This window comes from Perna viridis, chromosome 2 (genome assembly GCF_037379345.1).
Source record: "Perna viridis isolate PV_CMFRI_1.1 ecotype Kerala chromosome 2, ASM3737934v1, whole genome shotgun sequence".
Classification (NCBI taxonomy): domain Eukaryota; kingdom Metazoa; phylum Mollusca; class Bivalvia; order Mytilida; family Mytilidae; genus Perna; species Perna viridis.
In genome coordinates this window covers 66979567-67094133 of record NC_142446.1, presented here as the reverse complement: position 1 = coordinate 67094133, position 114567 = coordinate 66979567, and the positions used below count along the sequence as shown (strand labels likewise).

The 114567-nt window shown below is 32.6% G+C and overlaps 8 protein-coding genes and 2 long non-coding RNA genes across 32 annotated transcripts; 5 read left to right on the top strand and 5 right to left on the bottom strand.

Moving 5' to 3' along the window:
- The first annotated feature begins 1674 nt into the window (after positions 1-1674).
- On the top strand, positions 1675-16633 carry LOC148626589 (HHIP-like protein 2). Of its 3 annotated transcripts, none has more exons than XM_088570715.1 (9): positions 1675-2782; positions 5362-5447; positions 6938-7122; positions 8784-8924; positions 11020-11149; positions 11441-11583; positions 12587-12668; positions 13713-13777; positions 16381-16633. In XM_088570715.1, the coding sequence occupies exons 1-9, from the start codon at positions 1817-1819 to the stop codon at positions 16590-16592; spliced, it is 2010 nt and encodes a 669-aa protein (XP_088426841.1). In that variant the 5' UTR covers positions 1675-1816; the 3' UTR covers positions 16593-16633. The 3 variants fall into 3 exon arrangements, with proteins under 3 accessions (XP_088426841.1, XP_088426842.1, XP_088426843.1); XM_088570716.1 differs by having other exon boundaries at positions 13713-13889; positions 16381-16521; XM_088570717.1 differs by lacking the exons at positions 12587-12668; positions 16381-16633 and having other exon boundaries at positions 13713-13776.
- A 1458-nt stretch (positions 16634-18091) lies between these two features.
- Positions 18092-22099, top strand: LOC148626588 (toll-like receptor 7). 7 transcript variants are annotated; one of them, XM_088570706.1, is made up of 2 exons: positions 18092-18195; positions 20409-22099. In XM_088570706.1, the coding sequence occupies exon 2, from the start codon at positions 20562-20564 to the stop codon at positions 22092-22094; it is 1533 nt and encodes a 510-aa protein (XP_088426832.1). In that variant the 5' UTR covers positions 18092-18195; positions 20409-20561; the 3' UTR covers positions 22095-22099. The 7 variants fall into 7 exon arrangements, with proteins under 7 accessions (XP_088426832.1, XP_088426837.1, XP_088426834.1 ...); XM_088570711.1 differs by lacking the exon at positions 18092-18195 and adding an exon at positions 18316-18659; XM_088570708.1 differs by lacking the exon at positions 18092-18195 and adding an exon at positions 18316-18669.
- Positions 22100-23882: 1783 nt separating this feature from the next.
- Positions 23883-35361, bottom strand: LOC148626586 (HHIP-like protein 1). Of its 2 annotated transcripts, none has more exons than XM_088570713.1 (9): positions 34799-35361; positions 29917-30002; positions 28794-28972; positions 27942-28091; positions 27548-27677; positions 26853-26989; positions 26090-26153; positions 24585-24677; positions 23883-24121 (listed from the first exon to the last, which is right to left on the bottom strand). In XM_088570713.1, exons 1-8 carry the CDS (start codon positions 35303-35305, stop codon positions 24599-24601), a joined length of 1332 nt encoding a protein of 443 aa, XP_088426839.1. In that variant the 5' UTR covers positions 35306-35361; the 3' UTR covers positions 23883-24121; positions 24585-24598. The 2 variants fall into 2 exon arrangements, with proteins under 2 accessions (XP_088426839.1, XP_088426840.1); XM_088570714.1 differs by having other exon boundaries at positions 23883-24117.
- Positions 29357-32135, top strand: LOC148626587 (uncharacterized). Its single transcript, XR_015920119.1, has 3 exons — positions 29357-29412; positions 30819-30955; positions 31873-32135. It is a non-coding gene; the product is annotated as an uncharacterized LOC148626587 (long non-coding RNA).
- A 2898-nt stretch (positions 35362-38259) lies between the features above and the next one.
- On the top strand, positions 38260-53295 carry LOC148626585 (uncharacterized). Of its 5 annotated transcripts, XM_088570703.1 has the most exons (10): positions 38260-38368; positions 39268-39470; positions 40162-40289; positions 41990-42112; positions 42905-43008; positions 43641-43713; positions 44209-44270; positions 46061-46114; positions 52103-52233; positions 53173-53295. In XM_088570703.1, exons 2-9 carry the CDS (start codon positions 39322-39324, stop codon positions 52193-52195), a joined length of 786 nt encoding a protein of 261 aa, XP_088426829.1. In that variant the 5' UTR covers positions 38260-38368; positions 39268-39321; the 3' UTR covers positions 52196-52233; positions 53173-53295. The 5 variants fall into 5 exon arrangements, with proteins under 5 accessions (XP_088426829.1, XP_088426826.1, XP_088426828.1 ...); XM_088570700.1 differs by lacking the exon at positions 53173-53295 and having other exon boundaries at positions 52103-52258; XM_088570702.1 differs by lacking the exon at positions 53173-53295 and having other exon boundaries at positions 38272-38368; positions 39282-39470; positions 52103-52258.
- LOC148626584 (glycine receptor subunit alpha-2-like) lies at positions 52349-62837 on the bottom strand. 3 transcript variants are annotated; one of them, XM_088570699.1, is made up of 10 exons: positions 62721-62837; positions 61749-61875; positions 59899-59954; positions 58361-58425; positions 57508-57749; positions 56526-56608; positions 56087-56212; positions 54683-55047; positions 54041-54286; positions 52349-53642 (listed from the first exon to the last, which is right to left on the bottom strand). In XM_088570699.1, exons 2-9 carry the CDS (start codon positions 61811-61813, stop codon positions 54056-54058), a joined length of 1233 nt encoding a protein of 410 aa, XP_088426825.1. In that variant the 5' UTR covers positions 61814-61875; positions 62721-62837; the 3' UTR covers positions 52349-53642; positions 54041-54055. The 3 variants fall into 3 exon arrangements, with proteins under 3 accessions (XP_088426825.1, XP_088426822.1, XP_088426823.1); XM_088570696.1 differs by lacking the exon at positions 52349-53642 and having other exon boundaries at positions 53973-54286; XM_088570697.1 differs by lacking the exon at positions 52349-53642 and having other exon boundaries at positions 53973-54286; positions 62707-62796.
- On the top strand, positions 57742-63767 carry LOC148626583 (uncharacterized). Its single transcript, XR_015920118.1, has 4 exons — positions 57742-58739; positions 61305-61395; positions 61870-62054; positions 63598-63767. It is a non-coding gene; the product is annotated as an uncharacterized LOC148626583 (long non-coding RNA).
- Positions 63768-70696: 6929 nt separating this feature from the next.
- Positions 70697-76740, bottom strand: LOC148626582 (glycine receptor subunit alpha-3-like). Of its 3 annotated transcripts, none has more exons than XM_088570693.1 (9): positions 76601-76740; positions 76012-76283; positions 74888-74943; positions 74546-74610; positions 73898-74133; positions 73449-73531; positions 72743-72877; positions 71638-72029; positions 70697-71020 (listed from the first exon to the last, which is right to left on the bottom strand). In XM_088570693.1, exons 2-9 carry the CDS (start codon positions 76068-76070, stop codon positions 70796-70798), a joined length of 1251 nt encoding a protein of 416 aa, XP_088426819.1. In that variant the 5' UTR covers positions 76071-76283; positions 76601-76740; the 3' UTR covers positions 70697-70795. The 3 variants fall into 3 exon arrangements, with proteins under 3 accessions (XP_088426819.1, XP_088426820.1, XP_088426821.1); XM_088570694.1 differs by having other exon boundaries at positions 76615-76716; XM_088570695.1 differs by lacking the exon at positions 73449-73531 and having other exon boundaries at positions 73920-74133.
- A 2516-nt stretch (positions 76741-79256) lies between these two features.
- Positions 79257-97369, bottom strand: LOC148626581 (glutamate-gated chloride channel alpha-like). 6 transcript variants are annotated; one of them, XM_088570687.1, is made up of 10 exons: positions 97264-97369; positions 92115-92373; positions 87842-87897; positions 86804-86868; positions 84677-84912; positions 83793-83875; positions 82295-82429; positions 81410-81819; positions 80776-80811; positions 79257-80498 (listed from the first exon to the last, which is right to left on the bottom strand). In XM_088570687.1, the coding sequence occupies exons 2-10, from the start codon at positions 92171-92173 to the stop codon at positions 80265-80267; spliced, it is 1314 nt and encodes a 437-aa protein (XP_088426813.1). In that variant the 5' UTR covers positions 92174-92373; positions 97264-97369; the 3' UTR covers positions 79257-80264. The 6 variants fall into 6 exon arrangements, with proteins under 6 accessions (XP_088426813.1, XP_088426816.1, XP_088426815.1 ...); XM_088570690.1 differs by lacking the exon at positions 97264-97369 and adding an exon at positions 93958-93981; XM_088570689.1 differs by lacking the exon at positions 97264-97369 and adding an exon at positions 93716-93867.
- Positions 97370-99381: 2012 nt separating this feature from the next.
- LOC148626580 (glycine receptor subunit beta-type 4-like) lies at positions 99382-100258 on the bottom strand. Its single transcript, XM_088571122.1, has 2 exons — positions 100171-100258; positions 99382-99734 (listed from the first exon to the last, which is right to left on the bottom strand). Exons 1-2 carry the CDS (start codon positions 100256-100258, stop codon positions 99382-99384), a joined length of 441 nt encoding a protein of 146 aa, XP_088427248.1.
- Positions 100259-114567: the final 14309 nt, after the last annotated feature.

The window sequence follows — 114567 nt, the reverse complement described above, 5'->3', positions numbered from 1 at the left end:
ACCAATGGGTGGCCTTGGGCTGACATTTTTATCCTGATGGGATTGTTGTCTCTGACATATGCACCATAGTATCCTCGTTATGGCACTGACTATAAGATCTTAATTCTCTCCTCCCATCTTTAATCTACCTCGATCTTTACTCGTACACTTGTTACAGAAACAACACAGGGAGGCTTCCTAGATACTTTCGCTAATGAACATACCAGAATAGATCGAGGTAAAATAAAGATGGGGAAAAAAAGAGACATTAACAGGAGTGGAACGTGATCAATTCTGGTTCGGGGGTTGGAGGTTCATCATAAATACCCGAACCCCCTGCATACAGTTATGAGCCGTTAATGTACTAATTATAAGACAAGATAGAAAACGCAGAAACGTTTCAATTCAATACAATCTTTTTTTAATGGATTTCTATCTTTCTTTGTCATTAATGAAATTTCAAACGTCTGTATCATCATATAGCCCCGTGCAGGTCCGGGTGTTAAAAGAATAGGCCTGCAGCAGCGCTAAGCTTGTCGTATAAGGCGACTAAATAGTGCTCAGAAACCTAGCCGGGGGCTAGGCGCTCTGCCCACAGAGCAACTGGGATGTGTGCCCCAGGTGGTGAAATGGGGTACCCCTGGCGTGTTATATGCTGGGGTTGTCAGGCTATAATACGGAAAACCTGACCGCAAACCATAGTGGTGCACCGTGTTGGGAAAGATGCCACGTTCCTCGCACGTTAAAGAACCCTGCTGTGGTATTCGATAGGAATAGGAACCTTTGCGCTCCGCCACAGGAGGCTAAATTGCCCGACCTTACCCATCCCCTTTTTTTCCAGTGGCAATCAAAATTTGTCGACCCTATTATCCTTGTGACCCATCCTTTTTTTTTATATCATGTTCATTTTATCATCCATTTCATGTTCATTGTCTGAATAAAGCTGAAATATTGCTGCTCGGACGTTAAACCCCAACAAACAACAATCAATCATATACTAGGTAGGTATTTATGAAGTATAAGGTGTTCATTCAAGTCGATCAGATGTAAGTAATCAGGAATACATGTATATGACGGGAACTGAAATTGATGGGCTGTAGTTTCTTTTTGTTTATAAACCGTTTTGTTTCTGTATGAGTTTCGTAAACGTAAGGGATTTTTAAAAATTAAGACTTTATTTGCTCTTCTGAATCAAATTGTACTTAGAATTATTTTCTTTAAAATTAGACATTATTTGCTTTTAAATTCTGATTTACATTGTATATTTATACTTAAGATTAATTCTTCTACATATATCATTTTCACCAAACGTCATGATGATATCACGTTGCAAAGAGATATTATTCAAAGAAAGAAAGAAAGAACAAAACAATGAAATTTTGTATTAATTGTAATACATATCGCGTTCATATGATTGATGATACAGACGTTTGAAATTTCATTAATGACAAAGAAAGATAGAAATCCATACAAAGAGAAGGACGTGAAATATAACGTGCATTGGTAATGATCTATATGCAAAATAATTAATGTGTATTGCCAAAATTACATATCGTGCAGTTATTTAGTTGCTTGTTAAGTGGAATGCACCTAATTTATAGTAGATGACATGGGTCATCAACCCTCACATATTCTGTTAGATTATCGGGAAACGGTTGTTAGTCTAAAAATAGGACGATCACTGAAGCGAATTACTAAAATTTCTGAATGTATACTATGTGAAGTGCTTTATATCCGATATAACTTTTTATCGACGTAATGTTGTGAAATGAATGAATGACATCAGCTTTTTTGTAGAATACAAGATCGCTAACTCTTAAGTTGCTAGAGACGAAAAATGTTGTGTAACAGCGGTTATATAGTGGTGTTCTTGATTTTAAATGGATGCTATATAGCGCGGTCCCATCCACAGTGTTTGGACTACAAACCACCGTTCCAACCTGAAAGTAAACTTTCTTTTTGTTCTAATTATTCGACATTTAGTTGTTGTACTCCAAACGATGATCTCAGGGTTAGTGTAGAATACGATAGAATTGTAAGTTCGGTTGGTAATAATTTAAGGACTAAATGTTCTTCTGTAATAAAAGAACTTTTGTGCCAAAAGTGTTCGCCGTATGCAGCTCACATTTACGACGCAGAAACGACCTTCAAACCTCGGGATTTTCCGGGTCTATGCAAGCCATATTGTAGAAATTTCTACGACAGTTGTTTGGATGTATTATCACATCTTTCTAATGATCAGAACCTCATAAATGCCGCAGCAACGAGCAGGTATGCTTTCTGCAAACATACGGAGCTCATAGACCGGGATTACTGCTACCCGGAACTTCTCACCAATGATGTTCTCAACAACAAAATATCCGTAAAACAGGTAACTTCGCCGGGATGTATATGCATGGAAGAGCTAGCAGAAAAATTGAAAAATCCAGTTTTTGTTCGTCATGCCGGTGATGGAACAAACAGAATGTTTGTAGGTGAAGTTGCTGGTTTCATTCATATATTTTACCCCGATGGAACGAAGCTACCAAACTTATTTTTAGATCTCTCCCAATGGACTGTTAACACAGAGAATAATGGGGACGAAAGAGGTTTACTAGGTTTGGCTTTTCATCCTAACTTCAGTCAGAACAAGAGATTGTTCATATATTATTCTACATACAATACTGGACTTGATACCAATAACCATGTGGTCCGTATCAGTGAGTTCCGAGTTTCGGATAATGACCCAAACATCGCTAACATTTCCTCACAGCGGGTTCTTCTGGAGATACCCCAGCCATACTGGAACCATAATGGGGGAGAGGTAAGCATATGAATACAGACAATCGTTATATCTGCTGTTTTTTTTTAAAAACCTCGTTGACTAGGGTAGCAGGGGCGGATCCAGACACTTTGAAAGGGAGGGATGCCAGCCGGGGTTCCTCATGGAAATTGGGGTGCTAATACATTATTAACCTTTTTGTCAATTTTACATATAAAATGATACATTTTCCAATAAAAAGAGGGGTTCCAACATTGTGCACCACCTATGGATCCGCCACTGGGTACGAAGGTCAAGAAAGTAAGTGGGATTCGCAACTCGATTTTCATTTCGAACCTGGTTACCAACTTCTAGACAAAAGTACATTCGCATCCCTCTCTGGATAAAATTTCTGATATGTATTCCAGTTATATCAGGTATCGGGGTTTGAACTAATTTTCTGTATGTCCAGCCAATTTTAATATAGTATTATTGCCGAGTCTCACGGTCATTTTCAGCATAATAAAATCAATAATTGGAGAACGCCCTAACGATAATCATATTTCACATACGACTATATGTTTATGATGTAGGACTACACTTTGTAATTCTTTAAGTGATGCTTTAAGAAGTAAACGATCGGGCTAGGATCCCATGATTTGATCTGTTTTTGATAGAAGGGAAACATAATCTGGAAAAGCTATTGAGCACAAAATTTTCCAACAAAAGAGGGGTTCCAACCCCTTTATCCCCAAGTAGACTCGCTATTGAAGTAACTAAGATTGCACCGGTAATGAACTGGATTAAACTTGACATGTTATAAATATTCAGACATTAACTACAATGTAAACTTAATATGACAACTTTGACAAACCTCAATGTCAATCCATCTTGTTATTAACAGTTTTGACCTATAATAGGATGTATCGCCTCGTGGTCAAAACCGATGGAATTCTCTTACAAAATCATATTCCGTCAGTGTCCGCCTGCCTTGTTCATAATTTGATACATAATTATGCCATTTAATTAGAAAGCTAATGACAAAAATGTGAATGTAAATAATTATTTTTTGTATGCTTTTCCTAAAAAGCTCAATAATTTATGAACATTTTCGTAAGGAATAAACGCCGTGTCTACAAACATGTATATGTAAGCGTGTATGTACCAGTGTTGGTCTGATTATTTTAAAAAAATCTTAAATTTTTCTCTTTAGAAACTGGTTTTTTGGGATGACATTTTAGCAATCCATTATGGCAATATCAGGCGATATTAAACTTGACTTGTCTTTCTGTTACAGTGTAGCACAGATATATATTTTGTAAAAAAAATAATACATGTAATACAGAGAGACTTGTAGCAAGTATTATGAAATGCGAACACTGACCAATGGTTGAAATGAAAGAAAATCACTTAATGTGCGCGCCCCTCTTTGGTCAGTCAGCCCCCTCCCAGTTTCCGCCCCTGATAATGCATCCCTTTTCAACATTAAAAAATTGTATTTGAATAATTTGCTGTTATACCAAGCTTTTTTTTAACGTTATAGCTACTTCACAAAATGATGAAAAAAAATTCATTTAAGAAACATAAAACGTCAGAGTTTCTGTAAAAAAACAGCAATTTTAGCAATGACCCATATCGACCACCATAGTAATGTTTTTCTTTGATTTCTTCAAATGTTAAATGTACCGACTTCACCCTTTTCTGAAACTTAAGATCTTTTCAAAGAGCTGCCAAGTGTTGAACAGGAAAATAAGCCAATTAGATTATTGGAAGAACACGGACTTCTTTGATTATAATGTAAAAGAAACCGCTGATTCATGTTTTTATTCAATTATAAGATATTCCTCGAGTCCTAGCCTTGTACTCCTGACATATTTACAACTTTATGATGAACATACATTCATCTGACTCTAATCATAAGATTCAGAACACGAACTGGTTAAAAAGTTTAGGTAGTACTGTTTTCTTACGAAGCAATTACTCCGATACCACAAATACATAAAACATACATTACCTCCTCCCCAAAAAATGAAACAATACAAAAAAAAAAAACAAACAAAAACAAAAACAAAACGCTAACAAATATAAACAAAAACATACAAACGTATTAACAACTCAAATAAAAAACGGAAATACAAACTAAATTGTTTATCTAGAAATAAAGAAATGCAATAAATGGCGTGAACAGAAACTTCGAATTCGAACATTTGGTGCATCCAGTTTGGGGAAGGGAGTTCCAGCTGTTGAAATCCTCTTTTTTAAAAGTTCATTTGGAATTTGTACATTTTATTGACAAAGAATGCTTAACATTTAAAAGTACCTATAAATGCTTACAAACAAACATCTTTAACTGTTCACTATAGGCGAATCGGTAATGTAGTCATCATCTGCCTGTTTTCTAGAAAAAAAACTTGATTGCTTTAGTGCGTAGTAACGGATCCTGATGAAAAAAAAATGAGATGAGAATCGCAAAAATCTTCACTCTGAACTCTTATCAGGACGACATTCTGATGAAAAACATTTTTTTCTAATTAACTAACAAAAGACACGTTAAACTAAACATTGACAACTACATATATAGTCGTGCGTCTATCTTACACCACTGACGTCTTCTGGTGAAGTAAAACCAAAATTTATTTCAGATATTATTCGGAGATGATGGGTATCTATACTTATTCGTTGGGGATGGCGGAGCTGGAGGAGATCCGAATGGATACTCACAGAACACGTAAGTTGCTATGGTTGCGTGAAAGAAAATAAGAAAGTACTTGACTAGAAAATATGTTAAAATGTCTTACGTCGAGATTAAGATACAATTATTGACTTCGATGCATTTTGTTAGCAGAAGTGGGGACCTGGTGAATCTGTTACATACGCTCTTGTTAGTATGGCCATTGAGTAAAATAAAAGTTTAGAACTCGTTCTTTCGCTTTCGGTACAAACAAGTCTTCAGTCCATATAGAATGTGATACAATAAAACCTGTTTATACTGACCCTTTTTGGACTGCTGAGTTTGTCCGGTTTAGACAGGTGTTTGGTTTACCTAGGTTCAAAATACATTTAAAGCGACATAAAGATATAACTGCTGGATTTAGACAGGGTTTGATTTATTTAGAGTTCGGATTAGACAGGTGTCATTGTAGAAATATTTATTTTCTGATCATAGGACCCAAGTTGAGGATATGAATTTGCGAAAAAAAAAAACAAAACAAAAAACAAAAAACAACATTCATTCGAAATGATTAGCACAAAATCGAGAGGAAATCATGTTTATGCTGCAACCGTTCTATACGAGCAGCCAAGATGTGGATGTTTTTAAGTTGCCAGTCGCTTCCTTCGAAGTATTTTTTCTGAAAACGTTGTTTCTCACTTACATTTTTGTTGCAGTATAAAGAAAATAACAGAGCACTGATTTGACGAAAACTTCGATGTACGAATTCGGCGCGAACCGGTGAAAATGCCCGGCATAGCCGTACAGTTATCCCGCGGTTCTAAGCCTCATTCGTATATCAGTTTTATGTCAAGTCAGTGCATCGTTATTGCCTATTTATTGCATTACCGAAAGGAAAATAAAAATAAAAACTGCATGGTAAAATTAGAATCTATTGATAATGGCTTCTGTACGAGGTAAAGAGTTTAGCACTTCCCATGCAGTCACTATTAACGTATCAGTTTTACATATAACATATTGGTGACATTTAACTCATTTATTTGAGGTGATTCCGCCACCTAGAACTATAAAATATACGACTGGAAAGATAACGTTTCTATTTATGTAACACAAACAGTACTGCATTCTTAAATCTAGATATACTTGTACAAACTGGACGTGCATGGTTGATAAAATGCATTGCTTGCTCTTTCTAATCAAAATGAATATTCTGCAAGGTCAACATATCAGTTTATTTTCCCCTTCTTTTGCTTGATTGTATGACATTCCGTTGGTATTTGCATTACTTCTTTTAAGTTTTATTTCTAAATTTTTTTCTCTCCAACTTCAAAGTCCGACTTAAAAACAGGAACGATTTCAGTCGCGATATTCTTTCGAAGTGAAAATTACCTTGCTTTCTTTTGAGTAATCGGATTTTAGACAACTGTATAATAAAGCTCTATTCCATTTTTAGTTTTTCTCTTGGTCAAGCTTGATTTCTAATGATAATATCATCACTGGCACCGTACCGTGACTGACGTAAAACCTCCATTTTGTTCACATTTCAGACAATCGCTCCTTGGTAAAGTTCTTCGAATTGATGTAAACACAGAGGCATACGACTCTTCTATAGCCTACATCATTCCAAGGGATAACCCTTTCGTGGGTAATAGTAGCTTTAGGCCGGAGATATATGCTTATGGCGTTAGAAATATTTGGAGGTGTGGAAAAGATAGAGGCGACCCCGTTACTGGTAATATTACTGTATATCAATGAGCAACTACAATACATAATGTGTTTTAGTATTTTAATATTTTATATTCCTACAGACGGAATCTGTTCTTTAACCTCTTAGCGAGTCTGTCAGAAGAGTCTGCTAAGAACTGTCTCAGAAAGTGTCATGGAACCGTTCTAATACCGACTGTTCTAGAGTTCTAGCAGAGCCACCTCTATACCAGACTTAACTTGCTTTATTAAAGGAATCAAGATTATGCGTAAATCAAAAGAACGCAATCCAGGGACAGACACACATACCAAAGAACATAAAATAACCTAACTAATGCGTACAAAGAAACAAAAGTAAATGAGCAATTCGGACTCCACTAAAACTGGGAGCATGGTGCAGGCGCGCCGGTAGTGTAAGCGTCCTTTGCTTTTCTAGAAACATCCAATGAGTTGTTTATTAAAAGTCAAGTTCAGGGTAGACGGAAGAGGGAAGAGGACAACAATGACACGGTGAACAAATAGGATCTCTTGGTGCAGATGGATACACCGTAACGATGAAGATGATCTGTAGTGATGACTTCAATCTTGTAGCAACATAACCCATTGTTGGAAGAGCTGCAGCTCTTTTCACAAAAAAATCGTAAGACTAAAATTAGTCGTAAGTTATGACGTCATAGTAAATAAAAGTATTGTGACGCCATAACTTACGACTAATTTTACTCGTACGATTTTTTGTGTAATGGGCCAGTGGCTCTCAAATATGTATTCCGGACTTGCGGACCAACATTTTGTCAACATTTATCTCCCTTTGTAGCAGGTATCTATTCCGAACACGTAAGGTTTCCCATCCGATATCGACGATACTTTAGAAAATCTCGAAAGTCAAAAGGGAATTTCTCGTTCTACTGACCCTGCCGTCAAAACATTATAACACATATATTAGTCTGCCGATCAAATAATTCAAATTTAATGTTGAAATTGAGAAAATCTAATGCTTATCATGAATATGTTACTAGAAATCAATTAGTTATCGTGAAAAACCAAAATATAGTTACTTGTACCAAGAAGGCTTGAAGATTTGAAACTCGTTAAATATTGGCGTTCTTCAGCACTCATAATCACATTTTGGTAACTTGCCCACAGTACTAATATGAGGTAGTTGTAACATGTAAGTAGACGAAGTTGAATATATTGATATAAAAAAACATAATAATAATGCCTTTTACAGTATTACAACTAGGATTTATTTTCTTCATAATTTAACAAAACCATAAGACGCGAGCTATAAGCATTTAATGTTGTTAAAGATACGAAACTAAAGAAGATTCTTGCTTTGTATTACCCTTAGTATTACACGTGAACTTCCTGTCATACTGAAATCAGGCTGTCAGTGCTTCTAAGGTCAATTGTTAAATTCGCATTGACTACCATATGAGAACTTGATTTATTCAATCACAGGGCAATGATGGAGATTACATAGTATTTTTCTACATCTTTAGATGGATTAAGTGTTTAAAACTCATGAATTCAAATACTCGTTTTCAGGTTTAATAAATCCATTCTTCTTCCGCTGTTCGCCTAAAAATTCAAACCTTTGAAATATTATATAAGTCTACATGTATTGAAGCGTACTAAATTTGTAGATTACAACGGTATGCAAGCAAATGTTTTAAAACTTTCTAATTATAGGTCATGGAAAAGGAAGAATTATTTGCGGTGATGTAGGCCAGAATGCGCATGAAGAACTAGATCTGATTGTAAAGGGCGGTAACTATGGATGGAATTCGAGGGAGGGGTTCGCATGCTTTACTGAAGAATGTGGCAAAATTGGTAAATACTTCTATTGTAGATAAAGAGTAATCAAGGGAACCAAGGTTATAGAGGTAGTCAAAAGAATGTAATCCAGGGATGGAAAACAGACACACACAACAAAAAACATAAAGTAACTAAAATTACACATACAAAGTAACAAAAGCAAATGAGCAACTCGGATTCCACTAAAAACTGGGAGCATGGACCAGGTGCACCGGTTGGGTAAACGTCCTATGTTTTTCTAGAAACACCTGCCAACCAGCTAACTTGCATACAAACGGATATAGACAGTTAACAAAACGAACAGAAAAATAAATAATGAAATAGATAAACAAGTAAACATATAGCATAAAAAACCAATGAAACTTCCAAAACAGAGATGAGATCAAAAGCGGAGAAATTATACCGAAACTGTCCAGTGTAATAGCCGAAAACTTATAGTTTTTCTAATGTAATAACCGAAATCCCAGTTTCTCTATTGTAATAGCCGAAATCCCAGTTTCTCTTTTGTAATAGCCGAAATCTTAGTTTCTCAATTGTAATAGCCGAAATCCCAGTTTCTGTATTGTAATAGCCGAAATCTTAGTTTCTCTAGTGTGATAGCCGAAATTTTCAGTTTCTCCATAGTGTAATAGCCGAAATATGAATTACTTTAGTGTAATAGCCGTTATCTTAGTTTCCTTACTGTAATAGCCAAATCTTAATTTCTCTAATTAATTTAATAGCCAAATCTTAATTTCTCTAATTAATTTAATAGCCAAAATCTTAGTTTCTCTAGTTTAATAGCCAAAATCTCAGTTTCTCTAGTGTAATAGCCAAAATCTTAGTTTCTGACGAGAATGACGATACAAATACAGTGAAACCTCTCTAGACCGAATACCTTCAACAGAAGTAACACGAAGTTCAAAAATACAATGTTAACTATAATGTTTAGGCAAGCGTTTCACTCGTAATTCTAGAGCCAACTCGTTATAAAGTATAAGTTTATAATTTGACTCATGCTTGTGTTGACGGAGTACTTATTTTCATTAAGATTTATCATCTTGACAACTTATTCATATCCTTCAGGTTTTTTGACATTTCCTCTATCGTTTCCTTCCGAATATGACGTCACTTTGATATTAGTACCATCTTAACCTTTACCAACAATATTTAAGGAATGACTATCGGTCTATGAAAGATTAACCTCAACTACGTGATGCGCACTAAATAACTTGCGAAACAGGTTATTTACAATTGTGCACCACAGGCAATGGGGCTATTTCAAATAAACTGAAAAAATATAATAGTCATACCTTATAATTTAATTTTAGTATCAAAATTCGACAATTAATTAATTAAACAAGGTTGATCATGCCAGAGTCACATTTTAAAATTTGTTCTACGAGATGATGGATATTTTTTTATCCAATCAGAAAGCGTATTGCCTTTGAAGTCAAATCATTCACGAATAACAACAACACTTGCATCAATAATATTGATGTAAGAATATTTTCGTTTTATAATTTTTGTTTAAAGTATGTGAACTAAAAATTGTGGTTTGACATTCCTGTCTATGATAGTGTTGATAATTATGACGTTTGTCGCGACATTTTTCAACCTGCCCCACTAACGCAGGAGACCGACCAGGCAACATGAAATCTACCCTCCCAAGACGACATAACGGTAATAAATTGGACTATGTTTATTAACAAACGTGACAAATTAATGATATGTTTTTCACTACACCAATCGTTTAGTCTAATGCTGTTTCGCCAACTTTGACCTTTGTGAGCACAACAGAAACTTACATCGGAACTCTTGTGGTCAGTATTGGAGGGGAGGTTTGGCTAGCCATAAACTTGGTTTAACCAACCATTTCACTTTGAAATGCCCGTACCAAGTCAGGGACACAGTGGTTATAGACCCTTTTGTGATAAGTTAACGAGCATGCTCAGTATGCATTTCCGCGAGGTTCTTTTCGATTTGTGATCATCGGTTTGTTAAATTTTTTATTACCTTAATTTAACCATTTTCTCCTGACTTCTTATGCCGATATACAGTTGTACATTTTGCATTTATCCGTTCTTCGTCACATCTGATCAATTTTCTTTTCTACCTTCCTCTATCAAAGGTCCTGAAATCCTCCCAGTTTACTCCTATCCTCATGCCACAGGGAAGTCTGTAACAGGAGGACATTTTTACAGAGGTTGTCTTAACCCCAACCTAAATGGTATATATTTATTTGGAGATTTTATGAACGGGTAAGTATTTGAACGTATAATTTTATGATTAAGTTGATAATTACTAAACGTGCGCATACACTTGCTTTAAAGGAGCGCTTCAGCAATAACCTTAGCTCATTTAAGAAACGGTAACTTAAACACATGCACATAAAAATACGTGAAGTGAGATATTTTTGGCTCCAAGGCGTCCTTATCCTTTCCTACAAAAAATAAATAAATAAAAAAATTAAAAAAAATAACTAAGTATAAAAATGTATAAAATAGAGGAAGTAAAATGTAAAATTTTACTGAAATTCGTCTTTACTTCAGACAACTTTTCCGCTTGAGAGAAAATTCTACAACAAACGAATTCAGTGGTGAAGAAATGACAACATGTGGACCAGAAGTGTGTGTTCCACCATTGACTGGAAATTATGAAGCTCATATCATTTCATTCGGTGAAGATGAGTCGGGTATGAAAATAAATTATGAAATTATTACCAGAATCTGCATTATATTTTATATTTATCAAACATTATTTTATGTTTGAATTGAGTCTGATACTGTAAAGTGCCAAAATATGCTGAAATTTTAGTGTTTTACTATTTATTTGAAAGAGGAACTATTATTGAAGGTGTACTTGTTTGGAAATCTGTGAGCTCTGCTGTCGGACTAGTTCAAAGCAGGGTCTGATTGGTCAATCGTTCGCGTCCAGAAATGCATGAAATGTCAGCCATAGGACGTTTAAACATAATCAATCAATCAATCAATCAATCAATCAATCAACCAACCAACCAATCAATGAATCAATCAATAGCACCGGGAACACCGGCGAATACAAAAATTAACACAGAACAACACACACACACACACAAAACAAACAAACAATCAGATTGGGGGGGGCACACAGTTAAAATTTCGCCGAGCGGAGCGAGGCTAAATATTTTTTTAGGTTAAATTTTAGAAATATTCTTCAAGAGTGGGTGCAGTGTAGATATCTTTTGTGATAAAATTTGCGAGAAATTTTAGTTTCAACCTATAACCGCCTAAATCTACCCCTGACAACACATGCTTTGTAAATTTTAGGGGAGACGCACGCCCACCACGCCCCCGCCTGAATCCGCCCCTGTCTATGCCATTTGAATTTGGCTTTTCTCAAAAGAAAAGGCCAACAAATGGTCAGTCAGATCACGCTCCGTGCCAGATAGTGACCACCGTAGAGCTAATAACATGTCGACTTTAAGCTATGGGCTGATCTATAAACACTAGTGGCAGTGTCTAGAAAAAAAACATACAATGTCTGTCTACAAAATTGGCGTTATGATTGCAATTTCTAGAAAAAATGAATAAGTGAAAGACAAACATTCCAAATGCTGGAGCCGTAGGAATGTTGTTGTAATGGGAACGATAATTGACAGTCCAAATCAAAAACCATTTCTGTAAGCTTATGCTGTACGTGATTTATATATTTTATAGGTGAAATGTACATGCTATCGACCGGCGAAGCCAGTTCGGCTTCACCCCGTGGAAAATTATACAGAATTATAGACCCAATAAGGTAATAGTACCCCAGTTCAAGTGAGATCTGAATATATATATATATATATATATATATATATAGAAAGGTCTGAAAAATTCCCAACGATGTTAGAACTGTCAAATTTGCGATGCAAATTTTTGGTCGTTCCCTCCGCGGGACTCGAATTCGTACCGCTGTGACATCTATGGCAACACCGCCTGCACAAAGTCTAGCGCCCTAACCACTCGGCCAGCTAGGCTATATAAAAACATAGCTTTCGCTGGCCGGGTCATTCCTCCTCGTAGAATTAATCTAGGACTGTAACTTAGTACACGATGTATGGTAGTACGGGACAGTTCATTTAGATGTTATTATGTAGGATAGAGGATCAAATTAATGATGCATGTCACAACAGAGTCGTCACATTCTGAGACGTTATATATATATATATATGATTAAATGATTGTGCTTTTCGAAGCTAGATTTTCACAAGGGCTGCTACAAAAAAAAAAAGAAAAAAAAAACGTCAGGAGAGAACTAACCATGCCATTTCAGTTTTATTTATGATGTATTTACTCTGACAATCCCAATTTCAAAGATAACTTACATCTGATGAATCAACTTGAAATTAAAGAGACAAAGAATAGACATTCTTCTGCTTGATACCTACACCTTAACTAGTACATAGACGGCGGTTGCAATCGAACTTTTATGACTAAAGTGATGAAATATCAACAGTTAAGCCCTCCTTTCCCAATGGCAATATACAAACATCTCCAGCTGTTTGCGTTTATATTTAACAACTTTCCCGATACTGTACGACTCTTAGAGGTAGAGTTATCCATTGTTGACGTCATCAGTACATAAGTCTGGTGATCTTTAACATATTTAGACGTTTATTTAATTTATTGTTATATTTCCCATCGAAGTCATTGTATGTTAACAAATATGGGTGAGATGGTACCAGTCTAATGAGAATCTAGTTTTTTTTCTGCTTTTGCATGGTTGCAAATTAACAGCTGATTCCATTATTTTCATTTTGCTTTACCCTACTTTTTTCATCGTTTGATTCTGATTTTGAAGGCGAGGTAACCCAGTAACTTGTGCTGCAGCCAGATCTCAGACAGATACATCCACCTTGACCACAGGTACCGTACATACAAAGGAGAATCCGACATCTGCTTCATCCACCCTGCTTAATCTACTACAGTACTTAACCATGCATGGATGGCAATCCAGTTTGTACTATCTTGGATTTATGTTAGTAACGTTTTGGCTTGCAATTATGCCTTGAACTATCTGTAGTGTGGTGTGGTATATTTACTCTGGAATAGGGTGTATACTATATTAATACAGAGTCACTCTGAACCATGCATATTTCTTCCACTAACTTTGGCAAACGGGTTTGCAAGTTTATTGGCAATGTGAAATACTCCAAGTGTATCTGCCTTGAACTGGTGAATGGTTTATATTAACACATTTTGATGATAGAAGTTTTTATGCTAATTATTATTGTACGTAAAATTAACTCATGGTATGGAACGAAATGTCTGTGATTCATTTGTATACATTAAAATGCAGGAAAAACCTTAGTGATTAAAATACATTTGTAAAAGTTGATTTCTAAAGACTTTTTTGTACAAACTGTTAAGTTTTTGATAATGTTTGGAATAGTAAGTGAAAAATATTATTCAAGATATAATCTAAAATATTTGTTGAATAGTCTCACTATCTACTTAGATATGCATTGTGATTTTTATAATGACCGTAAGAAATTGTGGACATGCAACGCTGTGGCGATGTAGTGTAAAGGTATCTATATCATTGTATCACATGGTTCTACACCACGAAAGGAATGTTAGGACGAATGAATTAAATTTGGGGGTTTTGATCATAAACTTCTAGTTATAAGGTGCCAATATGAAGCCATACAAAACATTTTCCCGTTTCCGGAGTTTTAGTTTATCGTTGACGTCCAGAGACTATTTATTTTCGAAAAGCTTGAGCTATACTGTAAGTATTTCAAAGCTTCATACCGTGAAGAAAGCTTTAGATTTATTTTGGGAGTTGTGGTTCTTACTGTGTAGTAATAAGAGCCAAATTATGAGACAAAAAGAAGCATTTCTTTAACACTGGCTCACTTATCTATTATTAAAATTTCAATTATATGAATTAATTGATTTATATGCTATTTGTTTTTTTGGCATTGTTTTCGAATCTACAATCCTGAATTAAAATTAGTTTCAGCTCCACAAAATTGAATTATTTGAGTTCTAATGATATACAATTTAGGTTTTATTTCCGTGAATGGTAAAAAAATAAACTTCAATTTCAACGAAAGTGAATTATAAAGGTTATTTGATAAGCTTGGCCTAACCTGTATATATATGTTGGATATTGATACATAATTGGTTAATGTCCAATGTCAAAAATTTCCAAGTACTTTCATATTTGGTCAAAAACATACGCTGTATCACACATTAAATCACTATCCACCTGTACTAAGCTTTAATTTTTAGCCATACTTGCCCCAACTGTATATCATTCGATCTCTCTGCAGCGGTATCAAGCTGCTCCCCGCGAAGCTTTTTTTATGTAACTTATGTCGAAGGAAAGTAAGCAGGGAGCTTATTTACATTATGTAAAATGTGTGTGTCCGGACAGTTATCAATATTAGAAACATGCCTAACAGCGTGCATATTCAATCGGAACTACTAAACCCTGCCTCGTTACACAGACAAAAATGCATCGTATGCACTATTAAAATTTTGACGAACTGATTGATTTTTTTTTTTGCCTTTAATTTTTTCCTTAGTTTCTCTCTTGGCGCCAAAATTCTTGGAAGAGTTACTTCTTCTATAATAATTGATACCAAAAGGTTTCGTGCCATCTAGTTGAATGAACTTCTTTTTTCCGTGGATCACCGCAATTCTCACGTAAAATTCTAGATGAAATTTTATTTTCTACATCCGAGCTTATATATTTTTTCATTGTAGCGGAAATGGCCAAGTACTTCTGATTGCATGTACATTAGGAATACGCAATGCAATACTATACCTAAATGTTGGTTACAAATTATTTCCAAATGTGCCATAATATTAAAATGTTTTACATTTATAAGCATGTTTGCATTTTGGAAGAGACTTTTGTCTCAATTTTTTTTACACATATTATTTCTATTATTTCTGTTTTTATATATCATCGAGATTTACAAATGATTTGAAATCCAGTGGAATATAATTTTAGTTGTTGAATGTGTATTTTAACCTTTTGTAAAAATGTTAGATAAGAACTGATGGATAACAATTGTTTTATTGTTTTAACAATAAAAAGAGCCTGGAATGCTTTCTGTCAAGGTTTAGTTCCTTGAAACAAAATTTTGTTTTATTATTGACCTGTACAACAGAGGTCTTTTTTAGGGAGCAACCATTTGATATTTGTGTGTGTGTGTGTGTGTTTGTGTGTGGGGGGTTCTTTTGGTCTATCTTGTTTTTTCATATCTTAAAAATTCAATGCTGCTTTTTATTTCAAATTTGATCCTAGCCCCTCCCCATAAAAATCAAATGGTAGTTCGCTTACCAGTCGAATCGGGAGTAGAATTTGTCGAGATTTGCATCGGTTAATGGAATGTATCCCTGGTATTTGAAGTTGTTTGTATTGTAAAATGTATTGTTTTGTATGTAGGGAAATAACGATGGAATAACCCTGAAAACATTGCATATTTGTATTTTGACATAAAATTATTTTCAAGGTAATCGTAAAAGACTACGACAATTGCAAAAGGCACGCAAGAGGAAATTCCAAAGACGACGTAAAAACAGGCAAAGGAAACGTAAAGGAAGAATTGGAATTCTTGGAATAAGGACTAAAATTTGCCAACCGAACAAACGGGCGTCAAGAGGATGGTTTTGCAAAAAGTTTGCATTCAATAACGAACATAGACGAGATAACAAAGTCTTTTAGTTTTATATTATTGGAATAAAATATCATTTCTAGTATCAAAAGTTTTGTTTTTAGAATGGTATAAGCTGGTACATTTTTTCTATGCCTAATATCCGTATAACAACTTCTGCAATGATCTCCCTAGAAATACTGCATAGGAGGAGCTACTTACATTACTTTTCTTCAGTCATTAGCACCTTTTCATTTATAGAATTATTTGGTACTTTTCGAAATTTTACAAAAAAATATTTATCTTGCCTAATTTTAAGTAATAAATGTAGTAATATTTATGTATAGAATTAACAATTTCATGTACAATCTATACGAGTTTTATCTCAAAAGCGCAACACCCAAAATAAAAATATATGTGACTGATTCTAAATAAGAAATAAATGTGAATTCGGTGGGTTTTAGATACGCAAGAATCATTTCCTGTCTTTTTTTTTATAAAGATTGCTACGTAAAAACAAAAATATCCAGATTTAACCTCTCATTAGCTGCAGAAGAAATCGGGTACGAGGCCTTGTACAATAAAAGTCCTCAGTTAACCCATACATATTCTTAGGATTTCGACGAAAAACAGAAAAATCAAAGTCCAAACACGATTTTGTAAACATTTGAAATCAAAGTTACTTGGATTGATTTCATTCGGTTTCAAATGAAAGCTTGATAAGCTTTAGTGAAATTAAATATGATACAAGCATATCACTGATGTCAAGAGTTATGTCCCTTACCCTGGGTTTACCTCCTTAAAATACAAGGCCCTTATTGTATTATCTTTATTGTACAATAGCTTTATAGGTGGATACATTCTGTTATAATTTTCTTAAGTATGAAAAAATGCGCTATAGGAGGAAGGGGGGGGTCGATACGGGTGAATAGTTCATACATGTACCTACCACAGGCGGATTAGGATATGGTTAACTTCCGGAGTACCTTATATTACTCCAGTTTTTTTTAGGAATTCATACTGCTAGTGCTTTATTTATTTTTGTGCTGTCTTGTTTCCCTTATCTTCAGTCTTTATATGTAATCAATTGTATTTCATCCGATCCTTTGTTTCTTGTTTTCACGTTAAGGCCATGTTTTTAGATTTTGGCGTATATGGATTATCCCACCGATGACGCTTCGGTATTTTTTGCCGATATATCATACTCTTTGATGTCTGAGAATCTTGGATCCCTTGATTACTCTATCACTGCCTTGCACTCTCAGCGGTGTTAGAATCTTGCCGTACTTTTTGGTCCATATCAAATCCATAATTTCCATTTTACCTTTTTTTCTACCATTTAATTCCCACGAAAGGATAATTGTAAAGACATTGTTTTATCAGGAATTAAACTTTGTGTTTCATCTCATCCACTCATAAGAGCTTAAAACTATGGAAATCACAAATAAATTAAGTCTGCCTCTTATTATAAAATTTATCTTGAAATTAACAAAACTGGAAAGCTTTCGAATTCATTCTACGACATAAGTGACGACGTTGATGTCCCTCTTTGCTGATTAGATATCCTTTTCTAAGTATTTTATTGGTTAAATTTAAAGCATTTTAACCCATCAAGATCCCTCGAATTACGGAAGTGTTACAACTGAAGAGGAATTTTACAAACTACCATATAAAGTAAGCTATCGGATTTTGTCTTGAAATGCTCAGTAAAAGAACACTTTGCAGCTTACTGACTTTATATTTGCACTCGTTTTTTTTTGTAAATCAAACTAATGAAGTATTAACGGACAATAGAATTACACTTAATACATAATGTTCAAGATATATATGGGCCTTAACATTGAAATACTTGTGATATAAATAGATGTTCAAAAAGTTAACAACAATACTTCCTGGTTGTCCATCGGTTTAAAAATGTCTGAACGAGTTAATATTAAAAACTGGCAAGACCGCACCAGAGGTCACACTTGATAACTGGAGACAGGCACAACTGCTAGAATGTTGAGTACATATCGAAAGACATAAACAACCTGAATAATACAGCCATTCGGAACAATGATGTATTTTCCATAGTAGTCCCTACTTGCAGAGCTCGGGATGCAGCCATATTTTATCCTGTTTTTGCAGAGTTACCTCCCGTAAGAGCAGGTATAATTTCGAAGTCTCTCTAATCGATGTTCGGATTCGGGTGCAGAAAAAAGAGGTAACTCGAATGAAAATGGAATCCCCAGCAGACAAACACAACGGTGTTTCTAAAATTTACAGGGTGATTCATTTTGTTGGTAGGTTAGATAAGGAAGATTTTCATTTATATCCCGGGTAAAGAAAATTTATGGCAGGGTCAGTAGAACGAGAAATTCCTTTTTGACTTTCGAGATTTTCTAAAGTATCGTCGATATCGGATGGAAAACCTAACGTGTTCCGAATAGACACCTGCTCCAAAGGGAGATAAATGTTGACAAAATGTTGGTCCGCAAGTCGGGAATAGTTTGAATATGTATTAGTATGAGCAGATAACTTAAATATAGGTACATGAGATATTACATTGTCTAGAATTTCAACGTTAAGAGATACCTTGCTTAATTAAGTATTAAGAACAAGATTTAAGATAAATTCTTGTTAAATATTAACTATATACATAGCAGGTTCTTCGTCGATGAAAACAAAAAGAAAAAAGGATAAGATGTCCACGCCTCTATCCTTCATTTCGTCTAAATGTTTAAATACATACTATTAAACTGACCATTCATAGCACATGAATTAAGACTTGAATAGATAAGTAGAAGAAAATATATACTCGACGCCATAAGATTTTATAGATATACAAGTGTTTTATTTTTTTAAATTTTGTTGTTGAATTCCAAATGCAGAAAGACGATTTATGACTTGATTTCTGTTTAAGGCTACTTCTGTCGAACAATCACTTGCGAACTCTTGCTTTGCATTTAGGTTATTTACTTACTTCGTGACTGACCACTATGGTTCGTAACTCAGTGGCACTATCCGTTAATCTACTCGAATCTATCATTCGCGTCAGGTTGTGTGTTAGGTATATGACATACAGAAGAACATTTTAACCAACCTCAATATACTAGTATATCCCGTTTGAATTGTATTGAAACAATGGATATGGAGAAACGCTACAAATATACTAGTATATAACCTTAGAGTAATCAAGGAACCAAGATTCTAGCGGAAATCAAAAGAATGTAATCCATGGACAAAGACCAGACACGGTGAACAAATGGGTTCTCATGGTGAAGACGGAAAAATAGTAAATACTTTCAAAGATCACCAAAAGGTCTTCAAAACAAGTTTGAACACACCATTAAATAAGCTCTGAATGACCTTGACAACAAAAAACAATAGAATCATCAGTATTAGAACAATGACACTTTTTGAAAATAAGCAAAAAAGTAAAATTACGACACGAAGACACATAAATTACCGACATTGAACAATATACGATAGAGCCCGATAGAGCCCGATTGTTATGATTTGAACACGTCAAGATTTGTTGTCGTTCGCTTTATGACGATGCCATACGATTCCCTGCAACCACTTCGATTTAAAAAGTAAACATGTTGAAAGTAAAATAGTGTCTTTGATTTACCTGACCTCAAGGACTGCTTTCAAGATCATATATAACATATGTATGACCATGGAAATTATGATGTACAAGTCATACACACTCTGTAACATGAAACTATTGTAATGGAACAATGTTGAGACAATACAAAGTTTATAGTAAGACAATTGTTTTATAAAATTTGTTCCTGGTTTGAACATCGTATTTTCCCGATAATTCTGGAAATATTTTTGACCTTTGTCAGCTAAGCTATTTATTATCTTCTCCAAATAATCAAAGCATATTATTTTTTTCACAGTTACACATGTAAAGAACAGAGGTCCGTAAAGATAGGCCACCAGTAGAATTTTTACAGACACAATTAAAATGTAAGGAGATTCGTTTTGTGATTAGTCATTTGATATATCAAAATTCTTAAGCATATTTATGTGGTATATATAAGTGGGAGGAAATGAATATTAGACACGTGTTAATAATTGTTGGTGGATTATTACCGGTACTTATTACACCGCATTCGATAGAAGAAACAAAGAAAAATAAACATACATGTACTGGCACTACTTGTAAATGTGGAATTCAAACGTGTGACGTTGCAAAAAGACATTTGACCTTGAAGGATGTTGCACGCCATTGCAAAGAGAATCTCACAACGTGCATCATTTTGGATAACAACAACGTAGAAGCACTCAATTTTACATTACTTAAGTGTTTTACTAAATTAAAACGCTTATATTGCCGGAATTGTAATATTACTAATATAAACCATCTGACGTTATTTACACCTCTGTCAAACATTACAGTCCTTGATTTATCAAATAATAGCTTATCAACTGATGCGTTTCAAAATCTATTTGAATTGGTCTGTTTTCGGTTTACTAAATTATCATCTTTAAATTTATCTGGAAATCGAATAAGTGATTCAAGTCGACTTAACTTTTCTTTACTCAAGAATATTAGTAAATTATACCTAAACCGCTGCAATTTATCAAATATTTCACAAGTGCTTTATACAAACACAATAAATTCCAAACTCTTACGTCTGGAACTTGAAGGAAACAATATCAGAGAGGAATCACTGGGAGTGTTGAATAAAACTGGTAAATTTTATCTAGAATTAAATTCATTAAAATTGTCGAGGAACCCAATCAAATCACTTCGTTCTGATGTATTTTCAAAGCTGCCAAAACTCCAAAATCTTTGGCTTTCAAATGTTCAAATTGGTGATAATTTTAATGGGACAAGAAGTAAAACTTTGAAATTACTAGATGTCAGCTATTCTCTAAGGCTTTATTCTGGAGAAAAGTACAAGAACGTATTTAAATTGTCTCCGAAGATAAATAATCTAAATTTGCGAGGAGTTGATTTTAATGGTTATCGAAACTGGACAGAAGATAATCTACGAACTCTTTTTGCTCCACTGAAATTAAAGACCTTAATTCTGGCAAACACATCATTGAAAACTATTCCAAATTCTGTATTTAATGGTATGGATAACCTAGCGTATTTAAACCTTAAACATAACGGAATATCTAACTGGAGGTCACAATGTTTCAGGAAAATGTCTTTGAAATTTAGGAAATTGAACTTAAGTAACAACAAGATAGAGACAATAAAGGAGGATGCGTTTCCCAAAGATCTTCTTGAGCGGTTACAGAAGTTAAGACTTCATGGTAACATTTTTCGTTGTGATTGCTCTATTCATTGGTTTCGTACTTGGATGAAAGGCCGATATGAAAAACTTGATGCACGATTTCATGAAAAACATGAAGAAGACATGTCATACACATGTCATTTACCACCAAATTTAAAAGGACTTAAACTTGTCGATTTTGATCCGGACTATGAATTTTGTCATGGTTTAGCACTATCGGAAATGATTGCATTATGTATTGTCATTTGTAGTGTTAGCTCTATTTTAGTACTCAATCTTTTTCTGGAACGAGTATGCACAAGCCAATTTGAACGATTAAAGTTTTATCACTAAATTAACATTTTGATTTTCAAAATTCTATTCTTGCAAGAAGGCCCTTTTTTTCATGCATTTTACAATCGGATAAAAGAACTGTCTAAGAGTAATCAAGGAAACCTAGGTTATAGCGGTAATCAAAAGAATGTAATCCAGGGACAAAGACCAGACATGGAAAACAGACAAACACTTCAAAGAACATAAAATAACAAAAATAATACATACAAAGGAAAAACGTAAATGAGCAACTCGAACTCCACTAAAAACTAGGAGCAAGGGTGAGATGCACCGTAGGGTAAGCGTCTTCTGTTTTTACTAGAAACACTCACCGAGATGCTCAAAAAGAGTCAAGCCCGGGGTAGATGAAAGATGAAACGAAAAATATGACACGTTGAACAAATCACTTTTCATGGTGCTGATGGATCCACGAGTTCATTGTTACAACCATAAAACCTCTGTAGTGATGACTTCAATCTTGTAGCAACATAACCCTTTTCCAGAAGCCTAATTGTATGAAGTCTAGCGCGATACAAAAAGTCTGCGTAGTTACGGAAAGCTCTGGCAAAACGTAGGAGTTGTGATATGAAAACTCCATACACAGGTGCTGAAGGGATGTTGCCAGGAAAGTTGATAGTACGGAATGAAAAGTCATCGCGTTTGTCGTATAGTTTGGTCAATAGTTTTCCCGTACCATCGATCTCTAAGTGTAGGTCAAGATTGGCCGTAGGCCGACTTCACAGTGTCTGCAGTATGCTTTATCTCAAGTAGATGCGAGGTATCAAATCTCAGTAACTGTGATAGTTTAATGATAATACGCCATCTATATAGCGGAAACTGAGATTAAAGGGTCAAGCTAAACGATGTTCCTTCTTTTGGATCAGATCAGCTATAAAGTCAGCCTCATGGGAGTGAAAGAATAGGTCAGCAAGTAGAGGAGCACAATTTGTTCCAATTGCAATTCCGACCGTTTGTTGAAAAACTCATCCACCACACTGGACATATACATTGTCGATCAAATATTCCAGCATATTGAAAACATCTTCTCCGGTATATTTGGAAGATGATTTCGAATTATTTTTTACAAAATATGAGGAATCTCTACGAAGAACTACATATTTGTATCTATGTAAACCTAGTCCAGCTAGTGTTTGAACATTAATATTAATATTCCTTTGCTGAATGCACAAAAAAAAGATTCTTTCTAGCTTCAGGTGAATTGGTACACATTACAAAATATCACATCACACCGCAACACATCACATCACAGCATATGATAACATTTTGATTCTTTTAATGTCTCGTCTAATCGTGGAAAACCTTAATTAACATTTGTGAACATTGAAGACCAATGGGTGGTCTTGATCTGACATTTTCATCCCGGTGGGATTTTTTTTCTCTTTGACATATACACCATACCTGTTCTTGTTATATTACATACCTGTACTTTATTGTATTATTTATTTTGTAAGAAGAAGGCTTAGTAAGTACAAATGTATGATATTGTACATTTTGTACTTGTATCTTATCCAATTAGTTAATTACAAATTAAATATGCTTAAACGAACTATTCCTTCTTCATTAGGATTCTAACTAAATTCTTAGAAATATTTCCAAATTATTATATAGATAGCAGTGTTTTATCGAATGACCCATTGTAATAAATGTCGATAATTCACATTATGCAATAAATTCGGTAATTTCACGCTCGGACTTTCTCCCGCCAAAACTTCACAACTGACATATCAATCCGCCATTCACAGAATGTATAATCCATGTTGAAAATATCGATAAATTATGAAAACAATCTATGTAATAAATAGGATAATCAATTAGTTATCGTGAATAACCCAAATATGATCACTCGTGCCAAGAACGCTTGAGGATTTAATTCGTGCGTGGAAGAAGTTCCGCACACTCGTTAAATCTAGGCGTTCTTCAGCACTCGTGATATTTTGGTTATTCAGTCTTTCCAATTAATTAGCCTATTGATATTTAATGTTCATTAGAAACCATTACTGTTATAACATTCACAGATTCACATCTTTCTGAAACAGAATAAAAATATAATTATTACGTAAACAGATAAATTTGGTTTGCACCAAAATTTGGTTTCAGACAGTTGCTCCAATCACGCATATATACATGTATGTTTATTTTCTTTTTCAATTTTTGCAATATCGAATTAAACATTATTTTGAATTCTCAATGTCAACAAAGCCAGACTAGATCATAGAACCCTAATGAAGTGTGGAGATATATTCCATAAACTTGATGCTAGCGGTTTCTTTGCTCGTTGGTTGCAATGACGACTCATTGTTATTAGGGTACTACTTCATAATTCAAATCATCAAAAAAGTTATAAACTTTCTTTTATTAAGATTATAATGCTTTTGGTAGTTGTCTAGGGATATTAAACATAGATATTGTACAAAATAATTAGTTTCTGTGACTTGAAATAAATGGGTCTTAAATTTAAAATTATATATTGAAATATCAAGTTGCTTTTACCTGAGAAGTAATTCTTACGCTGGTCTTTTATTTTTTCGTAGCAACATTTTCAGTATCCTGGCTCTGCATTTTACTACAGATCTGACTTTAGACCTAAATGTAATAAGATAAAATGAAACCAGTATAAAACCTATATGAACCATAGGTTCTGTTTGGTATGGTAGGTGTTCAGTTTACACAGGTTCAGTGTCTGATTTAGACAGGGTTCGTATGAAAAGTTTTACTGTTCCAAAAATTCATTCTATTGCGACATACGCGCTTCACAATAAATTCAGCAAAAAAAAAAAAAAAAAAAACCAGATAAAAAATAAATATGTAATAATTAGTCAAATTAATTAAAAACCTTGTTAGTTTTCTAGCACAGTTATATGAAATATTATTTATCTTTAACGATACATTCTTTGTTTTCAATACACAATATTAAATGCTACCGCGCATCCGGCCAACACAGATAACATTGCACCAAACATTTGACCAACATCGGAAACCATAATGACTTATTCTACAGGTCATTCTCCCATTCGCTAATCCCAATTCCCATGTCTCATTTCCTTTTTGTTTCCAACATCGCCCAAATATGTTATAGCAAGCAAAGGGTGAGCTCAATATCAACGAATATGTACGTGAAAGTTACATTCTTGATATGGTTCCCTGTGAAATATCAAACAAACTGTATAGAGCTCGGTAGTCAACAGGATCGGGGAGGTTTCGCAGCAAGAAAACAAAATAAGAAATTGACACTTATCAGGACCACCCTGAAGAACTGTTATATTTCCGGACTTATATTTTTGAACTTTTACACTTAAAATGATATAACTGGAGCTGCTCGTAAGGTTAAGAATGAGAATTTAAGAATTTTGAACTTTACGTTTATCGCTTTTATAGACATTGCACATGCCTACAACATATTAAGCACGGATTAATGAATTGTTTTATTAATATTTACATTGATAATAAATGTAAAAATGTGTTGATCATTCATGTGTGCCTTATTAATACCAATTCCCTACCTCCCTATCTACCTTGCCCCATACCACATCAAATGGAAGTATACCTAATTCAGGCAATGTACCTGTATAATACCACTTAATGTAATCACATGAAATCCATAACATAACAATTTCAAACTGTATTCGAATTGCAACGAATTGGAATATAATTTGCCGGTCATAAATCCTAGTAGAAGTTACAATCTTTTGATCTTTCATTCAAAGTAGCCACATTGTCCAAACATAATCAAGACAAAATCTTATATACATGTTTGTTCAAAGTCACATTTATAAAAAGCAATATTCAATATTTTATGAAGTGACATTGTAACAGCTCGCCTTTAGCTGGAATTGCCCTACTAATTTTGTTTGTTGAAATTGCCACCAATCACACGTACAAACCCAGGGTAATTCAGTGTAGTTCAAATGCAGTTCGTAAGTACTAGGATTATTAGGTGTAAATGGTTGGATATGGAACATGCATTGAACATTCAAATGGAAAGATATTAGTCTCACCTAAATGGATCTACAATTCTGTAAAGTTTTCCTGGACTACCAAATGATGTTACATACATTTCCCCTTTAAGAAAAAAAAAGCGATTTTAAAGTACACTTCGCTCCTACTAGTCTATTGTTTGTAAAAAAGTGTTATTATTTCACTGATAACTAAAAATGTAGTATTAAGAGATGTTTTTATATATAGATAGCAGTGGTTTATCGAATGTTTTTTTTGTGAAATAAATGTCGATAATTGGCAATGTTAAATAAATTTGGTAATTTCGCCCTTAGACTTTCTCTCGCCAAAACGTCACAAAACGAATATCAATCCGTCGATCACAACAATATAAAATTCATGTTGAAAAATTTGGAAGAAAATCTATGATAAATAGGCTAAACAATTGGTTATCATGAATAACCAAAAAATGATTACTCGTGCCAAGAACACTTGAAATTTAAACTTGTGCGTTCTTTATCGCTCGTAATCATATTTTGTTATTCATTCTTTCCAATTAATTTTCATATCAGTATTTACATAGGCTTGCTCTGTATCCGCCATCTTGAAATAGACAATGAAGGAACGTTAAGAAGAACCATATTATAAATGAACTTGATGACTTTGATTTCCCATTGTAAACCAACAATCTAATGACTTTTATATCGACTGTTACTTAAAATGTCACGACAGATTAAGAGAAAAAACTTTTTTCTATATCTATAAATCTTTTCTATAATTCTTTTACATCAGATTTGATATTCTTTTTACAAAAAAATCACATACCATATTCATCCAATCCAAATGAAGTAAATGAATGCTCGAAATCATTGGTGAACGGTTTTCTACATTTATTACATATTCTCAACTCCCATGCACGCCACACCTCTAACGTTCTTGTAGGCATCGATACGAACAATTTTCTACAGTATCAATGGTAAAACAGTTTTACGAATTCTGTTGTTTTTTCCTTATTTCTTTCGTTTTGGAATTCCAAAAGTGTGTTTCTCTAATAGTATTAATTTGTAATTAAAAATGTGTTATACGTTAGTCTTAATGTTTGAAATGATAGTTTCTCTAATTGAATTACATATTTGATTGTTGCTTTTCTGTATATTCATATCGACTGATTGTCAAGTTTGTCGGAAAAAATATTATTTTGTTATCTAAGAGCATCGATCTTATGTATTTGGGTCTAATGTATACCGACATTTGTAACATTTACACGCGAATGAATTTTTGTTTTAAATTTTTTAACGAACCATATTCGCTGAAACGACTAGTCAATGCCACAATGAGTTCATCAGTTGCACCAATCAAATTGCAATATTGTATCAAAAGATAATTTGAGCTATTTTGTTAATGGTTTCATGCTATTCTCACTTAATCGTGTATAGGCATGAAAAGTGAAATACAAAACACTGTTGGAACATCTTTTTAGTGCATGTGGCGAATCTAATGTATTATACTCATGAACTCACCCGCTTACAAAATCTCCAAATATGTAAAACTTCCTTAGTCGTGGATTTTGACATCCTCTATAGAACTGTCCTCCTATTACAGAGCTCCCAACATCGTGTGTATATGAGAATATAGGCCCTGTAGTATTACCTGCAAAATGTAATTACAAACTCGTGGTGGTGATTCATCCCCGATGGAATAAAATGTCATACAGGCTTCAAACTGGTCATTGTTGAATATTTACTTGGTTTACTTGGTGACGGTTATGTTAAACATATCGGTTAAAAAATCGAGAATCAGCCAAGAAAAAAGTAATTAATTAGCATTACCAAAAATAACCTACTTCACTCCCTTTTTGGAAAACTCCCTCCCTCACGTTCTCATATGCTTTATTAAGTTGTAAGTTTAATTTACCAATTTTTCCGCACAAAGTTTCGTTATAACATTCTGGTCCCTCTCTAGCATTCCAACCATAATTGGCCCCAGAGCGAATAAAATCAATTTCTTCTTGTTTATCTTGTCCAACATCTCCACAGAGTATCCATCCTTTCTTCGATGATCTGCCTTAATATTTAAATAAAAATTTGACTGATAAAACAAACAATCTTTGATGTCTTAGTGCGCATAAATGTATCCGTCAACCCAAATTACCACATATTAACAATTGCCATGCATTAAAAAAACATCCGTACTTCAGAAATTCGGACAGAGTAAATTAAGTATTTTTATTGCGAATCTGTCAGGCATGTATTTAATGCCAACATCTGTAACTTGGCCTAAAGGATCGAATGTTTGTCAGTACTGCGTTTGAAAGTTCGGCATTATGATTTATCACCTTAAATCTTTTTCTGCAGGAATTTAAAATTCTATCAAAATGCAAATTTTACGTTGCAAACTGACAAATTCAAGGTAGGATCTACCTTAAAAATATAACTGATATTAAGTGTTCCAATTTAAATATTGATATCTACATTTTCTTAAGATTGAAACAGAAATATATTATTATTATATTTTACAGAACTATTATAAGGCCCTTAAAATTAGTATTTTCAACTTTATGCCCCTTTTTATACATTTCACTATGGCTTCTAAAAGTTGGTATAGCTGGGTAAAAGAGCTTACAATAGAACCAAGATTTTAGCGGAAATCAAAAGAATGTAACCAAGGGACAAAAGCTGGGAGCAAGAACGAGATGCACTTGTAGGGTAAGCGTCCTCTGCTTTTTCTATTAACAATAATTATACGAAGTCTTTGATACAATACTACCTTTGTACAATGCTCCAGGATGTTTTCCACATCGCCAAGGATTTCTTAGTCCGTATGCGTAAATTTCGGGTCTGAATTTCTTATTTCTTATAAAGGGATTGCTTTTTGGGACTCCGTACCGCATTGAGGTGGTACGTTTATCTATGTCTATCCTAAGAACTTTTCCGAGTAATGATGACCTGTAAAATGGACATTTTGAAAACAGAATGATTAAGATTTCAAATAATCTGCCGTAAATAAACAAAGGGTCGAAATTAAAATGTCATATTTACCGCGTGAAAGGATGTACGTTAAGCTTTTCGGTGGGTGCTTGTTGAAAATAGCAAGATTTTACTGTAATCCGTTTTGTTACTTTCTTCGATATTCAGATAGACTTTTTATGTTTGTTTGCTTACTTGACTTCTCTGTGGCCATAATCATGAAAATAAAACTGTCAAAAAACGAACAATAAAGAATGCAAATAGACTAAAGAAGTAGTTGTAGATTAATTTCAGTCGAGTACAAAGTTTAATTGCATCGACATCCTTATTCTACGATTTTGTTCTTTTGTTCTTTGAAGTAATAAGATGGAACTGAAAACTGAAATAAAGATTCACTGGTTTCTATGCTAAAAGCGAAGGTAAATTAAAGAAATATAGTACTGGGTTAATGTATAGAGAAAATAAAGTCACTTTATGAAGCAACAATGTCAGGACCACACACAGTAAGCGTATGTTCACATCATTGAGGTCCAAGAAAGAAGGAGATATACCGACTATTCAAATGAGAGAAGGCCTAGACAAAATAAAGTTGGTTAATGCCAACAGACAAAGACCATCTCACATACCATAAAGGAACTTTACAAACTTGAATTTATTTCTAGAATAAATTGAAGATGGGGTCTGAAACATTGCTTGTTCGACCCCATCAAGTACAAGGCACTTACTCTTTTTCCTGAGGTTGACTTGTTTTTTTTTTTTTTTTTGGCTTTCCTATCCAGGTTGAATGAAAGGATATAATAGCCAATACTAGATTGAACAACTTTTTTTTCATTTCAAAGGACTGCAATGACAATTTAAATCCAATGTTCTTATTCATTTTCTTAAAGAAAATTAAATCATTATAATTTGATTCAAAAACTTGCGTATATTGAGCGTTGCCCAGAGGATCACCGGCAGACCCACCATCTCCTGTGAAAACGTATAAATAACCATCGTCTCCGAACAGAAGCTAAAATATGATAAAGGAAACGAAAGTAATGGTCAGTTTTTGCTTTAAACGTACTCATTCATCACCAAAAGTTATAGAACATTTTGTTAACAAAAAAGCAAAGCTCAACTGAAACTTTGTGAAATGAAGTACAATTATTTGATTTTGATACCATTTCTTGCACTGTTTTTGTATGAATTCAAAAATATCAAACACAGCATATTATACATAATTGTATCTGCCAGGTATGTAGGTAATTAAACACTCAAACATTATGCTAAAGTGTATTTAAAAAGATGTTTTCCTCTTTCGGTCCCATAATCTCGAACATAAAATAAAATGTTTGGGGCGATTTCAGAAGGGTGTAAAATGTAGAAAAGAAAAAGAGAAGAAGATTGACAAGTTTTAATTTATGATTTAATTTATGAAAGCCAATTAGTGATAATGCTTGCTTCCAGTATAAAAAAATATCAATACCATGGAAGTAGAGAATGCTCACGTGTTCTGGATCAGAGCGTTTCTTTAATTTATTCATATGGTTTGTTTTATATCGGATTATTGCATTTTTATTGATTAATGTTATAATTAACCCATGATGATAAAACATTTAATGAGCCTGTGAAAGCAACGCAATACTCTGCAATATATAATGTTCATCAATGCAATAACAAATTTGTTTTAAAAATTGAATATTTTAGACATTCTTCCAAAACATCTTATCCGAACTTAACAATATCTAGCTGACTTCTGAATTCCTTTTCTACTCAGTCATTTAGTCTCAGTCATTTAGTTTTAAATATATATATCTCATCTACAAAACAATCTTCAATTTTAAAGCTTCAACAACAAAGATGACAGTATTTGCCATTCTGTCTTTACACTTAAGCTTGCTTGACAACAATGGAATCCCGGAGTCTATTTTTAGCGCATTAGTTTCTTTTCCGGAAATGATACAGCTTAATGAATAAACTAAGGTAAGTTTCATTACATAGTTTTAGTCTCGGACTTTTTTTGTATTGTAAATACCGAAACATCAGCAGTGAGATGATTCAGATACGTCAAAATCGTTTAAAAAAGTCCACAACTTAAATGAATGAAACATAAACGATTTACGTACAGAATGTAGTGAGCAGAATTATAAAGATCAAACATAAGCATTATGAACTCGCACAAAAAACCGGAGTCACAGCAGGTGCTGCGGAAGGGTAATCATGTCCTGCTTCGCTTGCGGCACCCGTCATATTGCACGTGAATTTAATCCGGTAATAATCTATCAACGATAATGTAGCTCCGCAACACGTTTCAAACGCTATTCACACTAGGGGGAATCATTCATTTCGATTAAGTATAATGTGTATATTTCTTATGACATAAAGTAAACTGAAAGTCAATTACAGAATCTAAGTTATAAAAAATAAAACAAAGCTTGCACTTTATATCTTTTTGACAGGTTAATTAAAGAAACATGTTATCACTTAGATAAAGAAAGAAAATGTCATGTTTCATATCATTATTCCCCATACACTATTATAAACATTAACATTCTATATACTACCAGTGTATACATCAAAATATTTAAGTGCAACAAGGTCGCTATTTAATCAAGGGCTAAGCGGTCGGTAATTCTAATAGTATAACTTATCGGTTCGTATCATTTAGGACGATTAAGTTTATTTTTTTTCTGTGGTAATATTATTGTGCTGACGTGTACAAAATATATAGAAACATGTTTTACATAGAGTGATTTTTCTATGTATTTGATTCTTATGCTGCATATGAGAGATAACTCCTTGAACCACATGTACACCATATCGAATTTTGCATTTTTAACATAATTTGTATTTTTGTATTCATTGACATGCGAATTGCAAAATTCTCGTATTTATTTCAGATTAATGCATCGAGTATTTGATCGAATCACTATTTTTATGCTATATTGAAATGAACAAATTAGAGGATTCATGATTCGGAAAGAAAACGAAGTTACAAAAGCGGGAATCGTAATTGTTTACCACGGACTGGTCATTCATGGGAACATCTGCAATTCTTTTTAAACAGAAACATTTGAACTAAATTTTTTCGATTCTTTACTTGATAAATTGCGGATTATATATACCTGTCACCAACATCTTATACTTAGAATCCTTTGATACATTAGCTGTTTGAAAATTAAGAAAGTAATTTGTAAATGTAATATTTAAGTAACTACTAAATTAAAATAAATGTTATTATTTTTCCCCATTTAAATCACAATATCACTATCCATTCCCGACAGTACCAGTGACATGACCAGCGCAGTGAAGTAAATAACAAATGGCTAAATAATGTAAAAATTGCATGGATGTACCATTTGCCATTGAAACAACGCTTCATATCTGGGTCTGCAAAATCTACAACCAAGCCTCTTTATATCACAACTTACACGTCGTCCAGAACAGATTATTTGTACTGTTTCTTTTTACAATTAGGGTTCTGAAAATGGGTTTTGTTGCTACAAGATTACAGCCATCACTACATAGGTTTTATGATCATTATCAAGAGCTGGTGTATCGTTATGGCGTATCCATCTGCACATGGGAACCAATTAATTGACATTTAAATGAATGGAAAGAAAAGTAGGGGTAGTAATTGATACACTTAAAAGTGAAAATCTTAACTCACGTACTTGATGGAAACAAGTTAAAATATATAAAACATACCGAAGTGTGAAAAAGGGACAATTCAAATACGTCAAAATCCATGACAAGAACGTAAAAACAGATAAAAAAGGACAATATACATACACAATGTTGCGATTCTAATGAAATTAGTTACATATTAGAAAACATAAAAAAAAAAAACTTAAGCACTAGCAATTTAAAAAAATTACCCCATAACCCCCTCCCCCAGAAAAAAACCAGAAAACAAAACAAAACAAAAACAAAACTACTCACTCCCCTGAAAACAAGAATACAAACAAAACAAGAAAAATGAACTAAATAATTTTGAATATCGTTGAAAAGTACAATATACTTGTACATTTTAATAACGATTTGTACTGCTCTCGGTCCTTTAACTTTCACCATGCGCACAATAAGTGAAATATTTTGTATTGCAACGGAGTAAATATCAGATGTCTTTGATACATTTCACGAAATAATTCATATGCACATCGTTGGTTATTAACGTAACTTTAAACCTTTGATATTCATTTTTATTCGATCCATTAAATCAACACATCTCAACTCAAAACTAAAATAAAATAGGAGAAAACACTTCATAGAAAAAAAAAAAGATTTCTACGTGTAGTCGTATTCCCCGACGCCGCCGCCGCAAAAAAGAAAAAGTGCAAAAGCCTCATAACTCCTGTACAATTTAAAACATGATCAAATGCATATGGTGACTATTAATCCTACGAAATTTGAACAGAATCCATTGAACAGTTAGTTTCTCAAGAGTTGCGGCCATAATGTGTTCCTAAAATGTAACATGTAAAAAACCAACAAAGTCCCATAACTCCCCTAAAACTTGCTACATATGGTGACTTACAACCCAACAAAGTTTGAACAAGATCCATTTAGCGGTCTCAGTGGAGTTGCGTCAACAAAATGTTCCTATAGTGAACAATGTAAAAATTCAACAAGGTTCCAAAACTCCCGTAACTTTTGTCGAATTGAAATGTCTGTTGAACATGATCTACTAATTAAAGTGGCTAACGACCCTACAATGTTTGAACAAAACCCATTCAGGGGTCTCTGAGGAGTTGGATCATCAACGTTGGGACGGACGTACACACACAAGCAGGCACGCATGGACGCCGGTATTTCGAATAATAATCATAATCAGACAGTATTCCTCCAACGTCCAAAATCAGAAACAACTTTTAAAAACAGAATTTCACAGAGACATATCTAAAAACATAATTCATCTTAACGTCAAAAATAATTTCAAATTTACGATATTGAAATTTCTCAAAAGAAACAAAGAAAAGGGGACACTGTTTTTTTCTGACACAGATAATTTGTGGTGATTCTCATAGCAGATTGTAATTATATCATAACACGTCCGCAATATTTCCTCGAACCTGAGAATATTTATTTTTGTATTAGTGATCAAGTGGTACATTCAATAAGACATTTGATGACAAAGTTATTTAAACCTAATAAACCGATTGGAGATTTGAAAATATGTATATACTGTAATGTTAATTCTGGTTGCATTTTAACATTTCTTTGCTAAAAAACGCTGAATGAATCTGAAAAAAAATCGTTGAAACGAATTCTGATAAATGGAATGTCATTTTAACTCATCGTGCTCATAGCTTCATTACATTAAAACTTGTAAGTATTGAATTTAATATATTGTCTCACATACCAATAGAAAAAAAAATCCCCATAAATTAATCGATTAATTAACGACAAATACATTTAATATATATATATGAAAAAACAAATGAAAATTAGGGCTACATTGATTGAAAAGAAACAAAGAGTTCGTCAGAAATTCCATAAACGAAATATATCAGTTTCCGAAATAATAAAAAAGGTCTTAGTTTTTTCCTCGTTTTTAACAAGAAAGCAGAATGAAAAAGGTTAATCAAAATTTCACTGATGAACGCTTATTAAAAGGCGTCCCACAGAATGTAATAAAATCATTAATGTACAAAAATTGATGGTAGGTAACGGAAGGGGACGGTATTTGGTCGCTACGCTGTAAGGGAGGAGACGATCGCATGTTTGCTAACAGAGATATTATCATAAGTATTAAACTAGACGTGACTAAACAAAACACTTCACCCAATTCAAAAGAAAAACAATTAGCTAACGTTTACTACAAACCTGGCCACCATTATGGTTAGAATATGGTTGTTGAAGTTCAAGAATCAACTTTTCCGAGGACTTGTCCGCTTCATTAGGATTGGAGGAAGATGTTTTAAATTCACACAATCTGGCGACATGATCATAGGTTGGATCCTTTGGTTTGGCTTTGCTGGAGTAGTACACGAAAAACCTTCTATTCCTCTCATACTTAGGATGAAAGGCAAGCCCAAGAAAACCTCGCTCACCACCAGTTACAATTTGATTTGAGATATCCAAGAACGGATTCTGTTTCCTGCTGCCATGTTTATCTAGAACGTAAATAATGCCTTTTTGTTCTCCAATAAAAAGTCGATTGGAACCATCACCAGCGTTTTCTATAATAAGCGGATCCGTAAAGTTCGACACTGTTTCTTCCACACACGTGCATAATCCTTTCGTTTTGCGTAATGTCTGTGTACTGCATAAATGAAGGTATAGTACAACTGCCAGTACAAGTAAGAATTTGCTTCGTAAATGCAGAAACATGGTTTAAATGGTTAAGGAAAAAAAGTGCCTTTCTTATGTATGTACATATTTTATTTATATATTAACACGAACAGCTGTGGTCATGCATGCATTTAACAGGATTTGAGTTGAACTAATGAAAAATGAAATATGTACCAGAAACATGATGTAACATTATTACATATTGCCATTCATATATATTTTAAATATTTTACCTTTTTTGCATTAACATTGTTACTGTAACAATATTCTTGATGACGTCTAGAACTTTGTTTTATATATTTTGATATTTTTCCGGTTTTAGTTATTTGATGGGCGTTTACAAGCTCGAAGGTGGAACTTACTTTATTCCACTCCAAGTGGATGATTAAAAATGACTTTTTAACAACCCGTCAGTGACTAAATTTCTGCAAGCGTATTTCCGCCGCTTCACAAAACCGATTTTCTACAGATTCTCCTAAAATGCTCTCGGGAATTACAAGATTTCTCCATTCGAGATAGTTAAATTTTAGATTAAACCCATATGCTGTAGCTCGTGGGTTGAAATCTAAAACTTAACTATCTCGAATGAATAAATCTTGTCATCCCGGGATGCACTGGAGGAGAATGAATCGGTTTCTCCCATGAAATCTGTAGAAAAATCGGAAATGAAAAATGGCGGGAAATTCAAGCCTGAAGGAGAATCTATATTTTTCGATTTGAATTCATTTTTGTAAGATACAGATTACAAGGCTGTTCTTTACCTTACTTGAATAATATTCAAAATCAGTTTTACAACTTCCTTGGTAAAAAAAAATGGTAAACTGCATGAGCTACTATTTTCGTCTTATCAAATGTTTTATGCCGTTGTATAGTTATCTCGTGTTTCTTTCGTGTACCCTGGACAATTTTGTTTTTGCATATTTCAAACTTTATATTTCATATTGATCTAGTGACACAAAGTAGATTCAAGATTCAACCAAAGAAGTAAGTAAATATGTCTTAGTAGAGAGGATATGTCCTCCACCGTTTGAGCGTATTGTCAGAGAAGAACGACATATGAATACACGTATACATTAGTTCAGGAATAAGGGTAGATTCTCCGAACTTGGGCAAGATCATATCACATTGTTAGAGTAGTTTTAGATCTTCTTGTGACTTATTGTAATGTAAACTAGCTCGTTTAAGTCCTATATGATCAACAACAACGGTCTGCGAAAAGATCTTCGTCTTCGTCCGTGGGACGCTATGGTCAACCGAAATCAAGCCTAGTGTCCTACAAGTAGGATAAACTGCTAACCTTCTTTAGCACCAAAAATCCCTGGTCTTTCTTCAGCTTTTCATAGCCAATATTGTTTTATTGAAATCAAATTAAAAAAAAGAAACTTGTGACATGATCAGAAAAAAAAACTTTCAAAAGTATAAAAAGTATTTTCTCTTAGAATAATTTTTTTGGTCAATACATTTTCTCTTATACAAAAGTTTTAATGGGGGCATGTTTTGGTACACGAGACAAAATTACCGAGTCTACAATAATTTCGAAATAAAAAATCTGCTATAAGCGGAATATTAATTCAAAGACAGAGCCAAATTATGGCATTGGTTAAAAGAAGAATGGAAAGGATCAACAGGAAGAGGTGCACGATATGTCCTCTGGGTATGCCACCTATCTGATGGAAATGCTATTTGGGCAATCGGGAAAAAGAATTGCGATCAGGTGAATTGCGTTTCCATGGAAGAGCGTCTTCAAGGTCAAAGGGTAAAAAGCAAAACTAAACCGACTGCGTCGGGATAAGGTTAGGTATCAAGTACAATACGAAAATCATAAACTTGATACACGTGTATCGTCTAAGCGGTACGCACTTATTAAACTTAATTTATATCTAATGCACTCATAAAAACATCAATCATGCTAAAAAAACATAACTTATGCCACTTTTAACGCTTCTCTGTTGTTTTGTCGATATTTAGGAGAAGTGTATTAAAAAGTATGATGCATCATTTAGTTCCCTTGATCTATATTATATAGGTTAAGGGAACAAACATGATATCATCGACAATTGTAGTTGTGATTAATTTATATTTCTTTCTTTCAACTGTGGTGTAAAAGTTGAAGGTTTTGTGTGTCGCCATTCATTTATTTTACTTCAACTAATTACCTCTATCACCGATATAAGATGAGACCCTTTTTCACGGTTAAATGATCATTAAAACAAGAAAAAAAGAAATAATTAGGTTATAAATGTACACACAAGGTCGTAAACACAAAAAGGACTTCTCTTACAATATACGAAATAACCAAACACAACATGGTAATAAAACATACAAACATACAAATAAATAAGCAAACTACAAATGCAAAATAATGAATAAAGATAAAAAAAAGTAGGATGATGATTAATTTATCAAATTTTACTTTTAGCAGTGAGGCTTTTCCACTTAGTTTACTGGTAACATATGTGATTAACTATTTTTTTTAAACTGAACAAGGTTAACTACTTCTATTAAGATAAGCAAAAAATGATTCATTAACATACGATTATATTATAGTTAAAATATTCAGGTAAAACGTTTATTGTAAATGTAATATTACCAGCAGTTAAATATTTTAGAACGTTACTCGGTAGCTTATATTTATGTTAATAATTATTTTTTATTGATATAATAACTTTATTCCTTGTATATATCCTGACCTTTTGTTCACAATATAGGGAAAATTGCTCGATAAGAAAAAAATTAAACATAGTTATATTTTGTGTCTAAGGGGTGTCCATATTAATTCATAGTTGTTAACAAAATACAAATTTTTATGGATTAAAAGCTAATGTAGACACACGAATACTATAATCATTTAAAGGTCGTGTTAAACTGACGTAACAAACAAATTTTGACAGACAATCTGAAGACAGATCGAACAAAAACGCAAAGTTTTGATGATGAACATCGACGAAAAAAGGTGCACTGTTTTGAACTCATATAAAGTTGGTATATTTAGATTAGTTATAATCTTACCATGATCATGTGATATTTATTGACATTTTTGCGCACACAACGATCTAGATATTGAACTCTAGAATACACATGTAATGTGTTGAGGAAACATTTGTAAGTACATTTAGATTTAACATTAACTACGCCAACAGTGTGTTAAAAGCACACGTAATATGATTACGTAATGATTGCTGTCTGTGTATCGTTCACTGAAAGCAAACTGGTCTTATGAAAACATTTTCTTACCTTTTTTTCCTCGATTTGATTATAAAATATTGGGTATTGGGTATTGGACATGGGGTAATGAGGTATGGGTCAATGGGTAATGGGGAATGGTACCGGGTAGTGGAAGATCGAGCATGGGCACTGGAGAAGGGATATTGGTATTCATAGGCACATACTGATGACAAACAAATGTCTACGTAAATATTCTATTAAATAAATGCTAATTGGATAATTAATTGGAAAGAGTGAATAATAAAATATTATCACGAATGCAGAAGAACGCCTAGATTTAACGAGTGGGCGGAACATGTTAAATCCTCAAGCGTTCTTGGCACGATTGGTAATATTTTGGTTATTCACGATAACCAGTTGATTATCCTATTTATCATATTAATTTTCTTCATAATTTATCGATATCAATATGAATTTTAAATTGGCGAATTGATATCAAAGTTGTGACGTTTTGGCGGAAGAAAGCGTGAGAGTGAAATTACCGAATTTATTTCACATTGTGAATTATTGAAATTTATTACACTGCGAGCCAATCGGGAGAGTGGAAAGTTCAACTCATAGAAGAGCTGTATTATAATAGTTTTCAGCCTCAGCTAACTTCATTTTCGTACCACTGCATTTCACTTTAGCTGTGTACATATCATCTATAGAACATGAAAAGCCATTTCATAACAACATTTTACAAAAAAAAAATTCAGAGAACTGAAGCTGAGTTATAAAATTAATGAATTTATCTAGATATGCTTCAATTTTTAAAAAGTAACACTTAATTTAAGGTTTACTTCGAAAGGTACGATTTTTTGGTTTGTTGTTAGAAGAAAACACAAAAAATGGAAAACAAAATAGCAGTAGTGACTGGATCAACAAGTGGTATAGGGCTAGGGATTGCACATCATTTAGCTGCTAAAGGATGCAACATAATACTCACAGGATTAGGAGAACAACAAGCTATTGAAAATACAGTGGCGGAATTCAAGACGTAAATAATTTATTAAGTATGGTTCTGCCTAAAAAAAACAGGTGGGGTGATTCATCATTTCTCAAGATAATCAATGAAACTGTTCAAATACATTTATTTCTTCCTAAAAACAACTCTTCATATGTTCATTTCCTCGAATCTGCTACTTATCGTGAAATATGATTTGACTGGTTATAGTGAAAAAATTATGATTGTAAATTTCCTGTATTTTTCTGTATTAGAACGTTAAAAAATTTAAAGTATTATATCTTCAGTGGACAACTTTCATTTGCATTTTTATTTTAGAAGAATTTATTATTAACATAAATATTTAGGATTAAGAAATACATGAACCACTAATCATTAGCTTCTGTCTTGGTTTAAGGCTGATTTGGACTTAAGACTATTAACATTAAAGGTATTTTGTGGTCGGGATAAGGAGAGAATTTTATAAAATAGAAACACAAGTACAAAGATATTAAAAAAAGTGGAAAAAAGAAGAAATACAGACGCGGACCCATTCTCAATAGATCAGTACATCCCTCCCGACAAAATGTGTCACGTGTTGTTGATTTTTTTATGAGTTATGCAGGTATTTACTGTTAAACGTAAACTTGTTTGTCGATACAAAAACAACCTCTTTGTTTGTATTTCTATCAATTTTTTGTTTTGTAAAAATATGTGTATAATCAATAATTTCATATCTGATAAGAAAATACCAAGGGATTAAAGTAGACTTTGTTCCATGTGATTTAATGAAGACGGAAGAAATCAGCGAATTTCGCAAAACAGTAAAGACTCTACACCCTAATGGCATAGACATCCTAGTAAATAATGCAGGTACTAACTTAAATCATGAATTTTCGTAAGTGCACAAAAGAAAAAAAAAAACAAAAAAAACAAAAAAAAACCCAAAAAAAAAACAAACAAACAAACAAACAAACAAAAAGACAAAAAATAGTTCTCTACAGAATAATAATAAGGCCAATATTTAAAAATAATTCTGATGATATCAAAGAAAATTTATGAAAATCACAAAGGAATTCTACTAGGTTATTATAATGTGTCTATTTTTGTATATTTTGTAGCCAACTTTTCACCTGATACGGCATATATTGATAATGCCGTGGAGAATATATTGTTCAAATATCGCTTAGTTCAGTATTCGTCATACCGACAGAAAATGCTATAAAGGGTACCAACACAATCAAATGCTACTCTCATTAAAAAAAATACTCGGCAGAATTCATGAAATAAACATCCACAAAAATTAGTGCCCTCACATTAAATGATTAAGTGTTTTAGTAGCAGTCTTTATACAGATCAAGCAGGAGGTGATTCATGTATGTCAAAAACCCACCATACTTTCTTTAAAAGAGTAATCAAGGGAACCAAGGTTATAGCGGTAATCAAAAGAATGTAATCCAGGGACAAAGACCAGACATGGAAAACAGACACACACAACAAAGAACATAAAGTTACTAAAATCATACATACAAAGTAACAAAAGTAAATGAGCAACTCGGACTCCACTAAAAACTGGAAGCATGGACCAGGTGCACCGGTAGGGTAAGCGTCCTCTGCTTTTCTAGAAACACCCGCCGAGTTGCTCATAAAAAGTCAAGTCCGGGGTAGACAAACGAGGAAAGGAAAACTATGACCCGTTGAATACATCAGTTTTCATGGTGCTGATGGATACATCATAACGATCCACGAGTTCATGATAACGACCATAAAACTTCTGTAGTGATGACTTCAATCTTCAACATAACTCTGTTCCAGAAGCCTATTTTTTGTTAGACTTCTAGCGCGATACAAAAAGTCTGCGTAGTTTCGGCAAGCTCTGGCATAACGTATGAGTTGTGATATGAACACTCCATACGCAGGAACCGAAGGAATGTTGCCACAGATGAAAGGAAAGTTGACAATTCTGAATGAAAAGTCATCACGTTTGTGGTAAAGTTTGGTCAATAGTTTTCCTTTACCATCGATTTCTAAGTGTAGGTCAAGATATGAGGCTGACTTCACAGTATCTGTAGTATCCTTTATCTCAAGTTCTTTTGGGTAGATGCGATGTATCAAATCCCCGAAATTAGGATTGTTTAAAGATAATACGTCATCTATATAACGGAAACTGAGATTGAATGATCTAGCCAAACGATATTCTTTCTTACTGATCAAATCAGCTATAAAGTCAGCCTCATAATTCTTATTCAGAACCAGTTACAGACCACATAACCAGTTTAAGTTTTCCATTTAGATGTTGGAATTTTGAGAGAAAAATTGTACAGATCGCACATGAAGTTAGCACTTTCAAAAGTTATCGTTCTTGTTTTACTTTGATTTTGGTTGCTTTTAGTGTGAGATGAAAGTATGATTTTCTCAAAAGTACAGCTATGAATGCAGAAAAGACTAATGTTACCTAATATATAGCATGAAAATATTGGAAAAAAAATTATTTGTTCGGCAGATTTTTCTACATGATGAATCACCTGTACAAAAGGTAGTGTCTGAATTTTACATGGACTGTTTTTTTCCAGGTATACAGCATACAGATTTAATAGAAGAGTATCCAAAAGATAAGTGGGATATGATGATCGGAGTGACACTAACAGCTTCGTATCTAATGATTAAAGAGTTCATTCCAGATATGAAAACGAAAGGTTTGTGTTTATGCTTTTCGAATTATTACTAAATATAAACCGCGAAATATCCATTCTATTTGTAGAGAATGTATTTCTATCGGTAAAATCATATTTTTCAAGGTTTTCACTAAAGAGAAACTATGAGAAAAAGAAAAACATAGACATTTTTTCGGCTTGATAAACATCTCCATTGGGTCAAAATGGCAGGTCGAATTCTTGTTCGAGTTATTGTCGTTGAAAGGCGAAAAATGACGCGTATTTGCCGGATTTTGCCGTTATTTCATAAACAGAAAGAGGGAAAACTTTTAGTTGATGAAATGATCCATATAATAAAACCTCAACAGTATTCATAGGCTTCTAGTTTTTCTTCCTTAAAAAGCTAAACGTGACATTGTTGTAGTTTATTTAGTGTCGTGAAAGCCAAAATAGCTAGAAAACTTCCAATCAATAAAATGATAATAAAGCTTACAAATGACATACATTTGGTAAGAAAAAAATCGTATTATGATTTATGGCTAACAAAGCCGTTTTTGAAGTTTTTAGATTATTATTAAGATATGTAGCAGGTATAATTTTTTCCCTGACATCAAATATCATAAAGCGAAAGAATGAGCACGAGGTAAGCATATCAGGCACGCTAGGGCCTCTTTAACATTTCAAGCCTATACACTGTCTGAAACAAAACCCGAGGTCCTACAGGCTTTTTTAAGTACTTGATTTAGCTACCCAGTTTTTGAAATCATATTTCGATGTGATTTTATTTGTTAATGCATTTATCGATGACCTCTTAGATGTAAACATGGCTTTCAGGTTGGGGTCGAATAATAAATATGTCATCTCAGATGGGCGTAATAAGTGCAATAGGGAAGGCACCATACAGCGCTGTCAAAGCCGGACTCATAGGACTAACTAAGGTAAAAACTGTTTTGCCATACTTATAAATTAATTTAATACGTTGCTTTCATAATTCTATCTTCAAACGAAAAGGCATTTTTTGAAGTCATACACATTTACCTAATTCGGCGTAGCCTGTGACTGGGTGATTAATCATTGGACATTCAAGCAAAAAGACGTGCAAAATATATTGTATAATTAATATTACTCATTAAAGATTAATCAGCAAAACAGAAAAGTGATTTTTTATTTATCATGATTAGGATTACTTTTTTAAAAAAAAATATTAAGTACATATTTATAATTCAAAAACTTTATAGCAAATAACCCTAGAAAAAAATGAATTGATTGACCATATGCTAATTGGATTTAAGAAGGAAGACCTAGGACAAGGGGCATAACTCTTGAAATCAATGTTTGTATTCAATTTGATCAAAGTCTTTCAAACTTTTATTTGAAACAGAGTGAAGTCAATCCAAGTTACTTTGATGCTTACATGAGATTGATGTAAATTGCTGAATACAAACGTTCCAATGATTTGCAAGAGTTATGTTCCTTACCCTAGGTCTACCTACGTAAGTACCGCTTAATCTGTTTCAACAATTCTACTGATATCAACCTATATTTTCCCATTTACTTTATCCAAAATTAGGGTGTGGCACTTGAAGCTGCAGCCAATGGTGTGACATGTAATGCCATTTGCCCCGGATTTGCTGATGCACCGAGTAAGGGGATTTAACATAATATACAGTAAAACACATAAACAAGTATAAGAAGTTGGTATGAACTACAACATGTATGTAGTTTCTTGCTTATAGACAAAAACAAGGAAGATCATATAGTATCAAAATGCAACTTAAAGGAGATTTCAGACAGCACAAACAAGTACATGAATTAGGAAAAGGAACAAAAATCCAAAAATACGGTTTACTGATACCAGTACTTTATTCAGGAAGTAACTGATTATGACTGTGTGATCTTCAGTATGTTATTTTAATATAAACTTTATTAAAGTCGTGGGAACATGACAAATTCTTACAAAGACCTTATGTTTATCGACCAATTATGTCAGGATCCTATATACATTTAAGATTAAAAAAAAAATCAATGGAGAAATGAAATATTACCCGTGTTATATATTTTCTATTTTTTCCTTTTGATGACCTTCAAAGTCGCCTTACCAGATTTGATACAAATACATACTATGACTTTTATTTCAGTGTTCCATGCACAAATTGGAACATACGCTAAAGAACGCTCGATGACATACGATGATGCGAAGGTACGAGAAAATTAGGGAAAGTACTGTAAACGTACTAATATTCGCGGTGTACTAATTTTCGCTATTTTCGCGGTGGGGAGAAAACTGCGAAAAATAGTCCACTTGAATAGGATTTTTAAAAGTACTTATTGCTAATATTGTTTTTTTAACCGCAAAAATTGATACAAGCGAATATGTTCACTTGACAGAATCCGCGAAAATTAGCAACCGCGAAAATGAATACGTTTACAGTATTTAAAACCTGCCAAAGGGCCCAAATAATAATAAATAACACCCTCCAAAAAAAACAACAAAAAAACAAAAACAAAAAAAACAAAACAAAAAAACAATACCAAAAACGAAACAAAACAAAAAAAAAACAAAAGTAAAAAAACAAAAACAAAAATAAAACAAAAAAACCCCAAAACATTCAACAAGGCAAACAAAAATAAAGAACAAATGTAAAGGACAAAACAGAAAACAGGTATTAATTTTATTATGCATACATATTTTAGGTTTTCTGTAAATGAAGTAAATATAAGGTTAGACAACACAAAGAAATGACAAAATTATAGGCAGAGACAGAAAAAATAAAAAAAAAAAAATATTACTCAACAAAAGTTAGATAAGGTATTAGTCTCTGCTACAAGATGGAAGATTTTTATGCATTGCAGGACAAGATAAATTGAGTTGACCTACCAACTCTGATTTTGTACTAAAGCAATATGCTAAGCCATATATTTATTTTTGCTAATTTAAAAAGCAATAGCCCACTGTTAGGCCTGTTATCCCAATCAGACACATTATTCTGACTTCGAGCCAATCAATCGTCAATTTTGTCCTAAATGTCGCTTGCTTGTCGGAGAAGCAGTGAGTGTTATACTCGGTCGTGGAAATACAATCTGTCGCATTGTAGCAAGTCTGACGCAACGAGACCACCGAGCCGATTTCAGTGAAACATTATCAGCCTACAATAATAATTCAGTTTGTTTGACATGATCTTGATGGCAAAATTAAAATCATCAGTGATAGGTAAGCTTCCTAAATTACATATCTCAACATGTCTCTGACACCAGTATCGGTAATGTTTAATGTCTCGCATTTGCCCGCTCACTATGACTTCTGAACTTGTAAGTCAAACGTTCTATCTCGGAAGAAGAGTGATGACAAGTCGACATCTTGAATAATATTGTAGGATACAGTTACGTATTTTTCTAGAGCTTTGAAGTGAAGTAGCAATTCAAACTAAGGCTGGAATATTGGTTTAGAAAGATCGGGGTGTGTTCGATTAATTAGATGTTCTTTTCATTATTTTATTACGCAGACTTTTTATATCATGGTAGACTTCTTACAATAAGGCTTCTGGAACAGGGTTTTGTTTCCACAAGATTGAAGCCATCACTACAGAAGTTTAATGGTATCAACATTAATATACATTGTTACGGTGTATCTATTTGCACCATGAAAACTGATTTGTTATAGTTTTCTTTTCCTCTTTCGTTTACCCTGGACTTGAATTTTATGAACAACTCGGCTGGTGTTTTTAGAGGACGCTTACCCTACCGATGCACCTGGTCCATGCTCCTAGTTTTTACTGGAGCTCGAATTGCTCATTTTCTTTTGTTACTTTCTATGTTTTATTTTGATCCTTGTTGTGTGTGTCTGTTTTCCATGTCTGTTCTTTGTCCTTGGATCACATTGTGTTGATATCCGCTAGAATCTTGGTTCACTTGATTACTTTTTCATGTATGTTTTGTTGATTACTTAGTACAAACGTGATATTATAGTATAATTAATTTCTTCATTTACAGGTGGAAATTTTCAAAACAGCTCATCCAAACCAGAAACCAGTGACTATAGAACAGGTAAGCAATCAAGACAATGTTCATTATTTCACAGTAATCAAAGTAAAATATTCAGTTCCTTTAAACATTAGATGTTAAAATTTAACTTTACTGGATAATGATTTTTTTTATTATATTCTGCACTAATTATTAATATCCAAATACAAGGTGTCAAAAACAACTGTAAATATTAATTTTTCCTTTGTTTTTGCACGAAAACCACACCTTTATTTATCTCAGATTAGCACGTGCATTCAAGGATTCAGCAAGGATCAGATGTAATGCGTTTTATATTTTCACATGGTGATTATAAGGTCCTCATACCAATGATGGTTTTTATAACAAATCAGAGGTTGGGAGATTACACTTAAAATGGAAGAATGCATAGACTCATCTTTACACTTTCAACTCGATAAATTCTAGTTTCAGACAAAGTTGCCTCCTCTCTGACAAGATGGGTCAATACGTTTGATATATATGTAGATACAGCTGAACTGGTTGCATATTTTACCTATTCTGTTTTTTTCTTATTTCGTATCTTCGCATTAACATTTTTGGAAGTGTTACATTTCTGTACTTTTAGTGATATATTACTATAACATTGTGTCCCTGTGTGGGAACTGGACTTCTTTGTCCAGACACAATTTCAGGGAGAATTTCTTCTTTTGCATTTATTATTTAACGAAGCAGAAATGGACGAGTGGTCAAAAAGCTTCCCTGATATTTTATTAGCCTTCTTTTACATAATTCTTTACTAGTGAACTTCTTGGACTTTTTGAAGTTTATGCTATAGATCAAGATGACGATAAGAGATATTTTTTTCCACTGCCGTGTGCCAGCAAAGCTATAGATGCAATTTATTTGGCTGACAAGCTGCATCAATAAAACTTCATGAACAAAATCCCACCTGTATTTCAAAGAAAAATCAAAACCGGTTATTTCATATTCCTTTACTTCACCTACAGCATCCAATTTTTTTAATTATAAAAGGCTATTGCATGACCTCGAGATTGAGGACTTCAAGGCTAAACCAGCTGGCTGTTCTCGCCAAATCTCTCTATTCTAATATGGTCCTTCCGGTCATGTCATGACAGGAGATTTAAACATTATAGAAATCGAATCTTTCCGTAAGGTCCTTTCTAAAGATCCGAAGTACCGTGAACCACGCTCCATAAATTGGAATTATAAAATTAAAGTTCTTATGGAAGCCATGGAGGTCCATGCAAGAAAATGGATAAATTGAGAACAAGACATTGATTCACTGTCAGATGTGAGGTCTTTAATTTTGAAAGGTATGAAAGTTTTAAGACGGTCAATTAGTGTCAATACTGCATCAGTTTTCCAAGAGCCTGACGTAACAAAACATTGTGTACTATACATAACAAATATATTGTCTTACCAGCAGATAATAATGCTTTTTTCAAGATTTTGAATAGTTGGTTTATGCTTTCTTCATTTTGAAGTCAATCTGTTGCATCTGCAAAAGTAATATTTTGAAACCAGTAACTGCTTCTGCGAAGGTTTTCGCGGATATTCACTAGTCCTAAAGTACAATATATCTGAATTAAACTGTGTTGCAGATTGTCGTATAACCTGCAGTATTTAGTTATTTGTTTCGAATTATTTACTTATGAGTACGTTTTGAAGACTTTTTATTTATTTTGTTTGGTCTGAATCACTCTTTGTGTTTGGCCCTAATGCTGTCAAATAGGGTCCTTTCTTGAATTGCCTGTAAGGCAAACACAAATCCTAAAATATATACATCACGTTGGTATATCTTTATTTTGTAAGCATGGGATATTTTTCAAATGTTATTATGTAATATTTATTACATATGATCAAACGTGACTACTATTGTAAGACATAATAAAAATGCACACTAATGTGCATTTATAGCGTTCATAAAATAGCAATGAACAAACGCAGTATTCAAAGTAATTTATCCCTTCAATGGATCATAAAATAAACAGGTTTCGCCTACTTTAACTTTGTAGATTAAGAAGATATTAAAATCAATCACCTTTATAAGCATGCGTTAAATTTTGTTAGGTCAAGATGAAGAACAAGGTTAACGTGTATAAATCTAACATGATATTTATCCATATCTAGGTACGTCTAGTTATGTTTACCAGTTCTTGATACCAAACGTTTGTATGGGCTTGCGTAAAATAATTCATAATGGACTCAGCATGAAATAACGGTGCAATGAAGTCACGCTTGAAAAATAATTTAAACGAAATATTTTTTTAAAGGACTATTTTACGTTTTTCGAATAAATTATTTTGCAGGTTGATTACATTGTATAAGTGAACGCTTTCTTTTTGAATTAAGAGGTTGTCCAGACAAAAACCAGGCATTGGGTGGCATTTAAAAAGAATGTTTAAACAAATATTCATCCATTTCATATCACCAATGCATCATTTCTCAGAATTGAATGTTGGTTTTTGAATAACTTGAAAGATCAAAGAGAAATAAATTACATTGAAAGCATTGAAATTCATTTATGAAAAGAGATTATTCCTTAATTTTAGTAAAATTTGGTTGCTTTGTTAGGGAAGTTTACAATAATGTTTCCTGAGGCATCCATTGTCGATTTGAAACAAATTTTATACATTTTGACACACATATGATATATATATATATTACATTGGAATAAAAAAATCAGTGAGGTAAAATTTACCATGTCCTACCTATATCATAGGATCTGCCTGATTTTTATATGGACTGCCTCTTAATAGACTGTGAACTTGGCCCGATTCATTCACAAAGAACATCAAAATAAACGGCCGTGATGAATAGATAATAAGATACGGGCATAGCAACAAGACAAATCCAGTTGCTGTTCCTTAGTATAAGGGTACAATTACACATGACTTGTAAAATTCTTGAATACCTTTTTGTCCTAAATGTCGCTATTTGTCTTGACGCTATTCTATTAAAACCAAATAAATTATTGCTGTGTTAAAATACTGGCAAAACACTTTTGCTTTTTGGACATTAGTCTAAACAAGAAAAAAATGTTACATATTTCCCTTTTCCTAAGATTACTGTTTATTCTACACCTACCAGCTTCTCATTGTATATAATTCTGAATATGTGAATGTTAGAAAATTGTGGATATTTTAAGTATTTTTTTCTTTTTGTCTCTTTACAAACTGATGTTTCCGAAAATAACTATGAACAATGACTTATGATATAAAATTCGAACATATATCACACAAACTTCTTTTGAAGAAAATTCAATATATATCACACGAACTTCTTTTGAAGAAAATTCAGCATAATAACATCAAATATGCACGTGCTACTGAAAAGTTATTCATTTCAAAATGAATGTGAAAGTATAAAATTTAACATTTAAACTTCAGGACAATCTTTCTTCATAAATCTCCTGGACATCTCGTATTTTCTGAGCGGAATATTGTATTTCTGACCGTCCGTCATAGTGATATATTGAATCAATTTTTGGCACTTAAAACAAATCCTTAAAATATAAATGTTACTGCATAAAGCAGGCAAAGGAACAAAATCTAACAGAAAGACAAATCTAGAAGTGTTCATGAAATCTACATACTATTTCTTTTGTATTTGTAATAGAAATGCTCTAAATTTAGACGTCTATTTTTGTGCTTTATATTGTATAAAAGTTTTCATCAATTTATGTAGGTTTCATACAACGTAATAATGCTATATTTATATTTTAGTTAGTTTATGCTCTTCATTATTAAAAAAAGTTGTATTCGATGGCAATAGCTCTAGATATTTTATCGATATTATTTTTTGTCGTATTTTGAAATCACTGGGTTGATTCTATTGATGAAACGGAAATTTTTGAAACTATTCACTAGCCCTGTGATCTAGCTTATCTGAAATGAATTATATCACAGATTGTCACAGATTTTGACATTTTGACTGCAAATTTGCCATATTATGCCTCCTATTTCGATTTATTTGCTAAGAGACTTTTTATTATTTTCATCTCAAAAGTGTCTTTTATTTTGATTTGCATGTAAAACAAACCGAATTTCACAATATTTACATCAGTTTGGTGATTTCGTATTTTGTAATTGAACGAAATACACTACCGGTGCAGCTGGTCCATGCTCCCAGTTTTTAGTGGAGTCCGAGTTGCTCATTTGCTTTTGTTACTTTGTATGTATGATTTTAGTTACTTAATTTTTTTTGTTGTGTATGTCTGTTTTTCATGCCTGGTCTTTGTCCCTGGATTACGTTCTTTTGATTACCGCTATAACCTTGATTCTCTTGATTACTCTTTCGAAGTATTATGTACTTCATATGAAATATGATCGAAATCGAATGTTATTATAAGAAAAAACAATTGCACACTTATGCATTTATAACGTTTATAAAACAGTTACAAATGCAGCTTTTAAAGTAATTTATGTCGTCAATTAACCAAAAGCAGAAACAGCGTCGCCTACTTAGTAGATTCTATAGATGTTGTCGTCAATCATCTTTTATAACTATAAGACAAATTTTATTAGGTCAAGTAGGAGAACAAGGTTACAATGTACAAATTTAACATTCTATATATTTATCTCTAGATTCATCCAGTTACATTTTTCAGTTTCTGATTAAACCCTTAATATTTAAATTTGCGTACAAAGAATTAGATGCCTTTTAAAAGTTTTGCCATTGGAAATGGACACAGCATGCAATAACGGTGCAATGATGTCACACTTGAAAAAGGATTTAACTAGAAATATCTGATTCTCATTTTATCAATAACTGATTTTACAGGTTAACTATATTATATAAATGAACGCTTATAATAAGAATTCACAAACTTGGTCCGATTCATTCATAAATAACATGAAAAGAACGGATGTGGTTAATAGATAATATCATGCGGGTATTGTAATAAGACAAATAAGACAAATCCAATAACTCATGACGGAAATTCTGGATTTCCATGGTAAAAAAACCTAATTACACATCATCTGGCGTTCCGGACGCCATTATGTTTTGATAGCTTATCTCGCTGTAAATATCTTTAAATATGTCAAAACACGCACAATTTGTTCGGAATGCCGACATTTTGTATGTTAATGTGAGACAGTTATTATACAATGGAGCATCTATTCAGTGTCACTTTATGTAGATCATATTCCAAAGACTGAGAACCTATTTTCGATTTTTTAATTTTTTTTATTTATACTAAACCAGAGATAGCTTTGTCTCTCAATTTGTGCATCACTGAGAACAAGGAAAATGTTCTCATGCATGTATAGCTTAGAGTCTGAAGTATTTAATAAAACAATATTTTTTCAGTAAATGCGGTTCAAACAGATATATAGTCATTCCCATACAATGATTGTAATATCCACAAATAATTTGTTAAAAAAAATAGAAATATTTCTTTAGAATTATTATATTCAATTATGAAAATTGTTTATGGTATGATGAAGCAATCTTCATATTCACATCCTTGTTACAATCTTTTTTCAACCTGGGTCTTTTTCTTGTACGAAAATGTTTTGCCAAATAAATGTTCAAAATATTTATGTATAGGTAAATCATCATTCATGTCTTTTTAAAGGAACATGCATAATCTTTCTTTTGGTTAATTCGGGTTTTATAATGAATACATTTGTACATCACTGGCCGAGTGATGGCAGTGCGCATGACCAAATGGGGATTTTGCAGGAGTTAAGTATGTACCCTTTGGAAGGGTAATCAAGGGAACCAAGGTTATAGCGGTAAGCAAAAGAATGTAATCCAGGGACAAAGACCAGACATGGAAAACAGACATACACAACAAAGAACATAAAGTAACTAAAATCATACATACAAAGTAACAAAAGCAAATGAGCAACTCGGACTCCACTAGAAACTGGGAGCATGGACCAGGTGCACCGGTAGGGTAAGAGTCCTCTGCTTTTCTAGTTATGTTATGGAAGTCTATTTATGTTAGCGTGATTTGTTTGATTTTGTAAAATATATTGTGATTCATCTTGCATTTGTCGATATTATTATTATTTTTAATAGATTGCTGAGTTAGCACTGTTCTTGTGCTCACCCGGCTCTGACAGCATCAATGGGGCATCCCTGATGATGGATGGCGGGAACACTATAAGATGAGATCCTAGGACAGACTGACCAAAATATTAATTTTTCCAGTAAGAAAATACAACTAAACCCTGATATCAGACATTTCAAGATAGATAATGTTTTATATGGCATTTGTGCATAAACAATTGGCGGAGAACAATCGAAACAAATTTTCACATAAAACCTTTATTTAAAGTGCAAGAACACTTAAAAATATACAATACTCAATAAATTAGTAATTATTTACAAAAAATACATGCATACAGCATTGTCAAGATTATTTGTATGCAATATCACCGGGTACAATTAGTCTTTAAAGGAATAAAAGGAGTGCATATACTCTCATTGAACCTGACATGATGATATATAACAGATAGTAATAAACAAAATTTATTGTACTATTATTTATCAATTGCCACCAATCACATTCTACTCATGGTTCATATTAAATGTTTGTATAGAATAAAGTACAATTCCTTCTTGAAACTATACATAGGTATAAGGGGCGCAATTCTTATAAATTCTTGGTACGCTTGTGTGAACGATTCTTTTTACATGAAATGCAAACATATATGTAACTTAGATTTATTTCTATCAGTTTCAAATGAATGTGTGACAGGCGTTGATTGAATTGATACAAATATATCACAGATTTTATTAGTTTCTAGGTCTACCCACTAAATTGCCGTGTCAGTAACACGTGCATTTCAACATGACAACCAACGTCAAAGACATTATAAACTATAAGACTATAGACTATAAATCGTACAATAAATGATCTATTAAGAAGTATTTTTTAAAAACGTGAACAACAATTTCAGTAATAAATCTTATCAGTTTAATTATATTGCAAAATATAACAAAAACGGACATATGTATATGTAAAATAGACAACAAACGCACCGAGAAGAAAGGTGTCAGCTCGAGGCCACACATCGGTCTTCAGTGAAGGACGAGAACAATTTCACACTGTAGAGCAGATTAAAGCTGTACCACATTATTTACAGGTATAGCTGAAAAGTTGCCCTTATAGACGCGAAAAAAACAAACGAAAGAAGACATACAGAGGCCAGAAATTCCTGACTTGGGACAGGAGCAACAAAATTAATGCGGCAAGCAAAAGTATTTTGGCCTGATCACTACCCTCCTTTTTAAAACTGACAAATTTCACAAATGCACAAAAAAGACCACTATCAGTTAATTACTGACATATCAGCTCTAGACCAGTTTTAACTTCCACAAATATGTCCTCATCGTATGCTAGTATAGTTCAGTAATAATAACTAACAAGCCTAAAATGGTTTCCTCTGTTATTTTAGTCTCAACAAGAACAACTAATGATTTGGTTCAGTTCCATCAATTTTGTACATTTTAAACATAAAAACATCATTTTCATATCTGAATTGTCCGTGCTTTAATGCTTCATTCTTTTTGCCAATATAGTACACACCGATCTCTTGAAGTATCCTGCTAAAACCTGTGTTAGCGGGCTCAAAAAGACATTAACTCACTATGCCACATTAAATATTCAGTTGTTAATACAGTTAACAGTAAAAAAAAACATAAAAAAAAAATATTCAAAGATCAATGATTAACTTTCATGAGACTAATAATCGTAATAGATAGTTCAATAAATAAAAATAATTTCTTCTTAGTTTCAAAACAAAATCCTACTTGATGGGCAGTTAACATATTTTACCAATATACTTCTATAAGTATTTTCTGTGTGATTCAAACTACATAATCCACAACGATATGAATACACCAGTTGTAAAGAAATGGTAAACGAAATGTTTGTGCTTGTTTCAACTTTGGTAAGCAATATGAGAGATTGCGTTTAAAGGTATCTTTAGACTTAGTATATATTCGATTTACCGTTAAGTCGTCGGTTTAGTCGTTAATGACCATGAAAGATGTCCAGTATACTATGACAAATATTATGAAAATCTGGATGAAGGCAACCATACAAACTCTGTCAAGTCTGTGGGCTGTCATGCAATCACAGCACCAGCCACCACCTGATGATGATCTTTTACTTCGCCTCGATTCTCCTGAGAAATTTGATTCTACGTCTTCTTCAATGGGTTGAACTTTAATCCTACTTACTCCGCTGTGCTTTTTCTGAAAATAAATTTGAAGTAGAAAAAAAATGATGTAGTTAAGAGAAATGTTTGTCCAAACAAGACCTACTGAAAAAATATGTATATTAAGATGTATTAAAAATATATAATAATTGTAAAAATTTAAGAAATAAAGAAAATGACAGCAAAAAAAAATTAAAAAAAAAACCTTGTCGTAATACATGTTCACAATTGTCTTTGAATTTTGTCTAATTCCATAGTAATATGATTGCAAGTGTGTTTTATCTTATATGTATTTAGTTTATTGTTTTGTGATTATTACATGATTTTGTCTGTGCCTTTTTACGTGGAGAAAATGAACATGCTTTAGTTTTCATCATTGTGTTCTTACAATCAAGAAACGCAAACAGAAACTTCACAAATCGATATTACATACCCTCGGATCAGCTACTACTAGCTCTTGGTTTTGCTTTTTCTTTAATTCGTGGCTAACATACATGTTATGTACAAGTATGTATTCTATAAATGCTAAGAGATTCATAAATAAACAAAATCCGTTCCATATAAGGAGAGGTTCTAGCTGGACTGTATCTGGAAATACTATCATCACAGCAGTCATCTGTGTTACTGTGGCCAGGAAAGCAACTGAGACTATCCGAATCCTACCGGAAACTTCTTTCAGGTTTATCCAAAAGCCCAGCCATAACATAATTATAACAGCACTACTTGGAAGATATACTTGGATTATAAATCCCATGTACGCTTGATATATATGAAGATCAAGCTGAAGACATGGCTTGTCTAAAAATATATTTAAATAAGCATCATTACAGGCTTTCAACAATATCAACTTTGAAGAATAAATAGACACGAAAAGAAATTCAACACATTGAAGTCTGTTTTATGGATGCATCATTATAAGCAAGAACCTAACAATAAAAACAGCATCCTGGATTTTTATTATATAGTAGTAGTTCATTTAAAATTTTGTTGTAAAAGAAACATAATTTTGCAATTTTGAACAAAAAGTGCCAATCGGAAAGTACAATTGTTTCCACCTGTAAGACTTATTTGTAATATAGTTTAATTCATTTAAATCGCTACGAAAGCATTTTGTATTGTAATTCAGAATATTCCTTTGAAAAAAATGGTATTTCGGAACACACGGTGTTACATAATGTAATAAACAAAACTTTATAGTGTATGTAAGTCCTGTCACGTTACTCAAATTTTTCACGCAAAATGGACCTTATCTACCATTCAAATGCATGGAAACCTTGTCATATTAAGTGCGTTGCAATCAGTTGTAAATTTAAACATATTTCTGTTTAAAATACCGATTAAAATATCACAAATATGTCTTTCTGCATCATTTAAGTGTTAAGAAAAGCAATGAATAGATTTTGCATTGTAATGCAGCGTTTTTAGTAGAGTTGCTCATTTGCTTTTGTTACTTTATATGTATGATTATAGTTACTTTATGTTCTTTGTTGTGTATGTCTGTTTTCCATGTCTGGTCTTTGTCCCTGGATTACATTCTTTTGATTACCGCTATAACCTTGTTTCCCTGGATTACTCTTTGAGATCCCGAAAAATAAACAATAAAATCAGACCGGCCTTCGAATTTCAATACTTTGCATCGAAAATTCCAAGAACGTAAATAAAACTAGAACGGGACTTAAAAACCATATTGAATATTAATTATCTTTTGATAAGTCTAATCAGAAAAAAATACCCAATTATCCAATTTCAAGTGTTAATGGAATCACAAACATTTGCAATTTTTAATAACCAAGGGTTTTATATTTCAGCATTGATCTCTTGCCTCGTATGTACTTACCCTGTGCTCGACACACAGTTGTTGTTGTATCGCTTATCTCAGATACAAGGGAAACATAGTCTTCAGAGAATATCACGTCATCAGCCTGAAACCACGTCAGATCCATCTGCCGTACAGTGTACGCATCTGAAATAGGATTAGAAATTGGAAATGGTTCTTCAAAAAAGCAAAGCTCAGAAAACATAAATGTTTTTTCTGATGCCAATTTTATAAATTCGTGAATTTAATTATATTCATTAGATCTACATGTAAGTAAATACGTTGTATAAAACCAATAGAAAAAATCGTTTTATTGAAAAAAGAAATTGTATAATACCGGAAACCATACATATACGCTTTTGTTTGTATATTAACTTCTAAATGGCAGGGTCCAGAATTTCCAAAATGGAGGAGGCTCAAACTGGCATAAGAGGGTTTCATATACATATGAAATACATACTACTATGGAACTGTATAGAGCAGGTCTCGTGGCTCATTGGAATCTTAAATACTCGCACTTTACAGTAAAATTGTGTCATATACCTGCAATAAAAAGAAAGAAACTTTTTTTATGGATGTGGACAACGAGAAAGGTAATGGAAAGCGAAACCAATAAAAGACATCCGAATAACATGTTTAAGTATACAAATCAATAGTCCATTTACAAAATTGTTATCTTTTTCTTACAACTCATTACAAGCTGTAAATGTTAGTCATATTCTCATGGAGTAAGATAAATTCAAAACTGTTCATTTACAAAAAAGTAGATGTAAGCCTCATTCTTCGAATGTGTTTACTATGAATGTTGTATGTCATTTACTACAAACCAAAGCATCTATGTAGATACTTAATTTCGCAATTAATGATATCACTCCAATTTTCCACTTTCTTATTTAGCGTCTATTTCATTCTCAAAGTTGCATTCTGTTGTAAAGAAACTTATTTGTGGCAATTTATTTTTGCGACTTGTTCAATCGCGAAATTAGCCAAGTTAAATCGCTGCCGAAAATAGTTTGATATACAGTAATGAAATACTAAAAATGTTTTAAAAGTATAAATCACGTAAAGTGCTTAGTTATGAATATGTTTAAATAATTCTTATTAGAAATGTCATTTCTAAACATTTCACTTACCATCTTTTTCAGATGAACCTATGTTTGACTGTGTGGGTTTTAGGTAGCGAGCGTGCATATCACATGACTTCCGTCAAAGCAGAAGGATTTCGTCTACATATCCATTTTGGTATCATTGTATCACGCAGAAATATATTGCTTTAATGTATACAAATAAGTAGAGAAGAGATACATCGCATCATACATACATACATACATACATACATACATACATACATACATACATATGTATATACATGTACATCTATATAACAAATTAAAAAAAAACCTTAATCATGTACTTGAACAGATAAAAAAATATCAACCAACCTTTTAGACATCGTCAATGTTCCGTTTTGATAAATACGAATAACGTCCGTTGGTTCGTTGTTATAAAAACCAGAAGGTACTTCGTTAATCATATATACATCTGGAATCCATATCCGCTGAAAATCTGTTTCTTGTCCAAATACAGAAATAGGATCCTTCGGATATAATGTCTGATTAGGGTTCTGGTTGATAAACCTATCATCCTGCCATCGAAGATGCATGAAATAACCCATTTCAACAATCTAAAAAAAGAAGTAAGTCTGAATAAGATTATAAAATCTAAGGTATTGTTTGCTTACAAGCGTAAATGCTTAATAATAGTCTCACCAATTACACAACAATAAGTTGAAATCATCCATTGTTTTGTCTCCCTTAACGAAGATTTGATTCAGGCATTTCCAATAGTAATTGTTGGTTAAGCCATATTTTATTACATGCTAAACATAAAGTATCAGACTCAGCCAAGGTCAATGACTAAAATTACTGTGATATGGACCTCCCTTTTGCAGAATCAATCCCTCAACAACTTATATATACAGGGAAGATTCGAGACAGGTATGTGGGAATTGTGATGCTCTACAGAGTCGTTCAAGACAGGCGTTAATCTGGTTATTTTCATAGTTATCACTACAGTATATAGAGATAGCCATAGATATCAGGCCATGAGAACAAGAGAGAATAAATGTGCATTTCAACAATTACAAATCTCAACAATATTTACTATGCACCACAACCTGACAGATTCTTAAAATTACATTGACTTGCACTTTTTGAAATGAAATAAGTAGTAGCAAACTGTTTTATTGATATGAAGAACATGTACCGTTTTAAAATACGGTACAACAAAACTTACCATCCCAATTGCATCCACGAAGATTTCATTTAACTCTATCTGAAACTGGACCTTCACTCTTGATCCTATAAGATATAATTATATCATCTTGGCAACTGAATCTTCCTGCATCCTACTTATTCTCATTTCACAACTTACTTTGATTCAACAATTTTCAACTTTTACCTTCTTTAACAAATGACAGGTGATTTCACTTGTGACTTTTCAATAGCGAACTACATAGTTAAAAGTATCACTCGTGACCGATAATAGGATAAAAATTATTTTCAGTTGTGTTTTGTTTTAACTAATGAACATGTCAAAGTATTGTAGTACACGTTTGTTTTGTGAAGAAGAGGAATAATACAAAAAAGATGCTGCTATGATGAATTGTTTACAGGTAAATATATGGACAGTACACATAAATATGTGTACTGTCTATATATTTAATTCATTGTAAATGTTTGATTCGAGTTGCTCAATATGCTAAATTTGTGCATGCGTTTTCTTTGCGTTTTCAATTGTGGTAATCATTGACATGTCACACTGTAATCACTTTAAAACATCTTAGTTTACAGCTTCATAGTATGGATAGTAAGATATATTGCACCCTCTCGATGCACCTGGTCCATGCTCCCAGCTTGTAGTGGAGTCCGAGTTGCTTATTTGCTTTTGTTACTTTATATGTATGATTTTAGTTACTTTATGTTCTTTGTTGTGTATATCTGTTTTCCATGTCTGGTCTTTGTCCCTGGATTACATTCTTTTGATTACCGCTATGACATTGGTTCCCTTGATTACCCTTACCCTCCCGAACAGTTTTCAATAATGCAATAGCTAGCAATTGGATATTACACGAGGAAATATCCTACTTAATATTCATGAAATAAACTTTCTGATTGTACAGCATTATCATATGGAAACATCATATATCTGATTGTACAGCATTATCATATGGACACATCATATATCTGATTGTACAGCATTATCATATGGACACATCATATATCTGATTGTACAGCATTATCATATGGACACATCATATATCTGATTGTACAGCATTATCATATGGAGACATCATATATCTGATTCACTAGAAGTACTTGTTACTTTCCTTTGAGAGGTAGATCAGCATATTTATGTCTTAAAAATGTTTTTTTTTTATTGGAGCGTGAGTTTCTCATTTGTGTTTATTTCTATGTGCGTATGAATTTATTATTTTATGTTCATTGTTGGGCGTGTCTATTTTCGTTGTTTAGTTGTTGCCCCTGGATTGTGTTCTTTCCTAATTTAGACTATAATAATAGTTATCTTGATATCCCTTGCATATGTGAAAAATTTTTACAGAGCATTCAAAGATCACAATTTTGCAAAATACATGTTTTGCTTTAAAACTTCACAGATCACCTATGAAACATTTGTTTACAAAAAAAGATTACTTATCATACTATTTATTTCCTATGGTATATTATTTTGGAACTTACATTATAAAATTCATATTACTGGATACAGTTAAGACTGCGATAATACATGACTTGTGATTATACTTAAATACCTACCATTATTAACAGGAAGTTCCAAATTATCATTATTCACAGTAAACCATTTTTGTCCACTGAAATCAATAAAAAAACGAACTAGAGAGAGTAGGTAGATCCCTGTATCCTATTTACTTCCACATTTTATAGTTTTCAAGATAAACCAGATATGGTTACCACAAATACACCCGCATTCTCGAAGTAAAAGCGGCCATGAATCGTGAATAATCAGTGCATTATATATCATAATTGGATATTTGTTTGTGTTGATCGTATAATATGATCTGTACAACAATAGTGTGATAATAGATCTACAGACATGATTATCCTTATATACATGGGCCATTCCTACATGTGGAAAAGTACAGATGTATTAGCAGTGTTGCAATTAATTCTAATTAAGTCGGCGCGTGTTGACAATAATCCTTATAATCAGTCGTGACCTCTTGATAATGATAAGAAAATGAAAGAAAGCCAGTCAAATTTCAAATGTAATTATAGACTGCCTTAAGACTATACGACAAATTTTGAATTAAAGTAATTATGCATTAATTATTTTACAATTCACTCATAAATATTATTGCAGTGACACATTTCAGGAATAATATATTTTTTTTCTTTAATTACAGGAACACATGATCCAAATAAGAATAAGAATAAAAATAAATTGTAAAAAAAATAAGAATAATAAATAAATGAATAAAATAAAATAAAATAAAATAAAAAAATAAATAAAGATAAACGAGTTTACAGATTGGATTTTGTGTTGAAACCTTAAAGAATCATAAGCTTATTTCGTAGTTAACTTTTTACAAAAAATATCAAATGAAACAAATCCCATGTTTTCTAATTAGCACATATATATTGTCTGATCCTACACTAAATATTTCATATATTAATGAAGACAAGATAATTTGAGCAACCAATCAGAATCTGTTTTGTACACAAGTCCCATTGAACAAAATCTGCATTGTAACAACCCTAAGGTAGACATGCCACTCCACCCGGACATATCATTTTAACTCCTAGCCAACCAGTCGCTACTCACTCTCCGATATGCCACGTGTTTGGTAGAGTCAGTGACTATCAATTTGTAAGTATTAGGTATGACTGGGTGTGAGGAAGGGGTTTCGAAACCACGACCTCCCGAACTCATGAAGAACATGTTTCCCGATAGCAATGAGTTGGTAAGGGTGGTTTCGGTGTTTTTTGCATATAGTTCAAATAAAAATAAAAACAAACAAACAAACAAACAAACAAATGAACAAACAAACGGTACAATTGAAAATGCCACATATTTAAAAAAAAAAAAAAAAAAACTTAACTAAAGAGCTGCTAGACAAACTGCTGCATAGTCACAGTAACATTACTAATGCAAAAACAACTTCTTTATAACTTCTTTTAACTGAATTGATTTGTATTTGTAGCTTAGGTAGCTGAGAAAGACTACAAAATGCAACTTTGTTCGAAAATGATGTTTGCCGAGGCAACAGATGAACAGAAGTTGGATTAGATGTTGTAAGAAATTCCATATTTTCTGTATATAAATATCCTGACACAAAGTCGATGCGAATAGTTTGTTAAAATCACCGTTGTCATGAAAATAGCGGGAGTTTTATATCTAGGATATTCGAATATATTATTATTTTAGTTGCTTAAATATAAGAAGTTCGCTGGAAGTTGAAACATGCTCAAATATTGAATACTGCAAATAAGTATTCAGACGTCAGGGCGGATTTGTTATTCCTCGCATTTACATAATTAGACGGGGTATTTTCCTTGATTTGGCATTGTACAATATTGTACAGATATTAATGACTCATTCTATATTGTAATAGAAAGTGTTTTTTTTTTATCATTTTATCACTTACCTGACGGAAACTGTGATAATGAGTATTTGAAGCAAATAGCACAAAAAGGTATATGATTTCTCCATTTCGTATACTGCCTTGTATAATAAATATGTTTTTCTGTCTTGGTATCCTTTTACAGAGTAGCCTACAAATAAAAACACTTCTACTATTGTTCAAACAAATATAAAGGAACAAGGAACAGGGAAGAGTAATGATGAGACAGGAAAAGGATAAGGCCTCTTTTATGACATGGATAAATGCAAGTTTACTGCGCCAATATATTTCGATAAGACATCTTATAGTTCATACCAAAATCATCCACGTGTGAGTGTGTTGCACAAAATCAGTTTTAATAAGGTTTTATGCATAACGATTCATATAAGAGTGTTTATAATCATTTTTTTTTATTTTACTTAAGTTTTAAATAAAAGCTCTCATTAAGGAAAACAAAAACAACAACAAAAAAAAACAAAAAAAAAAAAAACAAAACAAAACAAAACAAAACAAAACAACCCAAAAAACCCCCCAAAAAACCAACATTGTTTACAAAATAAAACTGATTTCTTTCATATCAGTTATAAAATCCTCTACCCAATAATGTCCAACAGATATCAGTGCAATTACAATTGACAAAACAGGAGTCTTATATTTAAATAGATTAATCCAGAGCGTTTTTTGAATATTTTTTTATTTTACTTTAAAGTGTGCTATCGCAGAAAAACTGTAATATATCGTTACCGACCTTTTAACTATAATAAATACTTAATCAACTTAACGAGAAGCAAATCGAAATAGCTTTCAAAACTTTCAACATTAAGTGACATAAAGAACCACACAAAATCAGAGAAAAATCCAATAAATAACTTACAGTACTAAAAACTGAAATATAACGCACAAAAAAAAGCTAAATGAGCAACTTAACTCCGTCAAAATTAAGAGAGGTTATAGAATGTAAACTAATTACACCAAACTTTACCGAAGTTGTCTTACCCCTCGTCCTAGCAGAGTATTATATGTAGAACGATATACAGCGCTGTTCGTGCACCTATGTATCTCTATGGCAGGAACGATCGTATTTAATGGAATCACTTAAATACGATTGCTGCAATAGTCTATCACGTGTTTGAAACGCGGGTACCAGAAGGCGGTAACCATTTATTCTGCACCTAGAATACCATTGATTTACATACTTATGTTGCGTATACATAAAATTTATGTTCTATTGTTACATGTTTAGTTTAATATTTGATTAAAAAGACCATAAAATAATCGCTATGCTTTCAATATACATCCGGCATCTTTTAACATATTTCTCAATTACAATTATAAATCGCATGACCATCGTGTGAGGTCATTGAAATTTTCAGAGATACATTTTACTTTCTTTATCAATTTTTTTCGTATGATTTATCGCAATGTTATACCAAGTTCAAGATCAAATCCACGTGTTTTTGATTATATATTGGTATCGTCTTAAAGTTGATAGTGATTTTTAATCATCACAATTCAATTTAATTATCTATTTCGTATGATTTTCAACATTTCCGCATTTACATCGTGATTCTTTGTTGAACGCAGTGATATCGCTAAAGCGTGAATTGTTTTAACGGGATCCCTTTATGAGCTGCATTTTTGTTACTAGACTAAAACTGCATTATATTCACTTGCAAGACGATGGGTATCGCTGGCGAAGCAGAATACACTTATCCTTCAGGAGTACCTAATGTAACTTCCGATTTTTTTGTGGGAGTTCATATTTCTAGTGCTTTAGTCATTTGTATGACGTCTTGTTTTCCTAATCTCCAATTTTTCTATTCGGTTCGTTTCATTGTGTTTGTTTATCTTTGATTCGCGTTTTCTTATTCAGGCCATGTTTTGGGACTTCGACGAGTTTGAATTACCCAACAGCTGAAGCGTCAATTTGTTTTGCCGGAATTAACACCGTAGAGGTAAAATATGTCTATCTTTTTTATATACTAGATTATCAATGCTTGGGGTATATTGTAAAGTCCTATATTTACATACATAAGAATGATAAATTTGGTTAACCCTTGGTTAAATGACTTTTATTAGAAAAACTTGTAAAAAGTAGTTCTAATTGGCCTAGTCCTTGTTTGTTAGCAATGTGGAAGATAATGAGTTCATTGGATATTTTTTCATTGTTTATGTGAATTGGAGCAACCACCTTACAAAGTTGGAAAGAAGATTGCCATATAAAATGAAATAAAAGAACGAAATTTGGACAAATCAAGAAAATTAATTACCCCGAATAAATTATCTTAATATCAAATTTAAATTTAATTTGAAAACATATCATTCCATTGTCTTGATTATTCTTTACGACCAGTCGACAAAATATCTAAGTGCAGATATAAAAAATTGTTTAGTAACCGGTATATTGCATCTATATATAGATAACAACAGTACACTGATTTGACATAAAACTGAAATACGTATGAGACAGAACCGCGAGAAAACGCAAGATTTTCAAGTGTTCGAGCCGAATTCATATATCAAAGCTTTTGTCAAGTCAGTTCACTGTTATTGTCTTTATACTGCAACAAAATTTGAATCTTAAATGACGTTCTAAGCGAGGAAAACTACGTTTTTTTATCCGGATCGGACGAATATCAGGCAACTTCACTTATATAAATAAAAATCCGTTAACACTTGTAAGTATATCCAACATAATTGATATCGATGTCAACAATCATCAATATCTTTTAAATTCATACTTTAATATAACGAAGGAAGCAATATAAACTGTGTAGTTTTCTTGCTTTCAATCATATCAAAATATGTACGGATTATACTCCTACGTCGTAATATCATTGATTAACAAATTTAAACTACCATGTGCGCTGTAAAACTTAAGACAAATTATTTAAACAATTATTTTTATTTCAGGTGTTTACTTTATTTTTATCTTTTAGTAACAATGTAATAAAATGAAATTCTATTGGCTTTTTGTAAGTTTTAAGTTTTGAACTCGCCCTCTTCAAAACACATCAAACCTTATAAATTTGCGTTTCGTCATTTTCTCACAGATGTACCATGACTGAGCTCATTTTATTCCTGTATACTCAAACACTTTGTCAGATATCTAACGTAGTATGAGTGTTTAATTGATTGATTGATTATATAGGAATCGTGATTTTTGCAGTGACGTAAATAACCAATTGTTTGATAATACTATATAAATCTACGACGGTATATATTTTCCGCCATTGCGTTACATAACTAGACTAAAGTGTTCATTGCCCAGAGACTTCAAAGTCCTTTTTTCAAAGACGAAAAGAACATGTAAGAATTCCAATTGCTCTATAAAGCACTGCAGTGACATATAAGTAAATTTGGGCGGGCAATTTGTCTCATAAATTATAGGAACGAGAGCCCTTAAGCCAAATGCAAACGTTGCAATGCATTTTCATATAAACAATGGTAGTTAAATAAATAAAATATTTCAAATGAATACATATTCAAAGCGATACACTTTACATTGTTTTTCTTTATTTTGAAAGCAAAAACTCAGATTTCATCGGAGTATCAGTATTCATTGTGGGTAGAATCTATATCTATACTAACGAAGAAATTGAGGTAAACGTATTGTCAAAGTACAAAAAAGTCCGATCTTTTGTACTAATAACAATAACAGATCAAATAGAATAGTGATATTATTTTCAATTTCGACGTTATATATATTTTGTTCGGTTTAAGTTTTAAAATGCTCACGACATTAAAAATTTACCTCATCATACATAAATACCTGGTTTATCCTGGTAGTGACTATGTGGTGCCAGTTACTTGTTTTTGCTGTGTTTCTCACTGTTTTTTTTTGTTTGAAATTTGTTTTTTTTTCCGATTTTCAAATATTTTGATTTTTGTTTCTGTTTTTCTCCACGTTGCCCTTTTGTTTTATTTTCGTTTTAAATTTTTTGAAGCAAGAAATCTGAAAACGTTCATAAATAAGTTGCTTGTATATGATTTCATTAATTTATCTTTTAATAATTTTTGAAATCAATTCAATACGAATAAATCCTCAAATTTTGATAATTAAATCTTAAAAATGAAACCTCAAACTTTATTTCATGTCGTGATTTAGATATAAACAATTATAGATAGAATGTTCTAATATTCTTTTATATATATTGTTTTTCTGAATTTATACAAATGTCTTAAATTGTATTTTTTAGTTCGTTTAAATCATCATGAATTTTTTACTTAAAAACAAAATTAAACAATGGAAGAAATAATGATTTTTTTTGTTTTTTTCCGTATCATTTCGTGATTGCACTTCGAACGTGTAAACAACAGGAACTTTGTATAACTAATAGTTCATGTCAAGTTTAATATGACCAAATAAAATTTAGACAAGCTCTTATATGTATATGAATTTAAGTAATTAGACTCTACGACATTATAAATTATAGTGCAACGTCGTGTTATTTCACTGGCCTAAAGAGTGCACATCACCTGGAGACTATAAAGTCATCTGTCAGGCTATGAACGAGGAAACTTAAGACGATATATTCAAGTAACACCCTAGTTAAGGATCACGCAAAATGTGATAAATGGTTGGAAAGACTTTATATTTCTATATTTGATTTTTAGGGAAAAGTGTTATAGTATACAGAAATTGGCATGTTTCTTTTCATACAACCCTTGGTCTTATAGATATAGATTATAGATATAGAATGGATTGTAGAATTCAAATTCTAATGGAGATAACTGTAAATGAGACCTAAATGAAATAGAAATTATTGTATTTTTGAAGTAATTTATCTCATTGAGGGAATAATTATACATTTCATCATATAGACATATAAAGCAAGTTCATAACAGAAATAAAAATATGTAGTACATGTTTACATGATTCTTACATAGACTGGTATTTAAATACACATATGAGAACACTATTGACATTAAGTGACAATGAGAGGATAAATTGTCACATAAATCAAACATAAGATGTCCGAACTTTAATCTTGATATAGTACATTGGACCAGTAACGATACTTTGAAACCAATGGGGGTCTGATTTGCATCCGAGGCCTATTTTTCTTTAGGATCTGATTCCCGGTAACCATTGCTTCGCCAATTTCCCTATGCCCATGAAACTGGCTACTTAGTAGATTATTGACCACTCAAACTGATGTTTCTTTCATCATGTAATACTTTTATAACATGCTATAGTCGTTTAAAAGATCTTAAACATTTTATAAGGATGACACGTGTCAAATGTGTGAATGTTATATTGATACATGACAGAAAAAAAAACTGGTTCGATGTTTGTTAATGTATAATATGTTGGTACATGTCAACTTTTCAAACTTTTGTTTAAGATTGTGTATTAGCATATGCACCCAATTAACGTATACATTTATGTCACGGTGTCGGATTAATGTAAGTTACAAACGTGTTTTTCATTTGTAATGGTTCACTTACACGTGGGTACTAAATTTTCTTTGATCAAAGTTATTGACCTTGATCGTTACTTGATATGCAGAATATACAAGTTTTTATAAACATACACAATGTTTATTTCGTTTTGCAGCCCTGTATTTCACTTAAATTTTAAAGTATTATATGCATTACTGTATATGTTTTTATTCGGCGTTATATAAACATTAATAAATTATCAAATTTCCCTACGGATTCATCATTCTGGCGAGATAAAAGGACTTGTATCCATACATTACGAGTAATGGATATCTTTCATCATATCGGTATCATGTTTTGCATTTTTACAAAACATTCGATTATGGTAAAAAAATTTTATACCCCTATATAGAGCTCAATAACTATTACAAAAAGACATTCAGGTTTATTGGTGAGGATAATCAAGGGAACAAAGTAAGGAATTCAGTAGATAGTATTTAAACACATCTTTTGTTAGGGATTAAAAACACATTCTGCAATTAAACATAATATGAAAGTTAACATTCAAGTACTACCAGCTGTATGCTGGATTATAAAATGATATGAAATGTAACAAAATACTTTCAAGACAGACTGTAATACCGGTCCACATTTCGTTCTCCTTAACACATGAATGGTTATCATTAACAACATACATGCTCTAGAGATAACAAAATACATACTTTACAAGCCAATTCGAAATAATCTATCTTACAGAAATTTTATTGTTTCTACCTTCAAAGATAAAATTGTATTTGTATGAAATAAACAAATATATATATATATATATATATATATATATATAAAAATAAAAATGACACAACCAACAAACATACAAAGACATGGTCTTTACTTTCGCCAGTTGACAATTAGCACCACACCCTTAAAACTTACAGATTATACACTGATTTTCTTTCTTTTAAAAGTTTCATAGTTTGAAAATAATTTTGCAAATGAACGACAAACTTAGTGCTAAAAACCCGATATTCGAACGTGTCACGTCCCCCCTTTTATAACCATGTTTGACCTAGACGTCGCTAGTTGACATATTCAGACATATATCTAGTTCTAATATATGATTACAAAAACACTGACTTTGATAACGAAACACTAATGATTTAACATGAAAAGGAGATGGAATTCATAAAACCTATAAAAAAAATAAAAATAAAAACTACAATTACACCAATTTACTCTTCCTGCATGTCATTTTGTTGCGTTACAATATATATTAAAGTTAAAAATGTTATGTTTCCTGCGTTTTTTTTCTATTCAATACACATTTTATCAACATATTAGTTTACAATAAAGCTACATAAACATTACAAAAGTTGTAAATATGTTCAAAACGACAATTAACATATCTGTATGTTATATAATTTGTTACGACCACAGTTGTTGAACTAAATTGCATAAAGTTTTTCGTATACATGTAGTAAATGCATAGCAATGTTTAACGCATTACGATACCTTGCGGTTGAAGAGAGACTTTGTTTCCGTACAGAATTCCAGAAGATCTGTTTATTTGGGTAGCACAGAGTCAGTTTGTTTTGTCAAAATGGAATGCTAAGCTCATTATAATTTCATAATGAACAAGGATTTTTCTGTTTCAAAGGTGGATGACTCTTGATCACTCTGATCAAGGGAACCAAGATTCTAGCAGAAATCAAAAGAATGTAAGCCATGGACAATAGACAAACAGAACAAAGAACATTAAGTAACTAAAATAATACAAATAAAGTAACAGAAGTAAATCAGCAACTAATACTCCACTAAACATTGGACGCATGGAACATGTGCACCGGTAGGGTAAGCGTCCTATTCTTTTCTAGAAACACCTGCCGAGTTGCTAATAAAAATTCAAGTCCGGTAGACAAAAGCGGAAAGGAAAACTATGATACTATGAACATATCAGTTTTCATGGTGCAGTTGGATACACCATAACGATCCACGAGTTCATGATGACGACCATAAAACTTCTGTAGTGATAACTTCAATTTTGTTGAAACATAACCCTGTTCAAGTAGTCTAATTGTAAGAAGTTTACCGCGATACAAAGTCTGCGTAGTCACCGCAAGCTCTAGCATAACGCATGAGTTGTCACATGATAACTTTATACGCAGGTGCTGAAGGGTGTTGCCACAGATGCAATGAACAATGACAACTCTAATTGAAAAGTCAATACGTTTGTCGTGAAGTATGGTCAGTAGTTAATAATTTTCCTTTACCTTCGATCTCTAAGTGTAGGTCAAGATATGAGGCTGACTTCACACTATCTGTAGTATTCTTTATCTCAAGTTCTTTGAGGTAATACGTCAGTTATATAGCGGAAACTGATATTAAAGGATCTAGCTAAACGATATTTTTTTCTTTCGGATCAGATCAGCTAAAAAGTCTGCCTCATAAGAGTAAAGGAATAGGTCAGCATGTAGAGGAGCACAATTTGTTCCCATTGGAGTGTCGACCGTTTGTTGAAAAACGAGTCCACCACAATGGACAAATATATTGTCAATAAAAAATTCCAGCATTTTGAAAACATCTTCTCTATGTTAGGAAGATGATTAGGAATTATTTTTTTTTTACAAAGTATGAGGAATCTCTACATTCAAACCTCCCTAACAATATAAAAAGGGGAGATGTGATATGATTTCCAATGCGACAATCATTCACAAAATGCTAAACATACGAACAATTAATTATATACAGGACACTACACAGTCTTCAATTATGGGCAAAAACCATTCCATACGGTAAACTATATTGGGCCCCCAAAAGACGAAAATCGATCTGATCAATAAAAAATGTAAAACGAAAAAAAAAGGAACATCAAATAAAACAACAATCACTGGATTGGTACAGGCACATAAAGTATGTGGCGGGGGTTAAACAGTCAACTAAATTATGAACTAAGCAATGAGTTATTTCCATTTAAAAAAGGTTTCTAGTGTTTCTATGTTATTCAATTCATATGTTCATTATTATAACTTCAGTGACTTACAGTAACTACAGTAAACAACAAACCTATATTTTGTTCTTGGAAAAAATGTGGTTGTGATTTCAAATGGATGAAAATGTTTTGAATACAAAATGCACGTGGCAACCGCTGCTAGGATTTTTACATGAACACCCCTTACTACAACATCATGCATTTTAGTGATTTGAAAACTAATATTTTTCTTCGAATTTAAATGATGATTGGTGTGGACACTTCGCTTCATTTATTGACGTCCTTTGACTACCCTTTGCTGTTTTATGTTCCCAATAGCAGTGTTGTAGTCTGTAAGACAAATTTCTTTCTATTTTTTCTTCTAAATATATTTCCATACTGGATAATATTAATCTGCTTTTTTTTCTTATAATCGTTGATTCCCCATATTACATTTTCTATATGGACAAATTTAAACATCACTGAAATCAAATTACTTTTTATGTTACATTTGCATGTTAAATCATGATGGTTGCATTAACTAATTATGAATAGTCATACCTTATAATACGTTATACGAATATGACCGATGTAGTCTTGCCTGAAGCATTTAGCAATAACACCAAATCTCAGAATATTTATTATAAATTGTTGTACATTTGTTGATAGTAATATGAAACATATATTTGTTGATAAGTTTGTAGATACGTCACCTTATTTGTTAAGATAAGAAATGAAACCAATACACAACGTTAAAAATCAAGAAAAATACCAAATACAACACCATACAGATTCGGTCGACTCGATAAGGTGAGCACCATTTTGAGTAACGCGACTTCTTTTGTAACAATGGCATTTTTTCAGGATCTAAAACAGGGGATATCTTGTTCTTTTTTAATAGTCCATTTGGTTTACTGTTTGGTCCACCATTTGGAATGACTGTTTCCTAGAAATGAACATTTAGTGTGACACATTTCACTTGCATTTTAAGATACAAAATACAAGTTTTATATATTGTAAATTTCGATATGCTGTACACGTGTTTCAAGGAGTAACCTCTCATCAGCCGCATTAAAATCAAATATGTAGTAAGATCATAATAAAAATATTAGTTGTATACAAGAAGTACTCATAACCAAATCTATCGAAAAAAAGAAGCCAAATTCATCACCGAGAGGTTCTACCATATGCAATGTAAGGAATGAAGCCTCGGTGTTTTACGTATTTTTAAATTTGGAATACTGCAAGATTTCATAAATAGGGAAGATTCGTCACGGTGGTAATGGCATCTACAATGTAATATTGAAGAGTTGTCAGGAAAAAAGTGGACATGAGTATTTTTATTTTGGTTTAAATGTGTATTGTTTGTTTCAATATTTGTAAAAAAAAAAGTAAAACCGCGGTAAATGGTTTAATTGAATCGTATTTTACTGTTGACGACGCATTTAAGTTTAATGCCAGGAACATTAATTGTATTTATTAACATTTCGATCTTTAAATGTTTTATGTTTTAGCATTTTTTCTTGATCTTTCTTATTTTGTATTTCATAAACAGAATCTTACCTGAGAATGTTCATCAGACATTATTTCGTCTAAACTTGAAGTAATTTGGGATTCCTTCTTGCGTTTGGTGACAAGACTTATGTACATGTTATGTACAACTATGTATTCAATAAATGCCAGAAGCATAAATAACAAACAAACAGCATTCCACACCATAAGTGGCTCCATCTGCACCGTATCAGGGAAGACAATCATTATTCCAACCATTTGAGTTATCATAGTAGTTAATGCAATGGACACCACGCGAACTCTTGCGGATACTTCCCGAAGGCTTACCCAAAAGCCCAACCACAACATTAATATTATGGCCACATTCGGAAGATAAACTTGTATCATGAAACCTCTGTAAACCTGATCTACACCAATATTTGCATTGACACATGGTTGCTGATCTTAAAGGTAAAATATTACAAGTAATTTAAGTAACACCTAAATAAATCGAATGACAAAGGGACTCAAGGTTTTGTTCAGTAAAGATGGGTGTTTTGTCTTATAGGATCATTGATCTTTGAAACTTATAGGAGTAATGTAAATAAGACAACTTCCTGTTTTAAAGGTTCGGTTTAGTTTGGTTTTTATTGCATTTGATGACAAGTTTCTGAATCTATTTGAAGAAAAAAATATTTTTAATTAGTTAAATTTATCTCAGCGTGGTCGGAATTTTACACACTCAACCAACGATAATGGACACGACGATAACATTTACGCCATATTTTTGCGGGTTTCACTATTTTTGCTGAAACGAAGTTTTGACAATTAGGTAATTTGAATAGAGACTTAAAAGTTAATGGTTTTAACATGTTTTTTTTTCTTTTTGTTGCGAATTGAAATTCGTACTTTGACATGCTCAGTCTTGTCTTAACTGATAAATCACAATAGTAACATCCCATATGCATACCACCAAATTAAGAGACATAATTCTGATTCTAACAGTCACTCTTTCCCCTAGATACCGCCTACTTTTCCGGGGAGGAGCAGTGACTATCAATTTTAAAGTTTCTGGTATGACTCGGTCAGAGATCGAACCCGATATATCCCACACTCGAGGCAAGAAAGCTTAAGGATACTACCGAAGACATTGTGGCTTGTTTTCTACTGCTTGTACCTTCAGATTGTTGTTTTTCACAAAATCTTGTTTCTACGTCAGTGATTTTTGATACGACAGATACAAAGTTTGATGAGAAAGTAACTGGATCAAATTCCCACCATTCTAGATTCATCTGTTCTTTTGTGTAAGAATCTGCAATGGAAATTCCATCAGCGAGTTTCTACTATATGGAAAGTAATATATGTTTTACAAAGGTGTCATTTTGATACTTTGATTTAAATTGAAAACTTTAGACTATTTCGAATGTTCAAGAACAGAAATAATCAATGTTCGGTTATAGGAACATTATGTTCATAACCCGAGACCAAAAACAAGTTTATATGCGTAATAAATAAACAAATTAACTAAATGGCTAATTGATAAATAAGCAGCCTGGACTACACATAAAATTTTTAATTTTGGACCACCTGCAGCACCTGGGTTTTACATATATTGTAGATAAATATTTGCCCAGTAATTAGAGTTCTGAAATATAAGCCAGGTAATATTTCTTATCGTGTTATCTCCGGATTCTAGCAATGTAATATTTGATTCTGATAAATGTATGATGTTATCCGATGAATTTGACATTACAACGTAATTTGTATTAAAATCTTCCAGAGTAGCATGAACTTACTGATTTTTTTTTAATAGCGCATTACAAATGATGGCCAATATTTCAAACCAATGAACATGTGTCTACAGTAAGAGTAATACAACTTACTACTTTGAAATTCAATTGGGCAAATTTCCTTCGTCATCGGTAGCTTGAACAACATTATTTTACAGAATATGGTTATAGAATGTCTAAAAAGACAGAACCAAAACAAAATGAAGAGGTATGGTGTAGAATGGAATAAGCGTTCTTATTCTCTAATGTAACGTTATGTTCATGGCATAATTACATACAGAATATACTGCAATTTGTAATACTAAAAGGAAGTACATGTTAGATTATGAATATCAAACGATACCACCTATTCTGATTGGAAGACACCTAAAAAGAACCCTTACGCAGATTTTGACAATTTGCCTTGTTCCTATATTTAGGAATACTTTTACCATCAATCACTTTTGCAATTAGAAGTACATATATGCTTTGGTGATATGCGAACATGACACGTAGTTTTAGAGATAAATCAAACGGTTGAACCAATGTACAATACAACGAACCGTTTCGTCATTTTAACTGTACCATTCTCATAAATTCGAATTGAATCAGTAGGTGAAGCGTCAAGCAGTCCTTGTGGAATTTCATTTATCAGATATACGTCCGGAATCCAAATCTTTTCCCAGTCCGAGTCCGTTCCGAAAATTGTAACCCAGCGTTTAGTCGGATCTGTGCTTCCTTCTTTAATGAATCTGTAGTCAAACCATCTCATAACCATGAAGTAGTTCATCTGTACATTCTGTTAACAAACAACCCAAACAATTATTATTATGTTTTAAGTTGTATATACGCAGCACAAAGTAAGTATGGTTGAGGCATACAATTTGTCGTCTTATCATGCTTCAATTCAAACAAATGTGAAACCTAGAAACCATTCCTTGCCTCCCATTCTTCCAACATCATCTTGATATACGCTTAAAAATATTTCAATTGGTGACAAAATAGTACGTATATTGAAGCCCGCTCCGATCCGAACATTGTAACACAGTGTTCCAAAGGTTTTGTGTTTCCTTGTTTAATGCGTATATAGTAAAACCATCTCATAATCATAACCCTTATAGTTTCCAATATAAAATTATCGGTTCAGTAGTTTTGTTTTTTCGTTCATCCTAAAATATGGGAAATTATGGATCTGCGATTTTAATACTTACCATCATGGGTGCGTTTGCAATCAGCTGAGTCAGTTCAAGCTGAATACTAACATCAGCTTTGGAACCTAAAAATCAAATGGAACATTATTGCTTTAGCATAAAAAAAATGTTCAATGTAAATAACATGCTTAAATGTACTTATCTCTTATTGTGTTATCGCTTAAAAACAGTCGCTTAAAAGTTTATCATTTTCCAATACCTCTTAGCAGTTTAGAAATAAACCATTTTAAAATGAATTATGACATGCATGTAAGTACTTATATTGAATGATTCAGTCTGTATTGTGAACAATTCATGAATACAAAAAATTTGTAATAAATATTGCAATATAAAGCAAATTACCATTGATAGTGGGAATTTCCTTAAAGTCATCTGTTACATTGAACCACTTTTGGCACCTGTAAAATATTCAGAATAAATATTTCAGTGCATTCTGTTTTTAGCGTTATACTATATTTTATATAATCCGTTCATGATTTTAGTATAAAACCATTAACTAAGTAATCTTTAAATTGCAGAGAATTTTATTTAGAAAAAAATAGAGGACGCTTACCTTACCGACGTACCTGGTCCATGCTACCAGAATTTAGTGGCGTCCAAGTTGCTCTTTTACTTTTGTTACTTTGTATGTATTATTTTGGTTATTATGTGTTCTTTGTTGTGTAAGTCTGTTCTTTGTCCCAAGAAACAAAAAGTTTGTCTATGAAATGACGGACACATTTTCTTTATCTGATCAGAAAGCGTCTTACTTCTAAAATTAAATTATTTGGTTTTGAACAATTTCATTCTAATTGATAACACTTCCACTCCCCCATGCCACATTTTCCGTATTATATTACCCAATGCCCTATTGTCCATTCCCCAAAGTCTAAAAGTGGTATTATAACTTTAGGTTCATTTTGAAAATTTAGTCTCATTTTGTTGTTCTGAGGTAGTCCATTCAAATTTGTAAATGATTATTTCATAAAAATCCTTGATGTATGTGGCTTCAAGTAGTTTTTAAGAAAAAACAGACAAATACTATGCTTCATAAAATAGCAGGCACTTACAGGAAAAAATATAAAACCATTTTCAATTCATTTTCGCGCAATTTTTCCAGAAGTTCGTGTAAAATAAAGTATTTTGAAAACAGCATGTTAATGCTGATTGAGGGAAGAATCTAATACGACAGGTGACTGAAACATTCTGAATACATTTCTTCATATAAATAAAACTTATTTACTTTTACATGTATTACATTTGTCTTTGTATAAAAGCTTAACTACATTTAAACAAGACATCATTCAAATTTCAAATATGAATTTTAAGTCTTAAAAATAAAAAAGATCGGGTCAATTTGGTGTGCAAATATATAACTGTATAGTGCATCCTAATGTCCAATTGCCCGATGTCGTATCTCTACTCCCCTACGCCTAACAATGACATTCATGTTGACCATATACAAGTACTGTACCATGTTTACGTACCTGACACATCCAAGTACCATGATTACTCCAAGTAAAAATAATAAATTTATCCCAATCATGTTTAATTACAGGAAAAATACAATCAGTGGATAATAACTATGTCTTGGGTGATGGGAAAAGACAGAATTTTCTTTTCAACAATGGAGTCCTAAATGATTTGAAAAGTTGGTTCATTCATTGTTACTGTTGATGCATTTTTGTAGTATGTCTCTATCAAAATATTAAATGTTGTCAACATGCAGTTGGTTGTTTCTTTCCTCAATCTTTAGAAACTGAAACAAATATAAAAAAAAATTCAAAAACATTTGACATGAAAGAGAAAACAGCATACAAATTTGTTTTTATTTATATGACGGGTGCAATGTATTTGGTTATAATATTTTCGATCCGGAATTTAGACCAATAAACTTAAATGTATCAATTACATAGACAGATTGTATCATATCCTTAAACAAACAAAAACCTTATGACATTTTATAAACAATTTAATGTTTAAGTCTTTCCTGAAATAAGGGACATTTTATGTTGAAAGGGGGTTTTGTCTTCCTCCGAGTCAATTTGTGATAGTAATTTATCATGTTTGTCTTACCAAATTCAACAGACCTATTATGCATACTCCTTCGCCGTCCAAAAATAATCCTCGCTTATTTATGTACACATCATATGATATCAATACCATTGTTTATACTGATAAAATATGATGCATGAAGGTTACATTTGATATGTAATTGTTTCGTATGATTGCTTTTAAAGAAAACAAAACAAAAAACAAAAAAATAAAAAACATTAGATGGTATGGTTGGTGAAATCATTGCTAGAGCGAATTGTAACAATTACATGCATATAAAGACACAATTACCTATCTAAATAAAACCCTTTATGGACTTTAAAATCGGTTCAGTTTAGTCAGGTATTTGGTATACTTAGGTTCAAAATAAATTTGAACTGATATGAAGAGGATTCAAAAGGCGACCGGTTTAAACAGGTTTTTTAGATGATTCAGTGTTTGGTTTTGATAAGGTTTATTGTACTACGTGTAGTTTATGACCGTCGCTGTAACATTGAAATGGCTACAACTCATTATCTTTTAGCTGAATATATGTTTGTTTATTTCAGGTCACAGTGCCACAAAAAGTTTTAAAATACTTACGTCTAAGAAGATTCTTTACTGTTAGTGATGTCATAAATTTCAAAGATTTTGATTGGAGTTACCATGGTAGTTTATAATATTCTCAACTTTGTTGCACCGGGCCAAGATATTATCTTCAGTCACATATATTAGCCTAGCATTGTGTTGAGTTGCTTTTGGTTTGTCTGCACAACAAAACGTCATGATGTAGACAATAACTAGGAATTTAAGTTAGTGAATGAAGACACTAAAATACTAAGAATTATTTTTTTTTAAGTTCACACTAGGATTTCATATGTAGACGGTTGCACAAATATTCCATTATACACTCGAAATTTGCAAACAACATAATCACATTTTAATTTTCATTACAAATTTAAAAAACTTACATTAGGCAAGTCAATATTTATACTCAAGCTAGACGCATATCATGGCACATGGTTCAATGACAGAAACATTCGCGTTATGTGAATGATTTACTAATTCATCTGTGGTTATTTTTTCCAAAAACTAGAAACAAACATACCTATCAACGAAATTGACTATTTAAAAGAGTGTTTCCATCATTGCTAACAAGCTCCGAAACAACTTTTCATGTATGAAATTACCTCAGGACGATGCAGTGAACCCACGTAGAAAATGCAAGAATCTTCCAAAGTTGGGGAAAAGTTGATGATTTTACGCGATGTTATTCTATTGTCGAACGACCTGAACAATGTGCCATGATATGCGCCTAGTTTGAGTATAATGTCCAATAATTTCGAATGGCTTGTCTGCAGCAATAGGTTAGAGATGAAACAAACGACTGCTACTGTGTGAGGTTTGCATTGCTAGGTGTTTTATCTAATCAGTTAATATGCTGTTTCGCCGACCTTTTTAGCAGGTATCAGTTTCGCCTTGACTCGCCCATGTTTTGTTACATGTCGTAGAAATCAAGATTTAATTGACATATAAGTCTCTTATTATTTTATTATTATGGATATATATATTTAGCCCAAAAGAATGCACACTAAGGTAAATGGTATGGTAAAGTGCTTACCAGTTTCTGATCTGTGTACATGTATTTATAAAAAGCGTACACTTTAGTGTCTATATGTGACTATTTGAAATATTGGTGTGGTTTCTTTTAAATCTGAGTGTATAATATTGTACCGCCCTCTTATTTAAATAACCCAAAAAGAACGTTGGATTAAATAGAAAGTATGTTTTAAACCTCATTTCTGGCTTTTGTCACATGTATGTTGCTCTTGATTCTTACGGTCATGAGATTGTACACAGAATTTGTTTGTCTTTGTCAGAGTATTCGTAAACTGTTAAATGTGTGACACGGCATAATCACCTAGGAGATTCTAGCTACATAAATTTCAGGACTCGTGCCCCACAGTTTCTGGCCAACTTGGTTTGTGCTTTCTTTTCTTTCTTTTACATTCATTTTCTCTCTATGTTTGATTTTTCTTGCTTTGTCCCTTTACGTTTCATTTTATATAGCTGAGTGTTCTCTTCAGACCGTTCTGTGAGGGTGCAGACTGTAGAGGCACCCCGCCCATGTTTGCCAATTATTCCATATAAGATGACAATGCTCGTATTACGTGCCTTCGAGTTTGCTAGAGTGCCCCTTTTGCCATGGATTACTTTGCTCTATCCAAAATCTGTAGGAATTACTAATATAGCTTAATCTCTGTCTTACTGTTATAATTGATTGAAAGAGTAGAAATATTGATGAACTGATTAACTTGAAAAGATTATCGCCAAATTCAAGTCTTAAAACGAAGTATAATCTAGCTGTCTCAATGAACATGTTCACAGAAATTACGCGTGTACACAGATATGCTCAATTGTTAATATTTTTTATAGAAAGCATTACATAAACAACACCGCATCTATGTCAATAAATGAGACACTCTTATGCTAATTGTATTTTTTTAGTACGAATAGTCTTGTTTGTGATGGTTTTCTTTGTACTTACTTAAGTATTGCGTTTCTTTAATTCGTTCAGTTTCATCTCCAGGCGCACATTATTTTGTTTGTTTTGGCATTGACGAGTTCTTGCTTTTAGATTAATATTTTAACCAGTGTTACCCATGATATCACACATATACCATGATAAACGAGAAAATTGATTGCTTTTTTTTTATTTCAATGCATCAATGATACAATGATAAACAAATCAATGGAAAAAGAAAAAAAAATAAATCTCATCATGTAATATTGATTTTTTTCTCTGAACCTTAAGGAGACTTTAATCTCATCATGTAATATTGATTTCTTCTCTTAACCTTAAGGAGACCTTAATCTCATCATGTAATATTGATTTCTTCCTTTAACCTTAAGGAGACCTTAATCTCATCATGTAATATTGATTTCTTCCTTTAACCTTAAGAGACCTTAATCTTATCATGTAATATTGATTTCTTCTCTTAACCTTAAGGAGACCTTAATCTCATCATGTAATATTGATTTCTTCTCTTAACCTTAAGGATACCTTAATCTCATCGTGTGATATTGATTTCTTCTCTTAATCGTAAGGAGACCTTAATCTCAACGTGTGATATTGATTTCTTCTCTTAACCTTAAGGAGACGTCTGATTTATTAACGATATTACAAATATTAAGAGAAACTGTATATGTTAGTTAAATACATTTTAGTTGAATACCTCTATGCTTTAAAAATTATTTGATTTATAACCATTTCAAAACTCTGATTTTCAAATAGCAAACTTTCAGTTGCCCTTTTTGCTAGTAAAAGTAAGTCATTATTGCTTGTTTGTCCGTCGTCTGCATGCCCGTATATCACTAAGTTTGTACTTCTTTTATCCTTCAAATGTGCATACATGTTAAAATGACCCCATTGATTTGATTACGAGGATTGGGGTCTAAACATTTTAATACCTTTAAACTTTGTTTACCTACATGAAAATAGTGATCAATACATTGTAACAAAAACGATCAAAACAAACCAAAAACTAAAAGCGTGCGAGTGTTTATATTGAAAAAAAAAACAACGAGATTGAACATCCAAGACAGGACGTAAAAAGACAATTCAATTAGTATAATACTAGTCCAACACACTTAACATTTACAAAACAATACCCGTTTATTTTCAGGACGAAGCTAGTCTGTTTCATTAATATAATAATGATAAGTAATGGACCCAATACACAACGTTAAAAATAGCAAACAGTATAAGGAACAACACCATACAGATCCGGTCTACTCGATAGGGTGTACACCATTTTGAGTAAGTTGCTTTTTTGCTAAACAATGGCATTTTCTCTGGATCCCTAACGGGTGCAACTTTGTTGTTCTTAAACGTTCCGTGTGATTTATTATTTGATCCACCATTTGGTATCATAGAATCCTAAAATATAAACTCTATTAGAAAGGTTATAATTGAAATATGATTACATTTTTAAACATTTTTACGTTCAAATACACCGAATATTGTAAAAAACCACACTCAACAGGAAGTTAAAGGTAATAGACGTGCACCGCTTTCCTCACGGAAGCACAAAATTTCTGTCAAAATATTAGAATGTCTGAAATATATTGTTTTAAAGGTGAATATGTCTTTATAGGGTAAACGGGTGTTTGTTTTCATCTTCTTTCTTGTTTTAAGATAGAGATAAAATAATTACCTGATACGAATCGTTGAAGTAATTCTGGTTAGAAACCTGAAAGAAAACAAGTTATTAATGATAAAGAGTAATGTAAAAAGTTTACTATCATTTGAAAACATTATTCTATGAAAAATACTTTTATGTTTTATCTATAACAAATTACGGAGTAGAAAAAAACATTCGCCTGGGGAATGCAATTCAATAACCGTTTAATATTAAAGTTAATTTGATTATGATAACAATTGATGACACGTTCTAATTGTGTTGCCTATTTTTACAATATGCCCTGGTCGATTTACAAGCTAATTTATGCAGCTAATTCTACCTAGCATTTCACTTTAAAACCAGTCAACGACTGCCGTCCTCAATTAATTGGTTCGACTTGACGTTTTTTTGAAAAATATCTTCTGAAACAAATTTTGATATCTTCACTTTATCCAAAAACTAATTTTTATCCTGACTTGAAATTACACTAGTTGCTACAAAGCTAATGAAAAGTTATTTATCGCGTGTTCCTGTTTCAAAATCTGACTTATTTTGTGTGAGATGAGTTCTACGTGATTTTGTCATACAATTTTACAAATTGCTTAAATTACAACCAATTGTGAACACTAAAAAATACATACATTGCAAAAACAGATGAATACATTACCTTTGCATGTCCATTTGGTATGACCGAAGTAGACGAGTCAGTAATCGGCGAAGAAATAATTAGTTCCTGGTTTTGTTTGTTTTTGATGACACGACTGATATACATATTATGTACAACAATATATTCTACAAATGCTAAAAGATTCATTAACAAACAGACGCCATTCCAGACCAAAAGTGGCTCCATCTGTACCGTGTCAGGAAAGACAATCATAATTCCAACCATTTGTGTAACTATGGTAACAAATGCCATGGAAACAACGCGAACTCTTGATGAGACTTCTCTTAGACTGATCCAGAAACCTAACCACAACATAATTATGATTGCAGAACTAGGAAGATAGACTTGTATCATGAAACCTTTGTAAACTTGGTCAATACCAACATTGGCATAAAGGCAAGGCTGCTGCTCTAGAAATGAAAAGAAAATGACAACTTCAGATTTGCATATCAAGTAAAGAATTAACACAAAAATTGTAATTGAAAGAAATCACAAGACACAACCAAAATAAAAACGACAAAATATGAAAGAATAGCTTAAATGTGTGGGTGACACAGGTGTTTCCAAGTATGAAGCGATATTTCTAATTAGCAAGATAGTCCCCGTATTGTTTTGTTGGGAATAATTTCAAGTTTAGAAAAAATATTATGGAGGCCATTTTTAATGTTGGAATATTACATTCCTCTGCAAAAGAAATTCGAATCATGGGACAAATTACAATTTCACTGCATGTAATTTTAGCAATTTAATTATTTTCTATCATAAACTTATTTCCCTATTAAAGGTCTGAAGATATACTAGAAATACATAAAAATGATCCAATTATTCAATTTTATTTAACGGGAGATTGACACAGAAAAATGATCTTGGTTTTAAAAGTCATACCTTCGGTTGTCTGTCCATTACAAAATGTTGTTTCAACGTCAGTGATTTTTGACACGACAGAAACAAAGTTGGAAGAATAAGTAACCGCATCATATTCCCACCATGCTAAATTCATCTGCTCTTTAGTGTAGGAATCTACAAATACAATTGAAGTTTTCAAATCCATTTATGAAAACTTCAAGACTCTATCATTATTTGTTGAGTCAAAATATTGAATAATCTCTCTTTGAACGTTATATTTTATTTATGTATAATGCACCTAACATCATGCAGCATGTAATGCACATTTCAGTTAAAACTTGTGAGTTTGTAGTTTTTTTTCAATTTTAAGAACGGCTGATAACCCAAAACATAATTTTAAACAGAACCTATGAGAAAGCACTAAAAGTTTTGATTGTTTACAAATATAAAGCATTATTAAATAGCTGTCATTAACTCTCGTGTGGTAGATAATTTACGATTAAAAACAGCTCGAGGGTCCAGTCGTTATCCTTGGACTATGTTCATTTTTATTACTGTTATAAATCTAGTTCCCTTGATTTTCCTATCTCAGTCTGTTAAGTAGTACTCCAGCTAAGAATTATTCAAAATGTGATTCATAGTTGGAAAGCCTACATATTTTTTTTATATTTCATATTTTGTTTAAATTGTTTTAACAGACATTGAAAACATGAAAAAATTCATATAACCCTTGTTCATAGGGGATATGAATTACAGAGTATACACATTAGCATTCAAAATTATGGGGGATAACTCTTTAAATGACAGAATAAAACTATTGAATTTTCAATGTGAATGATACCCTAAGAGCAGACAGGTCGGAATGAATGATAATATATTTCATTATGTAGGCCTACAAAACAACCCAACAACAAAAATACAAATGTGTAACCTTTTTTTTAGGTGTATCACATTTTAAAGAATTTGCATGATTCCTACAAAGATTTCTATTTCAGAATAAGAAATTTTTTATTCAAAGCACTGGAAACATCCTTAACATTTTCTAGCGCAAATCCAAAATAGCCAGGAAACATTTGATTATTGAATATGGTAAAAGTCAATCCAAATTTTCCTACCACTTTTGTATTTTATATTACCATTCAATCAATAACAACAATTTTATCACGGTATGTCTAATACTGTGAATCATGTCCAGACAGAACCCTGAAACAACCAAAACCTGTCTAAACCAGACACTGAATAATCCAAAACCTATCTAAACCAGACACTGAATAATCCAAAAAACCTGTCTAAACCAGACACTAAATAATCCAAAACCTGTCTAAACCAGACATCAACTTAAATGTATTTTGAACTTTGGTAAAATGAGCATCTATCCAATATGAATCAATTTGAAAGACCGAAAGTGGCACAATTTAGACAGGGTTCATTGTATAAAGAGTTCCACAAAATAAAGGTATATATCCAACTTAATTATTAAATTTTAAAGAAGTTATGCAATGAAAATGAAATATGCGAATATAATTTCTTTACTTACTACTTTGAAATTCGATCGAGCAAATCTCTCTAGTCATGGGTAACTTGAACAACCTAATCTTACAAAATATGGTGATAGAATGTCTGTAAAATAAATTAATCAAACTTAAATGGTGAAAGTGAGAATTAATATAAAATATGCTATAGATATTTAAGTGTTCATGAACTTAAAACGTAGTCTAGGAAGTCTATCGTTACATATGATGTGCTACTTCATGCATATTTTTCAAAAACGACTTTATATCATCTGAAATGCACATATACATTGTGAGTTCTTCCTGGACTACAGGTGACATTGTTTTACACCGCTCTTTTTATTCCTGTTTGTGTTTTAACTCATTTCATTCATTGAATAAAAATTCTGCAAACACATGAATGAACAAAGCATTTCTTTTTGATTTGCAAATTATGACTTTATCATTTTGCCACGACAAATGATGCACAGACCGAATCCGGTGTCAAAAGAATAGGCCTGCGTCAGCCTCAAGCTTGTCGTTAAAGGCGACCAATAGTGCTCATAACCCTGGCCGGGGCTAGGACGCTCTGGCAACAGAGCAACTGGGTTATGTGTGCACAGATGGTGGAATGGGGTATCCCGGGCATGCTTCATGCTGGAGTCGACAGGCCATAATACGGAAAACCTGACCACAAACCATAGTGGTACTCCGTGTTGGGAAAGATGCCACGTTCCTCACAAGTTAAAGAACCCCCTGTGGTGTTCGGTAGGAGTAGGAACTTTTACGTTGCGCCACAGGAGGCTAAATTGATCGACCCAGATTCTTTAGAACTCCCTTTTTATAAATTTTCATGTATTTAAAATATAAGTTGTCTAAACCGAACCAGAAGGTGTTCAGTTTAGGCGGGTTCCTTGTTCTTTTTACGAACCTTTTCGTCATCTTTACTGTGCCGTTTTCATATATACGAATTGAGTCAGTAGGTGCTGCATCAAGCAATCCTTGTGGAATTTCATTGATTAAATACACATCCGGAATCCATATCTTTTCCCAGTCTGCGTCATTTCCGAAAACTGTTACCCATCGTTTGTTTGGATCTGTACTCCCTTGTTTAACAAATCTATAGTCGAACCATCTCAGTATCATAAAATAGTTTATCTGTACATTCTGAATATAAGATAAGGGAAATAGTTGACCTGCATTATGTTAATTGTTGATTATGGTGGGTATCACAAAACTACTGGGTATTACAAAACTACTGTCAATGAGGAAATTCTCATAAATTTAATGCTCTAGTACTCTGAAATCTTCCTATTTTGATACACGTGGTTTCGTGCAATTCTTGTAGACAGTCAATTTTTGAATTTGGATCGACCGATGAATTTAGTTTTAAAGCTTCTGATCAGAGGTTACCCCTTTAAACGCGTTTACAGCATACCTTAATTTGCTATATTTATGAGTGATATTATTTGTATTTCATACCTGTTTATGATAATTCGTGCTGTTTTCCCAAGCTTACGCACAAAAAGTACAACTTTAAAAAAAATTACAAACAAAAGCAACGACAAAACTATAAATTGCTTTGGGTGACACTAATGACATATTGAAGTAGTTTATTTTTAATTTTTCATTTTAAACTCTGTATACTGAATACTCCGGTTTCAAACGTTGAACTTAAAGTACGAAGCGACATCAATTTTGTAGGCATGGGGTTAAATTATATTGATAAAAAATTTCTAATACTACATATTATTGACCTTAATGAGATGTCGGCAATTAATGTCTTTTTCCGGTATTTATACTTCTGTCATACATTAAGTTAACCTTATAAAAATAAAATACTGTAAAAGAATATGGCAGAAATGTTGGCCAAATAAATACATTATATTTCAAATCTAGTGATTTAGGATATGACGTACACAACTGCACGTGAAATTGCTCTTTTGTAATATGAGGCAGGTGTAACCTGTAAGAGGACGAAGTTGAGTTTATTGATAATTTTATACCATTTACAGTTTCACATTACCTATGATTTAGTTTTGTTCATAATTTGACAAAAAATATTATTTTCATTTCTTCTATAGTTTTGCATAAACAATATTTATCTTTCTTTTTAATTTGACAAAAATTTAAGATTGGACATTTGTTAAAGATACCAAACTAGAAAGGATCCTTACTTTATGTAACAGGTCAACTTCCAGACTGACAGACTGAAATAGGGTTCTCAGTTGTTCTAAGGTTATATATTAAACTGGTATTGATTACTGTAAGGAAGACTTCGTCCTCTATTATGTTATTACAAAATAAAAATCAAAGAAATGTATTCAAAAGACACATTCGCCTAAATCGTGCAAAATCACTTCCATGTTCAGAATAACAACGTTTTACTGAAATGACTTGGTTACAAAATGAAATAACAGCTTTAAACTAAATCAGACTTTAGATGCGCATATAGCGACACATGACTAGTTTATTGTTAATGGAGTTTCATTTGCTAATAATATGGGTTCACAAAAAGTCTGGACAATATTTTTAGAAGAAGTTGCCGTGAGTTCCAACTGGAGATAGGTTGTTGTACAAAACTTAAGCATAATACCGGTGCCCTCCAGCAAAAAAACAAACAAAACAAAACAAAACAAAACAAAACAAAACAAAACAAAACAAAAAAACAAAACAAAACAAAACAAAACAAAACAAAACAAAATTTAAAAAACAAACAAACAAATATAACAAAACAAGTTATATGACAGAAGTATAACAAACAAATAAACAAAACAAACCTTAACAAATCTTAAAATTCAAAAGAAATAATAATAATAATAATATTAATAATAAAGCAAAATTTATTAACAATGAAAAGTAAACAGCAAGAGCCCAATTTAAACCGGTTTTTTTAAGGAATAAACTGTTCTTTGTCTTGTAATTTCAAATTTCACAGATATCAATTGTGCTCCGTTGCAAACCCGACAAACCCTTTCCCAAGGTAAATAAATTCATATTTGGCCAATCGTCACGATTGACAAGTGTGTCAATAATTCTGGAACAGTAACTGACCTACCATCATTGGTGAGTTGGCGATAAGCTGAGTAAGTTCAAGTTGAACACTGACATCGGCTTTTGAGCCTAGAAATTAAACAATAAGATCAAGATTCGTGTGCTGAAGGGATATTGCCACAGATGAATAGAAGTAGACAATGCGGAATGAAAAGTCGCGTTTGTCGGGTAGTTATACCGATAATTGTTTTTCCTCTTTTACTTATTCCGGACTATTTAAAAGCAACTCAGTGGATGCTTCAAGGAAAGTAGAGGGCGCTTACACTACCGTGCAACTGGTCCATGCCCCCAGTTTTTTAGTGGAGTCCCAGTTGCTCATTTACTTTTGCTGCTTTGTATTTATTATTTTGGTTATTTTATGTTCTTTGTTGTGTATGTCTGTTTTGCATGTCTGGTCTGTCCCTGAATTACATTCTTTTAATTTCCGCTAGAATATTGGTTCTCTTGATTACTCTTTTAATTTTTTTGTGTGTAAAATTCAAAAGTAGTTTTTTATATTAATGGATCATAATAAAGTTAATCGGATTCACTACTTAATATAGGAAGAAACAAGAAAAAATACTCTTTTATAAAGTAGTGAAACATCAAGAGAAATAATTCGTGGTAGAAGTCAGACTATTATTGAAAGTCAATATTCTGTACAATGTTGTTTAAAACCAAGCATAAGAGGTTTGTACGTGACTCGACAAAATGTAAAATAAAGAGTTGAATCTTATATTATTTATTTTGGTATTGTACTAACACACAAATTAAAAACTGCATATAGAATATATAAATGTATTGACAACGTTCATTATTCAAACTAATATGGGTATCTCTATTTTATTTTACAACTGTTAGAAATAAATCTTTGAAAATTGTAGTTTGATCATTCCTACACATGCGCAAAATGAGACAATCGACTGTTGAATTGAAACATGTATCTATCGATTTGAAGAGATATTCAGCGGATATAATTGTTCTCAATATGAAAAGATAAATAAAGTGCACATCTATTTGCCCAGTAGAACAAAACTTCAAAACTATAATTATTTAGTTATACCGTTGACATTTGGAATGTTTTTGAAATCATCAGTTACGTTAAACCATCTCTGACATCTGTAAATACATATAGACAATTTAGTTTGTTAATTATTTGTTACCAAGAATATCTGTCAATAGGGTTTGTAAGTCTCGGTTTTGTTTCAGTTTCCCTTCCGCAATTTCTAGTGTAGAACGTATTGAAATCCGAAGACCTATCTGCATTTTATTGTTTATTTCCGGGAAATCGAAACGCTGCAATCACCATGCAAAATCTTTTATTTTATGCTTTTCTTAACATTTCTATTATGTAGAACTAGATATTTGTCATTTTTTATCAGTATTACACACAAAGAAAAATTTGCGTTTAACATTTGGATTCATTGATGTGATGTGTTAATGACGAATCTCCATGCACTTGAATGGTAGACATGACCCATTCTCATAAAATCACGGAGTCACTTGACGAGACTTACATACCCTATCTAGGAACTATTGTGTAATTGTTATTATAGGGCGTACTGATACGAATTTAAACGGAAGTTCTGAATTGTTCTTCATGAAAACAATATTTTGGATCAGCATTGGTATGGTAAATACAATGTTAGGTATTGGTCTGTTTAAAAACCAGGCAGGGGGTTACTCATATCTCAAAATAATCGCAAAAATTGTTAAAGTACATCTGTAACGACCTAAAAACAACTCTTAATGTGTTCATTCCTTTGGACCTGCTATACATTGTGAAATAAAGGCCTGTCCATATAAAAATCAGGCAAGTCAAATGATATGGGTGGTACATGGTATATTTTATCCTACTGATTTTTTTGTTCTTATGTAATGTGTACATCATCTGATATCAAGTAGTGAAAAATACGATTTAAATCGACAATAGATGGCTCTGAAAATGATTTTAAAGTTGCCTAACATAGCAACCAAATTTTATTAAAATTAAAGAGTTTTCCCCTTTTCTTACGTTTATCCTACCAGTGCACCTTGTCCATGCTCCCAGTTTTTACTGGAGTCCGAGTTGCTTATTTGCTTTTGTTACTTTGTATGTATGATTTTAGTTACTTTATGTTCTTTGTTGTGTATGTCTGTTTTCCATATTTGGTCGTTGTCTCTGGATTACATTCTTTTGATTACTGCTAGAACCTTGGTTCCTTTGATTACCCATTCAATGAATTGTGATGCTTTTTATGTAATTAAAACAGTTAAACAAAATAACATTCAATTTTGAGGTGCATTCGTGATATAAATAGATCAATGTTTTTTTTTTAAACAAAATTTGTCACGTGCCACCCACTGCCGGGTTTTGTATGCACTCCCTCTTAAACCAAAAGGCTCCATGTAATGTTAATACTTCATGCGATATTGTAAGTGCTAATACTAAACTAGAAGCCCATTATTTATGAAATACTGCAAAATGTAAATGGGACAAATGTTCTTAAAATTGTGATTAAGACAAGTAAGATTTTAAACTCTTGATACTGTGAGTTTAATTGTACTAGACGGTTTATCTTAGGCATTTTGTGTGATTAAATGACATGAGCCAAATAACAAAATGCATGCTGACATCGCGAATAAATTGGCGTATAACCCAATATTTCATTGCTTATGTAGACTGGATGCATACTCTGCAATATATTTTATTAGAAATACACAAAATTGGGACTTGTGTGTATCGACTGGTTTTAAGACTATACACAGAATGATCTATATTTAATTTAAAATGAGAAAATTGATTATTAAAACTGATCGAAAAAAAAATTTCTAAAAGGATACTGCAAATGATTGGTGTGCTATTACCAAACCACCCAACTGTGCCCCAATTATATATGTTTTAGTATAATAGGCATGACTTAAGCAAATAATTAAAACAAATTCTTTGATTTCAGTATTTTGTCGAATTAATTATAACATTATAAGAGAGATTTTGCACATAAAATCCTTTTGAACATTTATTATTTTCTTTAAACGTAGTTATAAGTTAGTAATAATATATGTACCGAAGAGATAAAATTAATAATTTTCTCAAACGACAAATAACCAAAATCGCATTTAAATATAATTTTCTGGATTTTTATCACGTTTACTTTAAACTAACAAGAAAAGTACATGCAGTGCTAACCTTTTCAACTATCCTTATTGTATTCTCATCATTTTCTGTTTCAATTTATTTACCCATTGCATTTACCATTGTTACGTTTTCGAAACATTTAGTCCGAACAGTAAACTTTCAACGTTAACTGCCTTTAGAGCTTCTATATGTAGCCACCATTGCACCTTAACAATTTAGTTCTAATATGACGTGCTTCAAAGGTCTTAGGACCACAGTCAAGGTATAAAGGGATAACACTTGACAAACATTTCATGCAACACTTAGACTTCGACTTCTCAAACATATGAAGAAACATGTCCTATTAGATAGCTTGGGGTAAAATAACGATATAAATGGCCAATTCGTTGTAAAACAATGATAAAATTGAGTTCCCGTAATTTATTTCTTCATTAATTAATACTTGATTTACGTTTCCAGTGGGTTGTCCTGTGTCACAACATCTTTGAAATAGCTTTGATTAACTCAAACGTAAACGTACTATTTTTCGTGGATTTCTCGGTCAATTCGATTCCCAACGAAGAGGATTATTTACTTTAAATTGCATGACAGGATCAGCAAAACTACGAATTCAAGAATCCTCGAACTTGTGCTTTCCCCCAAACCTCGAAAATTGATACCCACGAATATAAGTACTTTCACAATATGTAATTTCATTTAATGCTGAAGTACAATAGTGATCTTATGAATAAACGAAAATTGTGACTTCTTGCAGATCTTGACATGCAACCATTTCAGCTCAATACTATTTGTCTAGCTTCATGAATAGTTCAAAGGACAAAATCAAATCTCAATTATTCACATAAGACCCGAGCTAAGTGTAGTATACCTTTATTCTCATTAATTCCAATGCAATTTATATTAGTGAATATAATGACATCGCCTGTCCGCCCGTTTACATGACGTCTTGTGACGACAATACCTTAAAAGTATTGTCACTGATGGTCATTTGCAACATAATCAACTTTGCAACTCTGCATAAATTGTCCAAAGTCAACACTCATTTTTTTGTGTGACCTAAAGATACACGGGAGGTAACATCTCTCAAGAAAAATAAAAAAAAATCTATAACCATGGAATTTACACTACGAAGCGAAAACTGGCACAATACATAAACATGAATTGATTCATAATATATATACTATGCTGGGTCTGTACTGTCTTCTTTGTCTATTTATGCAAACCAGTACAATACAAAGTAAATAGCTAATTTGAAATTATAATTTCTAAGGCCTTGTGAATTGATCCTATCCTGTATAGTAGAACCTATAAGGTAGCGGAGTGATATACATGTATAGTGAATTAGGATGTGGTTATACGCCTGTTAAGTTCTGTAGAAATCACCCATTCTTATGAATTTAAATGCTTCGATTTTTGTAACTTGAAATAAGAGATTTTAACTTTTTAACTCTAGTATTGAAAATAGTATGAAATCATAAAAGATATCATTAATACACTGTATCATACAATAAATTGCACATCTTCAACACTGGTAAATGCAAATAGGTAAAATGTACAATAACAAACATTGTTGGGGACAAATTGTTAATTATAAGATTTCTGGTGCATTAAGCAAGTGTAAAATGAGCAATAATTTGGATATCATAGACGTTTGAAATGCTCAATACAAAAAGTAAGCGTATGATTATAAGCTGTTTTTAATTGGTAAATAAATAAAGATACATAATATATCATATTGTTATCATTGTGTTGCATATTTACGCTAAATAGTATTTCATAATGATATTAACTTAGTTTCATTTCCATTTAAGGAATGACTGTTTTATTTTTTTCGGTCTATGCGTAACAGGGTATTATAAAGTGTGCACCACAGGCATTGAGTTTATTTCAAAAAGACCGAAAAATATAATAGTCATTCCTTATAATTTAATCTAAGTACCAAAATTCAACGCGTAAATCATAAATGTTTGGTGACGTCAAAGTCATTATAAAATTTTGTCTATGAGTTGATTAACAATTTTTTTTATCAAATTAAAAACCGTGTTACTTCAGAAATTAAAATATTTCGATATAGTTAGCAACTAATCAGATGTACTGATATTTTTGTATGATGTGTGATTGACGACAATCATCTGTTTGTCGTATGATTTGGGTAGATTAAACAAGAAACTATCTACAAAAAATAAAAAGTATATAATAGCAATCATATCATACTAACCTGACACCGTTTAGAATAACCAATATTCCAAAAATCGATATCACACTCAGTCCTTTCATTTTCGATATTATCGAAAAGTAATATTTTCTGCAATTACAATGCAGGAGTGTATTCCTTGTTCAAGTAAAAACACTGACTGGTCATCAAAAAAATGTTACTACTAAAATATATCATTTAAGATTTCCCTTTGTTGTGTTTGTTTTTACTTCTTAAGGCATTGCTGTATCCTGTCGTATATGTAAATGGTCAGGATTCTTGACTAGAAAAGAAACATAATTTTTTTACATCGTATATAAAAGTCAAACACGATATATACATACAATATCTGAACATGAACTAGATAAAGAGATTTGTGTATTTTGAGTATTATCCCATTACATTTAAGTGCTAAATAGCAAATGTCCTGATTATGTATGAAGTAATGACAAAAGAAAATGAAATTGATATACTATTACCCACTGTTACATGAGAATGTAATGGATGTGTAATACGATTTTAAAAGGATTAAACTAATATTCTGAAAGAATTGAATAGAAAAATATAAACGGAAATTAATGATTTTTTTTGTGTGTGTTTTCTAATTTTTTTTGTTTAAAAAATAGTCTAGACAAACTGATTTCTCGTAAAAACAAATTTATATTCTGTGTCTTTCAAATTTCATCAAATTCAAAAGCAAAAAATGACATTTGCAAAGAGAAAAAAAAGCCAAAGACACGACTAAAGGTAAAGAGTCATTTGTCTTTACAATGCAACAATATTTATTATCATTAACAAAACAACTAAAAACTTCAGTATGTATATTTAAAAAAAAATATTCATTGACAATACCAATACTCGAAATATGCGTCCAACGTTACCAACTATACACATGCGCAATTTGCTTGATTGGTCATTCAATAAATTTGAATGTATAACATCTGGCCTTTCTCTACAAGAAAGCAAAATTGGATATATTTTTGAAATTGGGACTTTTCCAAAAAATGGCTTTATATGAATTACAGGTATCTTACCAACAATTACCATAATCCGTTAAGTTTCAAATTTGAAAGTAAATTCCCAGTCACTTCAACAGACATCATATGATACAATCATAACCGTGTTCATATTGATAAAATTTGATAAGGGCACATTTCATAAACAGTTGTATAATTTGTTATCAACTATGATATCCTAAAATAAAAATAAATAAATATTTTAATCCAGAAAGTTTTACCAATATTTCTAAAATTATTTTTGAAATTTGTAAAATTAGAATTGGACGTTTAGTAGTAAAACATTTAAAAAAAAATTGTCATAAATTAAATAAACGGAAGTAGTAGCAAGACAATCTCATTGATATTCCAAGTACCAAATCGCCCTTTGATTTCTGAATTTTTAACTTTGCACCTAAATGCCGAGCAAGATTGTGCTGAGAATTAGCTTTTAACCGAAAGGTAAAAAATGTAATTAACTTCAAATGAAAATTAAAAAGTAACATGCCTTGTGTGTCAACCGTTTTTTTCCTTCATGAGAAGTGGTTAAACTAAAGATTAAATAGGCTGGAAAAGGGAAAACAGATGAAACAATTTTGGTATCCTACAAGATGAATAAAATATACATACAGAGAACTAACGATATGAATTACACATCTAGAAGGGGAAGCAGGTCCTGCTTCATGTAAGAAACCCGTCTTTATATTTATACACATTCCCACGGTACTAAGAAAAAACAAAGTAGAATACTTATTCGACAGTAGCCACATTATACTTTGCTTTAATCTAGAAATAATTTGCAGCAATGTCTATTATCTAAAAGTTGCTAAAAGTTTTGTTAAAAGTCCATTTCATATCAGAAGAGTTGTTACCATATTGCGCATCTTTCACTTTAATGTTATAACGAGGTATATATATTATAATGTATATTTTTATTGTTATATAGCCAACTTCACGGTTCATCATTGAGACGCTCCTAATTGGTCGTTAATCAGAACATACACAGATAAACTCACATGTATGGCCATGACATAAACTATGTACCTAAATATATAAATTAACAAATCATCAAACTGTTATCATTGTAATCTTGTGATCTGGAGTTTGTATGAGTTAACCATTGCATACCTTGAAAGAGTAATCAAGGGAACCAACATTCTAGCGGAAATCAAAAGAATGTAATCCAGAGACAAAAACCCCGCATGGACAGCGGACAAAATACATAAAAGAACATAAAATAACCAAAATAATACATACAAAGTAACAAAGGTAAATGAGCAACTCGGACTCCACTAAAAACTGAATAATAATAATAATAAGTTGGTTGATGGACTCGTTTTTACTTACTCGATTGGTGCTCTGGAATAATTGCTTCTGAGTTTTCAAAAGTCACCAAAGTTTGAAAGTGATTTATTCTAAATTATTATCAAGTTGATTAATTGATTGATTTTGATTTAACACCACCGAATTTATTAAAGTCAATGTGCATCGGAAGGGTATGCGTCCTTTGATTAGAGTAAGAAATATCATATTAAGTCTTATATTAAATACTGATTGATAACCCGATCTTGAGCTGTAACTACACTCTAGATGTCTTGACTTTGGTGGGTGGGTCTCAATACAAAATAGTGTCAGACCTTTATGACTAAACACAGTTACCCTGTATAATCAGTAACCATTAGATAATCGTTAAAGCTATATTTTTTATCAAGCCATGAAAAACGCCCAAAGCGAAACACAAAACAGAATAAGAAATTTTGATCTTTTGTGCTTGAGAGAAGGGTAATATTATCTGCAAAATCAAGATCGTTAATTGTGTTGTTAGTTTCCATCTTATACCAGTATACAACAACTGTATATCTATTGTCTTTATACATTATCTTCACCATCTCGATAACTTTGTCCGGTATTTTATATACTTTCATAATCGTCCATAGTATTTCTCGATGGACACTGTCAAACACTTTCTCAAGGTAAAAAGGCAGAAATAAAGGTTGAAGTTCCACTGGACAGCATGTTTCAAGATGTTTCGGAGAACCAAAATCTGCTCTATTTTCTCTCTTCAAGCTCTAAAATCTGTCTGTTTATCTCGTAGCTTTTTGTCAACTGCTGGGGTGTTTTCTTTTTTGTGTGATTATTTTACCCGTTAGTTTTGCCGTTGTTGCCATGAGTTTCCTCGCCAAGACTTTTTTCCAATCATCTGGTATCTTTTCCAGTGGTTCATATTGAAAATAAAAGATGATGTTATTATTGTACAGAGGTTATAGTGTCAACTGTTATCATTTCCACTGTAATGTAATCAATCCAGGGCGCTTTCCCTTTTTCATTTCCTTTTCAATTTTAAACTCTGTGGGTGGATCGGTGTTTATGTCCAGCTCATTAAGATTTTCAATTGCGTCTGGTAGGTGTACTGTGTCAGAAATATTCAGTATTACAGTGAAGTGTTCTGTCCACCTGAATCTGATTACCCCTTCGTCTGTATAGCGCTTTCCGTCTTTATTCATAACTGAAACATATTTTGGTCTTTCATTGCAGAGATGTTTGGTGATGTTGTAAACATCTCTAATATTTGAAAACTTCCATGTTCATTTGGTATTGGGCAATGGTTATTTGGCAAAGGGCAACTGGCAAGGGGAAAACGTTAGTAAGTTAGCATACACTTTTTATCAACAAAGCTTTGTAGCATTTACTACTGTACAATATCGTACTGGTGACGTCAATTAATTTTTAATCAAGTGGTTCCTTGTTTGATACAAGGAATATACGTATTTTGTGAAAATTAACATGAAGTTGGGAATGAAGCAGGGCATACAATGGGAGATTTTTAACGGGTGTCGGAATTTCTCCGAAATGGCATGTAAATGAAACTAGAATGATATTCAGGACCCAAAAGACCGAGGCAATGATGGAAGACAATAAAAATAAAAGTAGCAAAAACCAAAAAGAAAAACAAACACAAAACAAACAAACAAACAAAAAAATGGAAAAAAAACTACCCCCACCCCCCTTTTTGGGATATTATGTATTAATCCAGTTTGGTCAGTTCTCTTTTTTTCCGTTAAAAACTGACCGGATTACAGGTAACTGTCAATAAGTAATGCTATGATTTACAGAAATATATATTTCTTCTCTCGGTAAATATCATTCACGAGTTCACTCACACCATAACCAGAAAATTAAGTAGTGAATCAGTGTTAAAAATAACAAAAGATGAAAGCAGTGGATATTTTCCAGGCTTTTCGATTCATTTTATATTACTCATTAAGCAGTTAAGATTTCTTATTATGTGATATGGCATTGATGATATTTATCAAGTGGGATTCATCCAAGTACAAATAGATGTTTTTCGACAATATAGAAGTGTAAGAAAATATGGTTGGCGGAATTTATTGGGAATAATCCTTTGGATTGCTCAAACCATTAAAGTTGAACTCCCATCAGTGATTCATCGTTAACTTTTTTGTTTTGTCGACAAAATGCTGTGTTGCTAATTTATTTTAAAACCACGACAATTTTGCGGCCAAAGTAATGTCTTTCTTTTATATTTAACTACAAGATAAATGTGGCAATCTATATTTATTCGTCCATATCATATATATAGTTTTGTTTAATAAAAAAATTATTTGTTCACATAATGCTATTACATGAACAAACCAAAAACAATGAATTCAAATAAATTCAATTTCAACTATATTATCAATAATATATACAACACAGATATACAATAAATGATTTTGCTCCTTTTTCTCTACACTGCCCCATCGGATCAAATTGATACAGATGTCACAGCGGTACGAGTTCGAGTCCCGCGGAGGGAACGACAAAAATTTGCTTCGCAAATTTGACAGTTCTAACATCGTTGGGAATTTTTCAGACCCTTCTATAAGTTTACGTTATCTTCCCTGTATTAATTTGATCCGATGGAGCAGTGTAGAGAATAGAGTCGTCACATTCTGAGACGTTATATATATATATATATATATATATATCTATATATATATATATATATATATATATATATATATAATAATGTATCATACTGATGTCAATAAACAGTGAAACTCTTGCATTGTAAGGAGATTATTTATAAGAGACATACTCAAATATTTGTTCACATAATTATCATGGTCGAACTCATTGCAGCATGCTTCATTGTTACTACACATACACGTACCTACCTACACATGTGATGGCCCCCATGAACTAGGTCTCTTTCACAGGCGTCAATTGATTAGAATATCAATAAACAAAGCTTTCCTTACAACCGTTGATAAAGGTTCTTCCTAAGTCAAAATATGGGACGGACATATATACACATATAATTGTAAATATTGTCAATATTTTTTCGACTTATGGACTGAAACCCTCTTAAACGTTTGTATACAATGTAGACTTTTCAACATATTTCATTTCACCGGAATTTTATTGATATTGTTTATGGGATACAGTATATAATTGTTCCCTTTTTTTAAAAACGTCCGGCAAACGTGTCTCGTGTATTGCTGGTCCAATGCACATGACCCTTGCGTGGCTCTGCGTTTGATTAATCGACACAAATATATCATCGGCATAATGGTGCATTACCCAGACACATGGCAAAAACGTGAAAACATAAAACAGTGATGATTTACATACAAAATCATCCTAACAGTATAAAACACAATAACATATCAAAACTGAAGATAAGGTAAGAAACAAAAGACAACCAGCAAATAAGCAAGCCACTTGATGAACTTCCATTAAAATTAACTTCATCAATTGACCCGGCAGCTGTTCCAGTAATAAAATCACATTACGGCACATTACAAATAAGAGTAAAAGTCCAGCAAGAATAATGTAGCACTAATCGGTTTGTAAGGAAGGGTAAAACCTTTTGTCCATATAGGGCAACGTTTCACAAAACTCATGTAAGATTTACGTGCAAGTATGTCCCATCGGTTTGTAAAGGACTTAATATACGTGAGTCTTAAGAGTGCGTTGTGAAACTATGCCTTAAGGAGGTAGACCTAGGGAAAGGGACATAACTCTTGAAATCAGTGATATGCTTGCAATATATTCAATTCACCAAAGCCTTTCAAGCTTTTATTTGAAACAGAATGGAATTAGTATAAATTACTTTGACGCTTACATGAGATTGATGTAAAATGCTGAATACAAACGTTCCAATGATTTGTATGAGTTGTGTCCCTTACCCTAAGTCTACCTCCTTAAACAATATTTTCATTTATGCTAGATAAAAACACCAGTATATTATGTTAAACAAGACAAACAATAGCAAATATCCAACCATGCAGATTTTGTCGATTCTATATGGCGTAAACCACTTTGATGAAGACCGGTACCTATTGAAAGTGAAAGACTGCGAATCAAACGGACGTACTTTGTTATCATTTCCATTTGGTTTTGTTACTTTGTTACCTATTTTCCTGCAAGATTTCTGAAAAAGAGTGAAATGCAATCAAAGTAAAACAATAAAGAAGATCTACATCAGTCTGGCAATGTTATACTTATAAGGAGATGTGTAATGACTTGATACTTATGTTTAATTGAAGTAACTTTTATTGCCCCATTCTAACTTATAAAATTACAAAATCGTTTTCAGTCGATCAATTTCTCTCTGTTCTACATAAAGTGCTTATCACAATATTAAGGATTTGAATTTAGATCTGTCTAAAATTCAGGCAGGGGGTGATTCATATTATCTCAAGGTAATCAATGAAACTGGTCAAACACTTTTGCTACATCCTAAAACAATCCTTCCTATCTTTATTTCTTTGGATTTTCTATATATCGTGAAATAAGTTTTGGCTGGTTATATTAAACAATTATTGCAGGAAATATTCCTGTACTTTATTGTATACGAACGAAATCAAACTTTAAGTGTTGCACAATGTATTGTCTCTAGTCACCAACTTTTGTCTGCGCTGTTATCGTCGAATACATTTTCTATGAGACCAAAATGATTCATTAGTGGAAATGCAGTACGTTTTTAATCTTTTAATTGCAATATTAAATGATAACAAGATCATATTGGCTTATAACTATTTTTTTTTACAAATTTCGATACGAAAGTTCATTTTTCATTGTTTATAAACATCATAATAGCTTGCCTGCTTCCTCACTTCTATCAAGCTAGTTACAGATCATTTTCTTGATATACATACATTGTATAAGTATGTTTGAACCTATATGCTAATGTAGCTTTCGGCTTTTGGTTTTGTTCATTTTTTTCTAGGTGTGAAAAACTTCTACATTTAAATATTTCAGCATGTAAACAATGTTTGTAATAAAATGTGTTACTTTAAGATTACCTTTGGTTTCTTTGTATTATTGGACGGTAATGGGGGTGCTGGCTCCTTGACAATTATTTCCATATCTAATTTCTTTCTAATTTGACGATTAATGAACATATTATGAACAACGATAAATTCTACAAAAGCTACAATGTTCATTATCAAACAGAATCCGTTCCATACAAGTAACGGTTCAAGTTGAACTGTATCAGGAAATACTATCATTATTCCGACCATCTGTGTCACCATAGCAACAAATGCAACAGATACCACACGCACCCTGGCGGAAACTTCTCTAAGACTGACCCAAAAGCCTAACCACAGCATAACGACGATAGCAGAACTTGGCAAGTATACTTGAAAAACGAAACCTTTATAAATTTGCTCTATGAATACATCAGCAATAAGGCATGGTCGTTCCTCTGCAAAAAATATCATGTAAAGAAAAATCCGTCTACACCGAACCCGCAATAAACTGATGAACTGTTTTCCAAAAATATCATTTTAAATACATTTTGAGCCTGTATAAATCGAAAACCTTCCTAAACCGGGCACTTTCTTCTGTCCAAAATAGGTTCAGTTTAGGCAGGTTTCACTGTATATTTAACAATTACAAAACTGTAAGATCGGAGCCTTACGTTTTCAAAATCAAAACCAATCTGCAGTGAATATTTTTAAAATATGTGGGATTGCTTGATTTAATCAGCAGACAAACGGCTTCTTCGTGTATTTAATCAATCAATTATTATATCAATCAGTTATATCAATTGTTGAATACTTTGCTACACTTACCATCTGAGGATTGTGACACTACTGAGCACCTTTTTGTCTTCACTTTTGTAACTTTAGAAACAATGGATACAAAGTTAGGTGAGTACATAATTGTATTATACGGCCACCATGACAAATTCATCTGTTTGGTCGTATGGGAGTCTAGAGGAATTAAATAGAAAATAAAAGGTATTTTAGTTTTGTATCAAAAAAGGTTTACATGTATTTAATTTTAAATTCTTATTCACAACTAATAAAGAATAAATAATATAATATGATATTATGTATTATGTATTATAAAAATGTTAACATAAGAAAGCATATCATTATAACTCCTTGAACCCCTTGTCATATCATATAAAGTAAGAAGAACGATTTATTGAAACATATAGAGATTAAACAGTTCAATTTAGTAGAATAAAACGTAAAGGAAAGTATTTAATTTTATTTTCAAATACTTTATATACATTGCATCATATACAATACAGTGCATCTGTATTTTTTGTCAATCTTGCGTGAAAATAATTCAACTATTTTCATCTGTATCAAAATATATCATATGCAAATATATTTATGGGAATTTTGTGAACAAAAAGGCAATAACAAAATCATAGTTTTATAATAACCGTTTTAAAAACTACAGTTAAACTACATACTACTTTGAAACTCTAAGGAGCACGTTTCGTGCGTCATTGGAACTTTAAATAGCATGATTTTACAGTAAAACGTGATGATGTGTCTGTAATTGAAAATAAAAAACATTATGAATGAATCATAACATTGACTGCTATACAACTATACTGTTAAGTCGTACTTTCGTACAATTATAGTCATTTATATCTTAGCCAGTATGGTGATCATATACTGTCATAAAGTTGAACTTTAAACGGCCTAAAGCACTAGACATTTATTTTCGATTTAGGGTGTTTGTTCATTGGAAGTTTCTTAAAGCCACAGTATTATTAACAGTTATTTTTTCAGTTTGTATTAATCATTCTGTGCCTTTGAGGAGCTGGGCGACTTTTGCCATACGAGAGGGAATTCCATGCAAAACTTTAAATATCGCTTCTATCAGGGGAGAGTGATTTACTTCTACTGCTCGACTGTCCGAAATAAAATTTTCACTTCCAGAAAATTAGAAGGCCAAAAATATATTTGCAGCTCGGTTATATGTAACGTACCTGCGTGACATTGTCAAAGTGCCATTTTTATAGATCCGAATGAAATCAGTCGGAACAAAGTCGAGACGACCCGAAGGAACTTCATTGATGAGGTAAATATCTGGTTTCCAAATATTTGACCATTCAGAATCTGTCCCGTACAATGTTACATATCGCTTGTGTGGATCCGTACTACCCTCGCGGATAAATCTGTCGTCCTGCCATCTTTGTATCATAAAGTACGTCACCTCTACGTTCTCAGAAAATGAAGATGATACAAAGTTTATTTGAAGACGTCTATGAACGGGAAAATATTCTTTTTACTTTTGACTAGCAATATTATTCTGTAGCTCGTTTCCGAAAATAAATCGTTTATTGCTAATCGTTTACGTGTTGTTAACATAATGACGTCATCGATGTATGTATTAAAAACAAATGTTTAAAAAATATATAAATAATTGCAAGTAATTCGCGCCTTCTTTGTATTACATTTACATGCTACTACGTTGCCGTAACAACGTATTTGGTTAAAAGATGATGGCGCGAGAGAACATCAAATGTGCTTTTATCTAAAGATATTCCGTTTAGTAATGACAATAAAATAGGTCATGAATAAAAGAAAGAGTGGTATTGTAAGGTTACAATGACACCCGATGAAACTGAACATCGTTTGGACTATTGAATTAATTAGGTTTAGACGTGTTCGATTTAACCAGTAATGAATATGAAGGGTATTGTATGTGACGTAATTTGCATTTCATTCGTCGAGGCCAAAACACAAGTTTGAAACTTTCTGGCACAGACAGCTTTCTTGCAAAGTTTAAATAATATATTTTTTTAATAAAAAATATTTATATTTTCAGTATGTTTACATCTTAATACCTATGATCTACTTAGTTGGGAGAGTAACAAACTGATATTTCAGACTTTTTTTTACCTCTTCACTATAAACGAATCCTGAAATTCTAATATAAATTTAAATCAGAACACTAAATGATCCACAAAAGTCCAATTGCTTGTGTTATCTCTATAAAGAGAACACCTGTCTAAACCGAACCAATTTTAAAGTCCACTTTAAATTTCTCTAATCTTCGAGATAAAACAGTGAAGTTAGCAATGTTTCCGGAAAGTTTGTAGTCACAACATTACCTACCATGATCATGGCATTTGCTATGAGTTGAGTAAACTGTAACTGAAGATCTACTCCAACTTTTGTACCTGTATTTCAGAAATTGTGATGTTACACTATGAAGTCAACCTCATATCTATATCTGCTCTTGGAATTCGATGGAAAGGATTTACTCATGATAAAACTATAAAACAAACGCAATGAATTCTCATTTTGTATCGTCAACTGTCCGTTCGTCTCTGACACTTCCTGTCAGCACCTGCAGCGTAGGAAGTTTTCTTATCACGACTAATACATTTTGCCAGGGCTTGCCGAAACTCCACAGACTTTTTGTACTATGTTAGACTTCAATTAGGCTTTTGGATCAATGACCACGTTTTGTGGTTGCCATCATGAACTCGTGGATCGTTATATTGTATCCATTTACAACCCGTGAACCGATTAATTCCCCGTGTCATAGTGTTCCTTTCCTCTTACGTTTATCCCGGGCGTTAAAGTTTACGAGCAACTCGTTGGGTGTTTCTAGAAAAAGAGGGGTAGTTTTCCCTACCGTTGCATCTGGTCCGTACCTTCAGTTTTTAGTTCATACCAGGTTACTCATTTAATTCTGTTCCTTTGTACGTGTTATATTGGTTATTTCATTTTCTTTATCCGTTTTCTTGGGTACTCTTTAACAAGCCAAGGTTCAATTATTTCCTCATAAACAAATTCAACAAATAAGTAATATTTCATTTAAATGATATCCTAGTAATAACAATGTAGAATTTCATAGAGTTTATATAATCAGTAGACATACATATCATATCATATGCGTATGAATAATTTTATCTCACTAACCTCCTAGTGTCCGAGACGATATTCATTGAAACGTTAAAGTAACTCAAGTTTAATTCACCTCAAATTCTTTGTGATAAACATTATTCGATATTGCGTGTGCATTTTCGTAAGGACGTAGTAATACTGTTGCAATATTTATGCACTCTCTCTTTCATTTGTATGATATTGAATATTAACAAACTTTATTGTGCTCAAATATTTACAATGATAATAGACTACATAATTTCACATTATCCATAGTAGACAATTATTGATTTATAGTACCGTTATTGACAGGGGTTGATTTGAAGCTTGAAGTAACGTTAAACCATTTCTGACACCTACAAAAGAAGGTTTAATTTATTAATTGTTTGTAAAGAAAAATAAAAAAAAATTCAAAACTAGATAAGATCATGCAAACGAACTGAATATCATTACGAATTATTTTCAATAAGCAATGATTAAACATGAAAAAATCTTAAATATAATATACAATTTGTATCAGCACTACATACCATCCCTTTTCTCGATACCTCAATGTCATTAAGAAAACACACAACGCGTTGTTTCATTATTTCGTTATTACACTGCACCCTTGTGTATATGTGACAATTTTATTTTTTTTTACTTTCATCAACATTCAAATTAATGTTTTTTTTTTAAATAAATACAAAAAAAAGGAATTACGAAATTAAAATATAAAACTTTTTTAGAAACAAAAATTCTCCGTACGTATTCTCTCATCCCTTCATTTGCCACAATCCCCATCCCATATGTACCATAGAATTTGAAGTTAAACGCACACAAATACTGTATTTTTTTAAATGAATATTGTCATTAAAGGTAGAACAAAGGTTATATTCCTCGAACTTTTTTCGAAGTAAAAGAAGACTTCACAACTACCAAGCTGAAGTTTCTATTGTTACAATCGTTAGGCTGAATTGTGAAAATAGAACTCATATTTCCCGAGTCTCAGATCTTTGTGAGACATTTTGTTATATCTTTCTGAATTATTTTACTTGATGCTACTATGCAGAATAAGAATAATTGTTTGGATACAATTAGATGTTGCGTAAATAATATAAATGAGTCCGATACCAAAGTTTCTAAAGGGATTACGTATGCAGCAAAAAGGAAACGGGAGCATTAAAAATAAGAAAAACAAGTCACAGTAAGGTACCAGTGCAACCATGATTAATACGTTTTACTGCACGCCGGTCACTTCATAAGATTTACGTGAAACGCATATCGAATTTGCAATATATATGATTAGTATTTCTTTTAATATTATAACCAGTGGGTGGATGCCACTGCTGGTGGGCTGTGGCATATATAACAAATGTTTTATCACATTATATCTTATAATATATAGTTTTCCCTTCAACAATAACCATTAAAACTTCAGAAATTATGAGATGCATGAACATCTTGACTAAATAAATGATCTAGCTAACATTATGCATATATATTGATATGTTTTATAATGAATTAAAGTTGATTAGGCAAAATATCAACTTAAGTTATTTAATTTTAAATCCGCGGCGATATGTTACATGCTTAAATTTTCGCTAGGTATTCAAGTAACCGCTAGATGCTTAAACTATCGACCATAGATACTCTCCTAATCGCTAGATACTTAAAATATTGATCATAGACACTCAAATAATCACTACATGCTTAAACTAAGGATAGATACACCAACAACTAAACTTAAAACCAATCTTCGATTCTCTTAATAAATTTACATCAACGATAATATATACGACATAAGTAGATTTTAAAGACATCGTTACTAATATTAATTTGCCCCCACCCAACCTCAATGATGTGTAGTTTGATATAACCTTCGATTACGCATCTCAAGACTTACATAATTTGTATTAGGTACAAGGAAAGAACAGCGATATTCTTCAGTGATAATGAATAAGTTGATACTACTTTATAAAGTCAAGACCATGACTCAAGTTTAAATTATGCAATGCATGATTGCGGTGAAATTCTAATAAACAAATGCAACTATGAAAACATGATATCTACATTCTTGTGATTACCGCTATAACCTTGGTTCCCTTGATTACTCTTTAAAACACTTTGTCCATTTTAGACCTTTAAGGAGTAACATGTATAAATTGAATTTTTCTAGTTTAATCCTTATTCTCTTAATTAAAATGTTCGCAAATTTATAGCAAAATAGTTTAATTGTTTTCTATTTCAAGCAGATGATGTTTCTTTGTTTCTGCTGATGGCACACAAATTGAAAAATTCATAAAACTTACGTAAAACAGTTTTTCAGAAAAAAACATGATTTTTTTTGTAGTAAAGTAATGTTAAAGATTGGAATTAATAAAAGCTTTTGAATGTCAGCACAATATGTCCAAAAGCATTTACTCAGAGAGAAATAGAAAAGTCGTTGATTTCTAAGATTCTCGCCTTAAATGATGCATGACAAGACAACCTATAGATGATGTTAGACACATTTTTGTCCAGTTCAATAACAAAATCGTCAGCAGTTGTAGAAAAATGGAAAAGTTATAAGAACAGAAAGTAGGGGGATTCAAAAGAAAATTAGCCATAAAAAATACTTACATAAAAAGATATAATAAGTTACAAAGCCAGATTTATAAACTTATCCTTTTCGATTGCAATTTTTTTAATAAAACTATCATGTTCTTAATACATACCTTAAACCATTGAATAAAATCATCAGTTCAAAGACACACAAAAGATGGAAGCTTTTCGTTCCCATCATATATATAAAAAAGATGAATACATATATCTTATTTTGCTGTAATCGCGAAAAGCTTCAACGAAAATAAATTCTAAAGAAATACCTGGCATAATTAAGTACTTTTATATTAATTTAAATATATATTATTCAGTAACTGTGAAGCTGTGACAAAATATCGAAAAGTTTGTTATGATAAATAGCAATACCTGAAAGGTTGACAGTAAGTGTGAAACTGTGTAAAAATATATAATATTCTGTTATAACAGAATCAAAGTCTCATAAATAATTATAAAACAACACCTTTCATTTTTTACTTCTATTCCCAATACTCAGTTGTCACTCTATAACAATTGTACCAATATTTACACAAACGTGGTAGTTGAGAGAGATATTCCATACTTTGTAAAAAAAAACTATTTCAAACCATCTCCTAAACATACTAAAGAAGACGTCGAAATGTGAATTTGTTTTATAGACAACATATTTGTCCAGTGTTGTGGCCGTGTTTTTCGACTGCCAATCAGCATTCCAATCGGGGCATATTGTGCTCCGCTACTCGCTGACCTAATTTTTCATACATAGGAGGCTAGCTTAAGAGCTGATCTTACCCAAAAGAAGGAGCATCGTTTAGTCAGATCCTTTGCTCACAGTTTCTGTCATATAGATGAGGTTTAGTTATTGAACAATCCTAGATTCGGGGATTTTTTTACATCGCATCTACTATAAAGAACTTGAGATACATGTAAATGACACATATCTTGAAATAGTCTTAGAGTTGAATGGAAAGGTACAAATCATTACCAAACTATACGACAATTGCGATGACTTTTCATTCCGTATTCGTATTTTCTTTACATCTGTCGCAACATGCCTTCACCTGCGTATTAAGCTTTCCTATCACATCTCATATATTTTGCATGAGCTTGCCGAAACTACGCGGACGTTTTGCACTGTGGTAGACTTCTTATGATTAGGCCTACAAGATAAGAGTCAATACTACAGAAGATTAATGATTGTTATCATGAACTCGTAGATTGTTATGATGTATCTTTCTGCACCATGAGGAAAGATTTATTCACTGTATCAAAGTTTTTTTTCCTCTTTCGTCTACCTGAGCAAATGGGTGGAATTTTCTAGAAAGCAAACGACACTTACCTTACCTGGTCCATGCTCCCAATTTTATTGGAGCCCATCTTGATCATTTTCTTTTTTTTCTTTGTACGTGTCATTTAAGTTATTTCATGTCCTTTGCTGTGTGTGTCTATTTTCTCTGCCTAGTCGTTATCCTTTGATTGTAATAGTTTAAATACCGTTCGAATCATGTTTCCCACATGTTTTTTACTAACACAATTAACTGTATTACAAATTTACAGATTTGTATAAGTATATTTTTAAACTAACCATTTGTTAAATTCTTAGTCAAATTATTATTTAATTAAAGGCATCGAGAAAACACGTCTACAAAGTTCACAACAAACAAACAAAAATAAAACAAAAACAAAAATAAATAACTAAACAAAAACCAAAATAATTAAAATGCAAAGAAAAATGAATAAAAAAACAAGATTCAACATTATATGGGCAGTACAAATCACTGGATTGGGATTTACTGCTAGAGTGTGGGAAATACCTGCAATGTAAAATAGACGATTAACACCCTCACAAGTGAAAATAAATCCCGGTTTTTCAAGGAGGGAGAAGAAAGGAAATTCCATGTCTTCCGAAATACTTCTCATTTCCCTATCCATTCCGTTAGCGACAATAACTCTATGAACATCGTCTGTGACATAAAATTCTTGTCACCAACTTGTTATTAATAGATCATTACATAGTATGTTTCATATCATATGCATTATCAGCCTGAGGTCATTTTACAAGCCCAAGAGCCGTCTGGCTCACCGTATTATAACGTTAACGAGGGATTTTTAAGAGTAATCAAGGGAACCAAGATTCTAACACAAATAAATAGAGTAATCCAGACATACAAGACAAAGAACATAAAATAACCAAAATGATACATACAAAGTAACAAAAGGAAATGAGCAACTCGGACTCCACTCCAGTCCAGGTGCAACGGTAGGGTAAGCGTCCTCTGCTTTTCTAGAAACAACTGCCGACTTACTAATAAAAATTCAAGCCCAGGGTAGATGAAAGAGGAAGGTAAAACTATGACACGTTGAAGAAATCAGTTTTCGTGGGGCAGCTGGATTCACCGTAACGATCCACGAATTCATAATGACGACCAAAAAAACTTCTGTAATGATGACTTCAATCTTGTAACAAAAAACACAGTTCCAGAAGCCTAAGTGTAAGAATACAAAAAGTCTGCATAGTTACTGCAAGTTCTGGCATAACGTATGAGTTGTGATATAAAAACTTCATACGCAGGCACTGAAGGGATGTTGCCACAAATGAAAGTAAAGTTGACAATACGGAATGAAAAAGTCATCACCTTTGTCGCATTGTTTGGTCAATAGTTTTCCTTTAACACCGATCTCTAAGTGTAGGTCAAGATATGAGGCTGATTGCACAGTGTCTGTAGTATCCTTTATATCAAGTTGTTTGGGATAGATGCGGTGTATCAACCCGAAACTAGGATTTCTTTTGGATCAGATCAGCTATTAAGTCAGCCTTATAAGAGTAAAATAATAGGTCAGCAAGTAGAGGAGCACAATTTGTTACTTTTGGAATGCCGACCGTTTGTTGGAAAACACGTCCACCACAAATATGTTGTCGATCAAAAATTCCAGCATTTTGAAAATATCTTTTTCGGTATATTTGGAAAATGATTTTGAATTATTTTTCTTTGAGGAATCTTTACCAAGAACTACATATTTGTATCCAGGTGCACCGTTTTTTTAGAGGCATAACGATGTATAATATTTTTCTGTCGGGATTTTAACTGAGTATGGGGAATAGAAGTATAAAGAGTTGAAAATCATAGGTTTTAATGATATTGTATTCTGATAATAATTTTGAATTGAGGGTTTCAGAACATCTGTGGAATTTTTCAGGATCTACATTGAATTAATACCACTGCGGGAGTAACAAGTGTCGTGGTAGGACTGGAGACTCTCTTTGACAGCTGCGAGTATAGAAGTTTAAAGTTTTGAAAAAGGTTTGGTGGTACACTTTGCAGATCCAGTTATGTAGCGTTGTTTGTATTGGTTCTTGTGGAGTTTGGGAATCTAGTGCATATATGGCAGATCACAATCATCGTCTTTGGTAGAGAGAACAAAAGAGGATAGCACAGGTTTATGGTTTTCCATTTTCTCTTCTTTGGAGAGTGTGGTAGCAGTATAGGTCTTATTACTACTATTGTTTTTCTACGTCTACCTCTGATAATAAACATTGAATGTAATACGGTTTGCAGACAAAAAAACAATGTTGTTTTGGCTTTGTCTGCTGGTACGACAACATATTTGTCATGTATAGTAAACAATGTTTTGCTACATCGGGGTCATTGAAAACATTGACACTGACTGACCTACTTAAAAATTTCAAACGTTTCAAAATTAAAGACCCCACAGTCTTTATACACTCTTACGGGGAATCAATGTCTTCTCGTTTTGTCCATTTTCTTGTAGTCCAAGAGGCTTATACATGAAAGGAAGTAAACCATCTATGGAAACATCATGCATCTTCGACGAAGACATCCACTGATATAAACAATAATAAAGACTAAAGATCGCGATTTTGGTGACACACTCTACACGTTGAAGTACTCCCAAACAGTTAGAGTGGAGACACGCTCTCGGGCCCACGTTGGGTCTGGGAGTAGGCCAGAGAGTCAACACAGCAGCCCAGCCGCTAGTAGGACATACTCTGACTGAGTTCTTCGGTCAGGTATCCCTAAGGCTTGGCTCCTCTACTTTCTACTACTAACCGGTATTACTAACATAATCCCCGTAAGGGGCGGTCGTGCGAGATCCGTAAGGATAGTCAAGACCGTAAAAACCCCCAATCATTATTTTGGAGACATACCCGTAGCCTACAGACGGAACGATCTTAGATATCTATTAACTAGATTTTTCCTCATGCATTTTTTTGGCTTTTATTTTATTCTGCCGGTACCAGATGCTACCGTAGCCGGGTAAAAGTACCGGGTACCGGCTCTTAATGAAAGCACTGGTCAGGCTACTACAAATTTAAATTTGTAAAAGAATTGCGTATATGAGGTACTTAAGGGTCAAATGACTCCCATCTATGTTTTAATTATGTTTGTTTAGAAATTAAATTTGTAGAACAATAATAGCCATGTTTAAAACAATTTAAAACAAATGATGTAAACCAACTAATTATCGCAAAAATTAAATTGCGGACGAATAAGTCTCCTTATTACAGAATAGACGTTAGACGCTGTGTAAGTCGCGAAAACAAAAAAAAAAAACAAAACAGAACAAAACAAAATACAAAACAAACAAACAAACAAACAAAACAAACAAAAATACAAAACAAACAAACAAACAAAAACAAAACAAAAACAAAACAAAAACAAAAATCTGCGAAGAATAGATTTCCTGGAAATACGTTGATTAACAGTATTGTAGTATACCGTGATTGATTGATGGTTGGTTGGTTGATAGATTAGCTATTGTTTAACGACCTATGTCAGATATTTCATGCATTTCAGGGCAAAAACAATTGACCAATAGAACAGAACCTGGCTGAGCCAGGTCTTTATTATGCCATTATGCCATTTCACAAAAACAACAGCCCGCACACTGGTATACCAACCCACTCGGCCACATTATTCTGACTCGCTACTCTGTCCCCTTAAATTCCACATGCTTGACTTAAAATCAGTGACGTAAAGTATTTGATGCGACTCTGGCGGGGGATCGAACCCACGACATCAAGCACTCCAGGCGAGCACGCTATCCTGAGACCACCGACGCGGTTCTTTTTTATTAGACCGGTCCAACTGCGCTAACACTGCAGTTTGTGTTTTTTTTTCACCTTTTCATGTATATATTAAGTCAAAAAACCAGGCAAGTCTTTTACGATTCAGCATAATCCCATTCAATAAAAATTCACTGCACAATATTTTTTGTTGGGTTGCAGTATCTGAATAAATGCGCCAAAGAGTAATTTACAATACATTTAGAGCGGTAGGAAAAATTATTCTGTTCCTCTCACAATTAACCAATTAAGCAAAATCATACAAAAATGTCTATTTTACAGTGAATATGATGCATATTGAAAGGAACCTTCCTACGCATCTCGAGTGCATCATAGATGAGCAACATGCATGCCTTTAAACGATTTTATATGACATGGTTTATTGCCTTTTATATTCGCTCCATGCTTATTGTCCCACGTTGCGAGTGAAATTGAAGATTCAATTTGAAAAAAAAATATTGCTTTCAAAAATAATATAATAAAAATTATGCTTATTCAGTTAGATCAAACATTGGCGTTTTAAATTATTGCCTTTTTGAAAACGTATACTACGATTAAATCTGATATATTATTTATGCCAGCACTCCACGGTTTAGTTTAGTTTCGCACTTTTGGCTAGGGATGAAAAATGACATTAATGGAAACCGGTGGTTGCTATCGTGATTAAAAATGAAGAATCTATCGTTGATAAAACATTTTCTGAAAAAGGGAACTTTTCAAAGAATTTTGCAATGTTTTATATATTTTCAATGTTGAAGGGGCTTTTTTTTAATGACAATTTGACTGCATTGTGAAAGTGAAAGTAAGTCAATTTTTTACCATGCTAAATTTAGTAAGTGGATTACAAAGTGAAATAGCTCAAAATCTAACTGGCGATGCCCATATGAGGATGGGGTTTTTGAAGGAAAAAGTTTGGACAGTTTCAGGGGGTGAAATAAAAATTTAAGATATTTTACGGGAAATTTGATATTTTTAAACCTGCTTTTATGAACTTTTTTTGCAAATTTTCGCATATTTTTGCATGGTTTCTATGGTAACCCTATTTGCTGTGGGTAATTTTTTTCAGAAAATTGTTCCTGCATCCTGAAGGCCTTGGCTTGAGCTATTTCTAGATATATAGATTTACAGATGCTTGACAACTTTTTAAAGTGATAAATGTTATAAAGCATCAGATTACAAGACCAAAATTAGGCAGCTCTACAATACTGTGGAGTGCTGGCTATGGTGTGCAGAGTTTGTTTGTTTGTTGGGGTTTAACGTCCGAGCAGCAATCTTTCAGCTATATTCAGACGATGAACATGAAATTGATGATAAAATGAACATAAAATGATGATGAAATGAAAAAGGGATGGGACACAAGGACAATGGAGTCGACAAATTTGATGGCCACTGGAAATAGGGAGAGGTGGGTAGGGTCGGGCAATTTAGCCTCCTGTGGCGGAGCCCTATGGTTCCTACTCCGAGAGAATACCACAGTAGGGTTCTATAACGTGCGAGGAACGTGGCATCTTTCCCAACAAGGTGCACCACCATGGTTTGCGGTCAGGTTTTCCGTATTATAGCCTGACAACCCCAGCATTTAACACGCCAGGGGTACCCCATTCCACCACGTGGGGCACACATCCCAGTTGCTCTGTGGGCAGAGCGCCCTAGCCCCCGGCTAGGGTTCTGAGCACTATTTAGTCGCCTTTTACGACAAGCTTAGCGCTGCTGCAGGCCTATTCTTTCAACACCCGGACCTGCACAGGGAATATGGTGTGCAGAGATCCAGACAGTTTGAAAAAGAGGATCCTCAGAAAAAAGGGTGCTTGAATATTATTTGCTGCTTTTTTCAATTTTACATTTGAAATTGACAATTTTTTCATAAAACAGGGGGTGCCAACATCCTGCATCCCCTTCTTGATCCTCCACTGAGTGTGGCATTCAATTATTTTTCATTGATTATCTAGGCCACGTATGTGATTCGAATGATATTCAGTGTATCTAAAGTCATGTTTTCATATCCATACATTGTACGTATAATAACGCTATGTTTATATTTGTATATATATTGGCGCTTTGTTATATTGTTATATCTATTAAATTTTTGGTCGTTCCCTCCGCGGGACTCGAACTTGTACCGCTGTGACATCTAAGGCAACACCACCTGCACAATATCCAGCGCCGTAGATCCTTCTATGCTTACGTTACCTTCCCTGTATTAATTTGATCCGATGGAGCGTGTAGCGTATAGTGTCGTCACATTCTGAAACGTATGCACATGTACATGTATAATATTGATTTATTGCGACAAGTGTCGTTAGTTTGATCCTCTATCCTACATAATAAAACCTAGATGAACTATCCCCTACTACCATACATCGTGTACTAAATTACAACCCCAGATTTATCATACGAGGAGGAATGACTCGGCCACCGAAAGCTACATTTTTTATATAGCCTAGCTGGCCGAGTTGTCTAGGGCGCTTGATTTTGTGCAGGCGGTGTTATATAGATGTCACAACAGAGTTCCAAGTCCCGCGGAGGGACAGAAAAAAAATTTGCATCGCAAATTCGACTAGTTCTAACAGCGTTGGAAATTTTTCAGACCCATATATATGTAGCCATTGCCAGTTGTTCTGGTTCCTCAGTAGTATACATGATGGTATCAGGTCGTATTTTTTTCTGGTGGTACAAGGTGGTGCACCCCAATGCGCATGCGCATGACGTCACATCCGGTGGTAAAGGACCTTTAGATGTAGTAAGGGGGGCCTTAAAGGTTGGGAGAGGGGAAATCACCTACATAGGTATCATCATTAAGTGTCCTAATTAGTGACATTATATAGTGCACTATAAACAGGTAAGTATAAATGAGGGGGTGTATTATGACCACAGCTGTCTTTCTTTGTTTATATTGCTTTTTTTTATTTTTTACATTTTCATTATCGTTAATTGATTTTTGTTTTAATTATTTTGTAAATTAATTGTAATTTGAATGGATGTCTCACGGATTAGACAAATGTTTGAAACTAAGGACGTGTTGTGCAATGTTTACCACTAAAAATAAATTTATATCATTGTTTTAATTATTTTTGTTTTAATATTTTTTGTATTCAGTTTGAATAATTAATGTTTCTATTTTGACTAACGTCTAAAGATTACTGATTTGACTAACGTCTACTGACTATCGTAAGGTTTACACGTTGTACATTTTCATTTCAGATTTTTATAGTCCTATCACAGATGAATTCTACCTTTTCATTTTTATGGGACTCTAGTGGGTAAATTCCTTGTTTCAAACTTTCAATGTTCACGACACGTTCTTTGGTCTGATTGAACTTTTGTTTCTTTTATTCCACCAAATTTATTTTGATCTTTCTTATGCAAGGACATATGTCGCGTCTTATAGTGACCCGCTCTCTGGGTCCATATGTTTTCAATGTAAACATTGAACGATCATACACGTCTCAAATTTAAACAAAAAAGGGCGTAGGAAACAAACTACAAATGGAAATATGTAGAGAAATTTAAAATTCGTCAATGGTTTACCCAATAGACCCCCATAACATCAGGTCAAGTACACGCGACATGTAAACATTAAAAGGTTGAAAACAGAAATTTACCCACTAGAACCCCATAAAAATGAAACGGTAGAATTCATCTGTTATAGGTGATGAATTAGTTGACTTTAAAAATCTGAAATG

Excerpts from the sequence above, each read along its gene's own strand:
- LOC148626588 (XM_088570706.1), top strand. The coding sequence starts at position 20,562 with ATGAATATTAGACACGTGTTAATAATTGTTGGTGGATTATTACCGGTA.
- LOC148626581 (XM_088570687.1), bottom strand. The coding sequence starts at position 92,173 with ATGAAAGGACTGAGTGTGATATCGATTTTTGGAATATTGGTTATTCTA. Across the intron at positions 87,898-92,114 it reads GTTATTCTAAACGGTGTCAG|ATGTCAGAGATGGTTTAACG; the intron begins GTTAGTATGATA and ends ATGTATTTACAG. Across the intron at positions 82,430-83,792 it reads CTCGATCGAATTTCAAAGTA|ATTCCTACACTAAAGAGCAG; the intron begins GTAAGTAAAGAA and ends TTGTATTTGTAG.
- LOC148626586 (XM_088570713.1), bottom strand. The coding sequence starts at position 35,305 with ATGTTTCTGCATTTACGAAGCAAATTCTTACTTGTACTGGCAGTTGTA. Across the intron at positions 30,003-34,798 it reads CTAACCATAATGGTGGCCAG|CTTCTGTTCGGAGACGATGG; the intron begins GTTTGTAGTAAA and ends ATCATATTTTAG. Across the intron at positions 28,092-28,793 it reads TCCTGGAGCATTGTACAAAG|GCAGATCATCGAAGAAAGGA; the intron begins GTAGTATTGTAT and ends TTAAATATTAAG.
- LOC148626584 (XM_088570699.1), bottom strand. The coding sequence starts at position 61,813 with ATGGAGAAATCATATACCTTTTTGTGCTATTTGCTTCAAATACTCATT. Across the intron at positions 59,955-61,748 it reads ATTATCACAGTTTCCGTCAG|TGGACAAAAATGGTTTACTG; the intron begins GTAAGTGATAAA and ends TATTGATTTCAG. Across the intron at positions 55,048-56,086 it reads AACTGTGTGTCGAGCACAGG|ACAAGCCATGTCTTCAGCTT; the intron begins GTAAGTACATAC and ends ATATATTTTTAG.
- LOC148626585 (XM_088570703.1), top strand. The coding sequence starts at position 39,322 with ATGGAAAACAAAATAGCAGTAGTGACTGGATCAACAAGTGGTATAGGG. Across the intron at positions 39,471-40,161 it reads ACAGTGGCGGAATTCAAGAC|AAAATACCAAGGGATTAAAG; the intron begins GTAAATAATTTA and ends ATATCTGATAAG. Across the intron at positions 44,271-46,060 it reads TGACATACGATGATGCGAAG|GTGGAAATTTTCAAAACAGC; the intron begins GTACGAGAAAAT and ends CTTCATTTACAG.
- LOC148626580 (XM_088571122.1), bottom strand. The coding sequence starts at position 100,258 with ATGTACTCACCTAACTTTGTATCCATTGTTTCTAAAGTTACAAAAGTG. Across the intron at positions 99,735-100,170 it reads AGTGTCACAATCCTCAGATG|TATACTTGCCAAGTTCTGCT; the intron begins GTAAGTGTAGCA and ends TCGTTTTTCAAG.
- LOC148626589 (XM_088570715.1), top strand. The coding sequence starts at position 1,817 with ATGTTGTGTAACAGCGGTTATATAGTGGTGTTCTTGATTTTAAATGGA. Across the intron at positions 2,783-5,361 it reads GGAACCATAATGGGGGAGAG|ATATTATTCGGAGATGATGG; the intron begins GTAAGCATATGA and ends AATTTATTTCAG. Across the intron at positions 8,925-11,019 it reads TGAAGAATGTGGCAAAATTG|GTCCTGAAATCCTCCCAGTT; the intron begins GTAAATACTTCT and ends CCTCTATCAAAG.
- LOC148626582 (XM_088570693.1), bottom strand. The coding sequence starts at position 76,070 with ATGATTGGGATAAATTTATTATTTTTACTTGGAGTAATCATGGTACTT. Across the intron at positions 74,944-76,011 it reads ATGGTACTTGGATGTGTCAG|GTGCCAAAAGTGGTTCAATG; the intron begins GTACGTAAACAT and ends AATATTTTACAG. Across the intron at positions 73,532-73,897 it reads ACAGTTAAAATGACGAAACG|ACATTCTATAACCATATTCT; the intron begins GTTCGTTGTATT and ends CTGTCTTTTTAG.